At 43.4% G+C, this 144179-nt stretch overlaps 3 protein-coding genes across 3 annotated transcripts in view; 2 read left to right on the top strand and 1 right to left on the bottom strand.

The window, feature by feature from the left end:
- LOC142746434 (CTD small phosphatase-like protein 2-A) overlaps positions 1 to 18176 on the top strand; it is a 23751-nt gene extending 5575 nt beyond the window's left edge. Inside the window, exons 2-7 of the mRNA XM_075854917.1 lie at positions 3861 to 3947; positions 6064 to 6126; positions 8217 to 8296; positions 17627 to 17753; positions 17846 to 17941; positions 18089 to 18176. Of these exons, the coding sequence (XP_075711032.1) occupies positions 3861 to 3947; positions 6064 to 6126; positions 8217 to 8296; positions 17627 to 17753; positions 17846 to 17941; positions 18089 to 18148 (513 nt within the window). The 3' untranslated portion in view covers positions 18149 to 18176. The remainder of the gene's footprint in view (positions 1 to 3860; positions 3948 to 6063; positions 6127 to 8216; positions 8297 to 17626; positions 17754 to 17845; positions 17942 to 18088) is intronic.
- Positions 18177 to 48099: 29923 nt separating this feature from the next.
- LOC142746274 (CTD small phosphatase-like protein 2-A) lies at positions 48100 to 115167 on the top strand. The gene is made up of 10 exons (XM_075854907.1): positions 48100 to 48144; positions 54106 to 54226; positions 64636 to 64723; positions 64797 to 64908; positions 91286 to 91372; positions 101134 to 101196; positions 102964 to 103043; positions 113196 to 113322; positions 113415 to 113510; positions 113658 to 115167. Exons 1-10 carry the CDS (start codon positions 48100 to 48102, stop codon positions 113715 to 113717), a joined length of 879 nt encoding a protein of 292 aa, XP_075711022.1. The 3' UTR covers positions 113718 to 115167.
- A 28125-nt stretch (positions 115168 to 143292) lies between these two features.
- The window catches only part of PCSK4 (proprotein convertase subtilisin/kexin type 4), a 129094-nt gene continuing 128207 nt past the window's right edge, over positions 143293 to 144179 (bottom strand). The window contains exon 16 of the mRNA XM_075854901.1: positions 143293 to 143805. Within this exon, the coding sequence (XP_075711016.1) occupies positions 143447 to 143805 (359 nt within the window). The 3' untranslated portion in view covers positions 143293 to 143446. The remainder of the gene's footprint in view (positions 143806 to 144179) is intronic.

Here is a 144179-nt window from a genome sequence, read left to right as displayed (position 1 = left end):
GGTCCCACAGGGACTTTGCAAATGCGACATAGCGCCCAGAAACCAATCCAGCCAAATCTGTACTCCAAAAGCCAAATGGCGCTCCTTCCCTTCTGAGCCCTACTCTGTGCCCAAACAGCAGTTTATGACCACATATTCGGTACTGCCGTACAAAGGAGAAGTTGCTTTACAAACGTTGGGATTCTTTTATTCCTTTATTTGTTGAGAAAATGAGAAATTTTGAGCTAAAGCTACGTCTTATTGGGAAAAAAAGTTTTTTTTTTATCTTCACTGCCCAATTCTAATAATCTATGAAACCCATGTGGGGTCAAAATGCTCACTACACCCCTAGATGGATTCTTCAAGGGGTGTAGTTTCCTAAATAGAGTCACTTTTTTGGCGTTTTCACTGTTTTGGTCCCTTAGGGGCTTTGCAAATGCGACGTGGTCTCCGCAAACCATTCCTGCTAAATTTGAGCTCCAAATGGCGCTCTTTCCCTTCTAAGCTCTGCCGTGTGTCCAAACAGCCGTTTATGACCACATGTGGGGTATTGTTTTACTCGGGAGAAATTGCTTTACAAATGTAGTGGTGCATTTTCTCCTTTTTAGTCCTTGTGGAAATTAGAAAAAAATTAGCTAAACCTACATTTTCTTTGAAAGAATGTAGATTTTCATTTTCACGGCCTATTTCCAATAATTTCTGCAATAAACCTGTAGGGTCAAAATGCTCACTATACCCCTAGATAATTTCCCTTTTGGGGGATTTCCACTGTTTTGGCACCGCAAGAGCCTTTCAAACCGGACATGGTGCCTAAAATATTTTCTAATAAAAAGGAGGCCCCAAAACCCTCTAGGTGCTACTTTGCTTCTGAGTCCTGGGCTTCAGTCAATAAGTGCACTAGTGCCACATGTGGGATATTACTAAAGACAGCAGAATCTGGGCAATAGATATTGATTTGCGTTTCTCTGATAAAACGTTCTGTTACAAAAAAAAATTGACAAAAAATGAATATCTGCAAAAAAATAAAAATAAATTTTAAAAATTTCACATCTACATTCCTGTGAAACGTCTAAAGGGTTAAGAAACCTTCTAAATGCTGTTTTGAATACTTTGAGGGATAAAGTTTTTAAAATGGGGTGACTTATCAGGGGGGTTTCTAATATATAAGGCCCTAAAATCCGCTTCACAACTGAACTGGCCCCTGTAAAAATAGCCTTTTGAAATTTTCTTGAAAATGTGAGAAATTGCTGCTAAAGTTCTAAGCCGTGTAACGTTCTAGAAAAATAAAAAGATGTTCAAAAAAGCCATGCCAATCTAAAGTAGACATATGGGATATGTTAATTAGCAACCATTTTGTGTAGTATTACTATCTGTTTTACAAGCAGATACATTTAAATTTAGGAAAATGCTAATTTTTGCAATTTTTCGCTACATTTTGGTGTTTTTCACAAATACTGAATGTATCGAGAAAATTCTGCCAGTAACAAAGTCCAACGTGTAACCAGATACAACTCAGTTTTAACATTCTTTACAATCACAGCTCACAATCCTTTTGCTCTTTCTACTATGATGGCCAGGACCCATGCCTCAAGGCTGTCCTGCATTTTTCACTGTAATTTGCATAGATCGTTTTACTACTACAACACAGGTGGCATTTGGGATATGTGTCGGGGTCGTTCATTGAACACCGGTTATTTTACAACAGTATTCAATCCGGACGGTCTGATGTTTATACTACTACAGACTTAGTTAGTTGTTATGCTACAATAAAGTCTATATGCCGTATTATCAAATGCGTGCTAGAAATCAATCTGTAATAATTCCTTCCTTATGCCAGTCTGACAATGCCTAAAACTGACTGATTTAAGGACCCTTACACACAATATTACAAGCCGGCAGTGTGCTAGGAGCGTATCAATTGTTACTCCATACAACATTCAAAGTTTTCCCTATTGCACTGGGCTTTCCATTATCAGGACTTAACCGTAGAAGTCCTTGTGGTACTACGGTCTATTACATACAAATATCCAACCCTTCTATGAATATATTCACCATGTTGGGATAAAGAGAAATAATTACAAATGTGAACGTCATATCTGGGCGTTCAGCCAAGCTGCCTACAGCTCGCTTATCAAGGTTATACAAACAGTAGAAATAAGGGGGAGGTCACTGTAGGTGGAATAGAATCTGGCATCCTGCTTAATAACTCACTTGTAATTTTTAATACAGAGAATATAAGCAAATTGACCATCCATCCATCACAGGCAACATTCACAAGCAGCGGATTTCCAACTGTATTTGTGGACAAAAAATCCGCAGCTGGACACCGAAGCAGCAAAGTGGATGAGATTTGACCTGCGGTGTGGATTCTCAATCTGCAACATTTCAATTTCTCATGTGAAAACGCTGCAGAAAAAAAACGGTCTGACTTTCCGCAGCATTTACGCTAGATGTAAATTTAGACCTCATGCACATCACCATGTTCATTACGTGATCTACGGATTTCCCGGACCAAATACTGTTCAGGGAGCCGGGATCATAGCATCATAGTTTGAAGCTGTGAGTCACTGCCTCCCCGCGGGACTACTGGCTCGTACTGAAAACATGTTTCGGTACGGGACAGTAGTCCCGCAGGGAGGCAGTGACACCTAGCGTCATAAATAACTACAATGCTAGGAGCCCGGCTCTCTGAACGGTGTTCGGTCCGGGAAATGCGGCCAACGTGCGGTCCGTATATGCGGTCGTGTGCATGAGGCCTTCCTAATGGTTCCAACTGTACTCCTGACACCATAGCACACTGCATGTTATGTTTTGTTTTTCAAAGAGGGGCCGCTGCAGGGAAATGTAGCGTTACATGCCAAAGGACCTTCTAATGCATGGGTGCCAGAGAGTCTCTCTATTCTAGCTCTAAAAAGGGGGGTCTTGAGCGCAAGACCCCCTCTATGATGTTCATATGTCCTAATAGGGGATGTGGACAGGAATTGTCTTAATGAGAGAACCCCTTTAAATGCCCTCTTATTACAATACAAGGTATTTAAATAGCTCCTATACAAGGGATTTATCTTCATTTAGGAATACAAAGTAGAGGTATGTAAAGTTATCCTTCTGCTTTTGTAGACTATTATGCATCTAGAATAATCAGTGAATGGTGCAGATCAAGCATGTTGATACAAAGCCATTATTGCTTGCATAAATACAGCTCACATCCGTGCAAGGAATGGGATGAGGTGTAGAGCTTGACAACCCAAGCACTTTTAACCCCATCGATTGTACGAGCTGCACTACCCAGAAGTGTCTCTAAATTATTTCATTTCTAGCTAATACATGCTGCAACCATCAATCATGAACATACAAGTTGGTTAATGCTAGTTGGTTGTCTGCCTTTCTAAGGGCCTGTTCACATCAGCGTCGGACTTCCGTTCATCGCTTCCATTCAACCTTTCCGTCTGAGGAACCGGTGAACGGAAAGCCAAACGGAAACCATAGCTTCCATTTGCATTACCATTGATTTAATGGTAATGCTTCCGTTGCAGTTGGTTATCGTTTGCGCTAGGTTTCCGTTTTTTCACGGAAACAATAGTGCTGTCGACTACGCTATTGTTTCCGCAAAAAAAAAAAGCTTTAGGAACCAAAACTAATGGAAACCAACTGCAACGGAAGCATTACCATTAAAATCAATGGTAATGCAAACTGAAGGTATGGTTTCAGTTTGGCTTTACGTTTATCAGTTTCTCTGACGGAAAGGTTGAATGGAACTCGAGAAGGGAAGCCCGACGCTGATGTGAACCCAGCCTCCGTTTATATGTTCTTATGTACAACTATTGACATTGTGTGTCAGCATTGTTGTTTTAGTTATTATATCCTCTACTCCTTTACTGCAGGAAAAAGTCCTAGTTGAGAGCTCACTAATTCCGCAACCTGATGCAGAGTTCACATTCCTTGCGCCATTTCAGGATACATATTACAAGGTAGGGCAACTTGTTAATTTGATCTCTTGTTGTTCTTTGTAGTATTTACAGTAAAGCCTAAAGTTGATGAGAATAATAGGTGGACAGTGAGGGATAAAGTCGCAGTGTGGATTGTAGGTGATATATTCTGAACCTCTAAGGCTGGGTTCACACAACCTATTTTCAGACGTAAACGAGGCGTATTATGCCTCGTTTTACGCCTGAAAATAGGGCTACAATAGGTCGGCAAACATCTGCCCATTCATTTGAATGGGTTTGCCGACGTACTGTGCAGACGACCTGTCATTTACGTGTCGTCGTTTGACAGCTGTCAAACGACGACTCATAAAAATACAGCCTCGTCAAAAGAAGTGCAGGACACTTCTTTCAGACGTAATTTGAGCCGTTCTTCATTGAACTCAATGAAGCACAGCTCAAAATTTACGGCTGTCAGAGAAGCCTCGCAAAATGCGAGGAGGAGGAATTACGGCTGAAACGAGGCAGCTGTTTTCTCCTGAAAACAGTCTGTCATTTCAGCCGTAAAAGCCTCTCACCGTGTGCACATACCCTTAGAAATTCATGATCAGTCAGTCATGCGTGTGAAACCTTCCCCAGAAGGATCGAGTGCCTATCAAGCAGAGTGTGTTTTACAGTTGTTGGTGTCTCCATACACAAAGTTTATGCATGAATGTATATGTTCAGGTCTCAGCTGCATGTGGAATTAGTCAGGGACTGAATATAGGAAGGGAAAAAGGAGCAGGTGCCCTTCCACCACCTTCCCGTTCCCTCTAGTGCTTGCCAGATACTCCCAGCAGGAAGATATAGGAGTGGGAAAAGTTTTTGTTGGCACTTCCAATATTCTAAATAATGGTGATTTATGTAACTTTTACTAAAATATATATTACTCTTTGTTCGGAGCTCCAATGCCACATTTGCCTGCATTGATGACTAGAAGAAAACCAGTGGCCTGATGCCTCCAGCTCAGCTTACCTCTTCAGGGACATAGGATTCCATCTGGCTAGACATTAGTGCCATTTGCTAACCACTACACATGCAATAATGTGTGGTCCGCATCCACTTCTTGTAAAAATCACCTGTAGAATATAAAATACCCCATAGGAGACAAGCAAAGTCCTGTTGAACGCTTATGCTGGCCATAAATATTGAATAAAAGTTGTCTACTGGTTCAGCTGACTTTTATCTAATGGGTATATGGCACTCCTGACGCTCCATTGACAGCAGAAAATGATGGAAAGTAAGATCGGGCATGTTGGGTTTTAACCTGCCTGTTCATTTCTTCCATGGGAGATAAGTCGCTGCCAAAGGTGTCTCGCAGCGGCTTATTCCTCTCTCATTCAAATAAACATGTATCTAGAGTATGGGCGGCTTTAGGGTTCTTACTTGTGTATGTGTGTAATAGGAGATATTTTAGCTGTAGTGTTTATAGCTATATTATTTCTTACTCTTACAACTAATGGTGCATCAAGTACACAGTGTATCTATGTAAATAAATACTTGTATGTAATATACGTGTGCGTGTATATGTAATACAAAATAACACCATTTCCAATTAATCCCTTCTATCGTTTTTGTTTTATTACTCCTTTACCTACTATGTCTAGTCCTGCCTCAAGCAATCCTATGGGCACAGTTTCTAGGGACCGCATTAAGTTGTATATTTATTAAAGCAATCTAAACAATAAATTTACGTATTTGCTGATTTGTTTTTTGGCTGCTCCAAGAATATCGACACTTAAAGGCCCTTTCACACTGGCTAATTATCGGACAGACAAGCGTTCACAGAACGCTGGTTCCCAATAATTGCCCTCGTTCATCTGCTGGTCGTATTAAATAGTTTTAAATGCTCCAAAATATTATCGTTGTTGGCAGCACATCTCCCTGTGTAAACATATGGAGACGAGCAATCGTAGTAAGAAGCGCTCATCCACATACTAGCTCCTTGTGAAAGAAGCACACGAGCGCCGATCAACGAGCTGTCTCGTTGATCAGCACTCGTTGCTCCATCCAAATTTGGCCGGTGTGAAAGTACCTTAAGTTACAGGGGACTTGTTTGCTGAATAACTTGTTTGCTACTTTTTCTAGTAATAGTGTACTTTTCATCATTTAAATCTATCAGGTGTATGTAAAGCTGAGACCTCATGCCAGGGAATTCCTGGAAACGCTTTGCAAAATATATGAGGTGAGAACAGATACATAAACTATGGAACTACTATTAACTTGAGGGTGGTATTACTACCTTAGGGTATGTTCACACGGCCTATTTACGGACGTAATTCGGGCGTTTTTGCCCCGAATTACGTCTGAAAATAGCGCCTCATTAGCGCTGACAAACATCTGCCCATTGAAAGCAATGGGCAGACGTTTGTCTGTTCACACGAGGCGTATATTTACGCGCCGCTGTCAAATGACGGCGCGTAAATAGACGCCTGCGTCAAAGAAGTGACCTGTCACTTCTTTGGCCGTAATTGGAGCCGTTATTCATTGACTCCAATGAATAGCAGCGCCAATTACGTCCGTAATTGACGCGGCGTTCTAGCGCCTGCACATGCCGTTACGGCTGAAATTACGGGGATGTTTTCAGGCTGAAACATCCCCGTAATTTCAGCCGTTACGGACGCCCTCGTGTGAACATACCCTAAGAGTAAAGTGAATTGCTGGCTGCCTCGTGTGACCCACCACTGACCTGTTTTTATTTATTAACTAGTTCACAATTCAAAGCTAAACACTTCAAGCCTCGTTTAGATTTGATGGTTTTTTTTTAAGGCCGGTTTATAACTGCCGCATTTTCGTATATGTGTTACGCATGCAATACCAGGACCTCCTGTGAGTCTCCTGAACTGAACTTACATGATCACAGAAGCCTATAAAGCCTCATGACTTGAATTAGGATGAGCTGCAATACCAAATAATGCCAACGGACAAGAGTGGTGCTGTTTCTGTTTACTAATGAACAATCCTTAACTTTTTTTTCAAAAGTGCAAAAGTGGTTCTACTTTAAGGACTTGTCCACACGTAACGAAATTGCTGCGTACTTTCCGTCCGGAATTGTGGATTGGAAAATACGCAGCAGAATACAGTAGCAGCAAAGTGGGTGAGATTTAACAAATCTCATCCACACGCTGCGGAAAAATTCAGTCCAGAAATTTACCTACGATGCGTCATTTAAGTACCACAGCATGTCCATTACTGCTGCGGAAAGTGGACTGATTTCCTGCATTTTACTGATTTACTGCGGAAAGGCTGCAGAATTTCTTAGAGGCGTGGAAATAACATCACAGGAAGACTAAATATCACCATTACACAGCCCTTAAAAAATAAAATAAAAAATCTGCTCCATTTTCCGCAGTAAAAAACGCATGAAAGTGTCGTTTTTACACAACAGATTGTCTGCTAGTTTATGCGTAAATGTTGCAGAAGTTTTCTGCAGCAAATCCGTTATGTGTGGACAAGCCCTTATGCTGGGTTCCCACGTAGCCTAAACGCCTTGGAATTTACGCAACGGAAATCTGTGCGGAAATTCCACAGCATTTACAGTAGCAGCAAAGTGGATGAGATTCAGAAAATCTCACGCCCACACTGCGGGGAAAAAAAACGCAGCGTAAATGTTAATAAATTGACCTGCGGTGCAGAATTTAACTCTGCAGCATGTCAATTTATGCTGCGTTTTTGTTGATCTTCCACTGCAGGTTTTCCCCATTGAATTCAATGGCGAAGCAAAACACGCAACAGAAAGCCATGTTTTGCGGGGTATTCACAGCGTTTACGCCGCAAAAATTGAAACGCTGGAAAAAAAACAAACAAGCGTACTTACCCAGTACGCTCTTCTCCTTCGTGCAGTCCGGCCTCCTGGGATGACGTTGTATCCCATGTGACCACTGCAGCCAATTACATGGCCTGAAACATTAACCAGGGAGGCCGGAGTGTACGTCAGCGGAGGGAGGGGGTAAAGTCTGCTGAGTAAGCACACATAATTTCAGTTAGAAAAATCGCACCACTTTTTTCAGATGGAAAGTCCTGTGGGTTCCAGGCCGCATACGCTGCGTGGTTTTTACGCAGCGTATGTGTCCCGTGGGAACCCGGCCTTTAGGTTATGTTCACACACGAGATTTGTTGCAGAACTTTGAGATTGTCCTATTTGTCTGAATGGGGGCTTAAGAAATCCATGCACATGCTGCAGAAACAACCCCATTCAGATGTATGGAATGGATTTTTAGTCGCCGAAATTCTCGACTGTCCTGATAGTGTTCTCAATTGTCTTTTTTTATGCAGATATTTGTCTTTACCACAGCAAAAAGAGAATATGCTGAAAAGATTTTGAAAATCCTGGATCCACAGAAAAAGCTAATCAGGTGTTTTAGGATGTATCTTCTGTTAACGGTCCAGTGTAGGGATGTCACGATACCAGAATTTGGACTTCGATTCCGATACTTCGTGTAGTATTGTGATTTCGATACCAAAACGATACTTTATACGATACAGTAATAAAAAAAAAAGTTCTTACATTTTCTGATGTGAGGCGCGAGGTGTAATGAATTTTGAATGTGTCTCACATTAATAGTAATTAACACCATCGTTTCTCAGTCATAATGGGTTAATGTGTAAGGTACATGATGGGGTTACTTACTATTAATGTGAGGCACATGGAGGTTAAATTCATCACACCTTGTGCCCCACAATAAGTGATAGAAAGCAGCTTTTATTTTATTTAATTTTTTTACAGCGTACACATCATAAATGATGCAAAAAAATTGTTGTGCAGGTTATTACGGCCCTGCCAATACCAAATATCTGTTTATTTTATGTATTGAGACTTCTTTTAATATTTATTGTAAAACATGTGTATGTGTATTTTTTTTAATTTTATTTAATATTACTTTGTTTAGACTTTATTTTTAAACTTTAATGTACTGGCATATATCTATATGGCAGTACATTAGCCTGTGTACTGATAGTACACAGGCAGTTGTTAGGACATACCTAAGTATGCCCTAACAGCAGGGCCGCCATCAGGGGGGTATTAGGGGTACTCATGTGAGGGGCCCGGCCAAACCTAATTGAAAGGGGGGCCCGGCAACTGCCGCGACTTGCCTTTGGTAGAAAAAAACAGGCCCCTGCAAAGGGGCCCGTTTTTTCACCAAAAGAATGTCGTGAGCTGCGGGGCCCCCCCTCTCGTCATGCGGGCCGTCAAACACCGCCTGCGCGCGCGACCGATCGCACGCACCCGCGAACGCCCGCGCTCGCGACCGCTCGCATGCGAGAAAGCCCGTAAGCGAGAACCCTCGACAGCCCGGACGCGCTCACCCGTGAACGAAGCGCGCGCAGCCGCGGACACACATGGACACGACTTACCTGGAGCCTGGCTGGAGGTGAAGGACTGGACGTCTGGACCGAAGACATCGCCTGGCGAGGACTGGAGTGGGAGCCAGCAGCTCTTCTGACAGTGAGTAAAGTGTCTCAAAGTGCTGTTTAAGTATGGCCCTGTTCACACAGAGTATTTTGCAAGCAGAAAAAAAATCAGCCTCAAAATTCCTTAAAGAATTTTGAGGCAGATTTTGACCTGCCCACACTATCTTGCCGCATTTTTTCACGTCCTTTCTTGCCACGGTTCCGCCTCTGACCTCCCATCGAAATCAATGGGAGGCAGAAAATGCATTTTTCGCTGCGTTTTTTGTCTGCTGTACTCAACCGCCGTGGGCAAAAAACGCGGCAAGATAGTGTGGGCAGGTGAAAATCTGCCTCAAAATTCGGTGCGCGCTTCCAGGCGGTCGCGGGTGAGCGCTCGCGAGTTTGCGGGTGCGGGCGATCGGTCGCACGGGCGGTGTTTGACGGCCCCCATGACGAGAGGGGGAGCCCGCAGCTCACGACATTCTTTTTGTGAAAAAAACGGGCCCCATTGCAGGGGCCTGTTTTTTTTTCTACCAAAGGCAAGTCGCGGCAGTTGCCGGGCCCCCCTTTCAATTATTTTTGGCCGGGCCCCTCACATCAGTACCCCTAATACCCCCCTGATGGCGGTCCTGGGTAGCATGATATAGTGCTGGACGGAGGACCGTTAACAGGCGGTGCCACGGTAGGGGGGGGGCCCAGAAAATTTAGCTGTATGGGGCCCTGAACTTCCTGATGGCGGCCCTGCCTAACAGACAATATGGTAAGGCAGCCCTGGGGTCCTTCAATTGACCCTGGGCTGTCTGCCCATTGCCCATATATGGTGTGTCCCTCAATCGCGCCACAAGGATTCCTGTGATACGATCCAAGGGGCATCCCCCCCCCCTTCTGACTTCCTCTTGAGTGCTGCAGTCCGCTTTGATTGCAGCATTCAGGGGAATAACGGCGGAGATGAGAGGTTTCTCTGATCTTCACCGTTATAGAACGGGGCTGCGGTTGTGTAATACAGCCATTGCCCCGTTCCTGACAAGTGTGAGCGCGGTCACCATGAGGGGATGCGGCCGGCCCTGCACTAGTAAGCGGCGGCGCAAGCACTGAAGACAGAACATGGGGGTGTTTTGCAGTGTTCCCGCTATGTTCGGTCTTCAGTGCCGCCGCTCATTAGTGCAGCGCTGGCCGCATCGCATCATCCTGACGGCGCGCACTTGTGAGCACTCAGGAGCGGGGCAATGACTGTATTACACAGCTGCAGCCCCGCTCTCATACGTTCATGTGTTACTATACTTAGCTGTGTGGATGCACAGCTAAGTATCGAAATACATGAAATAACGGTATCGAACACTTTGGGGATGCACAGTATCGAAATAGTATCGAAGTTTCGATGCATCGTGCAGCCCCAGTCCAGTGTATAATATATGAACTACTAAAAACATGCTTTTACGTCCTTTTTTTTTTTTTTTTTTTTTTTTTTTAGATGTCCTGATAACTAACGTACGTGTATTGCTTAACTCCTTAGTGACCACCAATACACCTTTTCACAGCGGTCACTAGGGGGCCTTGGGCTAGGCCGTCTCCTCTTCACGGCGGCACAGTCCAAGTCCTGCACAGGTGTCCCGTGCAGGCTGAAGCCGGGGCTCTGCTGTCTGACAGCTGGGCTCCTGCTCCAACGGGCGTGATAGAAGTTTACTTAGATCACGGCCGTTTAACCCGTTAAATGCCACGGTTAATAGCGACCGCGGCACTTAAACAGTTTACAGAGGGAGTGAGCTCCCTCTCTCCCCCATCAGCAGCCCGCAAATGCAATTGTGGGCCTCCGATGGGGTGCCATAGCAGCTGGGGGCCTGATAGAGGTCCCCAGGTCGGACGTGCCAGAGGCAGATTTACACTGACAGGCAATAATGCTATGGTAAACTGCGTATACCAAAGCATTATAGCAGCGAGTTTAATCCGTTCGTGACCTCCAATATGCCTTTTCACGTCAGCAACTAACGGGCTTTATTCTGATGCATAAGCCTTTTTACGGCACTGCATCAGGATAAATAAACAGAGCAGGGAGCTGTCAAATCTCCCTGCTCTCAGCTGCCAGTGGTAGCTGAGGGCTGGGGGCGTCCCTGCTCGAACGTGTGAGATCGATATTAGTATCGATCTCACCCGTTGAACCCTTCAGATGCGGTGCTCAATAGCGTGCACCGCATCTGAGTGGTTTTGGAGAGGGGGAGGGAGCTCCCTCTCTCTTCCACCAACACCCGAAGGTAAGATCGCAGAGTGTCTGTGTCTCCGATGGCAGCTGGGGGCCTTATAAAGGCCCCCAGGTCTGTCTGTAGTGAATGCCTGCTAGGTCATGCCTGAGGCATGTCCTAGCAGATGCCTGTCCGTTTTAAACAGACAGGCAGTAATACACTGCAATACGAAATTATTGCAGTGTATTATAATAGCGATCGGAGAATCGCATATTAAAGTCCCCTAGTGGGACTAGTAAAAAAAAAGTTTAATAAAGTTTAATTTAAAAAAAATGAAAAACCCACTTTTTCCCCTTACAAACTGCTTTACTATTAAAAAACCAAAATAAAGTAAAGTTTACGCATATTTGGTATTGCCGCGTCGGTAACGATCCCGACTATAAATCTATTACGTTATTTAACCCACACAGTGAACGCCGTAAAAATTTAATAAAAAACTATGGAAAAATAGCTGTTTTCTGTGAATCCTGACTTTAAAAAAATGTGATAAAAAGTGATATAAAAGTCGCACCTACTCCAAAATGGTACCAATAAAAACTACAAGTATTCCCGCAAAAAAAAGTACACTGCATCGGCAGAACAATAAAAACGTTATGGCTCTTCAAATATGTAGACACAAAAACAAATAATTTAAAAAAAAAAAGTGTTTTTACTGTGTAAAAGTAGTAAAACATACAAAAACTATACAAATTTGGTATCGTTGCAATCGTAACAACCCGCTGAATATTGTGTTATTTACACCACATGGTAAACGGCGTAGATTTAGGACGCGAAAAAGTGTGGCGAAATTTCTTTTTTTTTTCTATTCCCCCCCCCCCCCCAAAAAAGGTAATAAAAGTTAATCAATAAACAATATGTACCTCAAAATGGTGCTATTAAAAAATACAACTTGTCCCGCAAAAAATAAGACCTTATACAGCTATGTCGACGCAAAAATTAAGAAGTTATAGCTCTTGGAATGCGACGATGGAAAAACGAAAAAGGCTTGGTCATTAAGGTTTAAAATAGGCTGGTCATTAAGGGGTTAAAGATCGTATAGTAAAGTCTCCTAGTGGGACTAATAAATGGGAAATAAAAATGACAGTGCAAAAAGTGGTTTTATATAGTAAGTGTAAAAAATAAATAAAACTACACATATGCTATCGTCGCAACCGTAATGGCCCAAACAATGAAGTTAATATGTAAATTAAACCGCAAGGTGAACACTGCAAAAAACAATGGCGAAGTTGCTATTTTATTCCATTGCCCCCCAAAAAAGTCATAAAAGTTAATCAACGAGTCCCATGTACCCCAAAACAGTACCAATAAAAACTACGTCCCGTCCCGCATTAAACAAGCCCTCATATCGCTACATTGACGGGGAAAAAAACAAATTACGGCTCTTAGAAAGCGACGATGCAAAAAGCAAATCATTTTAGTTCAAAAGAGTTTTTATTGTGTAAAAGTTATAAAAACCCCTCCACATATGTGGTATTGCCGTAATCGTACCGACCCATAGAATAAAGGTAACATTATCTATGCCACACGGTGAACGGCGTGAACTTAAAACGCATAGAAATTTTTTTTAACAAAAGTTAATCAAAATATGATCTGTACCCCAAAACGGTGCCATTAAAAAGTACAACTAATATTGCAAAAACAAGTCCTCATACAGCTATGTCGACACAAGAATAAAAAAAAGTTATAGCTGTTTGAATACGACTATAGAAAAACAAAAAAAAATAGCTTGGTCATTAGGGCCTAAAATAGGATGGTCACTTAGGGGTTAAAGGGGTTGTCTTAACAAGACAACACCACTATCAATATACCCATTATGGATGTCCCTATTAAAGTCTGAGCGGAGAGCCAAGTCTCTGCCATGAATCAGGTTAAGTCCAAACGCAGCCGCCCTTGCCCGGTTGCGACGTTGTTGCGGGTAAAACGGACCTTTACCTGCAAAATCGAGTGGCTATTTAACCCCTTCGCGCTCAGTGACGTACTATTCGGTCATCGTAACTATCCCGTTCGCGATCCGTGACGGAATAGTACGTCACGGGAGGAACGGCCATTTAGACACATACAAGAGCTGTGACCGCTGCTGTCTTGTACAGCGGTTGCTGCAGCTCCAATAGCGGGGACCGATCGCTGTGTTCAATAGAAATCGCTGCTTTTTAGGGGTTAACCCACCATCGATGGCCCACTACATGATAGGGGGCAGCGATGGTTGCTATGACAACCAGACGCCTAACAATGGCGTCCAGCTATGCCATCTACGGAGGCCTAGTGAGTCACGACAAAGTCAGGACCCACTATGCTTGCTGTCAGTGAGTAGCTGACCGCTCTAATACACTGCACTACGCATGTAGTGCAGTGTATTAGAATTGTGATCAGGGCCTCCTGCCGTCAAGTCCCCTAGTGGGACAAAGTAATAAAGTAAAAAAAAAAGTTGTGTAAAAATAAGAAAATAAAAGTTTTAAAAGTAAAAATCCGCCTTTTTCCCTTTATCAGTCCTTTATTATTAATAAAAATAAATAAACAAATAAACTATACATAATTGGTATCGCCACGTCCGTAACGGCCTGATCTACAAAATTATTTCGCTATTTATCCCGCACGGTGAACGCCATAAAAGAAAATAATAAACTATACAAGAATCACAATTGTTTGGTCACTTCACTTCCCAAAAAATGGAATAAAAAGATCAAAAAGTCGCAAGTACCTAAAAATGGTACTGATTGAAACTACAGTTCGTTACGCAAAAAAACAAGTACTCACACGGCTTTCTTGATGGAAAAATAAAAAAAGTTATGGCTCTTAGAATAAGGTAAACCCTCATGCATACGACCGTAGCCATGTGCACGGCCTTGATATCCGGGTCGGCCGGCCATAGAGTGTCAGCCGCGAGCCGCCCGCAAATCGCGGCTGTGCACATGGCCGCGGCCATTATTTTCAATGAGCCCGGACTGCAAGAATACGGCCGTAATAAGGTTTGCCCGTTCTTTCTGTGGTACAGGCTCCGGGGCCATGCACGGACCGTGGAAACCACGGTCGTGTGCATGGCCCCACAGGAATGAATGGGGCCGCAATTCTGTGGATTTTCGGGGGAATTGCGGCCGCAAAAGCACGTTCGTGTGCATGGGGCCTAACACAAAAAGTAAATGATTTTTTTACAAAAAGTATTTTATTGTGCAAATGCCATAAGACATAAAAAAAACTATAAACATATGGTATCCCCGTAATCGTATTGGCATGCAGAATAAAGTGAAAAGGTAATTTATAGCGCACGGTGAACACTGTAAAAAAATTAGAATAAAAAATCAATAGTAGAATTGCTGTTTAGTCACCACGCCTCTTAAAAATAGAATAAAAACTGATCAAAAAGTCGCATGCACCCCAGGAAAACTACAATGAATTCCTCAAGGGGTCTAGATTCCAAAATAGGGTCACTTTTGGGGAGTTTTCACTGTTTTGGCACCACAAGACTTCTTCAAACCGGACATGGTGCCTAATAAAAAGGAGGCCTCAAAATCCTCCTTTGCTTCGGAGGCCGATGCTTCAGTAAATTAGCGCACTAGGGCCACATGTGGGATATTTCTCAAAACTGCAGAATCTGGGTAATAAGTATTCAGTTGCGTTTCTATAGTAAAACCTGTCAATTTCACCTCTACTTTGCTCTAAATTCCTGTGAAAAACCTAGAGGGTTAATAAACTTTCTATATGCTATTGTGAAAACTTTGAGGGGTCTAGTTTCTCAAATGGGGTGTTTGATAGGGGTTTCTAATATATAGGCCCCTCAAAGCAACTTCAGAACTGGAACCTAAAAAAAAATAAAAAATGAGGCAGTACTTCGCTTCTTACATTGTACTGATAATGAGCAGTGCCCACCCCGAGATGACCCCAGTTTTGACCGTTTGTATAAACAGAGACTCAAGCATACACCCCCGTGAAGTGTATTTCTATTGAGGAGTCCTTGGTACATTTCAAAGGGAGGCTTCAATTCCACCAGTACCTGCCGAGTAAGAGGGCAAGGTATGGCGTGAAGATGTAGAAGCTGTGCGAGAGTGCATCAGGGTATACTTACAAATTTAAGATATATGAAGGAAAGGACAGCAGTATTCAGCCCCCAGAATGCCCCCCCCCCTTTACTGGGAGTTAATGCAAAAATTGTGTGGGATTTGGTGCACCCACTGCTGGACCAGGGTTACCGCCTCTACCTGGATAATTTTTATACCAGCGTCCCACTCTTCAACTGCCTCGCTTCCAGAAGTCCTGAGGCATGCGGCACTGCTAGAAGAAATCTGAGAGGCCTCCCTAAGACTCTGCAGGGCAAACCAGAAGGGGTGAGAGCAGGGCACATTCTAGCAGCAAAATATTGTGTGTCAAGTACAAGGACAAGAGAGATGTCCATGTATTGACAACAATACATGGCCACACCAGTAAGCATGTACCTGTACCAGTACAGAGACCCCCAAACCAGACTGCATCCTGGACTACAATAGGTACATGGGAGGGGTGGACTTGTCAGATCAAGTCCTGAAGCCCTACAGTGCCAAGCGGTGTAGTATAAGAAGCTGGCCGTGCACATCATACAGATGGCATTGTACAATGTGTACGTGCTACATCGATGTACAGGCCAGAAGGCTATTATATTACAGGCCAGAAGGCTATTTTCGGTCGAAAACGACTGAAAAATCGGAAGCAGAACGCCTCCAAACATCTGCCCATTGATTTTCAATGGGACAAACTGCGTTCTGTTTCGACGGGGCGTTATTTACGTGGCCGTTTTCCAAATGGCCGTGTAAACAAATGGCTGCGAAAAAGTGCATGTCACTTCTCTAGCAGTTATTTATTGACTCCATAGAAAAACAGCTCCAAAAACGGCTGCACAAAAGGCAGCGAAAAACGCGAGTTTGCTTAAAAATCGGCTGAAAATCCGGAGCTGTTTTCAAGGGTATTTCCAGACATTTTTGATTTTGTGTGCGCACATACCCTCCCAGGAAAAAAATTTATTACAATTTTGGGGGAAAAATAAATAAATTTGTAAATCTCACTCTACTTTGCATTAATTTTTGTGAAACGCCTAAAGGGTTAAGAAACTTTCTAAATGCTGTTTTGAATACTATGAGGGTGCAGTTTAAAATGGGGTTATTTATTGGGGATTTCTAATATATAAGACCCTCAAAACCACTTCCGAACTGAACTGATCCATGAAAAAATAGCCTTTTCAAATTCTTAAAAATGTGAAATTTCTGCTAAAATTCTAAGCCTTGTAACCTCCTAGAAAAATAAAAGGACGTTCAAAAAACGATGCAAAGTAGACATATGAGAAATGTTAACTAGTGACTATTTTGTGTGGTATTACTATCTGTTTGTTTTATAAGCAGATACAATTAAATTTAGAAAAATGCTAATTTTTGCAAGTTTTCTCTAAATGTTGGTATTTTTCACAAATACTGAATTTATCGACCAAGTTTTCTCACTAACAAAGTACAGTATGTTTTCTTGTGACAATCTCCGAATCGCTTGGATAAAAGCATTCCAAAGTTATTACCACATAAAGGACCATATGTCAATTTGAAAAAATCGTGTCCACAAAGCCAAAACAGGCTGTGTCTTAAGGGGGTTAATTAATGTACCCATTATGGTCGAACAACTTTTCAGGTTAAGGGCCGTTTTACCCGCAATAACACGCGGCCATTAACCAGCTAGTTTACAGCTGCGCCGAACATTGTATCGGCGTGGTTGTTGACCGCGTCGCGACCGGACCGCTCCGTTTGGACTTACCCATCGCCCATTAGTTTGCACAGTATGTAATACATTTCCTGTTGTGACCATTGAAAGGAAATGTGACATCAGCTGATTATTGGGTTTTCAGAAGTAAAATCCATGGTAATCCGCTGATCGCAGCTTCCGTCTTAAAAAGGGGTTGTTTTTAATAACCTTATAAAAACACTAGTTGGTGATTTGATGTGGTTACTTGTTATACCTTAGCGTAATAAATTAAACTATTGAAACAAAACAAACTATAGTACAATTTTTAATTGCACTTTACTAAATATTTATCTAACTCTTCTGCAGGCACCGCCTTTATCAGAAAGATTGTGTTTGTGTATCAGGTCAATATGTGAAGGACTTAAATGTTCTTCAAAGGGATCTAGCCAAAACCGTTGCACTGGATACTGTGGCTTATACTCTCCCCTTCCATGTAAGTAAATTGTATCTTCTAGTTCTAAAACTACTACAACATGTTATACTTCAATCTCTTTCAAATGCAAAACTCCTACTATGTCATTTCAGCTTACAAATAGAATTCCTGTAAGGAGCTGGTTAGGAAACCAAACCGATAAGGAACTTCTGACCATGCTTCCGGTTCTGGAGCAAATGACCCATATGGTAAGCAATACTATAACCATGGGTTTTAATCTACTTTTTCAAAATACATTGATTATGTTCTGTAACCATTGTACATTCCCAATAGACTGTGTATATAAACCCATAGATCCTAACTGCTCTTCCCATATCTTTCCTTTACCCGAACAGGACGACGTACGACAGGTGATTTCCCATCAATTTCATGTTGATGAACTGGTTGCATCATGAAGACTCTATCATAAATAAATTATATTACGTTAAGGCTGGATAAATGTAAATTAAATCTGTCAAGTATATTTTTGATGATGGATTTTTTTTATTTATTTTTTTATTGTTGTATATTTGTTTTATTCAATAAAATCAAATAATCTTGTAAGGATTTACGTAAATCTTAGTGATTTAAAATGGAGTCGGTAGGTGGTATATTTTGAACCAAACTAGGCTGTAGAAATTTTTTGGGATCGAATCAACTAGAAAAAGATTTTAAAGAAATATACATGAATGTGTTTTTGTAGTACTTTTTGTTTTGCATTTCCTCATTCAGTCAGGTTAGATTTGTGCATAATACAACCTATTTGTACGCCCAGGGACAATTTATTTTGCTTGTTATATACAGTGAAGGAAATAAGTATTTGATCCCTTGCTGATTTTGTAAGTTTGCCCACTGTCAAAGACATGAACAGTCTAGAATTTTAAGGCTAGGTTAATTTTACCAGTGAGCGATTTCGAGGCTGTCGCTAGGCAACTCGGATCTTCAGCTCCCTCCATAAGTTTTCGATGGGATTAAGGTCTGGAGACTGGCTAGGCCACTCCATGACCTTAATGTGCTTCTTTTTGAGCCACTCCTTTGTTGCCTTGGCTGTATGTTTCGGGTCATTGTCGTGCTCGAAGACCCAGCCACGAGCCATTTTTAATGTCCTGGTGGAGGGAAGGAGGTTGTCACTCAGGATTTGACGGTACATGGCTCCATCCATTGATGCGGTGAATTAGTCCTGTGCCCTTAGCAGAGAAACGCCCCCAAAACATAATGTTTCCACCTCCATGCTTGACAGTGGGGACAGTGTTCTTTGGGTCATAGGCAGCATTTCTCTTCCTCAAAACACGGCGAGTTGAGTTAATGCCAAAGAGCTCAATTTTAGTCTCATCTGACCACAGCACCTTCTTGAGCAGGGGGACCTTGCGGGCACTGCAGGATTTTAATCCATTACGGCGTAATGTGTTACCAATGGTTTTCTTGGTGACTGTGGTCCCAGCTGCCTTGTGATCATTAACAAGTTTCCCCCGTGTAGTTTTCGGCTGAGCTCTCACCTTCCTCAGGATAAAGGATACCCCACGAGGTGAGATTTTGCATGGAGCCCCAGATCGATGTCGATTGACAGTCATTTTGTATGTCTTCCATTTTCTTACTATTGCACCAACAGTTGTCTCCTTCTCACCCAGCGTCTTACTTATGGTTTTGTAGCCCATTCCAGCCTTGTGCAGGTCTATGATCTTGTCCCTGACATCCTTAGAAAGCTCTTTGGTCCTGCCCATGTTGTAGAGGTTAGAGTCAGACTGATTAATTGAGTCTGTGGACAGGAGTATTTTATATAGGTGACCATTTAAGACAGCTGTCTTTAATGCAGGCACCAAGTTGATTTTGGAGCGCGTAACTGGTCTGGAGGAGGCTGAACTCTTAATGGTTGGTAGGGGATCAAATACTTATTTCTCTGTGCACAATGCAAATAAATATATATAATTTTGACAATGTGATTTTCAGTTGTTTTTTTAAATATAATCGATCTCTCACTGGTAAAATTAACCTAGCCTAAAAATTCTAGACTGTTCATGTCTTTGACAGTGGGCAAACTTACAAAATCAGCAAGGGATCAAATACTTATTTCCTTCACTGTATATCGTGTCTTATAATAGAACATCAGGCAGAAAAAAAATATATATAGAGTATAACCAAGTAAAACTTGGTGCATTGACCTAATAAATTGTATATATAGCCTATAGATCCGGTCAATTAACACGAAACTTTTTAGAAAAATACAAAATGTTCTTTATTAATTATATACATTGAACATACAGATTAAAAACGAATCATACAGTGCAAAACAAGGTGTCTATATCAGGGCGAGGAGCATATGAATATCTGAGTATAGAAATGATCTATAACCACAGAGTAGATATTAATGTCAGAATACATGCAAAATTATTATAGCCAAAATCCCCATGCATGTATTAGAAAAAGCAGGGATCAAGAAACCAAAGATATTATAAGAGACACCAATTTGTCTAAATGATGTAAAGAACCCCTGGTAGGTATACTATTAATTCAAAGAGTGCTTGTAAATGACCTGCCATATCTGAATAGGAATATTAAAGATGTAAACCTACCCATATTGTTGCTCTTGCACCGTAGAGACACCAACCCCGACGTGCGTTTCGGCTGGATGCCTTCGTCCGGGAGTAGATTTGTGCATAGGCATCATTAATATGCGTCTGGAGTTAATGTTGCTAGGGCATATGCACACACTGCAGTTTTTCTGCGATTTTTTTTTTTTTTTTTTTTTTTTTTTTTTTTTTCTTCTCCACACCACCACAATATGCGAATAAGCCTTGTTTTGTGTTGACTCTCTTTTATTTCCCTTTCTTTTTTTGTTTTAAACTCCTTATAAATGCATGTGTTGAATTTAGAAAAAAGAAAAAAGTGAAATTACAGTTTCCAAACAGTGGTACAAGGCAACATAATGAAATGGCTTTGGGAAGTATGGTATTAATCGGAGCATTTTATTTTTAAGTCTGAATGTTTTTGTGTCCACATCTCTCTTCTCTATAGATGATGATAAAGTAAGGTCTCATCTGCGCCTTGTACATGGAGCCTATAATGGAGACACACTTAGTCCTTATTCACACAAACTTATTTCACTTCTGTGTGCTTTCCATTTAAATAACTGACCACACTCTGACCAATGCAATTCAATAGGGCTATTCACACATCCATGTTTTTCACAAAGCATGTGTTCATTGCGTGAAACTCACGGGCTGTCCAATTCTGGTGCGTTTTTGTGAATCCAACTTGGCCATTGACGTTTATGGGTGCAGGAAAAACAAACACGGCCTATATCCTTGTGCGGTCCATTTATCACGCATCCATTGCTAAACAAATACAGAGAGGAAAAAAAAGAAAAGTAAAAACAGGAAGTGCTTGAAGAGAAACAAGGAAGAGAAAAACTGATCTGGAAACCACCAGGAAATGAACAAGAGAGGACGATCTGTTAGACACCATGCACACCACTGTAGATTTCGTCCGTAGTGACGGACCTATTCATTTCTATGGCCAACTGACACCTATGTTTTTGCTTTTTATGGACAGTGCTCCCGTACTTTTTATGTTGGGAGCACAGCCAGCAAATGCGGGTGGCTGTCCGCGGGTGGCCATGCCTGTAATCACGCCTTAGCGTGTAGAAAACTTTATTTTTATCAATCCAGTACAAATCTTAACAGTACAAAGATGTAAAAACTGAAAATCCCAGCAGTTGCAAAGGTTGCCTTGTTTCATATTTAATGAAGAGACGTTGCTGGAGTAGAACAGGCGTTGGTACAAGCTGAAAGCGACGTTTTGGGGACCACCCCCTTCCTCAACCATGCGTAGTACTCACTAGGATCTGATTAAATACCCGACAGCATCGACGATAATGAAATCAACCCTAATACAAACACTATTGTGATACAAAATGTAACCCCTTCCTGACATTTGTCGGAAGTATACGTCACGGAAAGCCAGTGCTACCCGCAAATTGTCGTTCACTTACGACAAACGCATGGCACCGGCTCAGAAGCTGAGTCAGTGCCATCATCCCTGGATGTCAGCTGCATCTTACAGTTAGCTTCGATCCCCGCCATTAACCCCCTTAAATGCAGCGATCAAAAGCGATCGCTGCATTTAAGGTGTTTGCAGCTCATCGCCACCCCGGTAATGAAATTGCCGGGGTGGGGATGGCTGTAACAGAAACCGGAGGCCTAATAGTGTCCTCCCAGTCTGCCTAGTACGCAAACCTTCTGGGTCCCGCCCGGAGGTGGGGCCTAAAAGGCTTCCGCAGCAGTCGGCAAGATGGCACCAGCCCAGGAGCTGAACCGGCGTCCTCAGCGGTGGATGTCCGATGTATGTTACAGCGGACATCCACCTGTAATGGCAGGAACCGGAGATAGCTCCCATCCCTGCCATTAACCCCTTAGATAAAGAGATCGCTGCATCTTAGTGGTTGGCAGCAGATCGGCAGGGCTGCCGACTGCTGCTGTGGCAACAGGAGGCCTAACAATGGCCTCCTGCTCTGCCATTACGTAATCAGATTAGGCCCCGTCCGGAGTAGAAGCCGAATCGGCTTGCTGTCAGTGAATGACCGATCTAATACATTGCACTACATAGGTAGTGCAATGTATTAGAAAAAAAATCTGACGGTTGGACCTTCAAGTCCCCTAGTGGGAGTAAACAAAAGTGTAAAAAAAAAAAGAGGAAAAAATATAATAAGTTTCAAGTAATAAAATAAAACGGTATTGCCCTTTTTTTTCCCTAATCAAGTACTTTATTATAGAAAAAAATAAACCATACATATTTGGTATCGCCACGTCCATATCGGCCTGAACTAAAAAAATATTATGCGATTCATTCCACGAGGTGAACGGTGTAAAGAAAACAAAACTTAACTAGAATTTCTGTTTTTTGGTCACTTTGCCCTACACAAATTGAAATAAATAGTGATCAAAAAGTCGCATGTATCAAAAAAGGGTACCTAAAAAAACTATAGCTCGTCTCCCAAAAAACAAGACCTCGTACAGCTCCGTCGATGAAAAAATTTAAAAGTTCTGGTTCTCACAACATGGCAACAGAAAAAATACTGTAACGTCTGTGGTCGCTGACCACAAACTCCTTCCATCCAGTCGACGCCCTTCTCTCCAGAGATGTCTGCACATGCGGCCGTCCTGTTCCACAGTGACCACCAGTGTGAGCTCGCGAGCTCAGTCAGCCTTGGAGCGCACACTGGTGTAAGATTGAGGTGATTGCTTCCAGAGCACCCTGGGCTATAAGAAGGGCTCTGCCCCTTCCCATCTTGTCTGAGCTTTGTTTGTCGTTATCCTAGTATGTCTATGCAAATGGTCTCCTAAGTGTTTTCCAGTTCCCAGTGCGTCCCGTTCCTGGTACCTGTAACCTGTATCCCGCGCTATCCTGGTCAAGTGCCGTGTTGAGCTGAAGTCGTGCTGTGCTGTGTTCCGCACCTGCTATGTCCCAGCCGAGCCTGTCTTGCTACTGTCTGAGCTACCACAGGTACACTATACGAACTATAGACTCTGTCCTGTCGGGCAGCTGCCATACCGTCAAGGCGGTATGGCCCAGTGGGTCCACATACCCAACGTGACAAATGCATTCTTTTTACAAAAGTAATTTTATTGTGAAAAAAGTTGTAAAACATAAAGTGCTATAAATTCGGTATTGCCGAAATCATACTGTCACACAGAGGAAAGTTAGAGGCTCTGTCACCACATTATAAGTGGCCTATCTCCTACATAAGGAGATCGGCGCTATAATGTAGGTGACAGCAGTGCTTTTTATTTAAAAAAACCGATCTGTTTTTACCACTTTATTAGCGATTTTAGATTTATGCTAATGAGTTGCTTAATGCCCAAGTGGGCGTGTTTTTACTTTGGTCCGCGTCATACACTCCCCTGTACAACGCCCACTTGGTCTAAAGTAAAAACACGCCCACTTGGGCATTAAGCAACTCCTTAGTGTGAGGGCAATTTAGCATCCCACTACGCTTTGAGTTCCATCCAGCTCCAAATTAGCTTTTAAAAATCAATTTATGAGTACAAGCAGCTCGGAGTAGCAAAAACACACAGACACGTTACTGTATGAAAATGCTTCCGCTTTATTCTTATCAGTACGAATATTTATACTCAGACAATAACAAAATTGCAACAACAAATGAGTCAGAGTTTAGATAAAGTTCCAAAACTCAATTGGCTCTTAGGGGGGCCGTTCTCTTATCTTCCCTATTATTGCTGCGTAGTGCTTTGCACACAGCACTATAATTCTCCATTTTAATTATTATTATTGCAGCGTAGTGCTTTGCACACGGCACTATGATTCTCCATTTTAATTATTATTATAAAATCCCAAAGCTACCTTCTAATATAACCAACTTGTACAAGCATATAAGGATATGAGTATATAAGATATACAGTACGTCTAAAAACACTTAGGAAAATATTTTTGCTTTCACATTAGCATAAAGCTAAAACCGCTAATAAAGTGGTAAAAATAGATCGTTTTTTTAAATAAAAAGCATTACTGTCACCTACAATAACCAGTTCAGGACCGGGCTATTTTGCGCCTTCAGGACCAGACACCGTTTAGCCATTTTTAGCACGTGTTCGTTAAATGGCTAACTTTTTTATTTGTTGGGCTAACGACGTGATTTTTGCGACGTTTTTTCCGTAGACAATGCAGGTTTCATTTTTTTATCGTTTTTATACACACCTTTTTTGCTATTTTAGAATTTTTATTCATAAAGTTTGAAAATAATAGTAAAAAAATAAGCTTTTTTACGTTTCGGCTATTTTTTTGGGTAATAACATAGTGTTACCCTAAAATAGACCTTTTATTTGTGATCGTCATTGTCTACCGTAAATTTTAATATATTACATGTCTATATTAGGGTCATTGGGTCAGCGCTAGCGTTACAACAATGATTGGCGGGGGGGGGACGTTTTATTTTGGGGTGGGTATTTTATGTGTATTTATTATTTATGTGTATTTATTATTTAATTTTTTTTTGCACTTAACTTTATTATTTTTTTATTACTATGGTCTGTCCCTCAAAGGTCAAAAAAGACCTTTGGGGAACTTTATATATTTATTTTTTTTCTTTCTTTTACACCATGTTTTTCCACTGTAACTGGGGCTGCACAGCAGCCCCAGTTACAGGGGAAATCGGCCCTCTCATAGTGACGATTGTCACTAACTGGGCTGTGCTGGGTCTAGTAAGACCCAGCAGCAGTCTGTCAGTAACGGCACCCGCCGATCATGTGACCAGTCACATGATCACCGGGAGGAATAGAGACAGCGCCGCTGCTGCTGTCTCTATTCCTATACACAGCGTTCATTGAGCGCTGTGTAAAAAGACATCAGAAAAGACAGAAGCAGCTAAAGCTGCTTCTATCTTCTCCTCAGGGTCCCCGGCAGTCACTGACAGCCGGAGACCCGACATTCGGCTGCCCCACCGCGCGGGCAGCAAGTTAAAACCCGAGCCGTAAAAAGTCTATGGCTCAGGTTTTAAGGACCCTGACCGCTTGCCGTAAAAATACAGCCAGCGGTCGGGAACTAGTTATAGTACCCATCTCCTTATGTAGGAGATAGGGAACTTATAATGTGATGACAGAGCCTCTTTAACATGTAATTTTTAACGTATGGTGAACGCTGTATAAGAAAAACTAAATAACTGCCAGAATTGCTGTTTTTTTTGGTCACCTTGCCTCTCAAAAAATAGGATAAAAAGTGATCAAAAAGTCGCTTGTACCCCAAAATCATAGCAATAATAACTACAGCTCGTCCCGCAAAAAAAAACCGCCCTCATGTCACGAAGTCTATGAAAAAATAAAATTAGTTAAAGAGGCTCTGTCACCGGATTTTGCAACCCCTATCTGCTATTGCAGCAGATCGGCGCTGCAATGTAGATTACAGTAACGTTTTTATTTTTAAAAAACGAGCATTTTTGGCCAAGTTATGGCCATTTTTGTATTTATGCAAATGAGGCTTGCAAAAGTACAACTGGGCGTGTATTATGTGCGTACATCGGGGCGTTTTTACTACTTTTACTAGCTGGGCTTTCTGATAAGTATCATCCACTTCTCTTCATTACGCCCAGCTTCTGGCAGTGCAGACACAGCGTGTTCTCGAGAGATCACGCTGTGACGTCACTCACAGGTCCTGCATCGTGTCAGACGAGCGAGGACACATCGGCACCAGAGGCTACAGATGATTCTGCAGCAGCATCGGCGTTTGCAGGTAAGTCGATGTAGCTACTTACCTGCAAACGCTGATGCTGCTGCAGAATCAACTGTAGCCTCTGGTGCCGATGTGGCCGACACGATGCAGGACCTGTGAGTGACGTCACGGATCTGCACTGCCAGAAGCTGGGCGTTCTGAAGAGAAGTGGATGATACTTCTCATCAGAACGCCCAGCTAGTAAAAGTAGTAAACACGCCCCGATGTACGCACATAATACACGCCCAGTTGTACTTTTACTTTTCAACACGCCCAGTTGTACTTTTGCAAGCCTCATTTGCATAAATACTAAAATGGCCATAACTTGGCCAAAAATGCTCGTTTTTTAAAAATAAAAACGTTACTGTAATCTACATTGCAGCGCCTATCTGCTGCAATAGCAGATAGGGGTTGCAAAATCTGGTGACAGAGCCTCTTTAAGGCTCCAATAAGTCGGGAAATAAAAAATATGCAGTTGTGAAGGCCTGAGGGGAACATTTCTTCTGTTTCAAGAGGCGATTTATCAAGACCCTAAAATTAGGGAACCAGGAAGGGGAGGGCCCATACATATCTGCTGGAAGCTAGGGTGCCCGTATTCTACCAGGACAATACTTTCCCAGCAAAATCCCCTAAACTGCAAAGGTGCAGAGTATTGACCAAAAGGGGAATAAGTAAGGACCATTTACCAGTATGACACTGGCCTGTGCAGAAAGGATTGCTTCACAGCATAACAAACCTCTATCGGTTTTTTTTAGTTTTTTTTTTACCCCATTATTATACCACATGACTATGCCCCTGATGTACTAGGCCCAGCTTACACGTATCATACCAGTAAGGGTATGTTCACACGGCCTATTTACGGACGTAATTCGGGCGTTTTTGCCCCGAATTACGTCCGAAAATAGCGCCTCAATAGCGCTGACAAACATCTGCCCATTGAAAGCAATGGGCAGACGTTTGTCTGTTCACACGAGGCGTAATTTACGCGCCACTGTCAAATGACGGCGCGTAAATTGACGCACGCGTCAAAGAAGTGACCTGTCACTTCTTTGGCCGTAATTGGAGCCGTTATTCATTGACTCCAATGAATAGCAGCGCCAATTACGTCCGTAATGGACGCGGCGTTCAAGCGCCTGCACATGCCGTTACGGCTGAAATTACGGGGATATTTTCAGGCTGAAACATCCCCGTAATTTCAGCCGTAACGGACGCCCTCGTGTGAACATACCCTAAAACTCCAAACAAAACTACTACCAAGCAAAATCCATGCTCCAAAAAGCAAATGGCGCTCCCTCCCTTCTGAGCCCTACAGTGTGCCCAAATAGCTGTTTACTTCCACAAATAGGGCAGCGCCATACCCGGGAGAACCGTTTTAACAATTTTTGGGGTGTGTTTCTCCAGTGGCACAAGCTGGGCACAACATATTTGCCACTGAAATGGCATATCACTACGCCCCTTAATAAATTCCTTGAGGGGTGTCGTTTCCAAAATGGGGTCACTTCTTGGTGGTTTTATTTATTATTTCACATTAGAGCCCTCCAATTATGAACCAATACTGTGTAAGTCGCCAAATTAGGCCTCAACTTCGCATGGTACTCTTTCACTCCTGAGCCTGGTTGAATGTCCAGGCAAAAGATTAGGGCCACATGTAGGGTGATTCCAAAACTGGTAAACACAGCATAATAATTAGAGAGCTGTCTTGTTATGGTGGCACAAGCTGGGCACCACATGTTGGCAGATCTATGGAAAAAATCCAATTTTTACTCTGCAACATCGAGTGCACACTAGTTTCTGCAAAACACCTGCGGAGTTAACATGCTCACTACACCCCTAAGTGAATACTTTGAGGGTGTAGTTTCCAAAATGGGGTCATTTATGGGGGGTGTTTCCACTGTTTTGGTCCCACAGGGGCTTTGCAAATGCGACATAGCAACCAGAGACCAATCCAGCTAAATCTGTACTCCAAAAGCTAAATGGTGCGCCTTCCCTTCTGAGCCCTGCCGTGTGCCCAGACAACAGTTTATGACCACATATGGGGTATTCCCGTACTCGGGAGAAATTGCTTTACAAATGTTGTAGTTCTTTTTTTCCTTTTATTTGTTGAGAAAATGAAAAATTTTGAGCTAAAGCTACGTCTTATTGAAGAAAAAGGATTTTTTTTTTTTTTTCACTGCCCAATTCTAATAAAATCTATGAAACATCTGTGCGGTCAAAATGCTCACTACACCCCTATATACTCAAGTGGTGTCGTTTCCTAAATGAAGTCACTTTGTGGGCATTTTCTCTGTTTTGGTCCTTCAGGGGCTTTGCAAATGCGATATGGCCTCTGCAAACCATTGCTGCTAAATTTGAGCTCCAAAAGCCGAATGGTGCTCTTTCCCTTCTAAGCCCTGCTATGTGTCCAAACAGCAGTATATGGCCACATGTGGGGTTTTGTTTTACTCTGGAGAAATTGCTTTACAAATGTTGTGGTGCTTTTTCTCCTTTTAGTCCTTGTGGTAATGAGAAAAAATTAGCTAAACCTACATTTTCTTTGAAAGAATATAGATTTTTATTTTCACGGCCTACATCCAATAATTCCTGAAAAAAAACCTGTGGGGTCAAAATGCTCACTATACCCCTAGATAATTTCCTTGAGGGGTGTAGTTTCCCAAATGGGGTAACTTTTGGGGGATTTCCACTGTTTTGGCACCAGAAGAGCGCTTCACACCTGACATGGTGCTTAAAATATATTCTAATAAAAAGGAGGCCCAAAATCCACTAGGTACTCTTTTGCTTCTGAGGCCTGTGCTTCAGTCCATAAGCACACTAGGACCACATGTGGGATATTTCTAAAAACTTTAAATGTAAATTTCACCTCTACTTTGCTTTAATTCCTGTGAAATGTCTATAGGGTTAAGAAACTTTCTAAATGCAGTTTTGAATACTTTGAGGGGTGACTTATTGGGGGTTATTTAATACATAAGGCCCTAAAAGCCACTTCACAACTGAACTGGTCCCTGAAAAAATTGCCTTTTGAAATTTGCTTGAGGCCTCATTTACACAAGCGTAATATACGCGCGTGCTTTTCACGCGTGTCGTACGCACCTATATTACTCTATGGGGCAGTGCAGACAATGCGTGAATTTTGCGCAGCGCGAGTGCGTTGCGTAAAACTCACGACATGTTCTATAATCGTGCGTTTTTCGCGCATCACGCACCCATTGAAGTCAATGGGTGCGTGAAAACCACGAAGATCGCACGGAAGCACTTCCGTGCGAACTGCGTGATTCGCGCAAGAGCTGTCAAACTGAATGTAAACAGAAAAGCACCACGTGCTTTTCTGTTTACAAACATCCGAACGGAGTGTCTTAGAGATGACCGAACCGAACTTCACCGGGTTCGGCCGAACTCGTTTTGACCGAACCCGGCAGGAGACAGTCACTGTCCAGGGTGCTGAAAGAGTTAAACTGTTTCAGCACCCTAGACAGTGACTTCCGATCCCAATATACGTGAACGTGTAAAAAAAAAAAAAGGTTCTGACTTACCGATAACTCCCGGCTTCTTCCTCCAGTCTGACCTCCCGGGATGACAATTCAGTCCAAGTGACAGCTGCAGCCAATCACAGGCTGCAGCGGTCACATGGACTGCCGAGTCATCCAGGGAGGTGGGGCCAGATGTCAAGAGAGGCGCGTCACCAATGACGCGTCACCAAGGCAACGGCCGGGAAGTTCTCGGTAAGTACGAACATCCTTTTTTTTTTTTTTAAGCAGGTTACTCGATATGGTGATCGGAATATACTGTCGAGGGTGCTGAGTTACTGCCGATCAGTTAACTCTTTCAGCACCCTGGACAGTGACTGACGTCGACTAGCCTCATCTCTATGATGGCGGCTGCGCGAAAATCACGCAGCCGCGCATCATACACTGATGACACACGGAGCTGTCAAGTGCGTTTTGCGCACGCAAAACGCTGCGTTTTTTTGCGTGCGCAAAACGCACACGCTCGTGTAAATCAGGCCTGAAAATGTGAGACATTGCTGCTAAAGTTCTAAGCCTTGTAACAGCCTAGCAAAATTAAAGGATGTTCAAAAAACGATGCCAATCTAAAGTAGACATATGGGGGATGTTAATTAGAAACTGTTTGGTGTGGTATAACTGCCTGTCGTACAAGCAGATACATTTACATTTTTCGCTAGATTTTGGTGTTTTTCACAATTAAATACTGAATGTATCGAGCAACTTTTGCCGGTAACAAAGTCCAATGTGTCACGAGAAAACCATCTCAGAATCGCTTGGATAGGTAAAAGCATTCCAAAGTTATTACCACACAAAGTGAAACATGACACATTTGAAATATGAGGCTGTCAGGAAGGTGTTAAAATCCGCCTCTCTAGAAAGGTAAAAAAATTAATTATACTCACTATTTATATGTTTTTATATACATACCATTTATTATTTTGTCGTAAATATTTTTAACAAAAACAACACATACCGTCCTAGAAAGCGCCTGGACTCAAACGCATGGTTTCATACCTTTTCCTGAGGCCGAAACGTATACACACACACAAACTGCAGCTTTCTCAGAACCCTTTTGGGCTCCAAGAATCCAACATATAAATTGAATAGATCTCCCTTTGGAGCAATCGCGTTTTTATTTGATCGTCATCACATCCTTCCACTTCTTCTAATATAAGCCACCTTAGATAAAATATGTCCCAAATTTGTGTATAGAAAGGGAAAAATCAATGGGCAATTAATTAGTACGGGCTGATTGAAAACCAAAAAAAGTTTCCAAGCAGACCTATTTGTGTACCCAAAAAAATGGCACCTTCCCATGTTTGGTGTGTCAAAATTGTTCATCAAGTATAAAAGGTGGAATTTTCTGTCATCTGATGAAAGGCAATGAGGTTTCTATAAAGGGATATTTTTCATGTAATGTATACATGTTGAGACATCCACGTGGGAAGGTGTACATTAGGAAAACAAATCGGCTTATTAAGTTGCGTCTGCATGAACATCGATCAGCGATCAGAGTTGTTGAACAAAAAAATTAGGAATAAAGTAAGAGCTGACAAGGAGGAGTCAGAAGATGGTAGACAGAAACATATGGAAAGGTTTGGAGAAATGATGGTAGCTAGAAATTACTTACAAATGGGCCACAAGGTCTTTGATCTAAGGTGGCTTATACAATGAAGTCGGAAAGTCTTCAGACCCTTAACATTTTTCCACATTTTGTTATGTTGAGGACTTGTGCTAAAATAAAAAAATGAAGACGTTTTTCCACATCATTCTGCGCTCAATACCCCATAATGAAGAAGTGAAAACAATGTTAGTAATTCATGCTAATATATTAAAAAGGAAAAACGAAAATATTTAATTGACGTAACTATTCATAGAAGTACGAAGTAAAGGGTATTAAGCACTTTTGGCGGCGATAACAGCCTGCAGTCTATTTGGGTATAATGCTAAAAGGTTTGCACACCTGGATTTGGGGAATTTCTGCTTTCTTCTCTGTAGATCCTCTCAAGCTCTGTCAGGTCGGATGGTGACCGTCGATGGACAGACATTTTCAGGTCTCTCTAGGGATGTTATCAACTGAGTTTAAGTCAGGGCTCTGGCTGGGCCACACAAGGACATTCACAGAGTTGTCCATAAGCCACTCCAGTGTTGTCTTGGCTGTGTGGGTAGGGTCATTGTCTTGTGGGAAGGTGAACCTTCGGCCCAGTCTGAGGTCCAGAGCACTCTGGATCAGGTTTTCATTAAGAATATCTCTGTACTTTGCTTTAATCTTCCCCTCAACCGTGACCAGTCCCCCTGTCCTGGCCGCTGGAAAACACCCCCAGGCGGGCCTTCATCATGTGTTTTTTACAGAGATGAGGCTTCTTTCTGACCACTCTGCAATATAGCCCAGATTGGTGGAGTGCTGCAGTGATGTTTGTGCAGATGTGAGAAACGTCCAGAAGGTCAAAGGATGTTTGGAGCTCAGCCAGAGTGACTTCTCTTAATAAGGCCCTTCTCCCCCGATTACTTAGTTTAGTGAGGCTGCCAGCTCTAGGAAGAGTCCTGGTTGTTCCAAACTTCTTCCATTTAAGAATTACAGAGGCCATTGTGGTCTTGGAAATTTTCAGTGCACCAAAAAAAATTTGTACCCTTCTCCAGATCTGTGCCTCCACACAATCCTGTCTCTGAACTCTATAAGCAGTTCTTTCCAGAGAGAAATGGGAGGCACTTTGACCTAAATTTCAAGTGTCATAGCAAAGGGTCTGAATACCTATGCCCTTGTGAAATTTGAGTTTTTAATTTCTAATGAAATTTAAAAAAAAATCCAAAATTCTGTTCTCACTCTGTCATTATGGGGTATTGAGTGCAGAATAACGGGGAGCTTTTTTTTTTTATTTTAGCACAAGGCCTCAACCTAACAAAAAGTGAAAGGTTCTGAGGATTTTCCATATGCACTGTATTGGAAGAAGTGTAATGATGTGATGACGATGAAATAAAAATGCAATTGCTCCAACGGGAGGTCTATTCGATTTATATGTTGGATTCTTTGAGCTTCGGGTTCTATGAAAGTTGCCGTTTCAGTGTGTACCTATAAGTTCTGGTCTCAGGAAAGGCATGAAACCATGCATTTCCTGAATCTATACACTTTCTAGGAAGACGTGTTATTTTTGTTAAAATATTTACAACAAAATAATAGAAGGTATGAATATAAAAGCACATAAATAGTAAATATAACAATTTTCTTATTCTAGGGAGGATATTCTAAAAATGTGCAATCACACAGGTGTTTGTATTAGGCTTAATTGTATTATAGTCTATGGTGTCGGATATTTAATCCGATACTAGTGAGTACTACGCATGCTTGAGAAAGGGGTGGTCCACCGAAACATCCCTGGTATTTTTCTATATCCCAAGTAAAATACTGCATTAAAAGCAAAAAATATATAATGGTACTCTAGATGCCACAAAGGAAACTGTATTCTGTAAAAAAAAAAAAATGTTTATAAATAAATGACAAATGTGCAAACAGATGTTTATCTATTTTGCATACATGTGAGTTTTATTTGTATAAAGATGCCTACAAAAACCTAATAAATAACAATACACAAAGATAAGATAAAGATATATTACAAAGATAACTAAAAATATGCATTTCAAATATACTAGAGCTTAAAAGTGTTATCCAGGATTCGAAAACTAAGGCTGCTTTTTTCCATCAATAGCGGCATTCCTGTCCATAGGTTGACCCACACAACCTAGGTAGATAGGAGTTCTTTCTTGGTGCTGTACACCCAATTCCTCAGCGCAGTAGTAACTCTGGGTCCCGCTCTCAGCTGTGACGTTGCTGAGCAACCAGGTAAACATCGTAACCAGGGGCGTAACTAGGAAAGACTAGGCCCCATATAAAACTTTTGACTGGGGGCCCTCCTCCCCTGGGTATCGCACAACCACCCCTCTTAGATAGTGCTTCCCTATAGATTCTGCCACACAGCACCCCCCTATAGATAGCACCATACAGCCCACTGTCGATAGCGCCATACACAACCCCCTGTAGATAACGCCATACAGCCCCAAATCCCCCCAGTAGATCACGCAATACAGCCCCAAATCCCCCCTGTAGAAAACGCCATACAGCCCCCCCTGTAGATCACGCCATACAGCCCCAAATCCCCTCGGTAGATAACGCCATACAGACCCCCCCCCTTGTAGATAACGCCATACAGCCCCACCTGTAGATTACGCCATACAGCCCCACCTGTAGATAACGCCATACAGCCCCCCCTGTAGATCACGCCATACAGCCCCACCTGTAGATTACGCCATACAGCCCCACCTGTAGATTACGCCATACAGACCCCCCTTGTAGATAACGCCATACAGCCCCCCTGTAGATAACGCCATACAGCCCCAAATCCCCCCTGTAGATTACGCCATACAGCCCCCCCTGTAGATTACGCCATACAGCCCCACCTGTAGATTATGGCATACAGACCCCCCTTGTAGATAACGCCATACAGACCCCCCTTGTAGATAACGCCATACAGACCCCCCTTGTAGATTACGCCATACAGCCCCCCTGTAGATTACGCCATACAGCCCCCCCTGTAGATTACGCAATAAAGCCCCCCCTGGAGATTACGCTATACAGCCTCCCCCTGTAGATAACGCCATATAGACCCCCCAACCCCCTTAAAAAACGGCCTATAGTTTGTCTTACAAAAGAGATGTATCCCCTATCCACAGGATAGGGGATACATGTGTGATCGCTGGCAGCGATAAGGAGAACGGGGGCCGAAAGTCCCCCGAAATTCTCCATGACAAACCTCGGACTTCCGATGTCTGCGCAGTTCAATAAAAATGAAAGGAGCGCTGGTCACGCAAGCGCGACCTGTGCACAAGTCATTTCAATGGAGCTGCCGACAGACTCCGGAAGTCCGAGGTTTGTCATGGAGAACTTCGAGGGACTTTCGGTCCCCCGTTCTCCTTATCGCTGGGCTGTCCCAGCGATCCCACATGTATCCCCTATCCTGTGGATAGGGGATGCATGTCTTTTGTAGGAACATGCCCTTCAGTGGCGTCGCGCTGTAGCAGCCATAGCGGCTGCTAGCGGAGCCTCCGGCCATGGGGGGGGGGGGGGGGGGGCCGTGCTGGCGGGTGGCACGGGCCCCCTCAGGCTGCGAGCCCCGTAGCAGCTGCTGTGTACAAGTCATTTCAATGGAGCTGCCAACAGACTCCGGAAGTCCGAGGTACATTCGGTCCCCCGTTCTCCTTATTGCTGGGCGTCCCAGCGATCCCAAATGTATCCCCTATCCTGTGGATAGGGGATGCACATCTTTTGTAGGAACATGCCCTTCAGTGCCGTCGCGCTGTAGCAGCCAAAGCGGCTGCTAGCGGAGCCTCCGGCCATGGGGGGGGGGCCCCCCCGCCGGCACCCCCCCCGTGCCGGCGGGTGGCACGGGCCCCCTCATGCTGCAGGCTCCGTAGCAGCCACTACGGCTGCTATAGCGGTAGTTACGCCACTGATCGTAATCCACTGAAGTAGTTGAAATCAGTGCTTTTGTGGATAGTATTTTTTAACACATTTCAGGGTCACCTAAGCTCCTACCTCCGTAGTATAGAATAATGTCTCATCCATGACCATAGGGTTAAGCACTTCCTGGAACAGACAACCGGGACCGGCTAGGTCCTCTATAGTGTATGCAAATGCCTCTTATGAAATAAAATTAGCCAAAACAAAAACAGTACAACAAATAATAAATATATCCCAAAACACATATGCCAGAACTACACCAGTTTCCAAAACCTGCATGTAGCACTAACAAATATCTGTCACTGATGCATAACTGTAGAGCTAGATTTCAATTTATCCTTCACCCAATTGTGAAATCAATCGGCTGCTATTCGTGATAATGTCCACCGCAGGGCCCTTGCAGTATTTTAATACCTGGACCAGATATATATATATATATATCTCATGATACATGATTTATAGATTCATGTTTCATGATTCATGATACATGCTAAGCATACAAGCAAAATTGTGACATTTTCTCTGGTCATTAGCTGTAAAACAGCCTAGTCCTTAACCGATTCATGATACATGATTTATGGAATCATGAATCATTAACCGGCTAAGGACTAGGCTGTTTTACATCTAAATGACCAGAGAAAATGTCACAATTTTGCTATGCGCTTCTTTAGATGACTATAACTCTGCAGGTGAATAAAGTACATCTTTGAATTTTAAACTCTATTTAATACTAAAAGTGAAACAAAAAGGACACGGCGCCAAAACTTGCGGTATCAATAAATAATGAGCGGAGATAACGCACATATATGCTCACCAATTCGTAGTAGAAAAGCTGCTGCCAATCCCAACGCAAACTCCCACGGGGTTGCCAAGGTAGTAGAAATACAGGAGGAAAAAATGGGATAAACGGCGCTGCTTAAGGTAATTGATTTAATAATAAATGCTACGCGTTTCGATACCGGACCGGCATCTTCATCAGGCATATCAAGGGGATAGTACAAAAAACACATATATATACACAAATGTACAAAATTGAAAGCAAGTTCATTGGGCCAGTTCAGACCAGCCTCCTGGCCAGAAAAACCGCCAAAAACAGCAGGTCAAAGTTCAGCAATGTCAAAAAATAAAAAACATAGTAAACAGTAAAAATGGGGTGAATAAAGTCACAAATGGGTTGCTAACTGATAATAATTTATATTAGAGGCCACATTTAGTACAGTTAATGATATATTGTTCATACAAGTGTTTTATATGTAATATGTGGAAGGAATAGATGATGTGGAGTTGTCAAGGGGATGGTGAGATAGTACGATTAAAAAAAAAAAATTTTTTTTTTTTTTTACGAGATCTTAATACAGCGCATAGTAGCGCGTTGTCATGGTAACCTGTAAACACAGACATACCGGAAGAGACGGGAAACTATGTTGGAACGCATAGCGCGCAGGGGGGAAGTTTTACAAAAAGGCAAATGAGCCAGTCTTCGTTTTTAATAAGTCATAAATGGCAAAATAGAAGCAGCAGGGTATATGTTTATTATAAGTATAACAGAACTACTGTAAAGACTATGTCAGATAGTAAGGTATTGTAAATAATGTGGTCATGACGAACACTAACAGCTACGGTGGCGAAGAGGTTCAATGCAAGGAACAATACCATGAGTCAAATGAGCAGCTTGCCGGAGCATATCGCATAATTATATCATAATTAAAGCTATTAGACAAAAATGCAATTGTGTATGCCGTATAAATGTGTAAAAAATAAATAAAAAAAATATAATAAAAATAACGCTTAAAAAATATATAATAAATAATTATTTTTATTATATATTTTTTATTTATTTTTTACACATTTATTCGGCATACACAATTGCATTTTTGTCTAATAGCTTTAATTATGATATAATTATGCGATATGCTCCTGCAAGCTGCTCATTTGACCCAAAGAACACCGTCCCCACTGTCAAGTATGGAGGTGGAAACATTATGTTTTGGGGGTGTTTCTCTGCTAAGGGCACAGGACTACTTCACTGCATCAATGGGAGAATGGATGGAGCCATGTACCGTCAAATCCTGAGTGACAACCTCCTTCCCTCCACCAGGACATTAAAAATGTCTCGTGGCTGGGTCTTCCAGCACGACAATGACCTGAAACATACAGCCAAGGCAACAAAGGACTGGCTCAAAAAGAAGCACATTAAGGTCATGGAGTGGCCTAGCCAGTCTCCAGACCTTAATCCCATCGAAAACTTATGGAGGGAGCTGAAGATCCGAGTTGCCAAGCGACAGCCTCGAAATCTTAATGATTTACAAAGAGGAGAGGGCCAAAATTCCATCTAACATGTGTGCAAACCTCATCATCAACTACAAAGAACGTCTGACTGCTGTGCTCGCCAACAAGGGTTTTGCCATCAAGTATTAAGTCTTGTTTGCCAAAGGGATGAAATACTTATTTCTCTGTGCACAATGCAAATAAATAGATATAATTTTGACTGTGATTTTCAGTTTTTTTTTTTTTATATAATCTATCTCTCACTGGTAAAATTAACCTAGCCTAAAAATTCTAGACTGTTCATGTCTTTGACAGTGGGCAAACTTACAAAATCAGCAAGGGATAAAATACTTATTTCCTTCACTGTATATAATATATAGGTAGAGATAAGCAGCACTCTGCGACAGATTCCGACACGGTAATGGGTGCAAGCAGGTAATCCAGATCCGTGGATTATAAGACCTAAACGAAAGAAATCCCACAGCACTCCGATTGTTCCAAAAAGTATGTGATTTATTCAGTCAACAGCTGCAACGTTTCCGTCCTGCTATAGGATCTTTTTCAAGCATAGGTCCTATAGCGATCACAGCGATCACATATTCAGGGACCAAAAGATTGGCCCCTGAAACTCTGCCCAGTGACCAGGGCTGTTAGCAACAGCTAGGGCACAGGGCTGTGTGCACGCGATCGCTGATCACTCTCTGAAATGCCGCCGTAATTAGTCTATACGGCGGACTTCAGAGACCCTGACCGCTTGCTGTGAAAACACAGCCAGCGGTCGGGAACCTGTTAATCATGAATCGTTAGGGTATGTTCACACGGCCAAATTTCAGACGTATACGAGGCGTATTTTGCCTCGTTTTACGTCTGGAAATACGTCTCAAATACGTCGGCAAACATCTGCCCATTCATTTGAATGGGTTTGCCGACGTACAGTGCAGACAACCTGTTATTTACGCGTCGTCGTTTGACAGCTGTCAAACGACAACGCGTAAAAATACAGCCTCGTCAAAAGAAGTGCAGGACACTTCTTTGGACGTTTTTGGAGCTGTTTTCTCATAGACTCCAATGAAAACAGCTCCAAAAACGGACGTAGAAAACGCCGCGAAAACGCAGCGAAAAATGCGAGTTGGTAAAAAAACGTCTGAAAAGCAGGGTCTGGTTTCCCTTGAAAACAGCTCTGGATTTTCAGACGTTTTTGTTGACTACGTGTGAACATATCATGAATCCGTAATCATGTATCATGAATCGGGAATCATGAATCCTGTATAATGTATCATGAATGTTTTTCACGTCTGAGTTGCACCTGTGCGGGTCCCGTTGTGACGGATCCCTCATAGACTTGAGTCTATCGAGGGATCCGTGAAAACATGAGAAAATAGGACATGTACTATTTTTCAACGGACCCTTCACACAGTCTGTTGAAACAACGGCCGTGTGAATGACCCCATTGAAACGCCTTTGTTTTAATGGCCGTCTACATGGTCGTCTACATTCTAAATTAGGCAGCATTTACACGAGCGTAATATACGCGCGTGCTTTTCACGCGTGTCGTACGTACCTATATTAGGCTATGGGGCAGTGCAGACAGTGCGTGAATTTTGCGCAGCGCGAGTGCGTTGTGTAAAATTCACGACATGTCCTTTCTTTGTGCGCTGTTCGCGCATCACGCACCCATTGAAGTCAATGGGTGCGTGAAAACCACGCAGGTCGCACGGAAGCACTTCCGTGCGAACTGCGTGATTCGCGCAACAGCTGTCAAACTCTGAATGTAAACATAAAAGCACCACGTGCTTTTCTGTTTACAAACATCCAAACGGAGTGTCATAATGATGGCGGCTGCGCGAAAATCACGCAGCCGCGCATCATACACTGATGACACACGCAGCTGTTAAGTGCCTTTTGAAAAACGCACACGCTCGTGTAAATCAGGCCTTAGTGTAATCTTAGACCAGGCAGTAAGAAGATGCACCAAATTTATGACAGGGCTTCACGCTGTATGATAAATTTGGTGCATCTTGCTAAACACGCAAGACACTTTTCTCCTTCTTATATCCTTCTTTGATTTGGTTTTATTTTGCAACCGCATTTTGTGACAAATCTTTGGCGAATTTAAAGCCACACCCCTTTTTGAGAATTTTTTAAGTGTATAGAGAGGTGCAAACATCTGTTCTATACTGAAATGGGCCATGGCTGTGGCCAGATGTTTCCTGTGAGTCTACAATACATTATGAGATTGTCTAAACATACAAGTTTGTGGCTTTTTAATTGCATTATTGGCATTTCCAGGTCAGGATCATACAGGTAGCTTTGATGCAATTTTTGGTGTAGTTTTTGGCTCAGTTTCTTTAGCCAAAACCAGAGGTAGATGCAAAAGGAAAGAAAGATATAATGAAAAAGCGGATGCATCTCCTTTCATTTGTGCCCAAAAACTGTCACAAAAACTGAATTAAAACATTGTGTGTGATCCTGGCCTTATGAAAATGGAGCATGCTGAAGCTATGGCATTTTTTCTGACATTTGTATTCATAGGATTTTCAATATGGGTATGTTCCCACAGGGCAGATAAGCTGCATAAAAGCACACCGCAATGTCCGCCCTGGGCACCGCAGGGAATTCCAGCCGAAAAACCACACCAGTTTTTCGGCCGGAATGTCCACTGTGGAAAACCGCACATAAAAAAACCCCAATACGTTTCATACTTACGAAGCCATAGCGGTGCGTCCACCTGTCGTCCTGCAGGCCGGCCTCCTGGGATGACGTTTCATCCCATATGACCGCTGCAGCCTGTAATTGGTTGCAGTGGTCACATGGGATGAAACGTCATCCCAGGAGCCCGGCCTGGACGAACAAGCACAGAATTCTAGAAAAGTAATGAGCTTTTTTTTTTTCTGAGTTGCGATTTATGCGGCAGAATCGCAGTTTTTCCACCATAAAAATCTCAACATCTTCTATTTGTTGCGGGTTTTACATCCCCATTGAATTCAATTGGGAAAACTTGCAACAGAAAAGGAGCGATTACGCAAATACTATTGACATGATGCGGACTAAAAAAACGCACCGCAAGTCAATTTTTAAGCGTTTTTTCCACTCCGCATTTACGCAGCGTGTGGTTGAGATTTGCTCAAACTTTGCTGCTACTGTATTCTGCTGTGGATTTTCCGCAACTAAATCCATTGGGGAAAATCCGCAGTATTTACGCTACGTGTGAATTTATCCTATAACTTCCGAAAACCGCACAAACATACAGTTTTGTTGCAAACCGGCACTGTTTTTAAATGCTTGAAAGGCTGGATTCACACGAGCACATTACGTCCGTAATGGACGGAACGTATTTCGGCCGCAAGTCCCTGACCGAACACACTACAGGGAGCCGGGCTCCTAGCATCATAGTTATGTACGATGCTAGGAGTCCCTGCCTCTCCGTGGAACTACTGTCCCGTACTGAAAACATGATTACAGTACGGGACAGTTGTCCTGCAGCGAGGCAGGGACTCCTAGCGTCGTACATAACTATGATGATAGGAGCCCGGCTCTCTGTAGTGTGTTCGGTCTGGGACTTGCGGCCGAAATCCATTACCGACATAACATGCTCGTGTGAATCCAGCCTTAGGGTGTATTCAGACGGTGTGGTTGAGGTGTTGTTCTCGCTGTGCGGCCAAGAAATGCATGGCAAAAGCCGCGTGTGGTTTTAACACGAATCGGCGAGGTTCTGCAGCTAGCCCAGGTAAAGCTTATTAAAACTGTAAAACCACCGCAAGAACCTCACCTCAACTGCAAGGTCTGAATACACACTCAAGGTATGTTTACACAGGGCATATATGCTGCAGAAAACTCTGCAGCGTATAAGACCCAGAACACGCAGCGAAATCTGGCTGTATATTCACACCAAATGGTGCTTTAATATTCGGCCAGATTTTCCGCCGTGGAAACGGCTGCCAAAAAAAGAAATCCATAAACTCGCCTCTCCGTGTGTTGCCATAGCAAAAGTTAAGTAAAGGCTTTATTTTATTTTTTTAACCTGCAGATTTTGCTGCAAATCGCATATTCCGCAAACAATGGCATTTATTGAGAAATTTGCCTTCCCCGTTGAACACAATGAGGAAATTCTGCAACATATGCCCTGTGAATTCACAGCTACAGGTTTACAATAATTTTTCTGCAGCCTGAGATTTGTTCACACAGATTTGTTGCAGATTTTGCCAGTATTCTATCAAGCCAAAACCAGGAACAGAGCCTAAACAGAAGAAATATATAAGGGAAGGCCTTATAGGGCTGCTCTCCTGGATCCAATTCTGGTTTTGGCTTAAAAAATGCAAGCAAAATCTGCAGCAAATCTGCACTGTGTGAACAAGGCCTTATACACTTAGACTGGGTTCACACGACCTATTTTCAGACGTAAACGAGGCGTATTATGCCTGGATTTACGCCTGAAAATACGGCTCCAATACGTCGGCAAACATCTGCCCATTCATTTGAATGGGTTTGCCGACGTACTGTGCCGACGACCTGTCATTTACACGTCGTTTGACAGCTGTCAAACGACGATGCGTAAAATGACTGCCTCGTCAAAGAAGTGCAGGACACTTCTTGGGACGTTTTTGGAGCCGTTTTCTCATAGACTCCAATGAAAACGGACGTAAAAAACGCAGCGAAAAATGCGAGTTGCTCAAAAAACGTCTGAAAATCAGAGTCTGTTTTCCCTTGAAAATAGCTCCGTATTTTCAGACGTTTTTGGTCACTACGTGTGCACATACCCTTAGCAGATACGCTGCAGATTTCACAGAAAATCTGCGGCGTAATACAGTAGCAGGAAAGTTTGAACATACCATCAATGTCCACGTGTTTTTTGCAGGTAAAACTGCATCGCAGCTAAACCCTGAATTGAACTAAGAAATGACAATGGAATCCAGCAGTAAAAATGTTAACAAAAGTATCATGAGTTAACCCTGGTGTGAGTGATGGTGAAAAGAAACCATTTATAGTTTACATGATGTCTATTATTGTTACAATGTCACATGACTACGGTGGCTCATTGCTGCTTGCTGTGCAGTATGTATAGCACCAGGCCTGGCCCAGCCCGGCCCTTGGGCGACAGAACCTTAGTGGGCCCCTTTGCGGTCCAACTCGAGCGGCGGCAGTATAAAGGCAGAAACATTATGCCAGAAGGATGTAACCATGGATCACTTACCGTTCACATATAAGTCATGGGCCAATTAATCCAGATGGTGCCGTTTCTGCGATGTGTGAATCTTGATGTACCTGTTACATGGAGGTTGTGCTTTCCGGAAGACCTCGTATCTGTAGGCTTGAGTATTTCAGTACCTGGAGGTAAACGTGATGTTGATAAACTGTCTCTACCAATACCACCTATACTGTCCCTTACAGGGCACCAACCCCCCCAAAAAATGTGACCTTTAAAGAGACTCTGTCACCACATTATAAGTGGCCTATCTCCTATATAAGGAGATCGGCGCTGTAATGTAGGTGACAGTAATGCTTTTTATTTAGAAATACTATCTATTTTCACCACGTTAGGAGCGATTTTAGCTTTATGCTAATGAGCTTTCTTAATGCCCAAGTGGGCGTACTTTTACTTTAGTCCAAGTGGGCGTTGTACAGAGGAGTGTATGACGCTGACCAATCAGTGACCAATCAGCGTCATGCACTCCTCTCCATTCATTTACACAGCACATAGGGATCCTGCTAGATCCTTATGTGCTGTCTTAGGCCTGATTTACACGAGCGTGTGCGTTTTGCGCACGCAAAAAACGCGGAGTTTTGCGTGCGCAAAAGGCACTTAACAGCTGCGTGTGTCATCAGTATATGATGCGCGGCTGCGTGATTTTCACGCAGCCGCCATCATTTTGACACTCCGTTTGGATGTTTGTAAACAGAAAAGCACGTGGTGCTTTTCTGTTTACATTCAGAGTTTGACAGCTGTTGCGCGAATCACGCAGTTCGCACGGAATTGCTTCCGTGCGACCTGCGTGGTTTTCATGCACCCATTGACTTCAATGGGTGCGTGATGCGCAAACAGCGCACAAAGAAAGGACATGTCGTGAGTTTTACGCAACGCACTCTCGCTTCGCAAAATTCACGCACTGTCTGCACTGCCCCATAGCCTAATATAGGTGCGTACGACACGCGTGAAAAGCACGCGCGTCGCACGCGCATATATTACGCTCGTGTAAATGATGCCTTATACTGACATATTAACGTTACTGAAGTGTTAAGACAGTGAATAGACATTCCTTCGTCAGGACGGGATGTCTATTCACAATCCCAATACTTCGTTAACGTTTGTTTGGTACTTACAGCAGAGCAAAGCGTAATCTCGCGTAATCTCTTGCTCTGCTGTAAGTACCAAACAATCGTTAACGAAGTATTGGGATTGTGAATAGACATCCCGTCCTGACGAAGGAATGTCTATTCACTGTCTTAACACTTCAGTAACGTTAATATGTCAGTATAAGGCATCATTTACACGAGCGTAATATACGCGCGTGCGACGCGCGTGCTTTTCACGTGCGTCATACGCACCTATATTAGGCTATGGGGCAGTGCAGACAGTGCGTGAATTTTGCGCAGCGCGAGTGCGTTGCATAAAACTTACGACATGTCCTTTCTTTGTGCGCTGTTCGTCTCCTTTGTGCCCCCATATATTAGTTAGGCCCAGGAGTGCTGCTAGGGTCTTATATGTTTCAGGGCTTGTGCCCCATATCTTTTATTTACCCCGCCCTCCCGAAAAATAAATAAACTTTTACATACATATCGGAGATTGCATATCTATGAGACTAAGGGCTTATTTAGATGAACGTGTAATACGTCTGTGCAACGCGTGTGATTTTCACGCGCGTCGCACAGACCTATGTTAGTCTATGGGGCCGTGCAGACTGTCCGTGATTTTTGCGCAGCGTCTGTCCGCTGCGTAAAACTCACGACATGTCCTATATTTGTGCGTTGTTCGCGCATCACGCACCCATTGAAGTCAATGGGTGCGTGAAAATCACGCGCAGCACACGGAAGCACTTCCGTGGGACGTGCGTGATTCGCGCAACAGCAGTAAGAAGTATGAATGAAAACAGAAAACCACCACGTGCTTTTCTGTTTAAAAAAACATACAGTGTCATAATGATGGCGGCTGCGCGAAAATCACGCAGCCACGCATCATACGGGGCTGAGACACGGAGCTGTTAAGTACCTTTTGAACGTGCAAAACGCCACGTTTTTTGCGTGCACGCAAAATGCACACGCTCGTGTAAATCTGGCCTAAGGCTCCTATAGCTACACCGCTGGATAGAATTGGATGCATTGTCTCAGCAGACAGTATCATACATGACAGGCTTAGGGTATGTTCACACGGAGTGTTTTCAGACGTTTTTCGGGCCGTAAACGTCCCGAAAAACGGCTGAAAAATCTGAAGCAAAATGCCTCCAAACATCTGCCCATTGATTTCAATGGGAAAAACGGCGTTCTGTTGCGACGGGGTGTTTTTTACGCGGCCGTTCGTAAAAGAACAAAACAAAAAAACGCCCGCGAAAAAGAAGTGCATGTCACTACTTCAGCCATTTTTGGAGCCGTTTTTCATAGACTCTATAGAAAAACTGCTCCAAAAACGCAGCGGAAAACGCGAATTTCATTAAAAAATGTCGAAAATCAGGAGCTGGTTTCCCTTGAAAACATCTCTGTATTTTGAGACGTTTTTTTATTTTGTGTGTGCACATACCCTTAGATACATGGCCCCAGCAGACGGTATCACAGATGATGGGCTTAGATACATGGCCCCAGCAAACAGTATCACACATGATAGGGTTAGGCCTTATTCACACGGACATGTCCGTTTTGCGTGCGCAAAAAACGCGGCGTTTTGCACGCGCAAAAGGTCCGTGTGGCATCAGCATATGGTGCGTGGCTGCGTAATTTTCTCTGGTTTTATGTCTACAAACAGAAAAGCACGTGGTGCTTTTTACTACTGTTGCGCGAATCACGCGCGGCACCCGGAAGTGCTTCCGTGTGCCGAGTGCGATTTGCACGCACCCATTGACTTCAATGAGTGCGTGCTGTGCGAAACACGGGCAAATATAGGATATGTCGTGAGTTTCACGCAGCGCACATACGCTGCGTGGAAATCACTGACCGTCTGAGCGGCCCCATTCATTAACATAGGTCCGTGTGACGCGCGTGAGAATCACGCGCGTAGCACGGACGTAAAACACGTTAGTGTGAATAAGGCCTTAGATATAGGGCTCAGCTTGCTGACATTGCAGCTCCTTCGACCCAGGAAAGGTAAGTATAAGAATTGTTTTGCTTTCTTTATGTGTTACTAATTGTTTTTATTTATTTTTTTACAGGTTCAGATGTTGGACTACTTCAGATTCGAGGACTACTTAGAGGATGAAGTTTTTTTTATTCTCAATAAAATGGTTAACGAGGGTTGTGTGGGGGTTTTTATTTCAATAAAATATTTCTTCCATGTCCTTGTATTTTTTTGGAACTTTATTACTACCAGCTTAGTAATATCTGCTGGCTGATTGTCTGTGTCCATTACTAAGGCGGGGCTTAGCGTTAGCCGGTGCGGAGCGAACACTAACCCCAATTATTACCACGGTACCCACCGCCACTAAGGTTGCCGTGACGAGCCGAGTAATATTAAGCCCCGCCTTAGTAGTGGACGCTGTAAATCAGCCAGCGGCCATTACTAAAGTGGTAGTAATAAAAGTTTAAAAGAAAATACAGACAGAAAAAATATTTTATTGAAATAAAACCCCCCCACACACAACCCTCATTAACCATTTTATTGAAAATAAAACAAGCCGTCATCGAAGTAGTCCTCGAATCCGACGTAGTCCAACGACCGAACCTGTGAAAAAACACAAAAAAACAATTAGTAACAAAGGTGGTAAGCTTAGATACAGGGCCCATGTGTGATACTGTCTGTTAGACCATGTATCTAAGCCTACCACGAGGTAGGCTTAGATACAGGGCTCCAGCACACAGTAATCTTATACTGTATAAGCTTACTGTCTGCTGGTGCCCTGTATCTAAGCCCAACATGTGGCAGGATTAGATACAGGGCCCATCCGACAGTATCACACACACACACACATGCCCCCATATAGAAGCTAGTCGGTTGTCTTTGCTTCCATATAAAAGCTAATCCCCAGTTTGGTGCCTTGGCTTTGCCCCAATAAAAATAATTTAAAAAAAACCCTCACACGTTCCCAGGACGAGCTGAACGGTCCCCTCATACTGGTACTTGCCGCTCGCATCCACAATAACCAAGCGCTGGGCGCAGATGACGTAATCAGTTCGTTATTGCGGATGCGAGTGGCGCCAAGTACCAGTAAGAAGCAGTGACAGGACCATTCGGCTCGTCGTGGGAACGTGTTAGGTGAGGTTTTTAAAAAAAATTATTTTTATCTGCTCCTCTCCTCGATCTACCCCGTACGGCTATAGGTAATTTAAGCGTAAAGCACCCGGCGGCCGAGTGGGGCCCTACAAGAGCAGTGGGCCCCTCCCTGCACTTGGTTCGCTGGGTGCTGACGCCGACATAACGGCAGCGGGCAGTGATTCTTCGGCATTGAAAAGTTAAGTATATGGCAAAGTTTTTGTTTCGTGTGTGTTTTTTTAAATCATTTTTATCTGCGATCTACCACGGCTATAGTTCATCTAAGCAGGTGGGCGCGTAAAGCACCCGGAGGCCGAGTGGGCACCAGCACTTCCCTGATGCCGACATAACGGCAGCGGGCAGTGATTCGCTGGCTTTGAAAAGTATATGGCAAAGTTTTGTTTCGTGTGGGTGTGTGTGTGTTTTGTTTTTGTTTCTGTGCTTTACCCTAAGAAATTTATTATTTCAAATTGTGTGTACAAAGACATTTATCATTTCATTCCTTCTGTATGTTTTCCCTGTTGTGTGACACATCTGGAAAATTGTATGTGGCGATCATAGTTAATTTCAGAAGCTCTGGTTGCTCCAGATCTCAAAATCCTGTTGTTTTTTTTTGTCCGCAGGGGGAGTGTGCGGAGGTCAAAACTGGCATGCGGTACAGACCTCTCCTGGGGCCTAATGTGGCAGTCCGGGGGGGATACTGGTTGGGCCCCCTTCCCCTCCAGGCGGGTCACGCTCACACCCCTTGCCACCGCGATTGTTACACAGCTGAGTGGCGCACTGCTTCTGCTACACTGCGTTCGGCCTTGTTCACACTACGTTGAAGGCGTATGGCAGAAGGACTCTCACCTTATACCTCCAAAGTAGGCTGAAACGTATCACAATGTATATGTATACGGTGGGATACGTCACCCATGCAGCCCCCTCTATATAGCTAGCTAGGAGTGCAGTGTATAGAACTACATACAGTCCTCTATGCAACCAACTCCCTCCACACGCTACAGCAGATTGTTCATATGACGCCACGGCTCCCCTGATGTCCAAAATCATGACGCACTTCAGTATTGTGATCGGATCTATGTTGCAGTCATATCAATTATTTATATATAAATTGTATGATTTAATTATTTTCAGCATAAACATTCTGCTGGGGATTTTCAGTTGTTGTGATCGTATTGGATTCTGGATGAAGCCTGGAAATGATTCTGCGGTCTCGTACAATTCCAACCCAGCCTCCAAAAGAGCCTAATACGCCAAGGAAAAGAGCAGAAAGTATCAATGTCCTGACCCCACAGCCTATGAGAAGGGGACTGCGAAAGGTGAGCATTTAAGAGCTCTGCTGCCTGGGTGAGATGGTATCGCAACGTTCTGCCACTAGGGAAATAAGGTGATGACTACACCCAGTTGTAGACCTCATACAAACAACCGTATGCAGGGTCTGTATCGCACGGATCCCAAATACGCTGCCAGTATCTTGCTATGGGTCATAATTTATCTCTGGTTGACACTGATTTTTACACGGAGGTACAAAGCGGCTTTTAGAGCTTTCTCCAACACATGCCGTATTATGCATAGTTGCCAACATTTGAATTTTTTTCCAGGGCCACTTAGGGTGTGGTGTCTTTGGTGGGTGTGTCTTATGGGGGCGTGACTTATCGGATGGGTGGGCGTGGCTTTTCAGAATTTCTGCATATAAATAAATGAACAAAAATGTCTGCACTAGTTTGGCTGACAACTACAATGGTGCCCGGTATCTCTCTCTGGTTATCTGATTGTTTACAGGCAGGTGATGTCTCACTTTATCACTGGGGCTAGGTGATATGTGCTGACCACTACTGGTAGCGTAAAAACCAGCATATATAGTGCAATACTCCGTGCCCCTTGTAGATGGTGCTCCACACACTGCCCCTTGTAGATATTGCTAGGCACTGCTTCCTGTAGATAATGCCACAGTGCCCCCTGTAGATAGTGCCACACATCCCTTTTGTAACTATTTCCCAAGCCCTCCCTTGTAGATAGTGCTTCACAGCCCCTCTTGTAGATAGAGCCTCACAGCCCTACTAGCACTCTGCCTGGGACTCCAACTCTGCTCCTGACATCACTGTCCATATATGGACAGTGATGTCAGGGGCTTCTCCAGAGCACTATTCTCAGAGCAGAGAGCGGGCCACGTGTCTGACACCCCTGCTGTAGATAATGCCACATACTCCCCATGTAGATAATGGCACCCCCCCCCCACCCTGTTGATAGAGCCAATGTTGCTCCCTCTAGGAAGGGAATCCCCAGGCAGAGCTTCACCGTTGCTCTGGTCGTGGATTCCGCTGCAGGAGGTGCCCTGACGTCAATGCCCTTATATGGACAGTGTAGTCGGGCTTCTTCTATGAGCGGAATCCCCGGCCAGGGCATCGGCAACGCTTTGGCCAAGGATTCTGGCGCTCCAGGAGGAGTGAATGACAAAGCAGGAACCTGGTAGTTTCCTGCTCTGCCATAGTATTAAAATGTATCTGCGTCCTGAGGACGCAGATACAATTGAATGTAGCGGTTGCCGGGAGAAGTCCCGGGACAGTAATTTGCCGGGACTGTCTCTAAAAATTCGGGACAGTCCCGGCTAATTCGGGACTGTTACCAAGTATGTATTATGGCATGCCTCGTGGAGGCACCATGTAGCCACACACAAAGTGCAATATGGGTCTTATGAGGCCTTAGTTAGTTTATGAAATATAAACAGTACAGATGGAGTTGCTGTACGTGAGGTCTCCTATATTAACTGCAGCATAGTACTCCATAGTAATCCAGTCAAAATGATTCCTGATATATCATAGATGCATGTGAGAAGGTCACTTTGAAGATTGTGACCTGCAACCATCACTGATTTCCAAAATGAAAACACTACAGAGCAGTCCCCTTTAGCACTACTCCTAGATATGCTACTGAAAACGTGCTAAGCAAAGGTTTCATCTAATCCATGTCGGTGTGCTTCGAATGTTGTCACATTTAGGGTATGTTCACACGCAGTGGTTTCAGACGTAATTTGGGCGTTTTATGCCTCGAATTACGCCTGAAAAAACGCCCCTAATATGCCTACAAACATCTGCCCATTGCTTTCAATGGGAATTACGATGTTCTGTTCCCACAAGCCTTTATTTTACGCTTCGCTGTCAAAAAACGGAGCGTAAAAAGACGCTCCGTAAAAAGAAGTAGCATGTCACTGAGGCGTTATTTGGAGCTGATTTTCCATTGAACACTATGAAAAACGCCTCAAAAAACATCTGAAAAGAAGCCTCAAAAGAACCTCCAAATTTCATTCTCCGCTTCAAAAACGCCTGAAAATCAGAGGCTGTTTTCTCTGAAATCAGCTCCGTATTTTTCAGACGTTTTTTGTAAGGCTGGGTTCACACGACCTATTTTCAGACGTAAACGAGGCGTATTATGCCTCGTTTTATGTCTGAAAATATGGCTACAATACGTCGGCAAACATCTGCCCATTCATTTGAATGGGTTTGCCGACGTACTGTGCAGACGACCTGTTATTTACAGCTGTCAAACGACGACGCGTAAAAATACAGCCTCGTCAAAAGAAGTGCAGGACACTTCTTTGGACGTTTTTGGAGCTGTTTTCTCATAGACTCCAATGAAAACAGCTCCAAAAACGGACGTAAAAAACGCAGCGAAAACGGCGCGAAAAATGCGAGTTGGTCAAAAAACGTCTGAAAAGCAGGGTCTGTTTTCCCTTGAAAACAGCTCTGGATTTTCAGACGTTTTTGGTCACTACGTGTGCACATACCCTTAAGCGTGTGAACATACCCATAGGGTATGTTCACATGTAGAGTCAAAAACATCTCAAAATACGGAGCTGTTTTCAAGGGAAAACAGCCCCTGATTTTCAGACGTTTTTTGAGCAAGTCGCGTTCGTTTTTTACGGCCATTTTTGGAGCGGTTTTCATTGGAGTCTATGAGAAAACGGCTCCAAAAACGTCCCAAGAAGTGTCCTGCACTTCTTTTAACGAGGCTGTAATTTTACGAGCCGTCTTTTGACAGCGACGCGTAAAATGACAGGTCGTCGGCACAGTACATCGTAAAGCCCATTGAAAGTAATGGCCAAATGTTTGCCGGCGTATTGGAGCCGTTTTTTCAGACGTAGTTCGAGGCGTAAAACGCCTCCATTACATCTGAAAATAGATTGTGTGAACCCAGCCTTAGGGTATGTGCACACGATGAGAGGCTTTTATATCTGAAAAGACAGACTGTTTTCAGGAGAAAACAGCTGCCTCGTTTCAGCCGTAATTGCTCCTCGCATTTTGCGAGGCTTCTCTGACAGCCGTAAATTTTGAGCTGTGCTTTATTGAGTTCAATGAAGAACGGCTCAAATTACGTCTGAAAGAAGTGTCCTGCACTTCTTTTGACGAGGCTGTCTTTTTATGCGTCGTCGTTTTGACAGCTGTCAAACGACGACGCGTAAATGACAGGTTGTCTGCACAATACGTCGGCAAACCCATTCAAATGAATGGGCAGATGTTTGCCGACGTATTGTAGCCCTATTTTCAGACGTAAAACGAGGCATAATACGCCTCGTTTACGTCTGAAAATAGGTCGTGTGAACCCAGCCTTACAGTAACAGAAATCTGTGAGCAGCGCCGAAGGGGATAAAACATTCTGTATACTTGGTTCTGGAAGTCAGTGATGGTCCAGGATAAGATCTCCCAATGAGAGATTCTCAGGTTGGGGTCGAATCCACATTTAGCAGTTCTATCACGGTTTTGACCTGATTTTCTGAATATCTCCCCAAATGCTATGTTTGTCCAAACCCTAGAACAGAGTTTCCCTACCTTTTCAGGCTTGAGGCACCCCAGGAAAAAAAAAAAAAAGTTCTCAGGGCACCCCTACCTAAAATTGTTTACAAAACGACAAAAAATGGCTAAAAACAAGCACTACACTCTTAGGCCGGATTCACATAAGCGTGTGCGTTTTGCAGCCGCCATCATTATGACACTCCGTTTGGATGTTTGTAAACAGAAAAGCAGGTGGTGCTTTTCTGTTTTCATTCATAGTTTCACAGCTGTTGCTCGAATCATGCTCATCCCACGGAAGTGCTTCCGTGTGGTGCGCGTGATTTTCACGCACCCATTGACTTCAATGGGTGCGTGATGCGCGAAATACGCCCAAAGAACGGACATGTCGTGACTTTTTCGCAGCGGACTCACGCTGCGTAAAAATCACGCAACTGTCTACACGGCCCCATTGATTAACATAGGTCCGTGCGACGGCCGTTGCACGGACATATATCCCGTTCGTCTGAATAAGCCCTTAGGGTATGTTCACACAACGTTTTTTTGTAAGGCAGAAACTAAAAATCTGCCTACAAATTCATTGAGGGTATGTGCACACACACTAATTACGTCCGTAATTGACGGACGTATTTCGGCCGGAAGTCCCGGACCGAACACAGTGCAGGGAGCCGGGCTCCTAGCATCATACTTATGTACGATGCTAGGAGTCCCTGCCTCGCTGCAGGACAACTGTCCCGTACTGTAATCATGTTTTCAGTAGGGGACAGTAGTTCCACGGAGAGGCAGGGACTCCTAGCATCGTACATAAGTATGATGCTAGGAGCCCGGCTCCCTGCACTGAGTTCGGTCCACTACTTGCGGCCGAATTACGTCCGTCAATTACGGACGTAATTAGTGTGTGTGCACATACCCTTAGGAATTTTGAGGCAGATTTTGAATTGACAGCATTGTTTGACTTTTTTTTGCTGTGTTTTTTGCCCACATTTTTTTTAAGCCGTTGAAGCGAATGCAAAAACCGCAGACAAAAAAGCACCAAACGAGCGCCGGAGGGTTTTCCTGCCTCCTATTAATTTCAATGGGAGGTCAGAGACGGAAACCACTCGAAGACCATCAGCCTCCCACTCACAGTAATGACCATCAGCCCGCCACTCAGTAAAATGACCATCAGCCCCCCACTCACAGTAAAATGACCATCAGCCCCCCACTCACAGTAATGACCATCAGCCCGCCACTCAGTAAAATGACCATCAGCCCCCCACTCACAGTAAAATGACCATCAGCCTCACACTCACAGTAATGACCATCAGCCCGCCACTCAGTAAAATGACCATCAGCCCCCCACTCACAGTAAAATGACCATCAGCCTCCCACTCACAGTAATGACCATCAGCCCGCCACTCAGTAAAATGACCATCAGCCCCCCACTCACAGTAAAATGACCATCAGCCTCCCACTCACAGTAATGACCATCAGCCCGTCACTCAGTAAAATGACCATCAGCCCCCAACTCACAGTAAAATGACCATCAGCCCCCCACTCACAGTAAAATGACCCCTCAGCCCCCCACTCACAGTAATGAATATCAGCCCCCCACTCACAGTATAATGACCCCTCAGCCCCCCACTCACAGTAATGACCATCAGCCCCCCACTCACAGTAATGACCATCAGCCGCCCGCTCACAGTAATGACCATCAGCCCCCCGCTCACAGTAAAATGACCATCAGCCGCCCACTCACAGTAAAATTACCATCAGCCTCCCACCCACAGTAATGACCATCAGCCCCCACTCACAGTAAAATTACCATCAGCCCCCCACTCACAGTATAATGACCCCTCAGTAAAGAGACCATAAGCCCCCTCCAGTAAAGGGACCACAAGCCTCAGCCGCCCCCAGTAAAGTCACCATCAGCCTCTGCCCCTCCAGTAAAATGACCATCAGCCCCCTCCAGTAAAAGCACCATCAGCCTCAGTCTCCCCCCCCCCCTACAACTACCAGCATTTCCAGGCTGTTATTATGGGATATCAGAGGACATTACAGAGAGGAGGTATAAGAGGAGAGAACTACAACTACCAGCATTTCCAGGCTGTTATTGTGGGATATCAGAGGACATTACAGAGAGGAGGTATAAGAGGAGAGAACTACAACTACCAGCATGTCCAGGCTGTCATTATGGGATATCAGAGGACATTACAGAGAGGAGGTATAAGAGGAGAGAACTACAACTACCAGCATGTACAGGACGTTATTATGGGATATCAGAGGACATTACAGGTGGAGGTATAAGAGGAGAGGACTACAACTTCCGGCATTCCCCTGGCTCCATTTCTCACACAACTGCTAACAAACTAAAGAAAAAAAATACTTACCCTGCCCAGCGTTAATGGCTCCTCCCCCTCGTCAGGCTTCTAGTGGGAAGCGGTGGGCGGTACTCGTAACAGACGTCCGTGCGTCATGTCTGCTACAAAGTCGGGGGCGGAGCTTGTAGCAAAAAAATATATATATAATTTGTTTTGTTGCAGTGGATGAGCGGAGTGCCGCGGCACCCCGGGACAGTTCTCGCGGCACCCCAGGGTACCGCTGCACCCCGGTTGGGAACCACTGCCCTAGAAGATCGTTTTGACTAGATGCCCCTTTTAATTTTAATCTGGTAAAGAAGTGGTTTCTACACCTTGCTGATCATGTCTTAATTTATTAGGTGCAGTTGAAGTCACCTGCTGTTCAACCTGCAGCCCTTAGGGATGATGCAGTGACCCCATCCAGCACAAAACACACTCTCCGCCAGGCCCAAAACGTACAAGATTCTCTTGAAGATGAAGGTAAATAACCAGTTCAATTCATCAACCAGTTTTCAGTAGATATATCAAATTGCCGGGTTGGTTTCATGTTGGATCAACATATATTTTGATATCGACAAAAGAAAATAGACCCACACTACGTGCACAAAATCCCCTAAATTAGGCCCCATGCACACAAACGTAAAAATGCCGTAATTACGGGCCCATAGACTTCTATTGGCCACGGGTATCTCCCCGTATGCTTACGAGAAGGTGTCCGTACCGTTGAAAAATATAGAACGTCCTATTATAGGCCGTAATTACGGCACGGGCAGGCCCATAGAAGTCTATGGGGCTCCCGTAATTACGGGTGACTACGTGTGTGCATCCGTAATTACGGGAGCGTTGCTAGGCGACGTCAGGGGATAGTCACTGTCCAGGGTGCTGAAAGAGTTAAACGATCGGCAGTAACTCTTTCAACACCCTGGACAGTGACTTCCGATCACAATATAGATCAACGTGTAAAAAAAATAGAAGTTCATACTTACCCAGAACTCCCTGCTTCTTCCTCCAGTCCGGCCTCCCGGGAATTATGTTTCAGCCCATGTGACCGCTGCAGCGGTCACATGGACTGCCGCGTCATCCAGGGAGGTCGGGCTGGATGTCGAAAGAGGGACGCGTCACCAAGACAACGGCCGGGTAAGTATGAATTACTTTTACTTTTACTACGGAAAGGGCTGCCCTTTCTCTTTATCCTGCACTGATAGAGAGAAGGGGCTGCAGCTTACTGCAGTGCAATTTTGCAGTGAAAACATGCCAGTAAATACGGGTGGAATACTGGTGACACCGGACCCGTATTTACGGGCACGGGTCCGTAAATACTGGTGCAATACGGGTCGAATACTTGTGACCAAGAACCCGTATTTACGCCAGTATTTACGGGAGGAAAAAAATAAGTTCGTGTGCATGAGGCCTTAGGCTGGGTTCACACGACCATGTTACGTCCGTAATGTACGGAACGTATTTCGGCCGGAAGACCCGGACCGAAAATCGTGCAGGGAGCCGGGCTCCTAGCATCATAGTGATGTACGATGCTAGGAGTCCCTGCCTCGCTGCAGGAAAACTGTCCCGTACTGTAATCATGTTTTCAGTACGGGACAGTAGTTCCACGCAGAGGCAGGGACTCCTAGCGTCGTACATAACTATGATGCTAGGAGCCCGGCTCCCTGCACTGTGTTCGGTCCGGGTCTTCCGGCCGAAATACGTTCCGTACATTACGGACGTAACATGGTCGTGTGAACCCAGCCTAACAGGGATAGTAGTCCAATTGAGATGGCGCTCAGCAGGGATAAAAAGGGAAATTTAAAAAATATACAAGTCCATGAAGAAGGCAAGTAAGTTCACATCAGAGGTACGTCAATACAACAGGTGGCAAGGGCCGTCTCAAAGATTCGAAGGCCTTTGAGTGCGCCAACTTGTTTAACGTCTTCATGGACTTTAATATTTTTATCTTCTACAGAGTCACGAAAAATTTAACCCACACAAAAACAAACTAGTTGTTAAATTCGTGTGTACCACACATGGGGGGGGGGGGGATTTATTAATATTTCTACGCCAGTTTTCTGTCTTCGAAAATTTGCAAAAGTCGTCATTTACGGGTCAACCCATCAGATCTACTATAATTTACGCCAGAAAGTGGCGTAAACTATAGCTAAAATCGACACCTGCTCCTAGTTCTATATCAGTAGACCTGTAACATGGCAGCTTATGGAGTGCCCAGACATTGTCGTATTTTATAGATTTAGATTTGAAATAACCGTAAATAAACACAGACCTCTGTCCGCACCTAGAAGGGCACTACCTGTCTATGGTATAATACAAATATGCCACTTCTAATTTAACTGGTATCTTGAAAAGCTGTACACCTAGTGTATATATACCATTCACATTAATCAATGTATTTAAGTTTGCATGAAACAAAAACGCTGCAGAATATCCTCCAGAGGATTCTATGTGGAAAATCCACAGCATTTACAGTAGCCGCAAGCTGGATGAGACTTAGGGTATGTTCACACGGCCTATTTACGGACGTAATTCGGGCGTTTTTGCCCCGAATTACGTCTGGAAATAGCGCCTCAATAGCGCTGACAAACATCTGCCCATTGAAAGCAATGGGCAGACGTTTGTCTGTTCACACGAGGCGTATATTTACACGCCGCTGTCAAATGACGGCGCGTAAATAGACGCCCGCGTCAAAGAAGTGACCTGTCACTTCTTTGGCCGTAATTGGAGCCGTTATTCATTGACTCCAATGAATAGCAGCGCTAATTACGGCCGTAATTGACGCGGTGTTCAAGCGCCTGCACATGCCGTTACGGCTGAAATTACGGGGATGTTTTCAGGCTGAAACATCCCCGTAATTTCAGCCGTAACGGACGCCCTCGTGTGAACATACCCTTAAACAAATCTCATCCACGCTGCGGAAAAAAATCCGCTGAGATAACGTACATAAAATGACCTGCTGTGCGTTTTTTGTTTGTTTGATCTGCAGCATATCCATTTATGCTGTGAAATCAATGGATTCAATGGAAAGTTAAAAGCCGCAACAAATAGCAAATATTATTCCCCTTGGCATTGTCACAGCGACGGCTCTTTGTTCACTGGGCTTTTTTTCATGCAGCCCGGCCTTCTGGGTTGACGTCTAATCACATGTGACTGCTGCATCCAATCAAGGGCTGTAGCTGTCACAGGAGGCCGGGCTGCATGGAGGGACGCATCTGTATGGCAACGACAGTGAGGTAATTATTGGCTTTTCTTCCCCAACTCTGTTTGCCGCAGCGGCGATTCCAGATGAAAATCTGCAGCCCAGTTTGGTGTGGTTCTTCGTCCGGAATTCCCTGCGGGTTCTAGGTCGGATATGCTGTGCACTTTTAGGGTATGTTCAAACGGCTTAGCAAAAAACGTCTGAAAATACAGAGTTGTTTTCAGGCGAAAATAGCTCTTGAGTTTCAGACGTTTTTGTAGCAACTCGCGTTTTTCGCGGCGTATTTTACGGACGTTATTGGAGCTGTTTTTCAATGGAGTCAATGAAAAACGGCTCCAAAAACGTCCCAAGAAGGGACATGCACTTCTTTTTCGCGGGCTTCTTTTACGCGCCGTATTTTGACAGCAACGCGTAAAATAAAGCCCCGTGGGAACAGAACACAGTAAAACCCATTGAAAGCAATGGGCAGATGTTTGTAGGCGTAATGGAGCCGTTTTTTCAGGCGTAATTCGAAGCGTAAAACGCTCGAATTACGTCTGAAAACAGTGCGTGTGAACATACCCTTACGCAGCATTTCTGACTTTTATGAATATACCCTTAGGGCTAGTTCAGACAGAGTATTTTGGCGCTGTTTTTGACATGGAAATCGCATCTGAAACTATGCCAAAAAAAATTCAAAATGGCCTCCTATAGATTTCAATGGGAGACGGAGGCGTTTTATTTCCTGGATAAAAAAAAACGCTCGTGGGAAAAAGCGACATGCCCTTTGGGCATTTCCGTCTCTAACCTCCCATTGACATCATTGGAAGGCAGAGATCGCGTTTTTGGCAGCTGTTTTTGCCCGTGGACACGGGCAGAAAACACCGTAAAAAACGCGGCAAGTGTTCGGCCGGCAGGTCAAAATCTGCCTTAAAATTCCTGAAAGAGTTTTGAGACAGACTTTTCCACCTGCAAAAACTCTATGTGAACAGGGCCTTATAGTTGACCTGTTTGTAATAAAGTAGCATTTACTCCTCTAAGCTTGTTTTACAACCTTAAATGATTATCAACAACTAGACGCCAATTTTCAGCAGAAGGGCTATAGTGCTAACAAGTAGATGCTCTAAAGAACCTGGTGTAGAGAACCAGAGATCGTTATGCAGGCAAGGAAACCGTCCGCTCTATTGTCCATCGATGTGTTCATTTGACCCAGCCAGCTGTGAGAAGGACCAGGAACCCATCTATCTATAAAGAATTGTATGTTGCATTGATACCATGATCTGTGGTAGTTATCTCAAACCTGTGGCACTCCAGCTGTTGTGAGACTACAACTACCAGCATTGCTTATTGCAACAGTTGTTATTGAAGTTATCCATTCTGTTGCATCACAACAGAATGGATAGCCGATTACTCAACATTCATCTATCTGTCAGATAATTCAAATCTATTGCGGCCAGTAGCCCTTACTGAAGGTCACTGTCAAGTAGATTTATTAGTCCATTTCCAAAGACACCAGGTGGCTACTGCTACTATCTTATATATTGACTACTATCTTGGGTCAATAAAATGAACCGAAACCTTCCAAAAAATAAATCTGGCTAGTCATCAGACTAGCCTGCCCCATATAAGATATAGTTAGGAGAGATCCAAGAATACACAAGAACTCTGATTAGCCAAACTGAATAGTATTTATTTATTTATTTTGGCTAATAGGAGACAGAACCTGTCCCTATACTATGCTGCCTGTATATAGACTAAGAATAGATTTCTTAAAGCGGATCTGCCATCAAATCCCCTATTTGAAAATGATGAGTTAATAAAAGGTGGGTCCCCCATTAGGGACTCTCATATATTAGTCAGCATCCTATATTAACTTAACACCCAAAAATTGCCTCAATAGAATAATTTGGTCAAACACCAAACTCATAGTTTAACCCCTTCCCTCTTTAGCCACTTTTGACCTTCCTGACAGAGCCTCATTTTTCAAATCTGACATGTGTCACTTTATGTGGTAATAACTCCGGAATGCTTTCACCTATCCAAGCGATTCTGAGATTGTTTTCTCGCGACACATTGCACTTTAAGTTACTAGCAAAATTTGCTCGATATGTTCAGTATTTAATTGTGAAAAACACCAAAAATTAGCGAAAAATTGCAAAAATTAGCATTTTTCTCAATTTAAATGTATCTGCTTGTAAGACAGGCAGTTATACCACACAAAATTGTTGCTAATTAACATCCCCCATATGTATACTTTAGATTGGCGTCGATTTTTGAACATCCTTTTATTTTTCTATGACCTCACAAGGCTTAGAACTTTAGCAGCAATTTCTCACATTTTCAAGAAAATTTCAAAAGGCTATTTTTACAGGGGCCAGTTCAGTTGTGAAGTGGTTTTGAGGGCCTTATATATTAGAAACCCCCAAAAAGTCACCCCATTTTAAAAACTTCACCCCTCAAAGTATTCAAAACAGCATTTAGAAAATGTCTTAACCCTTTACACATTTCACAGGAATTAAAGCTAAGTAGAGGTGAAATTTACAAATTTCATATTTTTTTGCAGAAATACATTTTTAATAAAAAAATTTTTATAACACAGAAGGTTTTACCAGAGAAATGCAACTCAATATTTGTTGCCCATTTTCTGCAGTTTTAGGAAATATCCCACATGTGGCTGTAGCGTGCTACTGGACTGAAGCACCGGCCTCAGAAGCAAAGGAACACCTAGTGGATTTTGGGGCCTTATTTTTGTTAGAATATATTTTAGGCACCATGTCAGGTTTGAAGGGCTCTTGCAGTGAAAAAACGGTAAAAATCCCCCAAAAGTGACCCCATCTGGGAAACTACACACCTCAAGGAAATTATCTAGGGGTGTAGTGAGCATTTTGACCGCACAGGTTTTTTACAGAAATTATTGGAAGTAGGCCGTGAAAATTAAAATCAACATTTCTTCAAAGAAAATGTAGGTTTAGCGATTTTTTTTCTCATTTGCACAAGGACTAAAGGAGAAAAAGTACCGCAAAATTTGTAAAGCAATTTCTCCCGAGTAAAACAATACCCAACATGTGGTAATAAATGGATATTTGGACACACGGCAGGGCTTAGAAGGGAAAGAGCGCCATTTGGCTTTTGGAGCTCAAATTTAGCAGGAATGGTTTGAGAGGCCATGTCACATTTACAAAGCCCCTGAGGGGACAAAACAGTGGAAACCCCCCACAAGTGACCCCATTTCGGAAACTACACCCATTGAGGAAATTATCTAGGGGTATAGTGAGCGTTTTGACCCCACACGTTTTTTGCATAAATTATTGGAAGTAGGCTGTGAAAATGATAATCTAAATTTTTTCAAAGAAAATGTAGGTTTAGCTAATTTTTTCTCATTTCCACAAGGACTGAAGGAGAAAAAGCACCACAAAATTTGTAAAGCAGTTTCGCCCGAGTAAAACAATACCCCACATGTGGTAATAAACGGCTGTTTGGACACACGGCAGGGCTTAGAAGGGAAATAGCACTATTTGGCTTTTTGAGATCACATTTAGCAGGAATGGTTTGCGGAGGCCATGTCACATTTGCAAAGCCCCTCAGGGGACAAAACAATGAAAACGCCCAAAAAGGGACTCCATTTAGGAAACTACACCTCTTGAGGAATTCATCTAGGGGTGTAGTGAGCAATTTGACCCCACAGATGTTTCATAGAATTTATTAGAATTAGGCAGTGAAAATAAAAACAGTCCTTTTTCTTCAATAAGACGTAGCTTTAGCGCAAATGTTTTCATTTTCTCAACAAATAAAGGAAAAAAAGAACACAACATTTGTAAAGCAATTTCTCCCGAGTAAGGCAATACCCCATATGTGGTCATAAACTGCTGTTTGGGCAAACGGCAGGGCTCAGAAGGGAAGGACCGCCATTTGGAGTGCAGATGTTGCTTGATTGGTTTCTGGGCGCCTGTGGGCCAAAAACAGTGGAAACCCCCCAGAAGTGACCCCATTTTGGAAACTACACCCCGCAATGCATTTACCAAGGGGTGTAGTAAGCATTTTAACCCTGCAGGTGTTTTGTAGAAATTAGTGTTCACTCGATGTTGCAGAGTGAAAAATGGGATTTTTTTCCATAGATATGCCAATATGTGGTGCCCGGCTTGTGCCACCATAACAAGACAGCTCTTTAATTATTATGCGGTGTTTCCCGGTTTTAGAAACACCCTACATGTGGCCCTAATCTTTTGCCTGGACATATGACAGGGCTCAGGAGTGAAGAGTACCATGCGGAGTGGAGGCCTAATTTGGCGATTTACAAAGTATTGGTTCACAACTGCAGAGGCTCAGATGTGAAATAATAAAAAGAAACCCCTGAGAAGTGACCCCATTTGGAATCTACACCCCTCAAGGCATTTATTAAGGGGTGTAGTGAGCATTTTCACCCCACAGGTCTTTTCCATAAATGAATGCGCTGCGGATGGTGCAAATTAAAAATTTATATTTTTCCCTAGATATGCCATTCAGTGGCAAATATGTCATGCCAAGCTTATGACGCTGGAGACACACACCCCAAGAATTGTTAAAAGGGTTCTCCCGGGTATGACGACGCCATATATGTTGAAGGAAACTGCTGTTTGGGCACGCTGTAGGGTTCAGAGCCGAGGGAGCACCATTTGGCTTTTGGAGAGCGGATTTTGCTTGGTACTATATTTGTTTGAGTATTGCTGGTGTTTCCATTTATAATGTGGGGGTACATGTAAGCGGGGCGGAGTATATAAGAGGCATAGTCAGGTGGTATAAAAAAATAAAAATAATCCATAGATGTGTGTTACGCTGTGAAGCAATCCTTTCCGCACAGGCCAGTGTCGCACTGATAAATGGTGTCATTCTTATCCCCCTTTTGGTCCACACTCCGCACCTTTTGTAGTTTGGGGAATTTTGATGGGAAAGTGTTGTCCTGGTATAATACGGGCACCGTCGCTTCCAGCGGATATGTTTGGGCCCTCCCTTTCCTGGTTCCCTAATTTTAGGTCCTTGATAAATCGCCTCTTGAAACAGAAGAAATGTTCCCCTCAGGCACAACTGCATATTTTTTTATTTCCTGACTTATTGGAGCCATAACTAATTTTATTTTTCATAGACGTAGTGGTATGAGGGCTGGTTTGTTGCGGGACGAGCTGTAGTTATTATTGGTACCATTTTGGGGTACATGCAACTTTTTGATCACCTTTTATCCTATTTTTTGGGATGCCAGGTAAACAAAAAAACGCAATTCTGGCACAGCTTTTTTCGTTTTTTTTTTTATACAGCGTTCACCATGCGTTATAAATTACATGTTAACTTTACTCTGCGGGTCAGTCCGATTCCGGCGATACCTAATTTATAGCACTTTTTTATGTTTTACAACTTTTTGCACAATAAAATTACTTTTGTAAAAAGAATGTATTTTTTCTGTCGCCAAGTTGTGAGAACCATAACTTTTTAATTTTTTTGTCGATGGAGGTGTATGAGGGCTTGTTTTTTGCGGGACGAGCTATAGTTTTTATAGGTACCATTTTTGGATACGTGCGACTTTTTGATCACTTTTTATTCTAATATTTGTAGGGCAAAGTGACCAAAAAACAGAAACTCTGGTAAAGTTTTTTTTTTACGCTGTTCACCGCGTGCAATAAATAATATTTTGATACCTCAGGTCGTTACGGTTGTGGCGATACCAAATACATATGGTTTATTATTATTTTTCAATAATAAAGGACTTGATAAGAGTAAAAGGGGGATTGTGTTTTATTTGATTACTTGAAACTTTTATTGTTTTCAAATTTTTTTTCCTTGCACTTTTTTTTACACTTTTTTATACTTTTTTTTTACACTTTTCTTCAAGTCCCACTAGGGGACTTGAAGGTCCAACGGTCAGATATTTTTTTTTCTAATACATTGCACTACCTATGTAGTGCAATGTATTAGATCTGTCAGTCATTCACTGACAGCAAGCCGATTAGGCTTCGCCTCCCGGCGGGGCCTAATCGGCTTCCGTAATGGCAGAGCAGGAGACCATTGTGTCTCCTGTTGCCATAACAGCAGTCGCCAGTCCCGATTGCCTGTCAGGGCTGGCGATCTGCTAGTAACCGCTACGATGCAGCAATCGCTTTCGATTGCTGCATCGAAGGGGTTAATGGCAGGGATCGGAGCTAGCTCCGGTTCCTGCCATTACAGGTGGATGTCATCTGTACAGTACAGCTGACTTCCACCGCTGATGACGCCGGATCAGCTCCGGATCTTGACCGGCTTCGGTGCTAGGCAGACTGGGAGGCCAGTATTAGGCCTCCGGTTGCCATTGCAGCCACCGGAACCCCGGTAATTTCATTGCTGGGGCTTCGATGAGTTGCAAACACCTTAAGTGCAGCGATCGAAGTTAATGGCGGGGATCGAAGCTAATTTCGGTCCCCGCCGTTACAGTCGGATGTCAGCTGTAAGATACAGCTGAGATCCGACGATGATGGCACCGACTCAGCTTCTGAGATGGTGCCAAACATTTGCCGTAAATGTACAGCATTTTGCGGGAAGTCAATGCTTTCCATGACGTACATTTACCGCAAATGTCGGGAAGAGGTTAAACACATATGCAAAAAATCAGTGTTAAATGACCCAAACATTTTCAAAATAAAATAGTTTTTATTGAGACATGATAAAAATACAAAATATAGTTAATAGCATCAAAAATGGATTAAAATAGGAGTCCTCACAGTAAAGAAAATACTGAGTGGGCTACTGGCCATAACATCTATACCATACAAAGTACATTGTAAATAAACAGCCATGGTGAGTCACATAACAGAAATAAACAACTGTGGTGAAATAGACCATCAGAATCGATAGACAGAACTGGCAAGGTAGCCCAAAAATAATAGAATAGAAGTTGACTGACCATGCAGATATACAATGGGGTAAAGAGTAGCGATGTGCCAGGAGGCCACTTACACCCAAGTGTTTGGGTCATTTAACACTGATTTTCTGCATATGTGTTTATCCTATATTAACTTGTGTGTGATCTATATTTATTAAGGGAAATGTGTGTTAAGAGTCCAGGGTAATATCATGTGCACTGCTTATAGTTAATATTCTTGATTTGTAATATGCTTCGAATTTCTTTATAGACTTGATACCACATTAAATGCCTTGGTATGTCAATAACCCGAATGGTATCCATGCATCTCAGTCTTAACTTCTGCAGAGACTTGTTCTCTAAAAGTTGGTTTTGATTTTCCATTTATTGCTCCGATAACGCCACTTAATGTTAAATCCTCATTTAACCTGTATCTGACAAATCGCTTGAAAAGGACCTGTAACTCTCCTGACCTGTCTGTCTTTAGAAATATTGGCATTCGTCATAAAAATACAATTCTGAAGCAATTAGAAGGCTGCATTGTTCCGTTCCTCTGTTATTCCCCCTGGAAATGTATGAATAAATTGACAATTGGGTGTTACCATTCCTCTTGTCAATGGGTTGTATTCCTGCACAGACTGGACAGTGTCAGAGCGTGATGGGATATGTTCCATTTACAAAGAAAACAACATCAAGTTTTGTCTATACATTTTCAGGAGGAATGACATACAGAGTTGGGATAAAAGATGCCTTAAGTATTTACTAAAACAGACATGTCCGGATAGCTGACCGCTCCTCTTTAACATAAAGCATGTCTCTAATGATCATCCTTTCTTGGGAACCTAGATGGCTGTAGTCCACCAAATCTTACAGAAACAGACTGCCCATATTTTAGCGACTTCCCTGAAGAAGAGGCCGTGGAGGATTTCAACCCGTAAGTGTTATTAATTTTAACGCTAATGCTTGGTTAGTATTGTAGAAACAGTCAATTGATTCTTTTGTTTCAGATCTAAGTTTATATGCAGTGCCCAAGCAGTATCATGTGACCTGCGGCAGCGGAAGTATGACATTCCATTTAAAACTCGCAGTGCTCCTGAGAGTACTCTGGTGCTGGAATTGGTAAGATGGATCTATAGTATTGCATTGTTTTGGTATTGCACTTCTTGAATTCATCATAGCCCCTCAGTTTTTACTTGAGTCTAAATATCCCATTAAAAACGGAGTAGCTTGAGCAATGTGCTGAGAATGTTTGTTTTTAGCTGTAAAATACATTTCTGACGTATTATCTTGTAAAATAATTTCAAGAGACATCTTGTTTTGCATTGTCTTTTTCTCGTACACAGGAATTTTTATAATTTGTCAGTAGTACATGTGAATACATGAAAAGTAGCATCTTCCGGCAGCCTGTAGTTCCTTTTTCCCTGCCTGCAGGCTCTCTATACACAACCGTAAGGCTGGGTTCACACGAGCATGTTACATCCGTAATGGACGGAACGTATTTCGGCCGCAAGTCCCGGACCGAACACACTGCAGGGAGCCGGGCTCCTAGCATCATAGTTATGTTTTTCTGTGGATTGAGCCGGGTAAGGGGGCTTATTTTTTGCGGGACAAGCTGTAGTTTTTACTGCATATAACTTGATCACTTTTTATTAAAAAAATGTTAGCGCTAAGTTGACCAAAAGGACAGCGATTTTGGCGTTTTAAATGTTTTATTTTTTACGGCGTTCACCGTGCGCTTTAAATAAAGATGTATTGTAATAGTTCAGACTTTTACAGATGCAGTGATACCAATTTTCTTTACTTTTTCTTTGTTTTTTACATTACTTTAGAGTTTTCTTTTACTTTTCACTACTAAACTTTATTTCACTTTTTCTTTTTTACTCATTCTATTAGTCCCCCGAGGGGAATTGAACCAGCGATCTAACTAATGTATTGTAATTTCTACAGGCTTCTGTTAAGCCGATCTCACTATGGGCAGACGATGAACTGTCGGAGGGGGCCATCACCCCCTCTTTTCAATGCCTCAGATGCTGAGGTCTCGATTGAGCGCAGCGTTTAAGGGGTTAAACATCATGGAACAGCGCGATCACTGTTCCTGACAGTTAGTCCCGGGTGTAAAACACAGCTGACACCTGACACCCGCTGAGTATGGAGCAACGCTCCATACTTCTCCCCCTGCATCGGGACGTACCGGGACGTAACCCCCCCCCCCCCCTTTTTCTTATATTAATTTACAGAGATTAAATATTATGATTATAAACTTGAAACAATGTAATCAATTAATAGGGCCACAACTTAATAATATAATGCCATTACCAATCTCCTGCATTTCCCCTCAGGTTTGAGTCTTTGGGTCCCATTTGCGCATTGACAAGTCCTGTACATCTTCATCGTCTTCTTCTCTTCACTGACTGTACGGTGGTGTCCAGTGGGGGATATATTATTACCCACCTCCTAGTCACTTATCTTCTGCTGTAAAACACCTGGATGCTGCTGACTGGTTCACTCAGGTATTTGGCCTTTGCTTTACTTTGACATTTGCTGATGTCAACAGGACTTGGTTTGGTCCTTCTCATCGGTCAGTCACTGTCTCTTGTTAGTATACGTCACTGGGCTGTATACAGCACCTTATATACTGTGAGCCTGGGGTTAGTTCCCTCGTAGGCGGATTAGTGGAGTTTTATTATGACTGCCACAAACCCTCTGCATCGAAATCCTCTTCCTCCGGCATGTTGCTTGTCTGCATGGCTGCTTAGAATTGTGACACTGCCTTCAGTACATGACCGGCACGTTTTATTGGCTCCGGCTGTGCCCGCCGCATCTGTGATGGAGTTCATCATGTTAAAGTCTTTGACTTAGGGCTTATTCAGACGAACGGGATATAAGTCCGTCGCATGGACCTATATTAGTCTATGGGGCCGTGCAGACATGGGGCCGTTGGTCCGCTGCGTAAAAGTCATGACATGTCCGTTCTTTGAGCGTTTTTCACGCATCACGCACCCATTGAAGTCAATGGGTGCGTGAACACCACGCATGTCACACGGAAGCACTTCTGTGCGAACAGCGTGATTCGCGCAACAGCTGTCAAAAGGATGAATGAAAATAGAAAAGCACCACATGCTTTTCTGTTTATAAACATCCAAATGGAGTGTCATAATGATGGCGGCTGCGCGAAAACCACACAGCCGCGCATCATATGATGCTGCCACATGGAGCTGTCAAGTGCCTTTTGCGCACGCAAAACGCCGCGTTTTTGCGTGCGCAAAAGGCACACGCTCGTGTGAATCCAGCCTTAAAGGGTTATTCCCAACTTCATAAATGTAGCTAGGAAGCTCACCCATGTAAAGTTAAGAATTTTTATAATTACCTTTCTGTAGCCCAGCGATGTCGTCTTCTTGCGATTGTTGATTAAAGTCCACGTCAGTCCCTCTTTGTTTCTTGCTCATTGTCTAGGTATCCGGCCACCGCTATTTACCTTTAGCGGTGGTCGCGCATGCGTAATGACATCCTCTCCGTTCTGAGAAGAGGATGTCATTTATCTCGTGAACACGCATCTCGGCGCATCTTAGCGGACCGCGAGGAGAAGTCTGCGGTCCGCTAACGGTATATATATATATATGTGTGTGTGTGTATGTGTGTATGTGTGTGTTTGTGTATATATGTGTGTTTGGGTATGTGTCTTTGTGTGTTTGTGTTTTTATATGTGTGTTTGTGTATATGTGTGTATATGTGTGTGTGTTTGTGTATATATGGGTGTGTATATGTTTGTGTGTTTGTGTATATATGGGGGTGTGTGTGTGTGTGTGTGTGTGTGTGTGTGTGTGTGTGTATATATGGGTGTATTTGTGTATATGTGTACAGTGAAGGAAATAAGTATTTGATCCCTTGCTGATTTTGTAAGTTTGCCCACTGTCAAAGTCATGAACAGTCTAGAATTTTTAGGCTAGGTTAATTTTACCAGTGAGAGATAGATTATATAAAAAAAAAAAAAGAAAATCAAAGAAAATCACATAGTCAAAATTATATATATTTATTTGCATTGTGCACAGAGAAATAAGTATTTGATCCCCTACCAACCATTAAGAGTTCAGCCTCCTCCAGACCAGTTACACGCTCCAAATCAACTTGGTGCCTGCATTAAAGACAGCTGTCTTAAATGGTCACCTGTATAAAAGACTCCTGTCCACAGACTCAATTAATCAGTCTGACTCTAACCTCTACAACATGGGCAAGACCAAAGAGCTTTCTAAGGCCTCATTTACACGAGCGTATTATACGCGCGTGCGACGCGCGTGCTTTTCACGCGTGTCGTACGCACCTATAATAGTCTATGGGGCTGTTTAGACGATGCGTGAATTTTGCGCTGCGTGAGTGCGTTGCGTAAAACTCACGACATGTTCTATATTCTTGCGTTTTTCACGCAACACGCACCCATTGACTTCAATGGGTGCGTGAAAACAACGCATGCCACACTGACGGTCCTGCGTTGCATGCGCGAAAATCACGCAAGAGCTGTCAAACTCCTGAATGTAAACAGAAAAGCACCACGTGCTTTTCTGGTTACAAACATCCAAACGGAGTGTCAAATTCGAGATGAGCGCACCGAACTTCACCGGGTTCGGCCAAACTCGTTTTGACCGAAACCGGTAAAAAATGTTCGGGTACGCGACGTCAGGAGACAGTCACTGTCCACGGTGCTGAAAGCGTTAAACTGGTTCAGCACCATGGACAGTGACTTCCGCTCCGAAAATCCATGAACCTGTAAAAAAAAAAAAAAGTTCTGACTTACCGATAACTCCGGTCCGACCTCCCGGGATGACAGTTAAGTCCAAGTGACAGCTGCAGCCAATCACAGGCCAAGCACAGGCTGCAGCCAATCACAGGCTGCAGCGGTCTCATGGACTGCGGCGTCATCCTGGGAGGTGGGGCCGGATGACAAGAGTGGGACGCGTCACCAAGGCAACGGCCGGGAGCCCGGACTGGGGGAAGCAGGAAGTTCTTGGTAAGTATGAAAGTCTTTTTTTATTCACAGGTTGGTGTATATTGTGTTCGGCATTCACTGTCGAGGGTGCTGAAAGAGTTACTGCCGATCAGTTAGCTCTTTCAGCACCTTGGACAGTGACGGGCGTCGACTAGCCTCATCTCTATGATGGCGGCTGCGCGAAAATCACGCAGCCGCGCATCATACACGGATGACACACGGAGCTGCCAAGTGCCTTTTGCGCGCGCAAAACGCAGCGTTTTTTGCGCGCGCAAAACGCACACGCTCGTGTAAATGAGGCCTAAGGCTGTCAGGGACAAGATCATAGACCTGCACAAGGCTGGAATGGGCTACAAAACCATAAGTAAGACGCTGGGTGAGAAGGAGACAACTGTTGGTGCAATAGTAAGAAAATGGAAGACATACAAAATGACTGTCAATCGACATCGATCTGGGGCTCCATGCAAAATCTCACCTCGTGGGGTATCCTTGATCCTGAGGAAGGTGAGAGCTCAGCCGAAAACTACACGGGGGGAACTTGTTAATGATCTCAAGGCAGCTGGGACCACAGTCACCAAGAAAACCATTGGTAACACATTACGCCGTAATGGATTAAAATCCTGCAGTGCCCGCAAGGTCCCCCTGCTCAAGAAGGCACATGTATAGGCCCGTCTGAAGTTTGACAATGAACATCTGGATGATTCTGAGAGTGATTGGGAGAAGGTGCTGTGGTCAGATGAGACTAAAATTGAGCTCTTTGGCATTAACTCAACTCGCCGTGTTTGGAGGAAGAGAAATGCTGCCTATGACCCAAAGAACACCGTCCCCACTGTCAAGCATGGAGGTGGAAACATTATGTTTTGGGGGTGTTTCTCTGCTAAGGGCACAGGACTACTTCACCGCATCAATGGGAGAATGGATGGAGCCATGTACCGTCAAATCCTGAGTGACAACCTCCTTCCCTCCACCAGGACATTAAAAATGGCTCGTGGCTGGGTCTTCCAGCACGACAATGACCCGACACATACAGCCAAGGCAACAAAGGAGTGGCTCAAAAAGAAGCACATTAAGGTCATGGTGTGGCCTAGCCAGTCTCCAGACCTTAATCCCATCGAAAACTTATGGAGGGAGCTGAAGATCCGAGTTGCCAAGCGACAGCCTCGAAATCTTAATGATTTACAGATGATCTGCAAAGAGGAGTGGGCCAAAATTCCATCTAACGTGTGCAAACCTCATCAACTACAAAAATCGTCTGACTGCTGTGCTTGCCAACAAGGGTTTTGCCACCAAGTATTAAGTCTTGTTTGCCAAAGGGATCAAATACTTATTTCTCTGTGCACAATGCAAATAAATATATATAATTTTGACTATGTGATTTTCTGTTTTTTTTTTTTTTATATAATCTATCTCTCACTGGTAAAATTAACCTAGCCTAAAAATTCTAGACTGTTCATGTCTTTGACAGTGGGCAAACTTACAAAATAAGCAAGGGATCAAATACTTATTTCCTTCACTGTATGTGTATATGTTTGTGTGTATATTTTTGTGTGTGTGTTTGTGTATCTGTGTGTGTTTATGTGTGTGTTTGTGTATATATGGGTGTGTTTGTGCATATATGTTTGTGTGTCTGTGTTTTTGTATATGTGTGTGTTTGTGTATATGTGTGTGTTTGTGTGTATATATGGGTGTTTGTGTATGTGTGTATATATGGGAGTGTTTGTGTATATGTGTGTGTTTGTGTATATATGTGTGTGTTTGTGTATGTGTGTGTGTTTGTGTAGATGTGTTTGTGTACATGTGTGTGTGTTTGTCTATTTATGGGTGTGTTTGTGTGTGTGTGTGTGTGTGTGTGTGTGTGTGTGTGTAGGTGTAGGCAAGTATAAGTATTGGTATTGTTCACATTGATAACTTTTTTTTGATGTTGCAGATTTTGATGTACCGATTGGACTACATCTTCGATTCTTTGGACTACTGCGTAGATCTACGTTTTTTTCAAATTTTAATAAAATGGTTAACGAGGGTTATGTTGGGGATTTCTTATTTCAATAAAAAAAAAAATTGTATTTGCGTTTTTTTTCAAAAACTTTATTAGTGCCTAGATAATGGCAGTTGGCTGATTGACAGTGTCCATTATTAAGGCGGAACTTAGTGTTAGCCGGTGCAGAGGCTAGCACTAACCACCCATTATTACCCCGGTATCCAACCGCCACTAGGGGTGCCGGGAAGAGCTTGGTACGATCCAGTACCCGACCATCTGTCGTGATGGTAGGGCACTGGGGCGGCCGCAGGCTGGTATTATGAGGCTGGGAAGGGCCAAAAACAGTGGACCTTCCCACCCTTGTAATGCTAGGCTGCTGCTGTGTTGTATCGGGCTAGTTATAAAAATCGGTGGGACCCTCACGTCGGTTTTTTTTTTTTTAAATTTAACACGGGTCCCCCACATTTTTAATAACCAGCCATATACAAGGCCGCAGCAGCCTGGCATTACACGGGTCGGAAGGGCCACTGGTTTTGTCCATTCCCAGGCTAATAACACTGTGTTGTATGTGGCTGGTTATTATAAATTGGGTGGAACCCCATGTCTTTTTAAAAAAAAAAAAATAAATTTTAAAAAATGATGTGGGGTCCCCCCCCATTTTTATAACCAGCTAGATACAACACAGCAGCAGCCGCCTAGCATTGCAAGGGTGGGAAGGTCCACTGTTTTTGGCCCTTCCCAGCCTCATAATACCAGCTTGAGGCCGCCCCAGTGCCCGACCATCACAACAGATGGTCGGGTACTGGATCGTACCTGGCTCTTCCCGCCACCCCTGGTGGTGGTGGGTACCGGGGTAATAATGGTGGTTAGTGTTAGCCTCTGCACCGGCTAACACTAAGCCTCGCCTTAGCAATGGATGTTGTCACTCAGACAGCGGCCATTACTAAAGTGGTAGTAATAAAAGTTGAAAAGAAAAGACAAAGATATAGATAAAATATTTTATTGAAATAAAGCACCCCCAACACAACCCTCATTAACCATTTTATTGTTGAAAAAAAAGCCGTCATCAAAGTAGTCCTCGAAACCGACGTAGTCCAACGACCAAACCTGTAAAAAAACACTATAAAAAAAAAGTGAATAAAACATGTCGTAGGCTTAGTTTCAGTTTCATGTGTGATACTTACTGTTATACCATGTATAGAAGCCTGCCGTAAAGTTGGCTTAGATACAGGGCGCCAGCAGACAGTATCATACATGGCCATACAGACATATACAAACAAACATACATGCAAACATACATACATACACTACCGTTCAAAAGTTTGGGGTCACCCAGACAATTTTGTGTTTTCCATGAAAACTCACACTTATATTTATCAAATGAGTTGCAAAATGAATAGAAAATATAGTCAAGACATTGACAAGGTTAGAAATAATGATTTTTATTTGAAATAATTTTCTCCTTCAAACTTTGCTTTCGTCAAAGAATGCCCCATTTGCAGCAATTACAGCATTGCAGACCTTTGCCATTCTAGCTGTTAATTTGCTGAGGTAAATCGGGAGAAATTTCACCCCATGCTTCCAGAAGCCCCTCCCACAAGTTGGATTGGCTTGATGGCACTTCTTGCGTACCATACGGTCAAGCTGCTCCCACAACAGCTCTATGGGGTTGAGATCTGGTGACTGCGCTGGCCACTCCATTACAGATAGAATACCAGCTGCCTGCTTCTTCCCTAAGTAGTTCTTGCATAATTTGGAGGTGTGATTTGGGTCATTGTGCTGTTGTAGGATGAAATTGGCTCCAATCAAGCGCTGTCCACAGGGTATGGCATGGCGTTGCAAAATGCTTTTACCTTGTACAAATCTCCTACTTTACCAGCACCAAAGCAACCCCAGACCATCACATTACCTCCACCATGCTTGACAGATGGCGTCAGGCACTCTTCCAGCATCTTTTCAGTTGTTCTGCGTCTCACAAATGTTCTTCTGTGTGATCCAAACACCTCAAACTTCGATTTGTCTGTCCATAACACTTTTTTCCAATCTTCCTCTGTCCAATGTCTGTGTGCTTTTGCCCATATTAATCTTTTCCTTTTATTAGCCAGTCTCAGATATGGCTTTTTCTTTGCCACTCTGCCCTGAAGGCCAGCATCCCGGGGTCGCCTCTTCACTGTAGACGTTGACACTGGCGTTTTGCGGGTACTATTTAATGAAGCTGCCAATTGAGGACCTGTGAGGCGTCTATTTCTCAAACTAGGCAAAAAATGGACAAGGAGGCAGCACTTCCAAAAACATAGAAAATCTTTAATCACCCATGCAACGTTTCAATCCCTCAGGATCTTTCTCAAGCATAGTAAAACACATCCAAAAACCAAGTATTTAGGGACTCACAGAGTCAATTAGCAATAAAGCAGTGATCAAGTAAAAAATATTAAATAAATATATAGATTATTACAAATGAATCAATTCTAAAATACAGACATGAATAGGGGTGAAAATTACATGTGTACATACAGTTTAATAAGGGACTGGTAAAGACAATAAGCAGTCCAAGTGTAAACAATGGATAACTAGTTAATAAATCACACAGGTGTACATATTAAAACAGTAGATTACATACTGTCATTTGTAGAGGGTGGAAGGACCTGCTCCTAATGTGTTTACGGCATCCCTGTACATCAGCTGCGTGTGTCCCACATGTGTATGGGGAAGCATGTCTAATCAATGGCTATGTGCCGAAATCCCGCGAGATCACGCCGTGCAACTCTCGCTCATGCGCGGTTAGTCTATAACTTACGCGGCGGCCATCTTGGAAGATGGCAAAGGGATCATCTTAGTGCTGGCGAACTAGTAGTTCATGATTGGCTATAAAGCCACATCAAGGGAAGAGCCCGTTTCATGCCAAGGGGAGAAAAGAAGAGGGGATATCTAAACGAGGCAAAGGGGAACTATAATAGATCCCATCAGTCCATTGCAATATACCATGAGGTGCAACATGTATACCAGTGTAAAAAACATCCGGATACTGGCACGAGTTGATATAAAAATTAGATCCTATCTTAATGTATGTAAATATCTATACACACCCCCAAAATATTTTCTTTGGCGATAGAGCGGAATACGTCCCTATATATCCGAAGGAGAATAGCACTAAAAAGAGAGAATGGACATGCAAAATATAAACCAAGCAAGATAAATGTATTCAGCTCGGATAGATGTATATAGGTACCCGAAACCCAGGGAGATGGTCCAATCCGCAAAATGTATCTGCAAATTACAATAAAGAATGACAATTAAAGATAATGTATAATACGAATACATATTATCTCGTAATGCAATATATACTCGAAATGTGTACAAATAATACATACAAAGAAAAATGAGGCATATAGAACAAACAAAGTACTGTGAGATGAACAAATAACAGTCTAAGAAGTGTTATCAACACCTCATAGCCGCACCAACCTTAAAATCAATGTTTAGACCCTGTGGAGATAGGGAGTTTAACTTGAAAATCCATTTAAGCTCCTTACGTTTAAGTCGCAAGACTCGGTCTCCACCCCTCCGATGTATAGGCATGTGGTCAACGATCCAAAATTTTAGATCACTGACCACATGCCCCGCTGAAACAAAATGTGATGACACCGGTAAATAAAGTCTTTTAGTTCTAATGGTAGATTTATGTTTGTTTAAACTAACTCGGCACGCTTGAGTTGTTTCTCCAACATAAATTAATTTGCAGGGACACTGAAGTACATATATGACGTGGGACGAAGCACAGGTCAAAAAGTGTTTAACCTCTTCACGCACTGCTCCGCAATAGTACGTCCTGCAGAGGGGTTAGTTCCCGCATCCAGACGTACTATTGCGGAGTATTTCCCGGCGCACACTGTCCTAACGGACAGTGTCCGGGAACCGGGAGGTCAGCTGTCCCCGACAGCTGACACTCCAGCCTTGCCGGTCAGCGGACCATCGCCGCTGATTTTGGCAATTAACCCCATAAATGCGGCGACGGATTGCCGTCTCCGCATTTAAGTGGTTTGAAGCACATCGGCAGCCCCCACGAAGTGATCGTGGGGGCTACCGATGCTTGTCACGGCAATCGGAGGTCAGACAATGACCTCCGGGTTGCCATGTACGGAAGCCTCGGAGGAGCAGCCTCCGGCCGGTCCTCCGAGCCTTCCTGTCAGTGTGACTGTCACGTCACAATGACAGTTAGAGTACATTACACTACGTGTGTAGTGTAATGTACTCTAGCAGCGATCAAAGCTGCAAGTCTAAGTGTCCCCTAGTGGGACAAGTGAAAAAAGATAATAAAAATGTTTTAAAAAAAGTGTAAAAATAAAAGTTATGTTATATAAACAAACACTGCATTTTTTTCCTATAATAAGACTTTCATTATAGGAAAAAAATTAACACGTTAAAAAAAGTACACATATCTGGTATCACCACGTTCGTAACGACCCCAACTATAAAACTATAATATCTTTCCCGCACGAGGAACACCCCAATAAAAAATGACACCAGAATCGCTATTTTTTGGTCACCACCCCTCCCAAAATAGAGAATAAGAAGTGATAAAAAAGTCGCATGTACCAGAAAATAATACCGATAAAAACTACAACCCGTCCCGCAAAAAACAAGCTCTTACACAGCTTTTTTGACTAAAAAATAAAAAAGTTATGGCTCTCAGAATATGGTGACACAGAAAATAAATTATTTTATAAAAAAGTGATTTTATTGCGCAAACGCTGCAAAACATAAAAAAAAACCTATAAACATATGGTATCACCGTAATCGTACCGACCCACAGAATAAAATATAACGGTCATTTATAGTGCACGGTGAACGCCGCAAAAAATAAACTAAAAAACATTGTCAGAATTGCTTGTTTTTGGTCACCCGGCTTGCCAAAAAATTTAATAAAAAGTGATCAAACAAATCGCATGTACTCCAAAATGGTACCAATGAAAAGTACAGATTGTCCCGCAACAAATAAGCCCTCACGCAGCTCCGGTGGTGAAAAAATAAAGACGTTCTGGCCCCCAGGAATATGGTGATGCGAAATGTGCAGTGTTTTCTAAAAGCGGATAAGATCCGACACCATTTATCAGTGCGACACCGGCCACATATCTATGAATTATTATTTATTTACCGCATTTTTATACCCTTTTATTATGCCCTGATGTTCTCCGCACAGATTACATATGTCCCCCACATTATAAACTGAAATACCAGCAAAACCCCAAACAGAAAAAGTACCAAGCAAAATCTGCGCTCCAAAAGCAAAATGGCGTTCCCTCCCTTCTGAGCCCTGCAGTGTGCCCAAACAGCAGTTTGTGCCCACATATATGGCATCGCCATACCCGGGAGAACCCGCTTAATGCTTTATGAGGTATTTGTCTTCAGGGGCACAAACTGGGAACGACATATTATGCACTAAAATGGCATATCAGTGGAAAATTGCAATATCACCATCCGCTGTGCATTAACCCCTTTGAGCACTATGACTTAATAGCACGTCATGGTGCGGGGGTGATGTATGGAGCGGGCTCACGTGCTGAGCCCGCTCCATACGCTGCGGGTGTCAGCTGTGTATTACAGCTGACACCCAGGACTAACGGACAGGAACAGCGATCGCGCTGTTACAGTAGTCTGTAAAAATAACAATACACTGCAATACATTAGTATTGCATCATATTGTACCCGCGGATCCAATGATCGCTGGTACAAGTCCCCTAAGGGGACTACTAAAATGTGTAGAAGAATTAAAGTTATTAGTAGTGAGAAAGAAAAAAGTTTAAAGTTAAAAAAAAAAAACCTTTTCCCATTTTTCTTCAAAAGTAATGTAAAAAAATAAACAGAATTGATATCGCTACGTCCGTAAAAGGCCGAACTATTACAATATACCATTATTTAACTCGCACGGTGAACACCGTAAAAAACTTAAATAATTTAAACCACCAAAATCGCTGTAGTTTTCGTTTTTACCGCACGGTGAAAGCTGTAAAAACGAAAACCCCAAAAAATGGAATCAGATTTTTTTCCTATATTTTCCTATTTTTTTTCAGTTTCCCAGTACTTTTTATGGCACTTTAAATGGTATCAATAGAAACTACAATTCCTCCCGCAAGAAATAAGCCCTCACCTCACTACTGACGGAAAAAGAAAAAAGTTATGGCTCTTGGAAGACGGGTAGTGAAAAACGAAAATAAGAAAGCAAAAAATGGATCAGTCCTGAAAGGGTTAATTCATTTCTAATGAAAAAAATGTATGACCACACGTGGGGTATTTCCGTACCCGGGAGAAATAGCTTTACAAAAATTGGTTGTTTATTTCTCCTTTCTCCCTTGTGAAAATGAGAAAAATTCAACATTTTAGTGGAAAAAAATTGTGATATTAATTTTCTCCGCCTAATTCTAATAAATTCTGCAAAAGACCCGTGGAGTCTAAATGCTCACTATACCCCTAGAAAAATTCCTTGAGGGTTCTTTCCAAAATGGGGTAACTTGGGGGGCTTCCACTGTTTTGGTCCCTCCAGGGCGTTGCATAGGCGGCATGGCACCGAAAAACAATCCAGCAAAATCCGTGCTCCAAAATCCAAATGGCGCTACTTCCCTTCTGAGCGCTGCCATGGGTCCAATCAGCAGTTTATTACCACATATGGGGTATTGCCGTAATCAGGAGACATTGCTTTACAAATGTTGGGGTGATTTTCTTCATTATTCCTCGTAAATATTACAAATTTCTATGTTTTTTCAGAAAAAAAGTAGATTTTAATTTTTACAGACTAATTCCAATATATTTAGCGAAAAACCTGTGGTCAAAATGCTAACTATACCCCTAGATAAATTCCTTGATAGGTGTAGTTTCCAAAATGGGGTCACTTTTGGAGGGTTTCCCCTGTTTTGGTCCCTCCAGGGTGTTGCAAACGCGACATGGAAACGAAAACCAATCCAGCAAAATCCATGCTCCAAAATCCAAATGGCGCTCCTTCCCTTCTGAGCCTTGCGGTGGGTCCAATCAGCAGTTTATTACCACATATGGGATATTGCCGTAATCGGGAGACATTGCTTTACATATGTTGGGGTGCATTTTCTTTATTATCTCTTGTAAATATTAAAAATTTCTATGTTTTTTCAGAAAAAAGTAGATTTTCATTTTTACAGACTAATTCTGATAAATTGAGCGAAAAACCTGTGCGGTCAAAATGCTAACTATACACGTAGATAAATTCCATGAGGAGTGTAGTTTCCAAAATGGGGTCACTTTTGAGGTGTTTCCACTGTTTTGGCACCACAAGACCTCTTCAAACCTGACAAGGTGCCTAAAATATGTTCTAAAAAAAAAAGGAGGCCCAAAATCCACTGGGTGCTCCTTTGCTTCTGAGGCCAGTGCTTCAGTACTTTATCACACTTGGGCCACATGTGGGATATTTCTAAAAACTGCAGAATCTGGGCAATAAATATTGAGTTGCATTTATCTTGTAAAACCTTCTGTGTTACAACAAAAAATGTATTAGAAATGAATTTCAGCAAAAAAAATTAAATTTGTAAATTTCACCTCTACTTTGCTTTAATTCCTGTGAAACGCCTAAAGGGTTAAAACACTGTGAATGCTGACTCAAATACCTTGAGGGGTGCAGTTTTCAAAATGGGGTGACTTCCGGGTATTTTCTAATATATAAGGCCCTCAAAGCCACCTCAGAACTGAACTGGTCCCTGAAAAAATAGCCTTTTGAAATTTTCTTGAAAATAGGAGAAATTGCTGCTAAAGTTCTAAGCCTTGTAACGTCTTAGAAAAATAAAAGGACGTAACAAAAAACGATGCAAACATAAAGTACACATGGGAAATTTTAACTAGTAACTATTTTGTGTGTTATTACGATCTGTTTTACAAGCAGATACGTTTAAATTTAGAAAAATTCTAATTTTTGCAATTTTTTTCTAAATTGTGATGTTTTTCAGAAATAAATATCAAAATTATCGACAAAAGTTTTTTCACTAACAAAGTAAAACATGTCACGAGAAAACAATCTCAGAATCGCTTGGATAGGTAAAAGCATTCCAACGTTATTACCACATAAAGTAACACGTCAGATTTGAAAAAAAATTGGCTGGGTCCTGAAGGGGTTAAGGACGCAGCCTAGTTTGGGCCTTAAGGCTCAGAGCCCATTTTTCAAGTCTGACATATTTCACTTTATGCGGTAATAACATCGGAATGCTTAAACCTATCCAAGCGATTCGGAGATGGTTTTCTCGTGACACTTTGGGCTTTATGTTAGTGCTGAAATTTCGACGATATATTCAGTGTTTATTGGTGAAAAATTGCAAAATTTAGAGAATTTATAAAAAATAGCATTTTTCAGAATTTAAATATATCTGCTTGTAAAACAGATGGTTATACCACCCAAATTAGTTACTAGTTCACATTTCCCATATGTCTACTTTAGATTGGCATAGTTTTTTGAACATTCTTATTTTTCTTGGACGTTACAAGGCTTAGAACATAAACAGCAATTTCTCATATTTTTAAGAACATTTCAAAAGCCTATTTTTTAATGTACCTGTTTGGTTCCGAAGTGGCTTTGAGGGACCTATGTATTAGAAACCCCCATAAAACAGCCCATTTTGAAAACTAGACCCCTCAAAGTATTTAAAACAGCATTTAGAAAGTTTATTTAACCCTTCAGGCATTTCACAGAAATGAAAGCAAAATAGAGGTGAAATTTGCAAATATAATTTTTCTTGCTGAATTTCAATTGTATTCAATTTTTTTCTGTAACACAGAAGGCTTTACCAGAGAAACACTACTAAATATGTATTGTCCAGATTCTGCAGTTTTTAGAAATGTCCCACATGTCTATAGTGCGCTCGTGGACTAAAACACATGCCCCAGAAGCAAAGAAGCACGTAGTACATTTTGAGCCTCTTTTTTTATTAGAATATATTTTAGGCAGCATGCCAGGTTTGAAGAGGTGTTGAGGTGCCAAAACAGTAGGAATCCCCCAAAAGTGAACCCATTTCGGAAACTACACCCCTCAAGGAATTTATGGTTGTTGTTACCATTTTGACCCCATAGTTTTCACACAGCACGTATTTGAATTGGGCTGTGAAATTAAAATGTCATTTTTTCCAATAAGATGTAATTTTTCATCAAAATGTCTTCTTTTCACAGGGAACAAAATACCCCATTTTGTTGCCCAATTTCTCTCGAGTGCAGCAATACCCCATTTGTGGCGATAAACTGCCATTTGGGCCCATGGCAGGCCTCAGAAGGGAAGGAGCGCTGTGTTCTTTGGAGTGCAGATTTTGCTGGATTGGTTTTCGGGTGCCATGTCGCATTTGCAGAGCCCCAGTGGTATCAAAGCAATGGAAACCCACCAGAAGTGACCCCATTTTGGAAACTACACCCCTCAAGGAATTCATTTATGGGTAATGTGACCATTTAGACCCCATAGTTTCTTCACAGAACTTATTTGAATTGGGCTGGGAATTAATAATAATAATAATAATAATATGTAGTTTTAGCTCAAAATTTCTTATTTTCACAAGAAATAAAACACCATTTTGTTGTCCAATTTGTCCTGAGTGCAGCAATACCCCATTTGTGGTGATAAACTGCTGTTTGGGCCCATGGGAGGGCTCAGAAGGAAAGGACCACCATTTGGCCTACTGGGGATTTTCTGGTGCGAAGTCATGTATGCAGAAGCCCCTGAGGTACCAGTACAGTTGTGACCCCGTTTTAAAAACTTCACCCTTAAGGTGTAGTGAGCATTTTGACCAGAGACATACACCCCATGAACTGTAATGTGGGTTCTCACGGGTATGATAATACCCTCAATGTGGCTGTTAGCTGCCAGGGCATGCAGCAGGGCTCAGAAGGGAAAGACGAGGGTGGATGAGCTGTGCGGAGTGCATCAGGGTAAGTAAAACTGGAGTAGATTAAAAATCAAGGGATGTATGATACATTTTAAAACACTTTCATACAGAGCCTTAGTTTTTCGGGACACGTGTCACATTGATATATTATGTCCTCCCTTATCCCCCTCTTATAGCAGACTTTGCACCTCTTTTGCCTTTTTCCTTTCTTGCCAGTTTGGAGAACCTCCTGGAAAGTGTTGCCCTGGTACGAGGCGTGTGGCCTCTCTTCCAGAAGTACTGGATGCCCCCCCTTCTTGGTCCCTAAAAATTAGTTTCTTGATAACCACCTCTTGAAATTCCAGGAAAGTTCCCCTCTGGCTTGCACATCGACGTAGCAGTACGCATTGTACAATGCCATCTGTATGATGTGCATGGCCAGGTTCTTATACCACACCGCATGGCGCTGTAGGGCTTCAGGACTTGATCTGGGAAGTCCACCCCTCCCATGTAGCTATTGTAGTCCAGGATGCAGTCCGGTTTGGGGGTCTCTGTACTGGTACCTCGTACAGGTACATGGGTACTGGTGTGGGCATGTATTGTTGTCAATACAAGGACATCTCTCTTGTACTTGACACACAATATGTTGCTGCTAGAATGTGCCCTGCTCTCACCCCTTGTTTGTCCAAGCAGAGTCTTAGGGAGGCCTCTCAGATTTATTCTAGCAGTGCCGCATGCCGCAGTACTTCGGGAAGCGAGGCACTTGAAGAGTGGCACACTGGTATAAAAAATTATCCAGGTAGAGGTGGTAGCCCTGGTCCAGCAGTGGGTGCACCAAATCCCACACAATTTTTGCATTAACTCCCAGTAAGGGGGACATTCTGGGGGCTGAATACTGGTGTCCTTCACTTCATATATCCTAAATCTGTAGGTATACCCTGATGCACTCTTGCACAGCTTATACATCTTCACACCATACCTTGCCCTCTTACCCGGCAGGTACTAACGTAATTGAAGCCTCCCTTTAAAATGTACCAAGGACTCATCAATAGAAATACAATTCTCGGGGGTGTATGCTTGGGAAAACCGGGCCCTCAAACTTTCTAATAGGGGTCTGCGCTGCTCATTAGGAGAAGCGAAGTATTGCCTCATTTTTAGTTTTTTTTTTAGGTTCCAGTTCAGTTCTGAAGTTGCTTTGAGAGGCCTATATATTAGAAACGACTATCAAAACCCCATTTTAGAAACTAGACCCCTCAAAGTATTCATAACAGCATTTAGAAAGTCTATGAACTCTTTAGGTGTTTCACGGGAATTTAGAGCAAAGTAGAGGTGAAATTTACATATCTATTTTTGTCAAATCCTTTTTATACCATTTTTTTCTATAACACAAAAGGTTTTACCAGAGAAACTCAACTTAATACTTATTGCCCAGATACTGCAGTTTTGAGAAATATCCCACATGTGGCCCTAGTGCGGTAATGGACTGAAGCACCGGCCTCCGGAGCAAAGGAGAACCTAGTGGATTTTGAGGCCTCTTTTTTTTTATTATGCACCATGTCCGGTTTGAAGAGGTCTTGTGGTGCCAAAACAGTGGAAATCCCCCAAAAGTGACCCCATTTTGGAAAGTAGACCCCTTGAGGAATTCATTGTAGTTTTCTTGGGGTGCATGCGGCTTTTTGATCAGTTTTTATTCTATTTTTAAGTGGCGTGGTGACTAAAAAAAACAGCAATTCTACTATTGGTTTTTTTATTCTATTTTTTTTCCAGCGTTCACCGTGCGCTATAAATGACACATTCACTTTACTCTGTGGGGCGATACAATTATGGCGATACCATATGTTTATAGTTTTTTTTTTTGTCTTGTGGCGTTTGCACAATAAAAATACTTTTTGTGTTACCATATTACCTTTTTGTGTTACCAAGAGCCTGAATTTTTTTATTTTTCCATCAAGAAAGCCGTGCGAGGACTTATTTTTTGTGTAACGAACTGTAGTTTCAATCAGGACCATTTATAGGTAGATGCGACTTTTTGATCTCTTTTTATTCCATTTTTTGGGAGGTGAAGTGGCCAAACAATTGTGATTGTGGCACGGTTTATTATTTTCTTTTACGGCGCTCACCGCGCAGGATAATTAAAAAAATTTTGTAGTTCAGGCCGTTACGGACACGGCAATACCAATTATGTATAGTTTATTTAGCTATTTTTATTAATAATAAAGGACTATTAACGGAAAAAGGGGGATTTTTACTTTTAACACATTTTTTTTTTTACTTTATTACTTTGTCCCACTAGGGGATTTGTGGGCAGAAGGCATTGATCGCTATTCTAATACACTGCACTACATGCTTAGTGCAGTGTATTAGAGCTGTCAGCTACTCACTGACTGCAAGCATAGTGGGTCCTGACTTTGTCAGGACCCACTAGGCTTCCGTCGATGGCATAGCCGGACGCCATTGTTAGGCGTCCGGTTGCCATAGTCACCATTGCCGGCCTCTATTGTGTAGCAGGCCGGCGATTGTAGCTTAACCCCTAAAAAGCTGCGATCCCTATTGACCGTGGCTTTTAAGGGGTTAATCAGCAGGGACATAGCGATCGGTCCACGCTGTAGGAGCTGCGGTAACTGCTGTACGAGACAGCAGCTGTCACAGTTCCTGCATGTGTCGGGAAGACGTCCGAAACGGCCGTTACTCCTGTGACTGATTGGACAGTGTCACGGCGATGTTACACGCCCCCTTGCCAATTACCTCCCAATTGACTGTTCATGGGGTTATTTAACCCCTTCTCGCTCCTGGACGTACTATTAGGTCATGGTGCGAGAACGATCCCGCTAACATGACCTAATAGTACGTCCAGGAGCGGGAAGGGGTTAAATAACCCCATGAACAGTCAATTGGTAGGTAATCGGTAAGGGGGCGTGTAACATCGCCGTGACACTGTCCAATCAGCTGCACACGTATGGGGAGGTGAAAGGTTCTCTTTAAAGTGTAACAACTTTTTAAAAAACTTTTGACATGTCAGAAGTTTTGATCAGTGGTGTCCCAGCACTGAGAACCCCCCCCCCCCCTCACTAGTCGCTAAAACGAAGCCGCAGAAGTGCTCGGGTGAGCGGTGTGCCGCTTCGATTCTCTTTGGCTTTCCTTGGAGCAGGGTACAGGCTCAATAGAGAGTCTGAGTCCGTACACCGCTCACTCTGCTGAAAGTCGTTCAAAAATGAAGCGGCACAGCGCTCACCCGAGCACTTCTGCTGCTTCATTTTAGCGATCGGTGGGGATCTCAGTGCTCGGTCCCCCACCAATGAAAACTTCTGACATGTCAGTATGACATGATAAAAGTTTAGTTACGTTTTTAAAGGTGTACATAGCCTTTAAACTATATCATATATATATCTATAAATGTAATTGGTGCAAGTTTTAATTACTTTTTATTGAAAATGATTGTTACTTTTTGAGATACAGCTGCTTTGTATCCTGTTTACAGAGCATCTGTACAGTATATAGCACTGAATCCTGTATCCGTCAGGTCAGCGGGTCCTACAGGATCGAGCTGTTACCGATCATATCTAAGTTCATAACTTAGATGTGATCGATAATAGGCGACCTAATGGATTCAGGTCTCAGCGCTATATACAGCTGTTCTGTAAACAGGATACAAAGCAGCTGTATCTCAAAAAGTAACAATCATTTTCAATAAAAAGTAATTAAAACTTGCAATTACATTGATAGATATATATATATGATATAGTTTAACCCCTTGCGTACCTTCGACGTAATAGTACGTCGCTGGCCGCTTATTCCAGCGTACCTTCGACGTACTATTACGGCGCAGGAATAAACTGTCACTATGTGAAATCATATAGTGACAGAACAGCGGCGGCAGCTGTCATTGACAGCTAACCGCCTCTGCTACCGGCCTGGGGACCAATTAGCAGTCCCCAATGCCGGCGATTGCTGTGATTGGTCAGTCTTCAGAGACTGACCAATCACAGCCGTCTGTGACGTCGTCTGCAGGAGAAAGCTCCTGTCACTTTCTCTGATCTCCTCACTTCTGTGAGATACGTGAGGAGATCAGAGAAAGCGGTGTAAAAAAAACAAAAACACTATTTTTATTAACCCCTTCCCGAAAATGGGCGTATAGTAACGCCCTGAGGATGAAGCGGGCACAGGAGCTGTGCTCGCTCCATCTTCATCGGATGTCGGCTGTAATATACAGCCGACATCCCACTGCAACTACAGCGATCACTGTCCTCTCCGATCGCTGTAGTTTAATCCCTTAAATGCCGCTGTCAATAGCAACAGCGGCATTTAAGTGATTGATACAGAGGGAGGGGGCACCCTCTGCACCCCATTGCCCCCCCCCCCCCGCGAAAAATCTCTTGATGGTTGCAATCAAGAGAGCAACGGCTTCCTGGTTGCCAGGTACGGGAGCCTATTAGGCTCAACTGTCAGTTGTAAAGTGACAGTTACAATACACTGCACTACATCAGTACATACAGAAGTAGTGCAGTGTATTGTGCAGGGGATCAGAAGATCAGATCTTCCAGTCCCCTAGTATGTGTAAAATAAAAAGTGAACAAAAAAGTAAAAAAAAAGTTTTAGATAAATAAATAAATACAAGTTTTACGTAATAAAAACAATAATCGCCTTGTTTCCCTGATCCCTTTATAATTAGAAAAAAAATGAAAAAAAAAGACAAAAACTAGACATAATAGGTATCGCCGCGTTCGTATCGGCCTGACCTAAAAAAATATCAAATTATTTATCCCGCACGGTGAACACCGTAAAAAAAATACCATAAAAAACAATGGCAGAATTTCCTTTTTTGGTCACGTTGTTTCCAAAAAAATGGAATAAAAAGTGATCAAAAAGTCGCGCGTAGCCAAACATGGTACCAATAAAAACGACAGTGTGTCACGCAAAAAATGTATGTATTCCGCACAGATTACATATGCCCCCACATTATAAACTGAAACACCAGTAAAACACTAAACAAAACTACTACCAAGCAAAATCTGCGCTCCAAAAGCCAAATGGCGCTCCTTCTGGGCCTGGCAGTGTGCCCAAACAGCGGTTTATGACCACATATGGGGTATTACCGTATTCTGGAGAACCGCTTAACTATTTATGGGGTGTGTGTCTCCAGTGGTACAAGCTGGGCCCAACGCATTGGGCACTGAAATAGCATATATGTGGAAAATGTCAATTTTCAATCTGCAACATCAACTGTGCACTAATTTCTGCAAAACCTTTGGGGGTCAAAATGCTCACTACACTTCTAGATGAATTCCTTGAGGGGTGTAGTTTCCTAAATGGGGTCACTTCTCGGGAGTTTTCACTGTACTCGTACCTCAGCGCAATGCAACATGGCGTCAAAAACAAATTTTGTAAAATCTCCACTCCAAAAACGAAATTGCACTTTTTCCGTTTAGACCCTTGCCGTATGTCCAAATAGCCGTTTACAACCACATATGGGGTATTTCCGTAATCAGGAGAAATTGTGTAACACATTTTGGGGTGTCTTTTCTCCTGTATTCCTTGTGGAAATGAAAAATTCTGAGCTAAAGCTACAGGTTATTGGAAAAAAAAAATGTTTTCATTTTCACGGACCAATTCTAATAAAATCTATAAAACACCTGAGGGCTCAAAATGCTCACTACACCTCTAATTTAATTCTTTCAGGGGTATAGTCTCCAAATTGGGATCACATCTGGGGAATTTCTAGTGTACTGGTACTTCAGGGACTCTGCAAATGCGACATGGCCCCCAGAAACCAATTCAGCAAAATCTGAGCTGCAAAATCCAAATGGTGCTCCGTCCCTTCTGAGCCCTGCCATGGGTCCAAACAGTAGTTTATTACCACATAATGGGGTATTTCCGTAATCAGGAGAAATTGCTTTACAAATGTTGAGGTGCTTTTTCTCCTTTATTCCTTATAAAAATTAGAAAATTCTGTGTTTTTTCCAAAAAAAAGTCTCTTTTCATCTTCACAGACTAATTCCAATAAATTCAGCAAAAAACCTGTGGGGTCAAAATGATAACTATACCACTAGAAAAATTCCTTGAGGGGTATCGTTTCCAAAATGGGGTCACTTTTGGGGGGATTCCACTGTTTAGGTCCCTCCAGGGCGTTGCAAACGTGACACGGCACTGAAAACCATTCCAGTAAAATCAGAGCTCCAAAATCCAAATGGGGGTCCTTCCCTTCTGAGCCCTGCTGTGGGGCCAAACAGCAGTTTATTACCACATATGGGGTATTTCCATAATCGCGAGAAATTGCTTTACAAATGTTGGGGTGCTTTCTCTCCTTTATTTCTTGCAAAAATTAGAAATTTTTACGTTTTTCCAGAAAAAAAGTAGATTTTCATTTTCACAGACTAACTCCAGAAAATATAGCAAAATACCTGTGGGGTCAAAATGCTAACTATACCCCTAGATAAATTCCCTGAGGGGTGTAGTTTAAAAAATGGGGGTCACTTTTGGGGGTTTCCACTGTTTTGGCACCACAAGACCTCTTCAAACCTGACATGGTGCCTAAAATATATTCTGAAAAAAGGAGGCCCCAAAATCCAAGAGGTGATCCTTTGCTTCTGAGGCCTGTGTTTCAGTCCATTAGCGCACTAGGGCCACATGTGGGATATTTCTAAAAACTGCAGAATCTGGGCAATAAATATTGAGTTGCGTTTCTCAGGTAAAACCTTCTGTGGTACAGAAGAAAATGTATTACATATGAATTTTGTAAAAAAAAAATGAAATTTGAACATTTCAGCTCTACTTTCCTTCAATTCCTGTAAAACGCCTAAAGGGTTGAAACACTTTCTGAATGCTGTTTTGGATACTTTGAGGGGTGCAGTTTTAAAAATGGGGTGTTTTATGGGGGTTTCTAATATATAGGGCACTCAAAACCACTTCAGAACTGAACTCGTCCCTGAAAAAATCGCTTTTTGAAATATTCTTAAAAATATGAGAAATTGCTGCTAAAGTTCTAAGCCTTGTGAGGTCATAGAAAAATAAAAGGATGTTCAAAAAATGATGCAAACATAAAGTAGACATATGGGGGATGTTAATTGGTAACTATTTTGTGTAGTATTACCATCTGTTTTACAAGCAGATGCATTTAAAATTGGAAAAATCATAATTTCTTCATATTTTCTCTAAATGTTGGTGTTTTTCACAAATAAGCAATGAATTTATCGACCAAATTTTTGCACTAAACTAAAGTACAATATGTCACGAGAAAACAATCTCAGAATCAATTGGATAGGTAAAAGCATTCCGGAGTTATTACCACATAAAGTGATACATGTCAGATTTGAAAAAATGGGTCTGGTCCTCAAGGCCAAAATGAGCTGGGTACTCAAGGGTTTAAAGGCTATCAATGTTATTGCAAGTTTTAATTACTTTTTATTGAAAATGATTGTTACTTTTTGAGATACAGCTGCTTTGTATCCTGTTTACAGAACAACTGTATATAGCGCTGAGACCTGAATCCATTAGGTCGCCTATTATCGATCACATCTAAGTTATGAACTTAGATGTGATCGGTAACAGCTCGATCCTGCAGGACCCGCTGACCTGACGGATACAGGATTCAGTGCTATATACTGTACAGATGCTCTGTATACAGGATACAAAGCGGCTGTATCTCAAAAAGTAACAATAATTTTTAATAAAAAGTAATTAGAAAGTAGCACCAAATCACACTGAACCTCTCCCCCCCCCCCTTGAAGTGTAATAACTACTGAGGGTGCTATGGGGGGATTCTACTGCAAGGAGGGTACTGACTGACTGCTGTGTGGGGAAGCTATACTGCGCTCAGCTTCCTGCCCCCACTAATTTAAAAGGGGTCGGCCAACGCTGGGGGGCCGGGAGTATACTGCAAGGGGGGGTCTGGGCATTTTACTGACAGCAGAGGGCTCTATAGGGGGGGGAATTATCCCCCATAGAGCCCTCACTACTTACTATACTGCAAAGTTAGGGGGGTCTGAGCATCTGACTGACTGCTTTAAAGGGGGGCAGAATCCCCCCTTATAGAGCCCTCTGCAGTAAGCCAGACCCCCCCCCCCTATCATTCCATTATAGTGATGTTAGGGCACTATGGGGTGGATTATTCCAGCCCCATAGAGCCCTTTGCGTTCAGTAAAATGCCCAGACCCACACCCCTTGCAGTATACTCCCGGGTCCCGGTCCCATCAGCTTCGGCTGACCGAGTTAAGGCAGGAACTTACCTCGTGCGTTTAGTCACTTCTCCTCTTCGCTCGACCACTCCTTCTGCAGACCTGCTCCTCTCTGGTGGCATGTGCTGCGTACAGCGAGGAGGAGTGTTACACACGTGTCCATCATGCGACATGTCTGCTAGTTCTACATGCCCCCCCCCAGTCCAGTCCGTCCCTGGCTAAAAATGCCGCCCGTCATTTTCGGGTAGGTGGCGCCGCCTGAGGCTGTCCGCTCACCTCGCCTCATGGCAGGTGCGGCACTGGCTACCGGGGTATGGCTTTGGTTCATACAGCCTGTGATGTATTTTGGTGACTATTTCTTTAGCGTCCCTTGGAGCAAGCCAATACCAATTCTTCTTTCACTGTAATTTGCGTAGGTAGTTTTACTACTACGACACAGGTGGCATTTGGGATATGTGTTGGGGTCGTTCATTGAACACAGGTTGTTATTTTAAAACGGTATTCAATCCGGACGGTCTGATGTTTATACTACTACAGACTTACTTAGTTGTTATGCTACAATAAAGTCTATATGCTGGATTATCAAATGCGTGTTAGAAATCCGTCGAATAATTCCTTCCTTATGCCAGTCTGACAATGCATAAAACTGACTGATTTAAGGACCCTTACACACACTATTACAAGCCGGCAGTGTGCTAGGAGTGTATCAATGGTTACTCCATACAACATTCAAAGTTTTCCCTATTGCACTGGGCTTTCCATTATCAGGACTTAACCGTAGAAGTCCTTGTGGTACTACGGTCTATTACATACAAATATCCAACCCTTCTGGGAATAATAACGAATATAAATAAAATAAATAATTACAAATGTGATAACTTCATATCTGGGTGTTCAGCCAAGCTGCCTACAGCTCGCTTATCAAGGTTATGCAAACAGTAGAAATAAAGGGGGAGAAGGTCACTGTAGGTGGAATAGAATCTGGCATCCTGCTTAATAACTCAGTGTAATTTTTAATACAGAGAATATAAGCAAATTGACCATCCATCACCAGCAACATTCACAAGCAGCGGATTTCCAACTGTATTTGTGGACAAAAATCCGCAGCTGAACACAGTAGCAGCAAAGTGGATGAGATTTGACCTGCGGTGTGGATTCTCAATCTGCAACATTTCAATTTCTCTTGTAAAAAAACGGCAGAATTTTCACACGTAAAAAAAACTGTCAATTTCGGCTACATGTGAATTTAGGCCTCATGACCATGTTCAGTATGTGATATACGGATTTCCTTGACCAAACACCGTTCAGGGAGCCGGGCTCCTAGCATCATAGTTATGTTTGAAGCTGTGAGTCACTGCCTCCCCGCAGGACTACTGTCTCGTACTGAAAAGATGTTTCAGTACGGGACAGTAGTCCCGCAGGGAGGCAGTGACACCTAGCGTCATAAATAACTCTGAACGGTGTTCGGTCCGGGAAATGCGGCCAACGTGCGGTCCGTATATCACGGAACGAACACGGTTGTGTGCATGAGGCCTTACTAACTGTTCCAACTGTACTCCTGACACCATAGCACACTGCATGTTGTTTTTCATAGAGCGGCCGCTGCAGGGAAATGTAGCGTTACATGCCAAAGGACCTTCTAATGCATGGGTGCCAGAGAGTCTCTCTATTCTAGCTCTAAAAGGGAGGGGGGTCTTGAGCGTAAGACCCCCTCTATGATGTTCATATGTCCTAATGGGGGATATGGACAGGAATTGTCTTCATGAGAGAACCCCTTTAAAGAGGCTCTGTCACCACATTATAAGTGGCCTATCTTGTACATGATGTGATCGGCGCTGTAATGTAGATTACAGCTGTGTTTTTTTATTTATAAAAACGATCATTTTTGACGGAGTTATGACCTATTTTAGCTTTATGCTAATGAGATTCTTAATGGACAACTGGGCGTGTTTTACTTTTTGACCAAGTGGGCTTTGTGGAGAGAAGTGTATGACGCTGACCAATCAGCGTCATACACTTCTCCCCATTCATTTACACTGCACTAGCGATATAGCTATATCGTTATGTGCAGCCACATAAACACACTATAACGTTACTCAAGTTTCCTGACAGGGAATATACATTCCGTCTGAGAAACCGGTGAACTGAAAGCCAAACGGAAACCATAGCTTCCATTTGCATTACCGTTGATTTAATGGTAATGCTTCCGTTGCACAAGGTTTCCATTTTTTCACAGAAAAAAAACTAACTTTAGGAACCGAAACGAATGGAAACCAACTGCAACAGAAGCATTACCATTGAAATCAATGGTAATGCAAACTGAATGTATGGTTTCAGTTTGGCTTTACGTTTATCAGTTTCTCTGACGGAAAAGGTTGAATGGAACCCGAGAAGGAAAGCCCGACGCTGATGTACATAAGCACATATAAACTAAGGCAGGGTTCACAACTATTGACATGCTGTTAGCATTGTTTTAGTTATTATATCCTCTACTCCTTTACTGCAGGAAAAAGTCCTAGTTGAGAGCTCACTAATTCCGCAACCTGATGCAGAGTTCACATTCCTTGCTCCATTTCAGGATACATATTACAAGGTAGGGAAACTTGTTAATTTGATCTGTTGTTATTCTTTGTAGTAGCCTGAAGTTGATGAGAATAATAGGTGGATAGTGAGGGATAAAGTCGCAGTGTGGATTGTAGGTGAGATATTATGAACCTCTAAGAAATTCATGATCAGTCAGTCATGCGTGTGAAACCTTCCCCAGAAGGATCGAGTGCCTATCAAGCAGAGTGTGTTTTCAGTTGTTGGTGTCTCCATATACAAAGCTAGTTTATGCATGAATGTATATGTTCAGGTCTCAGCTGCATGTGGAATTAGTCAGGGACTGAATATAGGAAGGGAAAAAGGAGCAGGTGCCCTTCCACCACCTTCCCGTTCCCTCTAGTGCTTGCCAGATACTCCCAGCAGGAAGACAAAGGAGTTGGAAAAGTTTTAGTTGGCACTTCCAATATTCTAAATAATGGTGATTTATGTAACTTTTACTAAAATATATATTACTCTTTGTTCGGAGCTCCAATGCCACATTTGCCTGCATTGATGACTAGAAGAAAACCAGTGGCCTGATGCCTCCAGCTCAGCTTACCTCTTCAGGGACATAGGATTCCATCTGGCTAGACATTAGTGCCATTTGCTAACCACTACACATGCAATAATGTGTGGTCCGTATCCACTTCTTGTAAAAATCACCTGTAGAATATAAAATACCCCATAGGAGACAAGCAAAGTCCTGTTGAACGCTTATGCTGGCCATAAATATTGAATAAAAGTTGTCGACTGGTTCAGCTGACTTTTATCTAATGGGTATATGGCACTCCTGACGCTCCATTGACAGCAGAAAATGATGGAAAGTAAGATCGGGCATGTTGGGTTTTAACCTGCCTGTTCATTTCTTCTATGGGAGATAAGTCGCTGCCAAAGGTGTCTCGCAGCGGCTTATTCCTCTCTCATTCAAATAAACATGTATCTAGAGTATGGGCGGCTTTAGGGTTCTTACTTGTGTATGTGTGTGATAGGAGTGTAATAGGAGATATTTTAGCTGTAGTGTTTATAGCTATATTATTTCTTACTCTTACAACTAATGGTGCATAAAGTACACAGTGTATCTATGTAAATAAATACTTGTATGTAATATACGTGTGCGTGTATATGTAATACAAAATAACACCATTTCCAATTAATCCCTTCTATCGTTTTTGTTTTATTATTCCTTTACCTACTATGTCTAGTCCTGCCTCAAGCAATCCTATGGGCACAGTTTCTAGGGACCGCATTAAGTTGTATATTTATTACAGCAATCTAAACAATGAATTTGCGGATTTGTTTTTTGGCTGCTCCAAGAATATCGACACTTAATTAGCCAGTGTGAAAGGGCCTTTATCGGGCAGACAAGCGTTCACAGAACGCTCGTTCCCAGTAATTGCTCTGTGTAAACAGGGCAACGATCAGCAGATGAACGAGCAAACACTCGTTCATCTGCTGATCGTATTAAATCGTTTCAAATGCTCAAAATATTATCGTTGTTGGCAGCACATCTCCCTGTGTAAACATATGGAGACCAGCAATCTTAGTAAAAAACGCTCATCCACATACTAGCTCCTTGTGAAAGGAGCAAACGAGCGCCGATCAACGAGCGGTCTCGTTGATCGGCACTCGTTGCTCCGGCCAAATTCCCGACCACCCCATGTAGATTAACGGGCTGCAGAGCTGGTCCTTGTGCCTGCAGCCCGTTAATCTACGTGTGTCCTAACAGAGCACACAGGTGCTCCACGCAGCCCGGCATCTCCCAGTACAGGCTGCTGCTAGTAGCCTTAGTACTGGGGGAAAACATCGGGTCGGATCACAGCGATGATCCGAACCGATTAACCCCTTAATTGCGGAAGTCAATAGTGACTGCCGCATTTAACTTGTTATAGCAACATCGGCACCCCGCTACGCGATTGCGGGGGCCGATTGGCTTCCGGTCTGCCATCTATTGAAGGCGATTACGTCCTGCCAGAGACAGGACCCAATATGCCTCCTGTCAGTGTGAAACTGACAGGTATAATACCCTGCAATACATAAGAATTGCAGGGTATTATAAAAACGATCCAACAATTGGATCTTCAAGTCCCTAGTAGGACTAAAGAAAAAAAAACAAAAAGGAAAAAAAAAATGTACAAAAGTAAACTGTCAAAATAATAAAATGTAAAAATTTACATTTTCCCCTTATAAAGTCCTTTATTATTTTTTTTTTAAACTCGTTTTATTAAAAGTAACTGTCAGAGTCAAACCATCACATACATCAGTAGAACATTATACATTCAATAGTACATATGTCAGAAGAATCAATATATACAAAGGGAATACTCGCAGGTATTCATCATAATAACCCGTGGTTCGCAGACCACACACACATACTACAGGATTCTCAATTCAAACCAGCCCGACCTTTATTACATTACATCATGAAAATAGGAATACTCCCACATTTCAATATTCTATCGCCTCGCCCCAATCCTCTTGTACATCATACCCTGAATCACCTGGACGTGTCATCTTCCCTAGTCTTTTACCCTCTCCCACCCCCAGCTTGTGCCAGATCAGCTGTCAGCCCTTGGATTGTACAATGAGTGAGACTCGATGAGCACCAACCATCCCAGATCAAATCAAATTTAGCTGCCTTACCCCGATGTTTGTACACTATTTTCTCAAATGGAAGCATGTCATTGACCATTTTGCGCCATTGCGCTACTGTCGGGGACCTATCCGCCATCCATCTCATAGCCACCGCCTTTCTTGCCATAAACAGTGTTTCTCTGAGAAAAATCTTCTCATATAATGACCATTGCTCCTCATTTAACAGTCCCAGTAAACACACCTCCGGCCTGCAAACTATCGTCCTACCCATCACTGCCTTTAATAATGTAACCACCTCCTCCCAAAAGCAAAGAATCGGATGACAACCCCACATTAAGTGTATAAAGTCTGCCCTCATCTCTCCACACCTATGACATTGTGAGGACTCCATTCTTCCCATACGATGCAACTTTACGGGCGTTAAATAACATTGGTGTATGATGAACAGTTGCACTAGTTTATTATTTGCAGCTGGTGAAACCAGCAGATGGGAGCCCTGCGCCTCCCTCCAGTCCTCTGCTGTGAGTTGTGGAATTAATGCACGCCACCTATCCTCCACCCCCAGGGGTTCCATTCGCATCTTAGCCTCCATTAGATAAGAATAAATTTGGGAGACAACACCCCTCGTAAACGGCGTGCTCAACCTCGCCACCAAGTCACAGCTAGAGTGTGTCACGGAATTCACTGGGAATTGTGCTAATAGAGCATGGTGAAGCTGTATGCAATATAATTCATCCCCTGGCGGTATATTAAATGCTGCCCGAATCTCACTCACCGTCATTACCAACCCTTCTTCCGTTAGCAATTGTGATATAGCAACTACCTCTCTAGATGACCAGTAACTCTTCCCTACCAACCCGTGCAGATGGGAAAAGCTCGGATTATCCCATAGCGGGCTCTCCGCCACCACCCCCACACATCCCAGTAAATCTTTAGCCTGTTGCCAGACTCGTCTCGCCAGCTTATGTAAGGGTAACAGGGAGCGGTGTCTAAAATCATGCGGCTCCAGTATCGGCCACAAATTTTTTAAGCCCAGTACCCGAGCTAGATGATTCTCCGCATTAGTCTCTAGGGGGGGGGGGAGACCCAAGAAATCAAGTACCTGAGCTGCCCCGCCAAATAATATAGAAAAACATCCGGTAACGCAGCCCCAGCCTCGTCTTTAGGTCTTTGTAAAATCGACAGCTTGAGCTTAGATCTCCCCCCCCCCCACACAAACGGCGCGAACATCGAGTTTATTAGTTTAAAGAACTTTTTAGGCACCAACACATCCATGTGCTCCAACACATACAAGAACTTTGGCATCACTATCATTTTTAATAGATTAACGCGTCCTGCTACTGATAAAGGCAGGCCCTTCCACACCTGTAGTTTGTCCCTTAGATACGTGACCAAGGGTATTACATTTAACCCATACGATTTAGAGCTATCTCTAGCAATATTAATCCCTAGGTATTTGAACTCTGATCTTACCGGCAGTCCGCTAAACTGGGTGCCCCATCCACAATTATCCTGTCTCAATGGCATCAGATACGATTTAGACCAGTTAATTAGTAACCCTGAGTACCTTCCAAAATCGTTAATGAGGGAAATAGCCCTGGGGAGGGTTGCATTGGGGTTCGCCATGAACAACGCCATATCGTCCGCATATAATCCTATCCGGTCCTCTCTGTCTCCTATTCTAATTCCCATATATGCAGGATCCTTCCTGATGTTAATGGCCAAAGCGAAGAGAAGTGGTGAAAGTGGGCACCCCTGCCTCGTGCCCCTATGGAGGCCAAAGGAAGGGGACAGGGCCCCATTCACCAACACCTGCGCTCGTGGAGCTTTATACAACAAGGAGACCCATTTAATAAATCTCTCCCCAAACCCAAATCTTCGCAGCACTGCCAGCAGATAAGGCCATTCTACCGAGTCAAATGCCTTTGCCGCATCCAGAGATGCCACCGCCCAGTCCTGCTGCTCCTCCCATCCAATCTGTGTCACCACCTGTACCCGCCTAATATTTTCTGAGGTGGACTTGCCAGGTATAAAACCGCACTGGTCTGAATGGATGATCTCTTTTATCACTCTGCAGAGTCTACTAGCTAACATCTTAGTCAAGATTTTGTAATCTACTGTCAGCAGCGAGATCGGTCTATATGAACCACAATCTTCTGGCTTTTTGTCTGGTTTTAGCAACACTATTATGGTGGCGTCACACATGGATTCCGGAAGAGCGGAATTCCTATAGCTGTGTTCAAACAGGGCCAGCAATTGGGGGGCCAGCAGCTCTCCATATTGTAAATATACCTCCAGAGGAATACCATCCGGCCCTGAAGCCATCCCCTTGGCCAACGAAGCCATTCCTTCCAAAATCTCATCTAACGTAAATGGAGCCTCAAGCGATGCCATCCCCTCCGCTGTCAATGTGGGGAACCTTATTCCATCCAAGTATCTCTCCATCTCCTCCATCCTATAATCAACTTTTGATGCATACAGCTGATCATAAAACTGTGTAAATTGCTCGAGAATCTCTCCCGGGGAGGTGTATATCTCATCTCCAGGCCCCGCAATGCCCATCACCGGGGGGGATCTAGAACTGTTTCGTACCATTTGTGCCAGAATTTTACCCGACTGGTTGCCCAATTCAAAATGGGATTGTTTGCTAAAGAATAAGCTACGCGATGTCTTATCCCTCAGGATCTGTAAATATTGTCTACCCAGATTTAGCCAAGCATTCCGGTTAGCTGGCGTGGGATCCTGAACAAATACCCCTTCCGCCTGTGAACATTGATATGCTATATCCTCCTCCTGCATGGCGGATGCCCGTTTTACATAGGATATGGAGGATCGGAGACACCCCCTTAAATAGGCCTTGAGAGTATCCCACACCAATGACCGATTCTCCATCTGAGCATGTGCTTCTATAAATATTGATAACTGATCCGGTATGCGATCATTCTGTTGGATGAGCTGAAGCCAAAACGGGTGTATTTTACCCATCCCCCTTCTGCCTACCTGCGGCCTTTTTAATGTCAATAAGATCGGACTATGATCAGAGATCCCCCTCGGTAAATGATCCACTGTTTCTATCTCCAGGAAAACCGCATGTGATCCAAATATATAATCAATTCTGGACAACGCGTTGTACTGCAAGGTGTGACATGTAAATTCTCTAATCCCTTCATGTGTCGCCCTCCACAAGTCTATCCATCCCATTTCTTTTACCAACATGCTCAACTGAGTGGGCCTACCAGGGCCTCTACTCCCATTCCCCTGCAGTCTATCCATATCTGGGTCCATAACCAAGTTGAGGTCCCCCATCATGATCACTCGAACCCCCGGGTATGCTGCTACAAATCGGACTGCCTCCTGAATTACTGCCAATGAGGCTGGTGGAGGATTATACACCCCCAGGATCACATATGGGCAGTCATCTATAACCGCATGTAAAAAAATGTACCGCCCCTCCGGGTCTACATTGGATTGCAGCAATTTCCATCTAAGCTCTGCATGTACTAAGATGGCCACCCCTCTGGAGTACGAAGTGTGCGAAGCATGACCCGCCCATTGTACCCAGGGCTTATTCAACTGCGCCACAGTGTCCGGTGTCATGTGTGTTTCTTGTAGACACGTTATATGTGGACGCTGTCCCCGCACAGCAGCAAATATCATATGCCTCTTTTCAGCAGACCCCATTCCCCGGACATTCCAGGACATTAACCGTAATCCTGCCATTTCATGTTGTTAACACACATTGAAGCACCATTGCCCTTGATTCTATCCCCCAACCCCTGAGTAACAATTATCCCATTCCCGTATGCATTCCCCTCCATGACTCGTAGGTGTGCAATATCAAAGCCGTGTTCTGTGGTAATGTGAGTTGACTCAATATCCTTCATAACACTTTCAAAAACAAACATTGCTCAACAGGAGCTAACCTTTGTAGCCTATACTCTAGGGGGTAGTTTCTACGGCTAGCGTGTTTCTGCCGCAAATACACTATCTGTATGAGTGTAGCGCCCCCCCGAGCCAGCATCCCCAGGTACTTATAGAAACATTTTTAATACCTGACGTATAATATCAGTCCCCCATACCTTCCATTTAGAACATATAAGGATGTTACTATGGGGCTTGAACTGCCAACCTTATAACATGGGCCTCATGCCCCCCATAACAATTTGCAGATAATATGGTACATCATCACATCATTATCTTAGAAGGATACTTTCAGCTGGAACGTCTGTACTATAAGCAATATGGGGTATCCATGAGTTCCATATGTCAGACATAACTTCCATCCTGCACAGCCACAGCACTCATCTTCGGGGAGATTGCCTATGCTTTCTCGTAATCCATTCTTCCGCCTCAGTTGGATTCGTAAAAAATATGGCTCTGTCTCCATCCACAACCCGCAATCTAGCCGGATATGCCATCGAATAAGGAATCTGCAGGTCTCGTAGTCGGCGCTTGATAGGGACATAGGACGCCCTCTGTCTCTGCAAATCAGGAGAAAAATCCGGATATATGGACACAGAAGCATTTCCAAATCGAATCCCTCCGGCCTTCCGAGCTTCCAGCAGCACCGTATCCCGATCTTTGCAGTTCAGCATCCGAGCAAGCAGAGGTCTTGGGGGAGCACCCGGAGGTGGTAATCGTGCTGGGACCCTGTGCGCCCTTTCTACCGCATACGCCAGCGAGAATGATGCATCTGGGAAGGTCTCCTTCAGCCATTTCTCCACAAACTCTCCCGATCTCTGCCCCTCTGCCCTCTCCGGCAGCCCCACAATGCGGAGATTGTTACGGCGCGATCTATTTTCCAGATCGTCGGCTTTCTGGCGCCACAAATCCACTTTACGGTGCAGATCCTGTATAGCCGCCGGTACATTAGCAGTGAGATCTTCCAAGGCCGAAATCCTGCCCTCCGTCTCCGTCACTCTTTCCCGCACATTCTGCAGGTCCTGCCTGAATAGGCCCACGTCCACTCTCACCTCATCTATCTTCGCCGTGAGTGTCGTACGTGTCTCAAGGATGGCTGTCAGCAGCTTATCCGATGCCTCCTGCAACGTGAGTCCCGCATCCCGTTCAGAGGGAGCTGATGTGGATGTCCCTGCCATTGCCGCAGCCTGCCCAGCAGAGCACTCGCCGGCGCCATCTTGGATTACCACGCGGGCATAGGATTTCAGTTTTTCCGCCGCATTCATCGCTTTAGGCGGGCTCATCTTTTTTTTGGAAGATGTCCTTCCCTTCCGACGTAGCTGGTAAGGAATTTTGGCAACTTTCACGGATTACAGTACCGTCAGGAGGATATAATGCAGGATGCCAGCCCGGAGCTATCGCCACACACGTCCTCTCACATCAGTAGCTGGCCACGCCCCCCAAGTCCTTTATTATTAGAAAAAAATTAAACTCTTCCTAATTGGTATCGCTGCGTACGTAACGGCCTGAACATATAACGTAATTTATCCCGCACGGAGACAGCCATAAAAAAATAATTGAAAAACTATACCGGAATCGCTATTTTTAGGCACTTCAGCTCCCAAATAATTTTCATAAATAGGGATCAAAAAGTCATATTTACCCAAAAATTGTACCGATAAAAACTACAGTTTGTTCCGCAAACAACAAGCCCTCACGCAGCTTTCCTGATAGAATATGGCAACACAAAAACAAAATAACTTTTTTAAAACCGAGATTTTATCGTGCAATCACTATAAAACCTATATACATATGGTATCGCCGTAATCACATCAAACCACAGAATAAATTAAATATGTCATTTATAGCGCACGGTGAATGCGGTAAAAAAAAAAAAAAGTATAAAAATAGAAGTTTTGACGGCCTAATTCCACTAAATTCAGCAAAAAAACCTATGGGATCAAAATGCTCACTATACCCCTAGACAATTTTTTTTTTTTAGGGCTGTAGTTTCCCAATGGGGTCACTTCTGGGGGGCGTCCACTGTTTTGGTCCCTCAGGGGCTTTGCAAATGTGACAGGACACCCGAAAATCAATTGAGTAAACTCGAGCTCCAAAAGCCAAATAGCGCTCCTTCGCTTCTGAGCCCTGCTATGCGTCCAAACAGCCGCTTATTACCACATATGGGGTATTGCCGTAATCAAGAAGAAAAAGCTTCCCAAGATTTGTAAAGCAATTTCTCCTAATTGCTTGTAGAAATTTATAATTTCTAAGTTTTATTGAAAAAAAATTTAGATTTTCATTTTTACGAACTAATTCCACAAATTGTGTCTTTTTGGGGAGTTTCCACTGTTTTGGCACTACAAAACCTCTTCAAACCTGACATGGTGCCTAAAATATATTCTAATAAAAAGGAGGCCCCAAAATCCACTAGGTGCTCCTTTGGTTCTGAGGCCTGTGGTTCAGTCCATTACCGCACTAGGGCCACATGTGGGATATTTCTAAAAACTGCACAATCCGGGTAATATATATGGAGTTGCGTTTCTCTGGTAAAACCTTGTGTTACAGAAAAAAATGGATTTTCCGACAAAAAAAACACATTTTGTAAATTTCACTTCTACATTGCTTTAATTCCTGTGAAATACCTAAATGGTTAAGAAACTTTCTAAATGTTGTATTGAATACTTTGAGGGGTGTAGTTTTTAAAATTGGGTGACTTATGGGGGTTTCTTTATATAAGGCCCTCAAAGCCACTTCAGAACTGAACTGGTACCTATAAAAATAGGTTTTGGAAATTTTCTTGAAAATGTGAGAAATTGCTGCTAAAGTTCTAAGCCTTGTAACGTCGTAGAAAAATAAAATAATGTTCAAAAAACAATGCAAATATAAGGTAGACATATGGAATATGTGAAATAGTAACTATTTTGTGTGGTATTACTGTGTCTTACAAGCAGATAAAGAAAATTTGCAAAAATTATTATTTTTCTAATTTTTAAACATTTTGGTGTTTTTCACAAATAAGCAATGAATTTATTGACCAAATTTTTCCACTAGCATAAAGTACAATATGTCACGATAAAATCTCAGAATCGCTTAGATAGACAAAAGCATTCCAGAGTTATAAAGTGACACGTCAGATTTGAAAAAAATGGGGCTGGTCCTGAAGGCCAAAATGATCTCGGTCTTGAAAGGGTTAAGTTACAGGGGACTTGTTTGCTGTATAATTTGTTTGCTACTTTTTCTATTAATAGTGTCATTTTCATCATTTAAATCGATCAGGTGTATGTAAAGCTGAGACCTCATGCCAGGGAATTCCTGGAAACGGTTTGCAAAATATATGAGGTGAGAACAGATACATAAACTATGGAACTACTATTAACTTGAGGGTGGTATTGCTACCTTACAGTAAAGTGAATTGCTGGCCGCCTCGTGTGACCCATCACTGACCTGTTTTTATTTATTAACTAGTTCACAATTCAAGGCCGGTTTATAACTGCCGCATTTTCGTATATGTGTTACGCATGCAATACCAGGACCTCCTGTGAGTCTCCTGAACTGAACTTACATGATCACAAAAGCCTATAAAGCCTCATGACTTGAATTAGGATGAGCTGCAATACCAAATAATGCCAACGGACAAGAGTGGTGCTGTTTCCGCTTACTAATGAACAATCCTTTTTAACTTTTTATTTTTTTTCTTAGGAACCACCACTGGTTTTGCATGAACTTATTACATAACAAATTTGTTTTTAATAATTATATTGACTCCTTCAAGAGTTTTCCACTCTTATCCTTGGGCTATGTCTCGTATTTCAGCTCAGCCAAAAGTGGTTCTACTTTAAGGACTTGTCCACACGTAACGAAATTGCTGCGTACTTTCCGTCCGGAATTGCGGATGGGAAAATACGCAGCGGAATACAGTAGCAGCAAAGTGGGTGAGATTTAACAAATGTCATCCACAAGCTGCGGAAAAATTCAGTCCAGAAATTTACCTACGGTGCGTCCTTTTAGTACCACAGAATGTCCATTACTTCTGCGGAAAGTGGACTGATTTCCTGCATTTTACTGATGTACTGCGGAAAAGCTGCAAAATTTCTTAGAGGCATGGAAATAACATCACAGGAAGATGAAATATCACCATTACACAGCCCTTAAAAAATAAAATAAAAAATCTGCTCTATTTTCCGCAGTAAAAAACGCATGAAAGTGTCGTTTTTACGCAACGGATTGTCTGCTAGTTTGTGGAAATGCTCCGGAAATTTTCTGCAGCAAATCCATTACGTGTGGACAAGCCCTTATGCTGGGTTCCCACGTAGCATAAACGCCTTGGAATTTCCGCAACGGAAATATGTGCGGAAATTCCACAGCATTTACAGTAGCAGCAAAGTGGATGAGATTCAGGAAATCTCATGCCCACACTGCGGGGGAAAACAGGCAGTGTAAACGTTAATAAATTAACCTGCGGTGCAGAATTTAACTCCGCAGCATGTCAATTTATGCTGCATTTTTGTTCTTCCGCTGCAGGTTTTCCCCATTGAATTCAATGGGGAAGCAAAACCTGCAACAGAAAGCCATGTTTTGCGGCGTATTCACAGCATTTACGCCGCAAAAATTGCAACGCCGAAAACAAACATACGTACTTACCCAGAATCCCCTCCTCCTTCGCGCAGTCCGGCCTCCTGGGATGACTTTGTATCCCATGTGACCGCTGCAGCCAATCACATGGCCTGAAACATTCTGCAGGGAGGCCGGAGCGTATGTCAGAGGAGGGAGGGGGTAAAGTATGTGTGCTTACTCAGCAAAATTTCCGTTAGAAAAATCACACCACTTTTTTCAGACGGAAAGTCCTGCGGGTTCCAGGTCGTATACGCTGCGTGGTTTTTACGCAGCGTATCCGTCCCGTGCTAACCCGGCCTTTAGGTTATATTCACACACGAGATGTGTTGCAGAACTTTGAGATTGCCCTATTTCTCTAAATGGGGGTTGAAGAAATCCATGCACATGCTGCAGAAACAACCCCATTCAGATGTATGGAACAGATTTTTAGTCGCAGAAATTCTCGACTGTCCTGATCGTGTACTCAATTGTCTTTTTTATTTTTTAATGCAGATATTTGTCTTTACTACAGCAAAAAAAGAATATGCTGAAAAGATTTTAAAATTCCTGGATCCACAGAAAAAGCTAATCAGGTGTTTTAGGATGTATCTTCTGTTAACGGTCCAGTGTATAATATATGAACCACTAAAAACATGCATTTACTTCCTTTTTTTTTTCTTCAGATGTTCTGTTAACTAACGTACGTGTATTGTTTAACCCCTTGGTGCATTTTCACAGCGGTCACGTCACCTTTCCACCCCAGTCTAAGTCCTGCACAGGTGTCCCGTGCAAGCTGGAGCCAGGGCTCGGCTGTCTGACAGCCGGGCTCCTGCTCCAAAGGCCGTGATCGAAGTTTACTTAGATCACGGCCATTTAACCCGTTAAATGCCGCCGTCAATAGCGACTGCGGCACTAAAATCGTTTACAGAGGGAGGGAGCTCCCTCTCTCCCCCATCGGCAGCCCGCAAATGCAATTGTGGGCCTCTGATGGGGTGCCATGGCAGCTGGGGGCCTGATAGGCATATGCCCTTGGGCAGACCTGTGGGCCTCTATTAGGATGTGCCAGAGGCACGTCCCAATAGACTGCCTGTCAGATTTATACTGACAGGCAATAATGCTGTGGTAAACTGCGTATACCAAAGCATTATAGCAGCGATCTAAAGATCGTATTGTTAAGTCCCCTAGTGGGACTAATAAAATAAGTAATAAATGGAAAATAAAAATTACAGTACAAAAAAAAAAAAAGTGGTTTTATTTAGTGAAAGTGTAAAAAGTAAATAAAACTACACATATGCTATCGTCGCAACCGTAATGGCCCAAAGTTCATATGTAAATTAAACCGCAAGGTGAACACCGCCAAAAACAATGGCGAAGTTGATATTTTATTCCATTGCCCCCCAAAAAAGTAATAAAAGTTAATCAATAAGTCCCATGTACCCCAAAACAGTACCAATAAAAACTACGTCCAGTCCCGCATTAAACAAGCCCTCATATCGCTACATTGACGGAAAAAGAAAATACGGCTCTTAGAAAGCGACGATGCAAAAAGCAAATCATTTTAGTTCAAGATTTTTTATTGTGCAAAAGCAGTAAAAAATAAAAACCCCTCCACATATGTGGTATCGCCGTAATCGTACCGACCCATAGAATAAAGGTAACATTATTTATGCTGCACTGTGAATGGCGTGAGTTTAAACCGCATAGAACAATGGCGGCATTTCAGGTTTTTTTCTATTCCCCCCCCCCCAAAAAAAAAGTTAATCAGTTAATCAAAATATGATCCGTACCACAAAACTGTGCCATTAAAAAGTACAACTAATCCCGCAAAAAACGAGTCCTCATACAGCTATGTCGACACAAGAATAAAGAAAGTTATAGCTCTTTGAATAAGACTATAGAAAAACAAATAAAAAGCTTGGTCATTAGGGCCTAAAATAGGCTGGTCACTTAGGAGCTAATATACCCTTTATGGACGTCCCTCTTTTAGCCTGAGCGGAGAGCCAAGGCTCTGCCATGTATCAGGTTAAGTCCAAACGCAGCCGCCCGGTCGCGACGCGTTGTTGCGGGTAAAACGGACCTTTACCTGCAAAATAGAGTGGTTATTATAGAACCACTCCCACAAAAAAAAATTATTCTCTGGCCCGTTGGAAAGGCACATTATGTAAATTGTGGTATCTTCTTACCGGTTGCTGTATTTGGAGTTATCCACTCCCTTTTGGTCCTCAGCTGTGTCATGTGACCAGCAATAGGACTCAACAACTGCCACAGCGTCTCATGTGTGGTCTGGAAGTCAGTTTCTCTATTCATTACCATCACAGCCTCAATGTGGGTCTTAGATTCTCTATTCATTCCTGTAAGACTCCCATCGAGGCTGTCATGGAAATGAAGAAAGAAACTTCATCACAGGAGGTTACTTCCCGCACGAGGACATATAGTTACTGAGTCGTTCCCGGTACACACGGTCGGTGACAGTGTGCACCGGGAACTGGGAGGTCAGCTGTCCCTGACAGCGGACACTCCCCTGTTGCCGGTCAGCGGTCCATCGCTGCTGGTCTCGGCAATTAACCCCTTAGATGCGGCGATAGATTGCGATCCCCGCATAGTGGAAAGAATGTTAGTATTCATTTTCACGGCCTAATTCCACTAAATTCTGCAAAAAATCTGTGGGGCCAAAATGCTATCCATACCCCTAGAAAAGTTCCTTGAGGCGTATGGTTTCCAAAATAGGGTCACTTTTGGGGAGTTTCCACTGTTTTGGCACCACAGGACCTCTTCAAACCCGACATGGTGCCTAAAATATATTTTAATAAAAGAGGCCCCAAAATCCGCTTTGCCGGTGCTTCAGACCATTAGCACACTAGGGCCACATGTGGGATATTGATAAAAAGTTCAGAATGTCCACACGTGCTATTTTTGGGCCGTAAACGGCCCGAAAAACATCTGAAAAATCGGAAGCAGAACGCCTCCAAACATCTGCCCATTGATTTCAATGGAAAAAACGGCGTTCTGTTCCGACGGAGCGTTTTTTACGTGGCCGTTTGTCACTTGAGCAGTTTTTGGAGCAGTTTATCATTGACTCCATAGAAAAAACAGCTCCAAAAAAGGCTGTAGAAAACGCCACGAAAAACGAGAGTTTGCTTAAAAAAAACGGCTGAAAATCAGGAGCTGTTTTCTCTTGAAAACAGCTCCGTATTTTCAGACGTTTTTGATTTTGTGTGCGCACATACCCTCACAGGTCAGAAATGTATTACGTACGAATTTTGGGGGAAAAAAAAAGAAGAAATTTGTAAATCTCACTCTACTTTGCTTTAATTCCTGTGAAACGCCTAAAGGGTTAAGAAACTTTCTAAATGCGGTTTTGAATACTATGATGGGTGTAGTTTAACCCCTTAAGGACACAGCCTGTTTTGGCCTTGTGGACACAGCCGATTTTTGCAAATCTGACTTGTGTCACTTTATGTGGTAATAACTCCAGAATGGTTTTGCCTATCCAAGTGATTCTGAGATTGTTTTCTCGTGACATGTTGTACTTTAGGATACTGAAAAAATTTGGCCGTTAAATTCAATATTTGTCAAAAACACCAAAATGTAGAGAAAATTTGCAAAAATCTGCATTTTTCTAAATTGTAATGTATCTGCTTGTAAAACAGATAGTAATACCACACAAAATATTTACTAGTTAACATTTCCCATATGTCTACTTTATGTTTGCATCGTTTTTTGAACGTGCTTTTATTTTTCTATGACCTCACAAGGCTTAGAACTTTAGCAGCAATTTCTCGCATTTTCAAGAAAATTTCAAAAGGCCATTTTTTCAGGGACCAGTTCAGTTCTGAAGTGGCTTTGAGGGCCTTATATATTAGAAACCCCCTATAAAACACCCCATTTTAAAAACTGCACACCTCAAAGTATTCAAAACAGCATTCAGAAATTATTTTAACCCTTTAGGTGTTTCACAGGAAATAAAGCATGAAATGTACAAATTTCTATTTTTTTTTTTACGAAATTCATTTAATAAAAAAATTTCTGTAGCACAGAAGGTTTTACCAGAGAAACGCAACTCAATATTTATTGCCCATATTCTGCAGTTTTTAGAAATATCCCACATGTGGCCCTAGTGCGGTAATGGACTAAAGCACCGGCCTCAGAAGCAAAGGAGCACCTAATGGATTTTGGGGCCTCCTTTTTTTAGGAATATATTTTAGGCACCTTGTCAGGTTTGAGGAGGTCTTGTGGTGCCAAAACAGTGGAAACCCCCCAAAAGTGACCCCATTTTGGAAACTACACCCCTCAAGGAATTTTTCAAGAGGTATAGTTAGCATTTTTAGCCCACAGGTTTTTTGCTAAATTTGTTGGAACTGGTCTGTGAAAATGAAAATCTACCTTTTTTTCTGAAAAAACATACGATGTTTTAGTTTTTACAAGAAATAAAGGAGAAAAAGCGCCCCAACATTAGTAAAGCAATGTCTCCCGATTACAGCAATACCCCATATGTGGTAAGAAACTGCTGTTTGGACCCACGGCAGGGCTCTGAAGGGAACGAGGGCTATTTGGATTTTGGAGCGCAGATTTTGCTGGAATGGTTTTCGGTGCCATGTCGTGTTTGCAAAGCCCTGGGGGGACCAAAACAGTGGAAACTCCCCAAAAGTTACCCCATTTTGGAAACTACACCCCTTTTCTAGGGGTATAGTTAGCATTTTGGCCCTACACGGTTTTTGGTGAATTTGTGGGAATTATGCCGTGAAATTGAAAATCTAAACTTTTTTTCTAATAAAATGTAGTTTTAGCTCAGATTTTTTCATTTTTCCAACAGATAAAGGAGAAAAAACAAATATTTGTAAGGCAAACTCTTCTGAGCACAGCAATACCCCATATGTGGTAATAAACTGCTGTTTGGACACATGCGGAAGTTAGAAAGGACAGAGCGCCATTTGACTTTTGGAGCTCAAGTTTTGCTGGAATGGTTTGCGGCCCCATGTCACATTTGCAAAGCCACTGAGGGGCCAAAATAGTGCAAACCCGGCAAAAGTGACCCCATTTGGGAAACTATACCCCTCGTGGAATTTATCTAGCGGTATAGTGAGCATTTTGACCCCACAGTTTTTTTGCTGAATTATTGGGATTATGCAGGGAAAATGTTTTTTTAATGGGAAGAGGGTCATGTGACACATCAAACTTATCGATAATTTCACAAGAAAAACAATGGTGTGCTTGGTTTTAACGTTACTTTATTCTTTCATGAGTTATTTACAAGTTTCTGACCACTTATAAAATGTGTTCAAAGTGCTGCCCATTGTGTTGGATGGTCAATGCAACCCTCTTCTCCCACTCTTCACACACTGATAGCAACACCGCAGAAGAAATGCTAGCACAGGCTTCCAGTATCCGTAATTTCAGTGTCTGCACATCTCGTATCTTCACAGCATAGACAATTGCCTTCAGATGACCCCAAAGATAAAAGTCTAAGGGGGTCAGATCGGGAGGCATTTCTTCTGCGGTGTTGCTATCAGTGTGTGAAGAGTGGGAGAAGAGGGTTGCATTGACAATCCAACACAATGGGCAGCACTTTGAACACATTTTATAAGTGGTCAGAAACGTGTAAATAACTAAATGAAAGAATAAAGTAACGTTAAAACCAAGCACACCATTGTTTTTCTTGTGAAATTCTCGATAAGTTTGATGTGTCACATGACCCTCTTCCCATTGAAAAAACTAAAGTTGGATACAAAATGTCCGACTTCAAAATGGCCGCCATGGTCAACACCCAGCTTGAAAAGTTTCCCCCCTCCCATATACTAATGTGCCACAAACAGGAAGTTAATATCACCAACCATTCTCATTTTATTTAGGTGTATCCATATAAATGGCCCACCCTGTACATTCTTTCCACTAAAATATTGAATTGTTTTCATTTTCACAAGGAATAAAGGAGAAAAAGCGCCCCAACAATTGTAAAGCAATTTGTCCCGAGTCCGGCAATACCCCATATGTGGTTATAAACTGCTGCTTGGATACACCGCAGCGCTCAGAATGGCAGGAGTGCTACTTGGCATGTAGATTTTGGTTGATTGTTTTTTGGGCGCCATGTCGGATTTGCAGAGCCCCTGAAGTACCCGTACAGTAGAAACCCCTGAGAAGTGACTCCATTTTGGAAACTTTACCCCTCAGGGTAATCATCTAGGGGTGTACTGAGCATTTTGATCCCACAGGTGTTTCATAGATTGTATTAGAATGAGGCAGTGAAAATGAAAAATTATTTTTTTTCCCAAAAATATGTAGTTTTGCAACCCATTTTTTTTTCCCCACAAGGGGTAATAGGAGAAAAAACAACACATAATTTGTCACCCAATTTCTCCAGAGTATGGCAATACCCCATGTGTGGCCCAAAACTGCTGTTTAGGCACATAGCAGAGCTCAAAATGGAAGGAGTGCCATGTGGCTTTTAGACCACAGATTTTGCTGGACTGGTGTATGGGCGCCATGTCTCATTCGCATAGCTCCCTTAGTTACCAGAGTAGAGTGTAAAACCATGAGAAGTGACCCCATTTTGTAAACTACACCCCTCAAGGCATTTATCATTTGCCTGGACATATGACAGGGCTTAGGAGTGAAAGGCGCATGTGAGGCCTATTTTCGTGATTTTCGCAGCATTAGCCCACAATGGCAGGGCTCTGGGGTCAAATAGTAAAACAAACCCCCAAGTAGTGACCCCCATTTTGGAAACTGCACCCCTCAAGGCATTTTGACCACACAGGTTTTTTTTTCTATTAGAAATTAATGCTCAGTGGATGGTGCAAAGTGAAAATTGCAAGTTTCCACAGGTATGTGCCATTTTAGTGCACAATATTTTGTGCCCAGTTCATGCCACTGAAGACAAATACATCAAACTGTTAAGCGGGTTCTCCCGGGTATAGCGATGCCATATATGTGGACGTACATTGCTGCTTGGGCACGCTGCAGGGCTCAGAAGGCGCCATTTGGCTTTTGGAGCGTGGATTTTGCTCGCTAGTTGTTCTGTTTGGGGTATTACTGGTATTTCAGTTTATAATGTGGGGGTACATGTAATCTGTGCGGAGAACATCAGGGTATAATAAGAGGGTATAATAATTGGGTAAATAAATAATTATCCACAGATGTGTGGCCAGTGACGCACTGATAAATGGCGCCCAATCTTATCCGCTTTTGGAACACTCTGCACATTTTGCATCGCCATATTCTGAGAGCCAGAACTTCTTTATTTTTTCTCCACCGGAGCCGTGTGAGGGCTTATTTGTTGCGGGACAATCTGTAGATTTCATTGGCACCATTTTGGGGTACATGCAATTTTTTTATCACTTTGTATTTCATTTTTTTTGGCAAGCAAGGTGACCAAAAACCTGCAATTCTGATGTTTTTCATTATTTATTTTTTTACGGCGTTCGCCATGCGCTATTAATGACAATTTTACTTTATTCTGCGGGTCGGTACGATTACGGCGATACCATATGTATATAGTTTTTTCTTATGTTTTGCAGCGTCTGCACGATAAAATCACTTGTTTCAAATTTATTTTTGGTGTCACCATATTCTGAGCGATAACATTTTTATTTTTCCGTCAAAAAAGCGGGAGGGAGGGCTTGTTTTTTGCGGGACGGGCTGCAGTTTTTAATGGTATAATTTTGGGGTACATGCAACTTTTAGATCCCTTTTTTTTATTCTGTTTTGCGAGGGGTAGCGACTAACAAACAGCGATTCTGGAATAGTTTTTTATTAATTTTTTTTACGGTGTTCACCGTACGGATAAAATAGCGTGATATTTTTATAGTTTGGGTCGTTACGGACGCGGGGATATCACATGTGTACTTTTTTTTATGTTTTTTGGTTTTTCCTATAATAAAAGACTTATTATAGGAAAAAAGGCTGTTAGTGTTTTTTAATATGAAATTTATTTTTGTAACTTTTTTATTAACTTGTTTTAACTTTTTTTTTGTCCCACTAGGGAACTTGAAGGCATGAAGCCCTGATCGCTATTCTAATACACTGAACTACCTACATAGTGAATAGCTGACAGCTCTAATACACTGCACTGACAGCAAGCCTATTAGGGTTCGCCTCCCGGCGGGGCCCAATAGGCTTCGTACTAGGAAGAGATTGTTAGGCTACGGTTGCCATAGCAACCATCGAAAACCCGCTGGTGCCGATGGTTGTCATTAGCAACCATAGGGTACGATCTAATCACTTAGATGCAGCCAAAGCTGCATCTAAGGGGTTAATCGGCCGGATCGGAGCCTAGCTCCGGTCCTGGCCGTTAGGGCACGATGTCAGCTGTGACAAACAGCTGACACCCACGTCCGTGGCAACCATTGTGGTTGCCGACAGGCTACATGTCACATCGATCGCGTTGATCGATGCATCGAAGGGGTTAATCGGCCGGATCGGAGCCTAGCTCCGGTCCTGGCCGTTACAGCAGGTTGTTGCACAGCCGATACCCGGCAGTGATAGCGCTGGCTCAGCTTCTGAGCCAGCTTCATCACATACACTACGTCATGGAGCTGTAATTGGTCAGTCTGCTTTGAATGGTCACCTGCCGTCTTACGGCACAGTTCTGTCACCTTGTCCTTTGACAGGGTGACCGTTTTTAGCCAGGACACACCGGTACGTCCCGGTGCCTTAAAGCACTTCAATGCAGGACGTACCGGTGCGTCCTGGTGCGTTAAGGGGTTAAAATGGAGTGATTTCTAATATATAAGGCCCTCAAAACCACTTCCGAACTGAACTGATCCATGAAAAAATAGCCTTTTGAAATTCTTAAAAGTTTGAGAATTTATAAGCCTTGTAACGTCCTAGAAAAATAAAACTCAAAAAAACATGCCAACATAAAGTAGACATATGGGAAATGTTAACTAGTGACTATTTTCTGTGGTATTACTATCTGTTTTACAAGCAGATACATTTAAATTTAGAAAAATGCAAATTTTTGCAAGTTTTCTCTAAATGTTGGTATTTTTCAAAAATACTGAATTTATCGACCAAGTTTTTCCACTAACAAAGTACAATATATAACGAGAAAATCTCAGAATCACTTGGATAAAAGCATTCCAAAGTTATTACCATATAAAGGAACATATGTCAATTTGAAAAAATCGTGTCCACAAGGCCAAAACAGGCCGTGTCTTAAGGGGGTTAATTAATGTACCATTATGGTCGAACAACTTTTCAGGTTTAGGGCCGTTTTACCTGCAATAACACGCGGCCATTAACCAGCTAGTTGACAGCTGCGCCGCACATTGTGTCGGCGTGGTAGTTGACCACGTCGCAACCGGACCACTCATTTTGGACTTACCCATTGCCCATTAGTTTGCACAGTATGTAATACATTTCCTGTTGTGACCATTGAATGGAAATGTAACATCAGCTGATTATTGGGTTTTCAGAAGTGAAATCCATGGTAATCCACTGATCGCAGCTTCCGTCTTAACCCCTTCCAGTCGTAAACAACTTTCAGATTTAAATCTTCGTTTTTTCCTCCCCACCATCCAAAAGCCATAACGTCTTTTATTTTGCCGTATAATATACTAGGAAACGGGAGAAAAATTATTTGTGGGGTAGAAAATGAAAAAAAACAGCGATTCATCCTTGGTTTTTTGCGTGCCGTTTTTATGGAATTCACTGTGCAATTAAAACATGTTAACTTTATTCTGTGGGTCAATACAATTGCGGCGATACCAAATGTATAGTTTTTTTTTCTATATTTTACAAGTAAAAACCGAAGTGTAAAAAATTTATTTTGTGTCGCCAAATTCCGAGAGCCATAACTTTTTTTTATTTTTCCATCGATTAAGTGGTATGAGGGCTTATTTTTTGCGGGATAAGCTGTAGTTTTTAATATTCATTTTGGTGTACATGAGACGGTTTGATCACTTTTTATTTCATTTTTTGTGGGAGATTAGGGGACCAAAATATAGACATTCTGGCTTTTAAATTTTTTTTTTTACGCCATTCACCGTGCAGGTTAAATAATGATATATTGTAATAGTTCAGACTTTTACGGATGCGGTGATACCAATTATGATTATTTATTTAATTTTTTACTATGCTCTAGGGTGAAAATGGGAAAAGGGTTTTTTTTTTTGGAACTTTAAATTTTTTTTTTTTTACACATAAAAAAAAATAAGAGTTAAAAAAATGTATTAGTCCCCTAGGGGACTTAAACTAGCGATCGCTTGCACGATATACTGCAATACTAATGTATTGCAGTATATCGTGATTCTGACAGGCATCTATTAATAGGTGTACAAAGATGGCGGACTTGGGGTCTTCATTAGGCCCCCAGGCAGCCATCGTCCCCCCGCGATAGCGTTGCGTGGGGCGCGATGAGCTGTTAGAGGGGGCCGCCCCCCTCTTTCTAACGATTTAAATGCTACGGCCGCTATTGACCGCGGCATTTAACTAGTGGGATTGCGCTCGAGCGCGATGCCGCTCATTACTCTGACTCATTACTCTGTTACAGCCGACACCAGCATCGTATGGAGCGAGTTCAATACGTGAGCCTGCTCCATACTTCCCCTACCCAACTTTGGCGTATGGATACATCAAATGTCGGGAAGGGGTTAAAGGAGTTGTTTTTAATAACCTCATAAAAACACTAGTTCGTGATTTGATGTGGTTACTTGTTATACCTTAGCGTAATAAATTAAACTATTGAAACAAACTATAGTACATTTTTAAATTGCACTTTACTAAAAATGTATCTAACTCTTCTGCAGGCACCGCCTTTATCAGAAAGATTGTGTTTGTGTATCAGGTCAATATGTGAAGGACTTAAATGTTCTTCATAGGGATCTAGCCAAAACCGTTGCACTGGATACTGTGGCTTATACTCTCCCCTTCCATGTAAGTAAATTGTATCTTCTAGTTCTGAAACTACTACAACATGTTATACTTCAATCTCTTTCAAATGCAAAACTCCTACTATGTCATTTCAGCTTACAAATAGAATTCCTGTAAGGAGCTGGTTAGGAAACCAAACCGATAAGGAACTTCTGACCATGCTTCCGGTTCTGGAGCAAATGACCCATATGGTAAGCAATACTATAACCATGGGTTTTAATCTACTTTTTCAAAATACATTGATTATGTTCTGTAACCATTGTACATTCCCAATAGACTGTGTATATAAACCCATAGATCCTAACTGCTCTTCCCATATCTTTCCTTTACCCGAACAGGACGACGTACGACAGGTGATTTCCCATCAATTTCATGTTGATGAACTGGTTGCGTCATGAAGACTCCATCGTAAATAAATGATACTACGTTAAGGCTGGATAAATGTAAATTAGATCTGTCAAGTATTGTATATTTTTGATGATGGATTTTTTTACATTTTTGTTATTATTGTATATTCGTTTTATTCCATAAAATCCAGTCATCTTGTAAGGGTTTACGTAAATCTTAGTGATTTAAAATGGAGTCGGTTGGTGGAATATTTTGAACCAAACTAGGACCCTAGGGATCAAAGCTATACAAAAATTTTGGATAGAATCAACTAGAAAAACATTTTAAAGAAATATGCATGAATGTGTTTTTGTAGTACTTTTTGTTTTGCATTTCCTCATTCAGTCAGGTTAGATTTGTGCACAATACAACCTATTTGTACGTCCAGGGACAATTTATTTTGCCTGTTATATATATCGTGTCTTATAATAGAACATCAGGCAGAAAAAAAATATATAGAGTATAACCAAGTAAAACTTGGTGTATTGACCTATTAGGGCACAGTCAGACGTGGCGGAGTTTTTCCGCTGCAAATGTTGGTGCAGATTTGGGGCAATTACGCAATGAATCTGCACCAACATTTGCATATTTGACAGGTAATTCAGACGTTGCAGAAAACACAACGGACTTGCCACAGATTTCAGTTTTTGCATTGCAAAGGTTGAAATCCGCAGTGAAATTCTGCTTCTCCGCAACAGACCGTGCATGCTGCGGACTGAAAATTCCACACCGCAGCCTATGGTCCGCAACGTCTGAACTTTCCAAAAAATATATAGAAACAAAATTTGAAAAACGGCCGCTGGAGAATTCCACTGCGGTCTGTCCACAGCGGAATTTCACAGCAATTCCGCCACCTGTGAATGTGCCCTTAAATTGTATATATAGCCTATATATCAGGTCAATTAATACAAAACTTTTTAGAAAAATACAAAATGTTCTTTATTAATTATATACAATGAACATAGATTAAAAACGAATCATACAGTGCAAAACAAGGTGTCTATATCAGGGCGAGGAGCATATGAATATGAGTATAGAAATGATCTATAACCACAGAGTAGATATTAATGTCAGAATACATGCAAAATTATTATAGCCAAAATCCCCATGCATGTATTAGAAAAAGCAGGGATCAAGAAACCAAAGATATAAGAGATACCAATTTGTCTAAATGATGTAAAGAACCCCTGGTAGGTATACTATTAATTCAAAGCGCTTGTAAATGACCTGACATATCTGAATAGGAATATTAAACAAGTAAACCTACCCATATTGTTGCTCTTGCACCGTAGAGACACCAAACCCGACGCGCGTTTCGCCGGGATGCCTTCGTCCGGGAGTAGATTTGTGTATAGGCATCATTAATATGGGTCTGGAGTTAACGTTGCTAGGGCATATGCACACTCTGCAGTTTTTCTGCAATTTTCACACCAACACAATATGCGAATAAGCCTTGCTTTGTGTTGACTCTTTATTTCCCTTTTTTTTTTTTCTGTCAACGCCTCATAAATGCATGTGTTGAATAAAAAAAAAAGTGAAATTACGGTTTCCAAACAGTGGTACAAGGCAACATAATGAAATGGCTTTGGGGAAGTATGGTATTAATCGGAGCATTTTATTTTTAAGACTGAATATTTTTGTGTCCACATCTCACTTTATCATCATCAATAGAGAAGAAAGGTCTCATCTGCGCCTTGTACATGGAGCCTATAATGGAGACATACTTAGTCCTTATTCACACAAACTTATTTCACTTCTGTGTGCTTTCCATTTAAATAACTGACCGCACTCAGACCAATGCAATTCAATAGGGCTATTCACACATCCATGTTTTTCACAAAGCGTGTGTTCATTGCGTGAAACTCACGGCCTCTCCAATTCTGGTGCGTTTTTGTGAATCCAACTTGACCATTGACGTTTATTTGTGCAGTTGATCACGCATCTGTTGCTAAACAAATGCAGAGGGGAAAAAAAGAAAAGTAAAAACAAGAAGTGCTTGAAGAGGAGAAACAAGGAAGAGAAAAACGGATATGGAAACGACATTGAAATAAACGAGAGGACGACCTGTTAGACACCATGCACACTACTGTAGATTTTGTCCGTAGGTACGGACCCATTAATTTCTATGGCCAACCGACACCTTCCCGTATATTTACGGGAACGTGTCAATGCCGTAGAAAGGCTCTGCAAAAGATAGGACATGTCCTATGTTTTTGCTTTTTACGGACATTGCTCCCGTACTTTTTATGTGGGAGCACAGCCAGCAAATGCGGGTGGCCATGCCTGTAATCACGCCTTAGCATGTAGAAGACTTTCTTTTTATCAATCCAGTACAAAACTTGACCGTACAAAGATGTAAAAACTGAAAATCCCAGCAGTGGCAAAGGTTGCCTGATTTCATATTTAATGAAGAGACATTGCTGGAGCAGAACAGGCGTTGGTACAAGCTGAAAGCGACGTTTTGGGGACCACCCCCTTCCTCAAGCATGAGTAGTACTCACTAGTATCTGATTAAATACCCGACAGCAGCGACAATAATGCAATCAACCCATTACGTAAGCAGATTAGGCCCCGTCCGGAGGAGAAGCCTAATCAGCTTGCGGTCAGTGAATGACTGACAGATCTAATACATTGCACTACATAGGTAGTGCAATGTATTAGAAAAAAAAATCTGCCGGTTGGACCCCCTAGTGGGACTAAACAAAAGTGTAAAAAATAATAAGTTTCAAGTAATAAAATAAAAAATTGTTTCCCTTTTTTCCCCACATCAAGTCCTTTTATTATTGAAAAAAATAAACCATACATATTTGGTATCGCCGCGTCCGTAACAGCCTGATCTAAAAAAATATGCGATTCATTCCACGAGGTGAATGGTGTAAAAAAAAACAATGCCAGAATTTGTTTTTTGGTTACTTTGCCCTACACAAATTGAAATAAAAAGTGATCAAAAGTCGCATGTATCAAAAAGTCGCATGTATCAAAAATTGGTAACTATAAAAACTATAGCTTGTCTCACAAAAAAACAAGCCCTCATACAGCTCCGTCTGCGAAAAAATGTAAAAGTTCTGGTTCTCACAACATGGCAACAGAAAAAATACATTCTTTTTACAAAAGTAATTTTATTGTGAAAGAAGTTGTAAAACAAAGATTTGCAGTTTTTTTTGGTCACCTTGCCTCTCAAAAAATAGGATAAAAAGTGATCAAAAAGTCACATGTACCCCAAAATGGTGCTAATAAGAACTACACCTCGTCCCGCAAAAAAACAGCCCTCATGTCACTAAGTCTATGAAAAATAAAATTACTTAAGGCTCCAATAAGTCAGGATATAAAAATATTTTATAATAGTTGTGCAGGCCCGAGGGGAACATTTCTTCTATTTCAAGAGGCAATTTATCAAGACCCTAAAATTAGGGAACCAGGAAGGGGAGGGCCCACACATATCTGCTGGAAGCTAGGGTGCTCGTATTCTACCAGGACAACACTTTGCACCTTTGCCGTTTTGGGAATTTTGCTGGGAGAGTATGGACCAAAAGGGGAATAGGTAAGGACCATTTATCAGTGTGACACTGGCCTGTGCAGAAAGGATTGCTTCACAGCATAACAAACCTATCGATTTTTATTTTATTCTTTTTTTTTTTTTAACCCCATTATTATACCACATGACTATGCCCCTGATGAAATACCAGTAAAACTCCAAACAAAACTACTACCAAGCAAAGTCCATTCTCCAAATGGCGCTCCCTCCCTTCTGAGCCCTACAGTGTGCCCAATTTTTGGGGTGCGTTTCTCCAGTGGCACAAGCTGGGCACGACATATTTGCCACTGAAATGGCATATCTAGGGAAAAATGTTATCTTTTACTCTGCACCATACACAGCGTAACACTTATGGAAAAGACCTGTTGGGTGAAAATGCTCACTACGCCCCTTAATAAATGGCTTTAGGGGTGTAGTTTCCAAAATAGGGTCACTTCTCAGTTTTTGTGTTTTTTATTATTTCACATTAGAGCCCTGCAATAATGAACCAATACTGAGTAAGTCGCCAAATTAGGCCTCAACTTCGCATGGTACTCTTTCACTACTGAGCCTGGTTGAATGTCCAGGCAAAAGATTAGGGCCACATGTAGGGTGATTCCAAAACTGGTAAACACAGCATAATAATTAGAGAGCTGTCTTGTTATGGTGGCACAAGCTGGGCACCACATATTGGCAGATCTATGGAAAAAATGTACACTAATTTCTGCAAAACACCTGCGGTGTTAACATGCTCACTACACCCCTTTGAATACTTTGAGGGTGTAGTTTCCAAAATGGGGTCACGTCAGGGGGGTTTCCACGGTTTTGGTCCCACAGGGGCTTTGCAAATGCGACATAGCGACCAAAAACCAATACAGCAAAATCTGCACTCCAAAATGGCGCAACTTCCCTTCGGAGCCCTGTCGTGTGCCCAGACAGCAGTTAACGACCACATATGGGGTGTTCCCGTACTCGGGAGAAATTGCTTTACAAATGCTGTGGTACTTTTTTTCCTTTATTTGTTGAGAAAATGAAAAATGTTGAGCTAAAGCTACGTCTTATTGAAGAAAAAGGATTTTCTTTATTTTCACTGCCCAATTCTAATAAAATCTATAGAACACCTGTGGGGTGAAAAAGCGCACTACAACCTAAATGAATTCCTCATGTGGTGTCGTTTCCTAAATTAAGTCACTTTTTGGGCGTTTTCTCTGTTTTGGTCCTTTAGGGGCTTTGCAAATGCGATATGGCCTCCGCAAACCATTCCTGCTAAATTTGAGCTCCAAAAGCCAAATAGCGCTCTTTCCCTTCTAAACCCTGCCGTCTGTCCAAACAGCAGTTTATGACCACATGTGGGGTTTAGTTTTATTCTGGAGAAATTGCTTTACAAAATGTTGTGGTGCTTTTTCTCCTTTAGTCCTTGTGGTAATGAGAAAAAAAATTAGCTAAACCTACATTTTCTTTGAAAGAATGTAGATTTCTATTTTCACAGCCTACATCCAATAATTCCTGAAAAAAAACCTGTGGGGTCAAAATTCTCACTATACCCCTAGATAATTTCCTTGAGGGGTGTAGTTTCCCAAATGGGGTCACTTTTGTGGGATTTCCACTGTTTTGGCACCAGAAGAGCGCTTCAAACCTGACATGGTGCCTAAAATATATTCTAATAAAAAGGAGGCCCAAAATCCACTAGGTACTCCTTTTGCTTCTGAGGCCAGTGCTTCAGTCCATAAGCACACTAGGACCACATGTGGGATATTTCTAAAAACTGTAAATGTAAATTTCACCTCTACTTTGCTTTAATTCCTGTGAAACGTCTATTGGCTAAATGCAGTTTTGAATACTTTGAGGGGTGACGTTTTTTAAAATGGGGTGACTTATTGGGGGTTTCTAATATATAAGGCCCTAAAAGCCACTTCACAACTGAACTGGTCCCTGAAAAATTGCCTTTTGAAATTTGCTTGAGAATGTGAGACATTGCTGCTAAAGTTCAAAGCCTTGTGATGTCATAGAAAAATTAAAGGATGTTCAAAAAACGATGCCAATCTAAAGTAGACATATGGGGGATGTTAATTAGCAACTATTTTGTGTGGTATAACGGCCTGTCTTACAAGCAGATACATTTAAATTTAGAAAAATGCAAATTTTTTGCTACATTTTGGTGTTTTTCACAATTAAATACTGAACGTATCGAGCAAGTTTTGCCAGTAACAAAGTACAATGTGTCACGAGAAAACCATCTCAGAATCGCTTGGATAGGTGAAAGCATTCCGGAGTTATTACCACATAAAGTGAAACATGACCCATTTGAAAAATGAGGCTCTGTCGGGAAGGTCAAAAGTGGCCAAGGCAGGAAGGAGTTAAAATCCGCCTCTCTAGAAATGTAAAAAAAATAATTATATTCACTATATGTTTTTATATACATACCTTTTATTATTTTGTCGTAAATATTTTTAATAAAAAAAAACACATACACCGTCCTAGAAAGCGCCTGGACTCAAACGCATGGTTTCATATGGGGAGGCCGAAACGTATAGATACACAAACTGCAGCTTTCGTAGAACCCTTTAGGGCTCAAAGAATCCAAAACATATAAATTTAATAGATCTCCCCCTTTGGAGCAATTGCGTTTTTATTTGCTCATCATCACATCCTTCCACTTCTTCTAATATAAGCCACGTTAGATCAAATACTATGTTCCAGGAATGTCCCCAATTTGTGTATAGAAAGGGAAAAATCAATGGGCAATTAATTAGTACGGGCTGATTGAAAACCAAAAAAAAAGTTTCCAAGCAGACCTATTTGAATACCCAAAGAAATGGCACCTTCCCATGTTTGGTGTGTCAAAATTGTTCATCAAGTATAAAAGGTGGAATTTTCTGTCATCTGATGAAAGGCAATGAGGTTTCTATAAAGGGATATTTTTCATGTAATGTATACATGTTGAGACATCCACGTGGGAAGGTGTACATTAGGAAAACAAATCGGCTTATTAATGAACATCGCTCAGCGATCAGAGTTGAACAAAAAATTGGGAATAAAATAAGAGATGACAAGGAGGAGTCAGAAGATGGTAGACAGAAACATATGGAAAGGTTTGGAGAAATGATGGTAGCTAGAAATTACTTACAAATGGGCCACAAGGTCTTTGATCTAAGGTGGCTTATACAATGAAGTCGGAAAGTCTTCAGACCCTTTACATTTTTCCACATTTTCTTATGTTCAGGACTTGTGCTAAAATTAAAAAAAATTAAGACGTTTTTCCACATCATTCTGCGCTCAATACCCCATAATGAAGAAGTGAAAACAGAATGTTAGTAATTCATGCTAATATATTGAAAAGGAAAAACGAAAATATTTAATTGATGTAACTATTCATAGAAGTACTAAGTAAAGGGTATTAAAGAGAATCTTTCACCTCCCCATACATGTGCAGCATGTAATGGGGAGGGCTGCGCAAACCCTGGGGCACTTTACATTATTTTTCTACCTCCCTCCGTTATTTAAATATCAGTGCCGTTATATTTGGCGCCCGATATTTAAATAACTTCCTGAATAGTCAACGGGGCGTATTACTATGGCTGTGACACTGTCCAATCAGAAATGGACAGTGCCACAGCAGGAGAGAAAGTGTGCAATTACAGTCTTTTCACCTGAACAGGCAAGGGGGCGTGTCTCTGCTAGACAGTGTAAGCGCTCCCCAGCTCTTACACTGTCCGTAGCAGTGACGCCCCCTTGCCAGCTCGGCAGACAAAGTACAAGACTGATCTCACAAGAGATGAGGGGGCATGCGCGCTCTCCTCTCCACAGCTCTTACAGATTGGTGGAGTGCTGCAGTGATGTTTGTGCAGATGTGAGAAACGTCCAGCAGGTCAAAGGATGTTTGGAGCTCAGCCAGAGTGACCATTGTGTTCTTGGTCACCTCTCTTAATAAGGCCCTTCTCCCCCGATTACTTCGTTTAGTGAGGCTGCCAGCTCTAGGAAGAGTCCTGGTTGTTCCAAACTTCTTCCATTTAAGAATTATAGAGGCCACTATGCTCTTGGGAACTTTCAGTGCAGCAAAAAAAATAATTGGTACCCTTCTCCAGATCTGTGCCTCCACACAATCCTGTCTCTGAACTCTATAAACAGTTCTTTCCAGAGAGAAATGGGAGGCACTTTGAGCTAAATTTCAAGTGTCATAGCAAAGGGTCTGAATACCTATGCCCTTGTGAAATTTGAGTTTTTAATTTCTAATGAAATCTGAAAAAAATTCTAAAATTCTGTTTTCACTCATTATGGGGTAGAGTGCAGAATAACAGAGGAAAACTTTTTTTTATTTTAGCACAAGGCCTCAACCTAACAAAAAGTGAAAGGTTCTAAAGATTTTCCATATGCACTGTATTGGAAGAAGTGTAATGATGTGATGACGAGGAAATAAAAATGCAATTGCTCCAACGGGAGGTCTATTCGATTTATATGTTGGATTCTTTGAGCCTCGGGTTCTATGAAAGTTGCCGTTTCAGTGTGTACCTATAAGTTCTGGTCTCCGGAAAGGCATGAAACCATGCATTTGCTGAATCTATACACTTTCTAGGAAGACGTGTTATTTTTGTTAAAATATTTACTACAAAATAATAGAAGATACGAATATAAAAGCACATAAATAGTAAATATAAACATTTTCTTATTCTAGGGAGGATACTCTAAAAATTTGCAATCACACAGGTGTTTGTATTAGGCTTAATTGTATTATAGTCTATGCTGTCGGATATTTAATCCGATACTAGTGAGTACTACGCATGCATGAGTAAGGGGTGGTCCACCGAAAAAACCCTTTTAGCTTGTACCAACGCCTGTTCTCCAGCAACGCCTCTTCAATGAATATGAAAACAGGCAACCTTTGCCACTGCTCGGACTTTCATATATTTTGCATCTTTGTACCGTCAAGTTTTCTACTGGATTGAAAAGAACTTCGGCCTGCGTGCCGTAAGCTCTCTGCGGTTCCTCATGATCTATGTACGGATGTTCTTTTGTTCATCTTGTTATATATCTTCAATAAAATAAAGATTTGATTAAAAAAAAAAAAAGTTTTCTACTGGATTGATAAAAACTTTTGCACATTCAAACAGCTTGTGCTCTCTTGTTTATTTCATGATTGGTAATGTGGGAGGAGAGCCCTCATCTGCCCAAATCGCTACAGCAGTAGGTGCGTTGAAAAGATTCCTGGTTTATAATTAGTTTGTCACGTATGGAAACCACACTTAGGTCTCTAAAGCGCTCTACTATGGAGCCCTAGGCACTCTATGTGCCATCATATAGTGCCTCTGTGTGGCATATGATTGTTGGATTCCTACTTGACCTTTCCTAATTTTTTGGGAATGATGGTCAACAACAGGCATCCCCATATACTAGTTGGTGAGGCTCCATTAGAAAACTCTTCAGAAGCCTTGCTTTAAAAGATTCACGCCAGCCTGTATTGCGTTGTAGAAGTGTATGTCAATACACATAATGCAGTTTCTTAAATGCTATGCCCACAATTTTTTTTCTTGATCATGAATCAATGAATTTTTCTTTATCAATGCATCAAGAATAAGTCATGCAACTTTGCAAACAGTCTTTTTATTAAAGATTTTCTATAATTTTGTATCTACAGCTGCTATGCAGATCCATGTATCTCCATGGTAACACACACCAACTAAACCTTCAGTTGTACTCCCCTCCATGTGGTCCTTACTTCTTCCCAAGATGCATTTGGTAAATTATCACGAAGTATGTATGCAGGATCAGACTACAGTTTGTTGTCAGTTTCCAGTCGTCTGTTCATAGAGACGCATAAGTCTGCCAAAAGGCTGTAGAAACAAGACAGTAGGAGTTTCCCCCCCCCCCCCCCCATTTTAGATGCATTGGAGGGAGGTATATATAGTTTTTTATATTCCTTGTGTGGTGGGAGAGGGACACGGTTGAAAATAGTAAAGTATCTATGGAGGAGTGCACTCGAATTTTTCTATATCCCAAGTAAAATACTGCATTCAAAGCAAAGAGATACTCTAGATACCAGAAAGGAAACTGTATTCTGTAAATAAAAATTATAAATAAATGACAAATGTGCAAACAGATGTTTATCTATTTTGCATACATGTGAGTTTTGTTTGTATAAAGATCCCTACAAAAACCTAATAAATAACAATACACTATTACAAAGATAACTAAAAATATGCATTTAAAATATACTAGAGCTTAAAGGAACAGTGTCACGAAAAAAAATTTTTTTACATCAGTTTGATTTTAGTGTTTTATTAAAAACTTTTATATTTGTGTGTTTTTTCCATTTTTTTATTTTTGAACTTTTTCTTCCCTATGGGGGCTGCCATTTTTTTTTTCCATTTCTGTATGTGTCGATTAACGACACATACAGACATGGAATACGGCACATACAGTCCCATAGTGAATGCGAACGGGGCCCGTTCCATCCACTATGCTGTACGCCGTCTGTGTGGGAACGGCGCATGCGCCACTCCCACACAGTCCAAGTTGAACTGTGCGACGTCCAGCGCCATTTTCCTGTGGACAGTAAGATTACTACTTCTGGTCGCGGCTTCCGGACTTGTGCACTTGGAGCGGGAGGTAGCGGACGGACCGGAGGGAGTGGCGGCGGCTGGAGCAGGTAAGTTATTTCTGTGTATGTAAGTGTTTTACTGTGTGTTTACTAGTGTATGTAAACCTACTACACTGTGTGTTCGCTCAAAAAATGGCGACACACAGTGTAGGAGGTTTGACCGTTCAATCCCCTCGTTTCTCCCGGCACTAGCCAGGATAAAGGAGGGGGGGATTCTGAGAGCTCACTAGAGCGAGTGAGTTTTCTCAAATTTTGCAGCATAAAGGAATGTGGTTGCTTTACCACATGCAATGCTGCAATTTTGGCAATTGCTCCATCTAGTGACCAGCACTGGGAAATATTATAAATTAGAATCTAATTTATAATATTTCCTGACTCGTGAAAAAAATTAGAACAATGTTTAATCACCTATACACTAATTGTTTAACTAAAAAATATATAAAAAAATTTCTAGCGTCATATTCCCTTTAAAAGTGTTATCCAGGATTAGAAAACCAAGGCTGCTTTTTTCCCCATCAATAGCGGCATTCCTTTCCATAGGTTGACCCACACAACCTAGGAAGATAGGACTTCTTTTTGGTGCTGTACACCCAATTCATCAGCGCAGTAGTAACTCTGGGTCCCGCTCTCAGCTGTGACGTTGCTGAGAAACCAGGTAAACATCGTAACCCACTGAAATATTTGAAATCAGTGCTTTGGTGGATAGTATTTTTTAACACATTTCAGGGTGACCTAAGCTCCTTCCTCCGTATCATAGGATAATGTCTCATCCATGACTTGGACCATAGGGTTAAGCACTTCCTGGAACAGACAACCGGGACCGGCTAGGTCCTCTATAGTGTATGCAAATGCCTCTTATGAAATAAAATTAGATAGCCAACAAATAATAAATATATCCCAAAACACATGCCAGAACCACACCAGTTTCCAAAACCTGCATGTAGCACTAACAAATATCTGTAATTGATACATACCTGTAGAGTTAATTTTCAATTTATCCTTCACCCAATTGTGAAATCCATCGGCTGCTATTAGTGATAATGTCCACCGCAGGGCCCTTGCAGTATTTTAATACCTGGACCAGATAGCTAGAGAATATATATACACTACCGTTCAAAAGTTTGGGGTCACCCAGACAATTTTGTGTTTTCCATGAAAACACACTTATATTTATCAAATGAGTTGCAAAATGACTAGAAAATATAGTCAAGACATTGACAAGGTTAGAAATAATGATTTTTATTTGAAATAATAATTTTCTCCTTCAAACTTTGCTTTCGTCAAAGAATGCTCCATTTGCAGCAATTCCAGCATTGCAGACCTTTGGCATTCTAGCTGTTAATTTGCTGAGGTAATCGGGAGACATTTCACCCCATGCTTCCAGAAGGCCCTCCCACAAGTTGGATTGGCTTGATGGGCACTTCTTGCGTACCATACGGTCAAGCTGCTCCCACAACAGCTCTATGGGGTTGAGATCTGGTGACTGCGCTGGCCACTCCATTACAGATAGAATACCAGCTGCCTGCTTCTTCCCTAAATAGTTCTTGCATAATTTGGAGGTGTGCTTTGGGTCATTGTCCTGTTGTAGGATGAAATTGGCTCCAATCAAGCGCTGTCCACAGGGTATGGCATGGCGTTGCAAAATGGAGTGATAGCCTTCCTTATTCAAAATCCCTTTTACCTTGTACAAATCTCCCACTTTACCAGCACCAAAGCAACCCCAGACCATCACATTACCTCCACCATGCTTGACAGATGGCGTCAGGCACTCTTCCAGCATCTTTTCAGTTGTTCTGTGTCTCACAAATGTTCTTCTGTGTGATCCAAACACCTCAAACTTCGATTCGTCTGTCCATAACACTTTTTTCCAATCTTCCTTTGTCCAATGTCTGTGTGCTTTTGCCCATATTAATCTTTTCCTTTTATTAACCAGTCTCTGATATGGCTTTTTCGTTGCCACTCTGCCCTGAAGGCCAGCATCCCGGCCAGCCAGCCTCTTCACTGTAGACGTTGACAGTGGCATTTTGCGGGTACTATTTAATGAAGATGCCAGTTGAGGACCTGTGAGGTGTCTATTTCTCAAACTAGAGACTCTAATGTACTTGTCTTGTTGCTCAGTTGTGCAGCGGGGCCTCCCACTTCTTTCTACTCTGGTTAGAGCCTGTTTGTGCTGTCCTCTGAAGGGAGTAGTACACACCGTTGTAGGAAATCTTCAGTTTCTTGGCAATTTCTCGCATGGAATAGCCTTAATTTCTAAGAACAAGAATAGACTGTCGAGTTTCACACGAAAGCTCTCTTTTTCTAGCCATTTTGAGAGTTTAATCGAACCCACAAATGTAATGCTCCAGATACTCAACTAGCTCAAAGGAAGGTCAGGTTTATAGCTCCTCTACACAGCAAAACGGTTTACAGCGGTGCTAACATAATTGCACAAGGGTTTTCAAGTGTTTTCTAATCATCCATTAGCCTTCTAACACAGTTAGCAAACACAATGTACCATTAGAACACTGGAGTAATGGTTGCTGGAAATGGGCCTCTATACACCTATGTAGATATTACATTAAAAACCAGACGTTTGCAGCTAGAATAGTCATTTAGCACATTAATGTATAGAGTGTATTTCTGATTAATTTAATGTTATCGTCATTGAAAAAACTGCTTTTCTTTAAAAAATAAGGAAATTTCTAAGTGATCCTAAACTTTTGAACGGTAGTGTGTGTGTGTGTGTATATATATATATATATATATATATATATATATATATAGTCCTGCAAATAGATGAACACAGCACTCCACAATAACAGAAAAATCAGGCCATGTGCTCGTCACCTGGGGATGAATCAATTCCCCCTTATTTTGAAATAGAGAAAAGCATAGAACACAGAGACGGCACCAGGACTTCAAGTCAGATGGAAAGCAAAGTGGATTTATTCACCTCAGAAAAAACAGCAACGTTTCGGTTCAACAGGAACCTTTCTCAAGCCATAACAAACAGAAAATAGTGCCAAGTATATATAGGAGGTGCGTACAACAGTTAGCAATAAAACAATTAGCTGTACAATTCTCATTAAATGTATAAAACTGTGATTGAAATAGTGTATTACAAACATTGTCAATATGGTGCAATATTGGATCTTCAAACAGACATATATAGATCTCAAAATATCAGAAGCAAAGTGTACATACACCATGTAAAATGGATAATCAGTACATAATAGGATTACTCATAAAATCAGCAGGGGCCAATTATAGATTAATTTAGATCTATAAACTTACTGTTTACGATCTCTCCATATCAGCAGCGTGTAGTGTTCGCGCGTCTCCATTGCGCATGCTCCAAAATGGCGTCGAACCCGGATATTGAGTCCGGTGGAACGCATCGTGCAGCGCAATCGCTACTGCGCATGCGCGGAGACGGAACTTGCGTTCCAGCCCCATTGCGCAGGCGCAGGAAGCGAAAACAGTATGTATACTATGTAGAATTTCAAGCCAATATAATACTTGGAAGAAAACGTCTTGACTAAGATCCCCCAGATAGAGAATCACTATTTATATTATAAAAGATTGCTTACGTTTGAAAAATACAAATTCATATATTCCTCTATGCCCATTAGAGAAATGTGACTATAGTCACCAATGGGATAGAATAGAGTAGACCATATTGGAAAAAAAAAAAAAAAAAAAAAAAAATTAAATAATTTCAAACGGACATGCTGACACAAACATATGTCATAACCATATATATATTTATATCTATTATTCAAGAGATGCCAATCAATAGGGAGATAACCTATACAATATATAGTAAAGCCCTGTATCAAACTAAATGAGGTTGGATATGGATGTGTGGACATTAGATATACTACAATGCTGAAATCGATGCTGTATATGCAAATATAGGAATAGAATTTTCCAACTGGGACTCAAATGGTCCCAATAAATGGGCCTCTGCTGTTTATCAGAATCCTTCATGATATTTGACAATTCCATGTGTTTCTAGAAAGTGAAAAAAAGAGCAAAACAAAATAAATTACAATATGATATTCACAATCACAAAATTTAGAAAAAAGGATTTTTTTAAAAACAATATATACATGAGAGAGAAATCAAGATAAGACTTCAACCTATCCATATATAGAACACAAGCTATACCAACAATGAACAACGCCCATCGTACCCCCCAAACATCCGCAGGCAAGTTACCTCCTACTCTATTACATATGCGGGCCATAAGAGTATTCTATATTAAGCCCCTTAGGAGACATAGTTTCCAACTTAAAAATCCACTCTAGCTCTTTTTTCTTCAGGGCCAAACCTCTATCACTCCCACGTCTCATTTGAGGTACAGAATCAATGACTCTGAATCTCAACTGTGACAAGCTATGATTTTTCTCACAAAAGTGTCTTGATACTGGTAAATCTTGTCTTTTTGTTTTGATGTTAGATTTATGGTTTCTCATCCTGAGACGTATTTCTGTTGTGGTCTCACCCACATAATGCAAACCACAGGGGCAACTTAATAAGTAGATAACAAAGGATGAATGACATGTAAAGAAACCTTTAATTTTAATGACACTACCAGTTTGGGGATGATTAAACGAATCCCCTTTTATCATATAATCACAGATATTACATCCCAGACAGGGGTAACAACCCAATTTAGGGGGTGCTATAAATCTTTGAATCTTCCGATTCGACCCAATGTCGGCTCTCACAAGACTATTTTTAATCGTTTTGCCTCGTCTGTAGGCCATCATCGGTCTCTCCTGAAATTCAATAATCTCAGGAAAGGCTCTACTCAAGACCTGCCAGTCCCTCCTCAGGATCTCTCCTATTTGGGAACTAAATGTGGAGAAAGTGGAAACAAATGGTAGCCGGACCTGTCTTTCTACACTTGGCTTTCCACCTAAAAGCACCTGTCTGTCCAATGCTTCAACTTTACGTCTATTTATCCTCAGGATATGATTTGGATATCCTCGATCAGAGAATTTTTTGCACATCTGATCGAGTCGTGCGGATAATCTGTCCTCATGGCTGACAACCCTCTTGACTCTGATCAGTTGGCTATACGGCAATGATTTTAACAATGCCCCTGGATGCCCACTAGAAAAATGTAGCATATTATTCCTATCCGTTTTTTTGGAAAAAAGATCAGAAATCAACTTGTTTCCAGAAATAGAAATATGAGTATCTAGAAATTCAATGGCGGTGGTAGAGAACGCCATAGTGAATAGAATAGTCGGATTTAAACCATTAAGAAATACTACAAAATCCTGTAATTGACCAATTGATCCGGTCCAGATGAGGAAGACATCGTCTATGTATCTCCACCACCGCAGTACTTGACTGAAGTGGTGGGACACATAGACAAGGTCCTCCTCCAGCCGCCGCATAAAAATGTTTGCATAGGTCGGGGCCATATTTGACCCCATTGCAGTTCCTCTCTTTTGCAGATAAAATTTATCCCCTACCAAAAAATAGCTTTTTGTAAGGATAAATTCCAATAGTAATTTAATGAAGTCAATTTTGTCCCTAGAGAAGCCTGACTTTGAGATAAAAAAGTGAGGCATCAATACCCTCTTGATGGGTAATTGAGGTATACAGACTACCCACATCAAGGGTAACCAAGACCGACTGATCAGGGATCGTGAGATCTTGTATCCTGACCAGGAAGTCTGAGGTGTCCCTGATGTAGGAGTCCGCACCAATGGCAAACTGCCGGAGTGTTTTATCAATGAACATAGCCATTGGGACAAATAGAGAGTCATTTCCTGATACTATTGGACGTCCTGGTGGCCGAGTCAGATCCTTATGGATTTTTGGCAGGAGATAAAGCACGGGAGTGACAGGGAATTTAACCTTCAAAAATTCACACAGATTTCTATCTATGATTTTCCTTTTAAATGCGCTGGAAATTAAATTATCCAGCTCACGTAAAAACAAACTTAGGGTCACCCGGTAGTACTGCATATATGTTAGTATCATTAAGTTGATTGGTCATTTCCTGTAGATAAAGGGAGGTGTCCATAACCACTATGGCACCTCCCTTATCCGCTGGTTTAATGGTTAGATTACTATTATCCATTAATTCCTTGAGTGCCATATTTTCGGCACGTGTCAAATTTCTTTGAACAAACTGATCAGATGTGCAAAAAATTCTCTGATCGAGGATATCCAAATCATATCCTGAGGATAAATAGACGTAAAGTTGAAGCATTGGACAGACAGGTGCTTTTAGGTGGAAAGCCAAGTGTAGAAAGACAGGTCCGGCTACCATTTGTTTCCACTTTCTCCACATTTAGTTCCCAAATAGGAGAGATCCTGAGGAGGGACTGGCAGGTCTTGAGTAGAGCCTTTCCTGAGATTATTGAATTTCAGGAGAGACCGATGATGGCCTACAGACGAGGCAAAACGATTAAAAATAGTCTTGTGAGAGCCGACATTGGGTCGAATCGGAAGATTCAAAGATTTATAGCACCCCCTAAATTGGGTTGTTACCCCTGTCTGGGATGTAATATCTGTGATTATATGATAAAAGGGGATTCGTTTAATCATCCCCAAACTGGTAGTGTCATTAAAATTAAAGGTTTCTTTACATGTCATTCATCCTTTGTTATCTACTTATTAAGTTGCCCCTGTGGTTTGCATTATGTGGGTGAGACCACAACAGAAATACGTCTCAGGATGAGAAACCATAAATCTAACATCAAAACAAAAAGACAAGATTTACCAGTATCAAGACACTTTTGTGAGAAAAATCATAGCTTGTCACAGTTGAGATTCAGAGTCATTGATTCTGTACCTCAAATGAGACGTGGGGGTGATAGAGGTTTGGCCCTGAAGAAAAAAGAGCTAGAGTGGATTTTTAAGTTGGAAACTATGTCTCCTAAGGGGCTTAATATAGAATACTCTTATGGCCCGCATATGTAATAGAGTAGGAGGTAACTTGCCTGCGGATGTTTGGGGGGTACGATGGGCGTTGTTCATTGTTGGTATAGCTTGTGTTCTATATATGGATAGGTTGAAGTCTTATCTTGATTTCTCTCTCATGTATATATTGTTTTTAAAAAAATCCTTTTTTCTAAATTTTGTGATTGTGAATATCATATTGTAATTTATTTTGTTTTGCTCTTTTTTTCACTTTCTAGAAACACATGGAATTGTCAAATATCATGAAGGATTCTGATAAACAGCAGAGGCCCATTTATTGGGACCATTTGAGTCCCAGTTGGAAAATTCTATTCCTATATTTGCATATACAGCATCGATTTCAGCATTGTAGTATATGTAATGTCCACACATCCATATCCAACCTCATTTAGTTTGATACAGGGCTTTACTATATATTGTATAGGTTATCTCCCTATTGATTGGCATCTCTTGAATAATAGATATAAATATATATATGGTTATGACATATGTTTGTGTCAGCATGTCCGTTTGAAATTATTAAATTTTTTTTTTTTTTTTCCAATATGGTCTACTCTATTCTATCCCATTGGTGACTATAGTCACATTTCTCTAATGGGCATAGAGGAATATATGGATTTGTATTTTTCAAACGTAAGCAATCTTTTATAATATAAATAGTGATTCTCTATCTGGGGGATCTTAGTCAAGACGTTTTCTTCCAAGTATTATATTGGCTTGAAATTCTACATAGTATACATACTGTTTTCGCTTCCTGCGCCTGCGCAATGGGGCTGGAACGCAAGTTCCGTCTCCGCGCATGCGCAGTAGCGATTGCGCTGCACGATGCGTTCCACCGGACTCAATATCCGGGTTCGACGCCATTTTGGAGCATGCGCAATGGAGACGCGCGAACACTACACGCTGCTGATATGGAGAGATCGTAAACAGTAAGTTTATAGATCTAAATTAATCTATAATTGGCCCCTGCTGATTTTATGAGTAATCCTATTATGTACTGATTATCCATTTTACATGGTGTATGTACACTTTGCTTCTGATATTTTGAGATCTATATATGTCTGTTTGAAGATCCAATATTGCACCATATTGACAATGTTTGTAATACACTATTTCAATCACAGTTTTATACATTTAATGAGAATTGTACAGCTAATTGTTTTATTGCTAACTGTTGTACGCACCTCCTATATATACTTGGCACTATTTTCTGTTTGTTATGGCTTGAGAAAGGTTCCTGTTGAACCGAAACGTTGCTGTTTTTTCTGAGGTGAATAAATCCAGTTTGCTTTCCATCTGACTTGAAGTCCTGGTGCCGTCTCTGTGTTCTATGCTTTTCTCTATATATATATATATATATATTATATATACACACACATATATATATATATATATACACATACCCTTATATTTTACATGCATTTTTTTTTTTATGTATCCATGTTGTGTTGTTTCTATCTAAACTGTGAATGAGCAATAACCCTGAAAATCATCTTTTGAGGCTGAATAACTCTACAGTTTTAACTTTAAAGTGTAACAGACTGTCGTTTCAATAGCTCAAGCAGTGAAACTGAGAAGTAGAGGGGCATTTTTAAATAAAAAGATTAATTACAGACAATCCCCTCCCCTGATCCTTCACTCTCAATTTACGCGAGAGAGAGAGAGAGAGAGAGGGGAAGAGCGAGAGAGAGAGAGAGAGAGAGAGGGGAAGAGCGAGAGAGAGAGAGAGAGAGAGAGGGGAAGAGCGAGAGAGAGAGAGAGAGAGAGAGGGGAAGAGCGAGAGAGAGGGGAAGAGCGAGAGAGAGAGGGGAAGAGCGAGAGAGAGAGGGGAAGAGCGAGAGAGAGAGGGGAAGAGCGAGAGAGAGAGGGGAAGAGCGAGAGAGAGAGGGGAAGAGCGAGAGAGAGAGGGGAAGAGCGAGAGAGAGGGGAAGAGCGAGAGAGAGAGGGGAAGAGCGAGAGAGAGAGAGAGAGAGAGAGAGAGAGAGAGAGAGAGAGAGGGGAAGAGCGAGAGAGAGAGAGAGAGAGAGAGGGGAAGAGCGAGAGAGAGAGAGAGAGAGAGAGGGGAAGAGCGAGAGAGAGAGAGAGAGAGAGGGAAGAGCGAGAGAGAGAGAGAGAGAGAGAGGGGAAGAGCGAGAGAGAGAGAGAGAGAGAGAGGGGAAGAGCGAGAGAGAGAGAGAGAGAGAGAGGGAAGAGCGAGAGAGAGAGAGAGAGAGAGAGGGGAAGAGCGAGAGAGAGAGGGGAAGAGCGAGAGAGAGAGGGGAAGAGCGAGAGAGAGAGGGAAGAGCGAGAGAGAGAGGGGAAGAGCGAGAGAGAGAGGGGAAGAGCGAGAGAGAGAGGGGAAGAGCGAGAGAGAGAGGGGAAGAGCGAGAGAGAGAGGGGAAGAGCGAGAGAGAGAGGGGAAGAGCGAGAGAGAGAGGGGAAAGAGCGAGAGAGAGAGGGGAAGAGCGAGAGAGAGAGGGGAAGAGCGAGAGAGAGAGGGGAAGAGCGAGAGAGAGAGGGAAGAGCGAGAGAGAGAGGGGAAGAGCGAGAGAGGGAAGAGCGAGAGAGAGAGGGGAAGAGCGAGAGAGAGAGGGGAAGAGCGAGAGAGGGGAAGAGCGAGAGAGGGGAAGAGCGAGAGAGGGGAAGAGCGAGAGAGGGGAAGAGCGAGAGCGAGAGCGGGGAAGAGCGAGAGCGAGAGAGGGGAAGAGCGAGAGAGAGAGAGGGGAAGAGCGAGAGAGAGAGAGGGGAAGAGCGAGAGAGAGAGAGGGGAAGAGCGAGAGAGAGAGAGGGGAAGAGCGAGAGAGCGAGAGGGGAAGAGCGAGAGAGCGAGAGGGGAAGAGCGAGAGAGAGGGGAAGAGCGAGAGAGCGAGAGAGAGGGGAAGAGCGAGAGAGAGGGGAAGAGCGAGAGAGAGCGAGAGAGGGGAAGAGCGAGAGAGAGGGGAAGAGCGAGAGAGAGGGGAAGAGCGAGAGAGAGGGAAGAGCGAGAGAGAGAGGGGAAGAGCGAGAGCGAGAGAGAGAGGGGAAGAGCGAGAGCGAGAGAGAGAGGGGAAGAGCGAGAGCGAGAGAGAGAGGGGAAGAGCGAGAGCGAGAGAGAGAGGGGAAGAGCGAGAGCGAGAGAGAGAGGGGAAGAGCGAGAGCGAGAGAGAGAGGGAAGAGCGAGAGCGAGAGAGAGAGGGGAAGAGCGAGAGCGAGAGAGAGAAGGGGAAGAGCGAGCGAGAGAGAGAGAGGGGAAGAGCGAGCGAGAGAGAGAGAGGGGAAGAGCGAGCGAGAGAGAGAGAGGGGAAGAGCGAGCGAGAGAGAGAGAGGGGAAGAGCGAGCGAGAGAGAAGAGGGAAGAGCGAGCGAGAGAGGGGAAGAGCGAGCGAGAGAGGGGAAGAGCGAGCGAGAGAGGGGAAGAGCGAGCGAGAGAGGGGAAGAGGCGAGCGAGAGAGGGGAAGAGCGAGAGAGGGGAAGAGCGAGCGAGGGGAAGAGCGAGAGAGGGGAAGAGCGAGAGAGGGGAAGAGCGAGAGAGGGGAAGAGCGAGAGAGGGGAAGAGCGAGAGAGGGGAAGAGCGAGAGAGGGGAAGAGCGAGAGAGGGGAAGAGCGAGAGAGGGGAAGAGCGAGAGCAAGAGCGGGGAAGAGCGAGAGAGAGAGAGGGGAAGAGCGAGAGAGAGAGAGGGGAAGAGCGAGAGAGAGAGAGGGGAAGAGCGAGAGAGAGAGAGGGGAAGAGCGAGAGAGAGAGAGGGGAAGAGCGAGAGAGAGAGAGGGGAAGAGCGAGAGAGAGAGAGGGGAAGAGCGAGAGAGAGAGAGGGGAAGAGCGAGAGAGAGAGAGGGGAAGAGCGAGAGAGAGCGAGAGAGGGGAGAGCGAGAGAGAGGGGAAGAGCGAGAGGAGAGGGGAAGAGCGAGAGAGAGCGAGAGGGGAAGAGCGAGAGAGAGCGAGAGAGGGGAAGAGCGAGAGAGAGCGAGAGAGGGGAAGAGCGAGAGCGAGAGAGAGGGGAAGAGCGAGAGAGAGAGAGAGAGGGGAAGAGCGAGAGAGAGAGAGAGAGGGGAAGAGCGAGAGAGAGAGAGAGAGAGGGGAAGAGAGAGAGAGAGAGAGGGGAAGAGCGAGAGAGAGAGAGAGAGGGGGAAGAGAGAGAGAGAGAGAGAGGGGAAGAGCGAGAGAGAGAGAGAGGGGAAGAGCGAGAGAGAGAGGGGAAGAGCGAGCGAGAGAGGGGAAGAGCGAGCGAGAGAGGGGAAGAGCGAGCGAGAGAGGGGAAGAGCGAGCGAGAGAGGGGAAGAGCGAGCGAGGGGAAGAGCGAGCGAGGGGAAGAGCGAGCGAGAGAGGGGAAGAGCGAGCGAGGGGAAGAGAGAGCGAGGGGAAGAGAGAGCGAGGGGAAGAGAGAGCGAGGGAAGAGAGAGCGAGGGGAAGAGAGAGCGAGAGAGGGGAAGAGAGAGCGAGAGAGGGGAAGAGAGAGCGAGAGAGGGGAAGAGAGAGCGAGAGAGGGGAAGAGAGAGCGAGAAAGGGGAAGAGAGAGCGAGAAAGGGGAAGAGAGAGCGAGAGAGGGGAAGAGAGAGAGAGAGAGGGAAGAGCGAGCGAGAGAGGGGAAGAGCGAGCGAGAGAGGGGAAGAGCGAGAGAGAGAGGGGAAGAGCGAGAGAGAGAGAGAGAGGGGAAGAGCGAGAGAGAGAGAGAGAGAGAGGGGAAGAGCGAGAGAGAGAGAGCGAGAGAGAGAGAGAGAGAGGGGAAGAGCGAGAGAGAGAGAGAGGAGAGAGGGGAAGAGCGAGAGAGAGAGCGAGAGAGAGAGAGAGAGGGGAAGAGCGAGAGAGAGAGAGAGGGGAAGAGCGAGAGAGAGAGAGAGAGAGAGGGGAAGAGCGAGAGAGAGAGGGGAAGAGCGAGAGAGAGAGAGCGAGGGGAAGAGCGAGCGAGGGGAAGAGCGAGCGAGGGGAAGAGCGAGCGAGGGGAAGAGCGAGCGAGGGGAAGAGCGAGCGAGGGGAAGAGCGAGCGAGGGGAAGAGCGAGCGAGGGGAAGAGCGAGCGAGCGAGGGGAAGAGCGAGCGAGCGAGGGGAAGAGAGAGCGAGCGAGGGGAAGAGAGAGCGAGCGAGGGGAGAGAGAGCGAGCGAGGGGAAGAGAGAGCGAGGGGAAGAGAGAGCGAGCGAGGTGAAGAGAGAGCGAGCGAGGTGAAGAGAGAGCGAGCGAGGGGAAGAGAGAGCGAGGGGAAGAGAGAGCGAGCGAGGGGAAGAGAGAGCGAGCGAGGGAAGAGAGCGAGAGCGGGGAAGAGCGAGAGAGCGAGGGAAGAGAGAGCGAGGGGAAGAGAGAGCGAGAGAGGGGAAGAGAGAGCGAGAGAGGGGAAGAGAGAGCGAGAGAGGGGAAGAGAGAGCGAGAGAGGGAAGAGAGAGCGAGAGAGGGGAAGGAGAGAGCGAGAGAGGGGAAGAGAGAGCGAGAAAGGGGAAGAGAGAGCGAGAAAGGGGAAGAGAGAGCGAGAGAGGGGAAGAGAGAGAGAGAGAGGGGAAGAGCGAGCGAGAGAGGGGAAGAGCGAGCGAGAGAGGGGAAGAGCGAGAGAGAGAGAGAGGGGAAGAGCGAGAGAGAGAGAGAGGGGAAGAGCGAGAGAGAGAGAGGGGAAGAGCGAGAGAGAGAGAGAGAGAGCGAGAGAGAGAGGGGAAGAGCGAGAGAGAGAGAGCGAGGGGAAGAGCGAGAGAGAGAGAGCGAGGGGAAGAGCGAGCGAGGGGAAGAGCGAGCGAGGGGAAGAGCGAGCGAGGGGAAGAGCGAGCGAGCGAGGGGAAGAGCGAGCGAGGGGAAGAGAGAGCGAGCGAGGGGAAGAGAGAGCGAGCGAGGGGAAGAGAGAGCGAGCGAGGGGAAGAGAGAGCGAGCGAGGGGAAGAGAGAGCGAGCGAGGTGAAGAGAGAGCGAGCGAGGGGAAGAGAGAGCGAGCGAGGGGAAGAGAGAGCGAGCGAGGGGAAGAGAGAGCGAGCGAGGGGAAGAGAGTGCGAGAGAGGGGAAGAGAGAGCGAGAGCGGGGAAGAGCGGGGAAGAGAGTGCGAGAGAGGGGAAGAGAGAGCGAGAGCGGGGAAGAGCGGGGAAGAGCGAGAGAGGGGAAGAGCGAGAGAGAGAGAGAGAGGGGAAGAGCGAGAGAGAGAGAGAGAGGGGAAGAGCGAGAGAGAGAGAGAGAGAGGGGAAGAGCGAGAGAGAGAGAGAGAGGGGAAGAGCGAGAGCGAGAGAGAGGGGAAGAGCGAGAGCGAGAGAGAGGGGAAGAGCGAGAGCGAGAGAGAGGGGAAGAGCGAGAGAGAGAGAGAGAGGGGAAGAGCGAGAGAGAGAGAGAGAGGGGAAGAGCGAGAGAGAGAGAGAGAGAGGGGAAGAGCGAGAGAGAGAGAGAGAGGGGAAGAGCGAGAGAGAGAGAGAGAGAGGGGAAGAGCGAGAGAGAGAGAGAGAGGGGAAGAGCGAGAGAGAGAGAGAGAGGGGAAGAGCGAGAGAGAGAGAGAGAGGGGAAGAGCGAGAGAGAGAGAGAGAGGGGAAGAGCGAGAGAGAGAGAGAGAGGGGAAGAGCGAGAGAGAGAGAGAGAGGGGAAGAGCGAGAGAGAGAGAGAGAGGGGAAGAGCGAGAGAGAGAGAGAGAGGGGAAGAGCGAGAGAGAGAGAGGGGAAGAGCGAGCGAGAGAGGGGAAGAGAGAGCGAGGGGAAGAGAGAGCGAGGGGAAGAGAGAGCGAGGGGAAGAGAGAGCGAGGGGAAGAGAGAGCGAGGGGAAGAGAGAGCGAGGGGAAGAGAGAGCGAGGGGAAGAGAGAGCGAGGGGAAGAGAGAGCGAGGGGAAGAGAGAGAGAGCGAGGGGAAGAGAGAGAGAGCGAGGGGAAGAGAGAGAGAGCGAGGGGAAGAGAGAGAGAGCGAGGGGAAGAGAGAGAGAGCGAGGGGAAGAGCGAGCGAGGGGAAGAGCGAGCGAGGGGAAGAGAGAGCGAGGGGAAGAGAGAGCGAGCGAGGGGAAGAGAGAGCGAGCGAGGGGAAGAGAGAGCGAGCGAGGTGAAGAGAGAGCGAGCGAGGTGAAGAGAGAGCGAGCGAGGTGAAGAGAGAGCGAGCGAGGGGAAGAGAGAGCGAGCGAGGGGAAGAGAGAGCGAGCGAGGGGAAGAGAGAGCGAGCGAGGGGAAGAGAGAGCGAGCGAGGGGAAGAGAGTGCGAGCGAGGGGAAGAGAGTGCGAGAGAGGGGAAGAGAGAGCGAGAGAGGGGAAGAGCGAGAGCGAGAGAGGGGAAGAGCGAGAGCGAGAGAGGGGAAGAGCGAGAGCGAGAGAGGGGAAGAGCGAGAGCGAGAGAGGGGAAGAGCGAGAGAGAGAGGGGAAGAGCGAGCGAGAGAGGGGAAGAGCGAGCGAGAGAGGGGAAGAGCGAGCGAGAGGGGAAGAGCGAGCGAGAGAGGAAGAGCGAGCGAGAGAGGAAGAGCGAGCGAGAGAGGAAGAGCGAGCGAGAGAGGGGAAGAGCGAGCGAGAGAGGGGAAGAGCGAGCGAGAGAGGGGAAGAGCGAGCGAGAGAGGGGAAGAGCGAGCGAGAGAGGGGAAGAGCGAGCGAGAGAGGGGAAGAGCGAGCGAGAGAGGGGAAGAGCGAGCGAGAGAGGGGAAGAGCGAGCGAGAGAGGGGAAGAGCGAGCGAGAGAGGGGAAGAGCGAGCGAGAGAGGGGAAGAGCGAGCGAGAGAGGGGAAGAGCGAGCGAGAGAGGGGAAGAGCGAGCGAGAGAGGGGAAGAGCGAGCGAGAGAGGGGAAGAGCGAGCGAGAGAGGGGAAGAGCGAGCGAGAGCGGGGAAGAGCGAGCGAGAGCGGGGAAGAGCGAGCGAGAGCGGGGAAGAGCGAGCGAGAGCGGGGAAGAGCGAGCGAGAGCGGGGAAGAGCGAGCGAGAGCGGGGAAGAGAGAGAGAGCGAGAGCGGGGAAGAGAGAGAGAGCGAGAGAGGGGAAGAGAGAGAGAGCGAGAGAGGGGAAGAGAGAGAGAGCGAGAGAGGGGAAGAGAGAGAGAGCGAGAGAGGGGAAGAGAGAGAGCGAGAGAGGGGAAGAGAGAGAGCGAGAGAGGGGAAGAGAGAGAGCGAGAGAGGGGAAGAGAGAGAGCGAGAGAGGGGAAGAGAGAGAGCGAGAGAGGGGAAGAGAGAGAGCGAGAGAGGGGAAGAGAGAGAGCGAGAGAGAGGGGAAGAGCGAGAGAGAGCGAGAGAGAGGGGAAGAGCGAGAGAGAGCGAGAGAGAGGGGAAGAGCGAGAGCGAGAGAGAGGGGAAGAGCGAGAGCGAGGGGAAGAGCGAGAGAGAGAGAGAGGGGAAGAGCGAGAGAGAGGGGAAGAGCGAGAGAGAGCGAGAGAGAGGGGAAGAGCGAGTGGAAGAGCGAGGGGAAGAGCGAGCGAGGGGAAGAGCGAGCGAGGGGAAGAGCGAGCGAGGGGAAGAGCGAGCGAGAGAGGGGAAGAGCGAGCGAGAGAGGGGAAGAGCGAGCGAGAGAGGGGAAGAGCGAGCGAGAGAGGGGAAGAGCGAGCGAGAGAGAGAGGGGAAGAGCGAGCGAGAGAGAGGGGAAGAGCGAGAGAGAGAGGGGAAGAGCGAGAGAGAGAGGGGAAGAGCGAGAGAGAGAGGGGAAGAGCGAGAGAGAGAGGGGAAGAGCGAGAGAGAGCGGGGAAGAGCGAGAGAGAGCGGGGAAGAGCGAGAGAGAGCGGGGAAGAGCGAGAGAGAGCGGGGAAGAGCGAGAGAGAGCGGGGAAGAGCGAGAGAGAGCGGGGAAGAGCGAGAGAGAGCGGAAGAGCGAGAGAGAGCGGAAGAGCGAGAGAGCGGAAGAGCGAGAGAGAGGGGAAGAGCGAGAGAGAGGGGAAGAGCGAGAGAGAGCGAGAGAGGGGAAGAGCGAGAGAGAGGGGAAGAGCGAGAGAGAGCGAGAGAGGGGAAGAGCGAGAGCGAGAGAGGGGAAGAGAGAGGGGAAAAGAGAGCGAGAGAGGGGAAGAGAGAGCGAGAGAGGGGAAGAGAGAGCGCGAGAGAGGGGAAGAGAGAGCGCGAGAGAGGGGAAGAGAGAGCGCGAGAGAGGGGAAGAGAGAGCGCGAGAGAGGGGAAGAGAGAGCGCGAGAGAGGGGAAGAGAGAGCGCGAGAGAGGGGAAGAGAGAGAGCGAGAGAGGGGAAGAGAGAGCGCGAGAGGGGAAGAGAGAGCGAGAGAGGGGAAGAGAGAGCGCGAGAGAGGGGAAGAGAGAGCGCGAGAGAGGGGAAGAGAGAGCGCGAGAGAGGGGAAGAGAGAGCGCGAGAGAGGGGAAGAGAGAGCGCGAGAGAGGGGAAGAGAGAGCGCGAGAGAGGGGAAGAGAGAGAGCGAGAGAGGGGAAGAGAGAGAGCGAGAGGGGAAGAGAGAGAGCGAGAGGGGAAGAGAGAGCGCGAGAGGGGAAGAGAGAGCGCGAGAGAGGGGAAGAGAGAGCGCGAGAGAGGGGAAGAGAGAGCGCGAGAGAGGGGAAGAGAGAGCGCGAGAGAGGGGAAGAGAGAGCGCGAGAGAGGGGAAGAGAGAGCGCGAGAGAGGGGAAGAGAGAGCGCGAGAGGGGAAGAGAGAGCGCGAGAGGGGAAGAGAGAGCGCGAGAGAGGGGAAGAGAGAGCGCGAGAGAGGGGAAGAGAGAGCGCGAGAGAGGGGAAGAGAGAGCGCGAGAGAGGGGAAGAGAGAGCGCGAGAGAGGGGAAGAGAGAGCGCGAGAGAGGGGAAGAGAGAGAGCGAGAGAGGGGAAGAGAGAGAGCGAGAGGGGAAGAGAGAGAGCGAGAGGGGAAGAGAGAGAGCGAGAGGGGAAGAGAGAGAGCGAGAGGGGAAGAGAGAGCGCGAGAGAGGGGAAGAGAGAGCGCGAGAGAGGGGAAGAGAGAGCGCGAGAGAGGGGAAGAGAGAGCGCGAGAGAGGAGAAGAGAGCCCGAGAGAGGGGGAGAAAGAGAGAGAGGGGGGGAGAAAGAGAGAGAGGGGGGGAGAAAGAGAGAGAGGGGGGGAGAAAGAGAGAGAGGGGGGAGAAATAGAGAGAGTGGGAGAAAGAGAGGGAGAAAGAGAGAGGGGGAGAAAGAGAGAGAGAGGGGGAGAAAGAGAAAGGGAGAAAGAGAGAGGGGGGAGAGAGAGAGAGGGGGGAGAGAGAGAAGAGAGGGGGAGAAAGAGAGAGAAGGGGAGGGAGAGGGGGAGGGGGAGAAAGAGAGAGAGGGGGAGAAAGAGAGAGAGGGGGAGAAAGAGAGAGAGGGGGAGATAGAGAGAGGGGAGAAAGAGGATAGAGAGAGACAGATTGTAGCAACTAGTCACTACCCTTTCTGGAGCAGGGTTCATGGAAAACTAACTGTTAGATATGGAGTCTGCAGAATGGAAAAATGCCATATAATGGGCAGAGAAGCTAGATGATCCTTTATTCTAAAAAGTCACGAAAACAACAGTTACACTTGAATGACATGTTATCTCCCTCTTGAAGGAGCAGTAGCTTGAAAAGGAGTAGCCTTTTAAGTGCACCAATGGAAAATATATTCCTGCATCAGAATAGATGCTACTTCAGTAGCAATTGTTGGGTTAACAGCCACAACATCGACAAACGACCTAAAACATGATTGAAAACTAAGTTTTCTGACACACACAAATAGCCAACGTAGCTGTACTATTCTGATGCGGCATAAAACCAGCTTGGTCTTTAACTAAAGTGGCGTGTGCTCTTGTGCATCTTGTGTTGTGAAAAAAGGTTGCAAGGTTTTTCTTTTTTAAATTTAATTCCATGCTTGACGTTTTATCCCATGTGACTACCTACTGCAGCCAATCACAGGCTGTAACAGTCACATGGGCTGCATCATCATCACAGGAGAGCGGGCTGCACAGAGGACAGAGGGTGACTCATTGCTATGTCAATGCCAGGGAAGGATTGTATAGGTTTTTAGATTTTTTTTCTTAGCTCCGTTTTTACGCAGCTGCAATTTGGTACGTTTCTTTGGTCCGAAATTCTCTGTAGGTTCTAGGTGCGATATGCTGTGTGCATTTAAACAGCGCATCCGCCCTGAATGAACATATCTAAAGCTTTAGCGTCATTAGAAAAACAGCTTTAGGGTCTTTGTACAATTATATCATAAAAATATTCTGCCCTATGTGAATTATTTACTTTCAGTAACTTACAATACAAAGGTTGTAAATGATCTGTGAAGCTTAATAAAATGGCTGCTGATAGATATTTATTAGGGGTTCTGTCCTTGTCCAGCCCTCTAAGAATACTGGATTTAGCGGGTGATTAGTCAAGTGAGTGTGACCTCACTCTCCTGACATACACTGAAATCGGATTGGAGGAGTCTAAATGCTGGACTTGCAGCGAAGACTCAGAAATAAAGGAGTCTGAAGGGTTTGCTTGTGTCTGTTAAAATGACAGAAAAATGGCAATAAGAGAAAAAAAAAGTAAAATATATCAATCTTAATACCTGCAAGGGAATATATAAAACTAATTAGTGACATTAGTGACAGATACACTTTATGGTTTTCTGTACACAAAAAAACTATTCTCTGTAGATATACCTTTAGGCCACCTTCACATTGCGTTTTGGCCTTCTGTCAGAGGCATAAATCAGGATTACTCCCGGCATATACCTCAGACGGAAGGCCAAAATGTATCACTCTATGGCATGCAGTAGGATACGTCGCCTGGAGACTAGCACTGACGTCAGGAGCTTCCCCAGGGCCGGAGTCCCCGGGCCAAACATCTACTAGCGCTCTGCCTGGTAACGTCGGTGCTGTGGACGGTCCAGACGTCACTGTCCATCAGACGTCACTGTCCATCTATGTACAGTAAAGTCAAGAGATTTCATGCCGGAGTTCCCAGACAGAACATCATACTCGCTCTGGCCAGGGACTAATGATGCTGGAGTCTTCAGCCAGAGCGCCAGCCTTGGAGAAGCACCTGACGTCACTATCCATATACAGACGTGATGTCAGGAGCTTCTCCAGAGCCAAAGCCCATAGGCAGGGAGTTTCCAATGCTTTGTCTCGGGACTCCTCGACTGGGAAATTCCAGATGTCCATATATGGACAGTGATTTTGTGAGCTTCCCAACATATACCTGTGGCAGATGCCATATAGTAGATAAAGACAAAGAAGGTAGGCAGCACTCAATGGGTGAAGATAAGTCACCAGTGGTTTATTCAGCGTGCAACGTTTCGGCTTGTGCAAGTCTTGTGTATGCTTGACAAAGGCAAGCCGAAACATTGCACACTGGAATAAACCACTGGTGACTTATCTTCATCCATTGATTGCTGGCTACCTTCTTTTTCTACTTTTGGGGGACCCTGGGACGATGCCGCCATGGCATTCACCATAGGATCTAAAAGAATCACAGAGAGTGCTGTTCCCATCTCTGCTTCCTACTCAAATGGCATACAGTGGCATACATTGCCCATAGGCTCCCATGTTAAAAAACAAAAAAAACCTTATACCACGCAATATACTTTTTTTTTCAGGATCCCTGAAGATGGAATAGCATAGTCCACTATGCTATTCCATCCTTAAGAAGAAAAAAAGTGTATAAGTGCATTTATAGTGTAAGTCAGGAGCTTTTCCGACGTACATGATTACTGTTGGGTACTAAAGCGATAAGCTATAAGGGGGCCTTCGATAGTGGTGTATTAAACACTGAAATAATTATTGGATAACAAAACAGGCTTCTCCCCACCGACTCAACTCAAGATGTAGTTTTATTTTAGGCATTGGCACAAAAATTTGGCTGTCGACGCTTAAAAATTATGGATAAAGATAGTAGTACTGAGAGAGATGTTTAACTCCAGCAAGCGTTTTTTCCTCCATCATTGCTCTTCTTTGGGACCAGCCTTCTCACCACTCTGAGCAGAAGAGAAAAATCATAGTGACCACTATACCCATCTCAGCCACTAAAGCAATTCCAGGGGCCATCACAGAGTCTGCATTGCTAGAAAATGTTTTTGGAAAGTTAAGCTGTGAGCAGGACCATTGTTGGTTATCATGGGTAGAAAACGGTGGACAGGAGGTGCAGTTATTAGCAGAATCACCCCTGCAAGTATAGCAGGAAGGGTGGCATGGGGCACAAATACGAGCAGTTTTAGCGTTCTGGGGCTCTTTTTCCATATTCTTCACCTGCTGTAGCGCCTTAAAGTATTTTGGTGGACAATAGGATATGCAGAGGTTTCCAAAGATATAAAACGGTGGTTCACACTCTAAGGAGATAAAAAATAAGAAATGCGGTGAAAATGTAAGATAGATTAACATTAACGCCTCTCTATGATTCTATTTCCTTTCACTAAATATCAAGAAATACATATGTTAATTAGCAGATATTCCACACTTTAGTAACTGAGCTGACAGTACAGAGTAGGTAGCTGTAGTAATTCACAACTCCTGGGGCTGCTCATCCCCAGTGTTAGGCTGGATTCAAACGAGCAGGTTTGGTCTGTAAAAGGACAGAACATTCTGCGGCCGCAAGTCCCGGACCGAACACAATGCAGGGAGCCGGGCTCCTAGCGTCATAGTTATGTACAACGCTAGGAGTCCCAGCCTCGCTGCGGGACAACTGTCCCGTACTGTAATCATG

Source organism: Rhinoderma darwinii, chromosome 1 (assembly GCF_050947455.1).
Source record: "Rhinoderma darwinii isolate aRhiDar2 chromosome 1, aRhiDar2.hap1, whole genome shotgun sequence".
Classification (NCBI taxonomy): Eukaryota; Metazoa; Chordata; class Amphibia; order Anura; family Rhinodermatidae; genus Rhinoderma; species Rhinoderma darwinii.
Note: the sequence above shows the minus strand (reverse complement) of the source record. Positions and strands in the feature narration are given on the sequence as shown.

Coding starts and splice junctions, on each gene's coding strand:
- LOC142746274 (XM_075854907.1), top strand. CDS start 48,100: ATGGGTCATAATTTATCTCTGGTTGACACTGATTTTTACACGGAG. Junction 103,044..113,195: donor CCACAGAAAAAGCTAATCAG/GTGTTTTAGGAT, acceptor ACTCTTCTGCAG/GCACCGCCTTTATCAGAAAG. Junction 113,511..113,657: donor TGGAGCAAATGACCCATATG/GTAAGCAATACT, acceptor TTACCCGAACAG/GACGACGTACGACAGGTGAT.